This window comes from Heterodontus francisci, chromosome 32 (assembly GCF_036365525.1).
Source record: "Heterodontus francisci isolate sHetFra1 chromosome 32, sHetFra1.hap1, whole genome shotgun sequence".
Taxonomy (NCBI): Eukaryota; Metazoa; Chordata; class Chondrichthyes; order Heterodontiformes; family Heterodontidae; genus Heterodontus; species Heterodontus francisci.
In genome coordinates, this window is record NC_090402.1 from 29,982,845 (window position 1) to 30,127,023 (window position 144,179).

Consider the following 144,179-nt stretch of genomic DNA (forward strand, 5'->3'; position numbering starts at 1 on the left):
AGAAGAGGCCAAGGTAAATAAAAAATGCCATTCTTCAGCAGGATTCCTTGGGGGGAGGGGTGGGGGGGGGGGGGTGCGCTAGGAGTAGAAGTTGTGGTCGCCTGGGCCCTGGAAAGAATCATACGGCCTCCCCTGCCATTGTTTTCCATACACCACATCATTTTGGGACCTCGCACTCCCCCACAAGGAGCAGGACATAGAGTTAAGCAAATCTAAGACAATGTCATTCCAAGGAGTAACTTGTTTTTCGTTGGTATCTAAGAAACCAAAGCTATTACTTAGGTACTGGAGCATAATAAATGCTATTATACCTTGAGTCTTCAACTCAAAATATTTTCAGTCCTTTAATTCTGTCTAATTATACATTAAAGCCAGATAACGAGTTTTACATTTTCCTCAATTTTCTACAAAACAAAGATCAAAAGGTTATTTGCTGTCAGCGAATCTACATTATTATTTATGCATCATCAGGTATCATAGAATCATAGAATGGTTACAGCACAGGAGGAGGCCATTCGGCCCGTGGTGTTCATGCCGGCTCTCTGCAAGAGCAACTCACCTAGTCCCACTCCCCTGCCTTTTCCTCGCAGCCTTGCATAGAAGCAGTACAAGGATGAATGTATTGGGCCATTTATAATTTTGCAATAATTTACCTTTTTCTCTTGTTGATCAGTGTCAAGGGATCTAATCAAAATATATATTGTAAATGTAGAAATTAGGTATGTGCAGTGAACCAAATGTAGAAATTCAAGTGACAACACCCGCCACACTAAATTGAGCCAATACACAAATATTAAATTGCACCCAAATCGTATCATTTCGGGTTTGCTTGTCCTTCAACAAAAAAACCGTTGAGCAAAAGTAGAGTAACTAAATATCTCTCTGCATGTTTGCACTGCTATCATCCTGGTGGGTGGCAAGTCAGCAACACCTGTCTGTGCTGCAACCACGTCTATAAAATTGAGGGGTTGCTTCCGTTATTAAAAGGAAATGTTTCAAAAATACCTCCTCATCTAGCGGAGAAACCCGACTCCCTGTGGTATAGTTGAGAAGTATGTGTTTATATTCCCTCTCTGGCATTTGGTCATGAGTGGTCGAGTATGAATGCATTAACCTGACAGTATGAGTACAAATAGAATGACCTTAAGTAGTGCAGAGGCAAATGTCTGTTCATTTTCTCTTGCTTTATGGCAAGGTTGGATGGGGATGTTGAGTGCATAATAATCTTCAAAATCAGATCTTTGGTTCTTGATTTAATGAAAATCAAAAATGACATGCTCTAAACTGTCAGACAGCCTGCATGCATTATCAATGAGTACAGAGGAGTTCAGTGCCAGTGTTGCACAAGGCTTTGCGTAGTGCTTGCAGCTCATCCTTTCCCCTATGAAAGTGGCAACCACCTCCATTCGGGCACTTGCACACCCAACCATGTTGCAGCATCTTATGGCTGATGTTGCACCTTCCATTGCAGCATAAGCAGATGCTTCCCAACGTCTGTGTGCTGCAGTGGAAGCTCAGACTGAAGTCATGAAAGGTTAGCTTGCTACCACGCAAGCTCATGCTGCTGCTACCATGGCTATGAATTACAGTGTGCAAAGGGGCTTGCAGGGTTTCACAGCAATCCAGCAATCTGTTCACCAACAGATTACCAGGACTTCTTTTTATTCGTTTGTGGGATGTGGGCTTGGCCAGCATTTGTTGCCCATTCCTAATTACCCTTGAAGCGAGTGGCTTCCTAGGCCATTTCAGAGGGCATTTTAAGAGTCAACCATTTTGCTGTTGGTCTGGAGTCACATGTAGGCCAGACCAGGTAAGGATGGCAGATTTCCTTCCCTAAAGGACATCAGTGAACCAGATGGGTTTTTTCAACAATGGTTCGACAATGGTTTCATGGTCCTCATTAGACTAGCTTTTAATTCCAGATTCTTTTTTATTAATCGAATTCAAATTTCACCATCTGCCGTGGTGGGATTCGAACCCATGTCCCCAGAGCATTAGCCTGGGCTCTGGATTACTAGTCCAGTAACATTACCATTACGCTACTGCCTCCCTCTATCTGTAAAGGATTGCTGAGGCTCTGCCCCAGGGGAGTGGCAGTGGAACACTAGCCTGCTTTCCTCTCTCAGGATGACAGCATTTGATCACCCACCACTGCCACTCCGCCAGTGCCCTTGCTGTTGCCCGCCAACAAGACCAGACTGTTGCCTCCTATGCCGAGCTGGTGCAGTCTTCAGTCTTCTAGGTTCAGAGATGCTCGAGGTTGTCCTCCAAGGCCATTTGTAGTCTCTTCCAGTGAAAGTCAGCTGCCTTCCACCAACCATGGTGCAGCCAATGGGGTAGCAATATTTAGGAGCACTAGAACAGGTAAAGGCACACAGAAGACAAGCTCTAGGGGAATGCACAAGGGTAATTAGTCAATGTTGGTATGCAATATGGCATGCTTTGATTTATAAAGTTGGTTTGGAATGTTTAATTTGTGTTGGCTTTTATTTTTGTACTGTGGCCAAGCAAACGCTGTGATAGGCAGGTAAGGTCTGGTGCATTTCATCATTATATTCATTGATTTATTTAATTTTGTTTAATAACACAACATAAAACATAAGGCAGGGGTTTCTGATAATATTCAGACAAGGTTCATTTATTTGATTCATCAATCTTACTGTGGTGCTGCTGAACTCCTTATTGAGGACAGCTAACCAAGTAAATTAGTATGTGCATACAATAGATATGTAAAAGATTGTGTACACTGCTGTACTCTGCTAAAGGGTGCAGCTATCCTGGCACTTTCCTAACCATGTAATTATTGTGCAACTGCAAGCAGGTACAGATATGGTTCGCTGTAGTGCTAAGCCATGCATGCATGCCAAGTTACCTCATCTCAGTCTCAACAGCAATCCTACAATTGGCCTCAAAGTGCCAGGGCTAAGGAAAGGAGAAAATGGGCGGCACAGTGGTGCAGTGGTTAGCACCGCAGCCTCACAGCTCCAGGGACCCGGGTTCGATTCCGGGTACTGCCTGTGTGGAGTTTGCAAGTTCTCCCTGTGTCTGCGTGGGTTTCCTCCGGGTGCTCCGGTTTCCTCCCACAAGCCAAAAGACTTGTAGGTTGATAGGTAAATTGGCCATTATAAATTGTCACTAGTATAGGTAGGTGGTAGGGAAATATAGGGACAGGTGGGGATGTTTGGTAGGAATATAGGATTAGTGTAGGATTAGTATAAATGGGTGGTTGATGTTCGGCACAGACTCGGTGGGCCGAAGGGCCTGTTTCAGTGCTGTATCTCTAATCTAATCAAATCATCCTGGTTTTCTGCTCCTGATTTCTATCTAGTGACTCTGCTGGAAAGTATACATTTACCACCAGGATGTCAGGACACAATTGGGCCAGTTGGGTGAGGCAATTGAAGTGCCTGCACTGGCGAATCAGTACCTCAGCATGATTTATCACCTTAGGACAATGTGGAGAAAAGAATTGGCTAAAAACTGGCTGCAATTATTCGAAAAGTTCCAGTCTTGCCATATGCCGAAGTATATTGCAAAACGGTTCAAAATGTTTACAAAGGACATTTGAAAATCCAAACGTCCTTTTTGACAATTATGCAGTCAGTCTATACTCCAAAAAATGTATACATTTAAATAAAAGATGAATTATCAAAGTCCTAAATATTGATAAAATGACATTGAAATGATACTGGGGGTTTCACTTGCAATCAGAAATCAAAAGCAGTCTTTGATACTATAAGCTCATGGTGGCTTATACCCCACCAGGCCTCAAAAGGTCAAACCACTACATCCTGCTCTTTACCCAAAGCAGAACTTGAACTAAAATCACGCACTGCAAACACAACAGTTAGAGAGATGTACCACATGAACATTGCCTTTGATATGCATAGTACATGCTTCACTAGCGTGACACTTGCAAATGCCGCTTAAAGAAACATATTTTATTGCAGTTTCTCTAAAGGAGTGAATCTAATTCATTTACAAAGTAGGTGTTGCCAAGAGTTACCCATTCTGCCACACTGGGAACATAAAAAGACCTAGGGCAGGATTTTCCCTTGGGGTGAGGAAAGCGATGTTGGGACTGTTTCCGGGTCTTGACCCCACCCTGGTGGGGGGCAATGGATGGGCAGGCTGCTGATTGGCTGGAGGGTGGGTTGGGTGGCAATTAGCGGCTGCGGGATGGAGGCGGGACTCTGCAAGTGTAGGTCCCATTTAAAGACCTCACAGCAGCCATTACAGTGAATGTACCAGGGATTCAGGAAAAGCGGCAGAGACTTGGCACCCAGGACAGGGCTGCCCTTCGACTCTATGATGCCAACCTTGAGATCCTCCTAGAGGCTCTGAGGGAGAGGAGGGAAGTCCTCTTTCCGGAGGGTGGATGGAGAAGGCCACGCAGACAAACAAAGCTGGCATGGCTGGAGGTGACTGAGACCATCAGCAGCTGAAGCATGGTCTGAAGGAACTAGATCCAGTTCAATTACCTTCTTTACTCTGGCAAGGTTAGTGCAATGCCAGACCCTGAGGACAAGCCTCTGGGTATTCAACCTACAGCAGACACTCCAGCTGAGTAGCCTGAAGCCACATGCTGCTCCTGAACATGGGAGGAATGTATGCCCAGGGTACTTGCTGACCCCTCTGGAAGGCCAAGAGCCCTAGCGCTGTTGAGAGCCTGCCAGCACTGATACATGCAGCTTCTTGCACTGGCATTGATCAGAAAGGCCAGCAGTGCCTTATCTCTCTCTTTTGTCTTTGCAGGAGTAAAGGGCCCACGTTGCCAGAGAGATTGTCACTATCATGGAGAAGGCGGATATGGAGATATCAAGAGTGGCCCTGCAGGAGCAGGTCTGGGAAGGAGAGGTGGACATTCCTGGTGGAGAGGGTGAAAAGATATTGCCATCTGTAGATGAAGTGGGTGGAGTTCACTCCTCTCTGTACGACAGCATGCTAAAGACTCAGCTGCATTAGGATGCCTCAGCACTGCTTTCAAAGGCTAATTCTCATGATCTCCTTCTTGTGTCTATCACAGGTTCTGCCGTGGAGGGGGAACGCCTGAGTCCTGTCAGGTCATCGGGGCCATCAGAAAAAACTGACACAGCAGAACCAGCACCGTCACATCTTACAGGCGCACCCTCCACTAGCACAGATACACACATCGGTGAGTCCTCACACGCACTTAGTTAGGGTGACACTGGGTGATCAACCAGACACCAGTGTGCAGGAAGAGGTGAAGGAGGCAGAGGCAACTGTGGGCAGTCGCCCCTCTGAGGAAGGAGGACACACACAGCCATGCTCGGCTGCTTGCAGATACAGGGCCTCGGGAGTCTTAGGAAAGAAGGCACTGCTCTACTCTATTTCAGAGGTTTCATGTCGTCTCTTTGCACTAGATAAGGACCTGTCTGTCCAAGTGTCCTGTTTCCTGTAACAGCCATGTGTTTCGTATCATTAGAGATAGCAACAGGCCAGACCACGGGCAACACAATTTTACAGCGAGCAGAATTTTTTTTTGAAAATTCACTTATAGAATCTTCTTTGTCCAAACAAGGTATTATAAAGAGCGAATGGAGTTTCCTTGAGCAATAATTACAAAATCACTTCAGGATTTCTTAGACCAGCAGCAGCATTCACATTCCCACATGTCAGAGTTCCCCGAGGCAGTGCAGGTTCATGGGCTGAGAATGGCGTAGTTGATTCAGCGCATGTGTGTCACCATGGCTCAGAGCTTTGAGCGCATGAGCTCCTCCATTGAGAAAGTGGCCGACCTCATTGGACAGCCATATGCAGCAGCACTCTGAGTGGATGCAGGAGCAGTGCACTGACATGCACGGAATGCATGCAAAGCTTTGTTAGCATGGAATGGTCAATGGCGCTGGTGGTGCAGAGATTTTTTACAGTGGATGCTATTTGTGCCCCAACTGTTGCTCCCATCCAGCCTTCCAAAGCCCCTAGATTTTCTAACAGGGATGGGTGGTGGTTGCGGAGGGAGCGCTGCATCTCTGGCCAGGTGGGACTTTGGTCATTTGTATGCTAGTGGTGGGCTCCCTAACCTCTGCCAGGGAGTCATGCCAAGCTGGCTTTAAAGTGATAAATAGAATGCACTGCTCTACTCTATTTCAGAGGCTTCATGGCGTCTCTTTGCACTAGATAAGGGCCTGTCTGTCCGAGTGTCCTGTTTCCTGTAACAGCCATGTGTTTCATATCATTAGAGATAGCAACAGGCCAGATCATGGGCAACACAATTTTACAGCGAGCAGAATTTTATCTTTGAAAATTCACTTCTAGACTCTTCTTTGTCCAAATAAGGTATTACAAAGATCTTATGGAGTTTCCTCAAGCAATAATTACAAAATTGCTTCAGAATTTCTTGTCTGACAGCATATTGCTTCATAATAACTGAATTGCTTAAACACCATCACCTTCTCATTTGCCGATTAGGCTGGCTCCATTGGATCCGTTTACCTCAAAAGTGGAGACAATTTATGTAATAGCACTTTGTGGTTGAGTTGCACTGAAAAAAATGAGAAGTAGCTGATAGGCTGCCATCAGCCATCTGATGTTAGTAATCCTTAACCAGACTGAGGCCTTGACTTGGATCCTCCCCTGAATTTCTGCCCATTTTGGAGTAGATTAGGTGTGGCAAGCAGGTACAATGTATTTTCAAAGTCTATCACCTCAAATCAACCACACAAAATAAAACACCTGCATTCTCCTCCCAAATAAATCACCCATTCTCATTAAGGTCCAGCAGAAGCTCACTCTGTTATATTTAACAGGTTCAATCTAGTGTGTGGTTGGGCTCATTCCCCTCCATTTCTATCCCAAACTCAGCCCAAATAATCCCTGCCACAATATTAGTGACATTAAGAGTTGCTGCAAGGTATCCCTGAGGTGGTTACCGCACTGTGGAGGCTGTTTGGATAAATACTTTTGTACACTTTGGCTTGCTGTGCACGTGCTCTGATGTCACGATATGTAACTAAAGGCTTTTGACAGTAGCCATTTTATGCACCACTTGGAACATGGTGTCAGAAGTGAGTAGCTGGGATTTGAGAGCATTTTGATAGCTGTAAGACAGACAGCAGATGTGCAAAACATCAGAGTTTAAAACAACTCCTGTCTGCAACTTTGCACAGGACATCGACAGCTGGGTAAGTCATTATGGCTTTGAATTTTCCAATACCTGCTCCTGTGGACATGAAGGGAGATTTGAGAGAGTTGGCAATTCTTCCAGTCTCAAAGGCAGAATTATGAGATTGCCACAGAATTGGACAAGAAACCTGAACAGAGAAGAGTAGCAGCTTTGTTATCATTGATGAGGGAGGAGTGTTACAAGCTGTATTGCATCCTAGATCTCACTGAACAGAAGAAAAGCAAGACTTGGGAGATTTTGGAGGCCTTGAAGACCCACTTTGAACCCTCTACTAATGTCATTTAATACTAGAGCTCAGGAAGAGAGGGAGAATATTGATAAATATGTGACTGTACTGAGATGTCTAGCTGAGTCTTGTGAATTTAGGCAACTGAAGGATGATCTCATCAGAGATAGTATTGTCTTCGGAACAAGAGATCCCACTGTGAGAGCATGTCTACTGGCAGAAGAGAAGCTTATTCTCAACAAAGTTATTGTCATGTTCAGAAGTTTTGAGGTGGCTAATCAACAGCTGAAGAGTATTGATGGGAGAACTGACCAGGCTGTGCACTATGCTGACAGGCAGTCCAAGTTTTTCAAGCACAAGTCAATGATGAAAAGGAAGGAGAACTTTCAAAGGGCCAGCAGAAAGATCAAGGCCAGACGACTGGATGTAAATACTGTAGAGGACACCACAATAAGGAAAAGGAAGTATGTCTAGTGCAGGGAAAGCAGTGCTTTAACTGCAAGAAGCTGAACCACAAGTTGTACACAGATGTTTTGCTAGAAAGAGGAAAAACAAGCCTATTAAGATGGTTGCTGGAGAGATGCCTGATCATGATTCTGACGAATCACTCTACACCCTAGAACATGTTTGTGCTGTCAACTCACGAGGTAGAAAGTGGTTTGTGAATATTGGAATACAGAAGGAGAGCATCGAACTGATGGGAGGTGTCAGATAGACACTGGTGCTACGTGCAACATCATGAGCTTCACAGATTTGAGTGAAATTGCACAAGATAGTGACCCGAATATGAAGTCGTCGAGGGGAGGTGGGGACGTAGTGGTAATGTCACTGGACTAGTAATCCAAAGCCCAGACCAATGTTCTGGGCACATGGGTTCGAATCCCACCACAGCAGGTGGTGAAATTTGAATTCAATATATTAAAAAAAAAATCTGGCTAGCCTAATGGTGACCATGAAACCATTGTCGATTGTTGTAAAAACCCATCTGGTTCACGAATGTCCTTTAGGGAAGGAAATCTGCCATCCTTACCTGGTCTGGCCTACATGTGACTCCAGACACACAGCAATGTGGTTGACTCTTAACTGCCCTCTGAAATGTCCTAGAAAGCCACTCATTTCAAGGGTAATTAGAGATGGGCAACAAATGCTGGTCTAGTCAGCGATGCCCACATCCCACAAAAAACAAATTATATTTAAAAAAATTTTGAAATGTGAAATTTTGAGGGGCCTGGATAGAATGGAGATGAAGGGTCTATTCACCTTAGCAGAGAGATCAGTGATGAGAGGGCATAGATTTAAAGTGATTAGTAGAAAAATTAGAGGGGAGATGAGGAAAAACTTTTTCACCCAGAGGGTGGTGATGGTCTGGAACTCACTGCCTGAAAGGGTAATTGAGGCAGAGACCCTCAACTCATTGAAAAGGACTCTGGATATGCATCTCAAGTGCTTTAAGCTGCAGGGCTACGGACCAAATGCTGGAAGGTGGGATTAGAATAGGTGGATCGTTTTTCAGCCGGTACAGACACGATGAACCAAGTGGCCTCTTTCTGTGCCTTAAACTTTCTATGGTAAAGTTGAGGCTCTATGCTGGAACGATGCTCACTCCAAGAGGACAAACCAAGCTGTGAGTCCAATACAATGGGAAGAAAGAAGAACTTCAGTTCCAGATAGTGGACACTCAGCAAACTCCCCTCATCTCGGCTGAAACAAGTCAAAAGCATGAACTGGTAACCCTCCAGATACCAGAAGAAATTTGCAGTATTTCACCTGACACCAAGCTATTGACTGCTGAACACATCCTGACAGATTACAAAGATGTTTTCACAGGTCTTGGATGCCTTCCTGGTGAATTATCATCTCGAAGTAGATGAAAGTGTGAGGCCAAGTCAACATCTTCCGAGGAGAGTTCCAGCTGCACACTAGTCCAGCCTGAAAAACAAGATAGAGGAGCTTCAAAAGATGGGAGTAGTCAAGAAAGTGACTACTCTTACAGACTGGATTAGCAGCATGATAGAGTGAAAAACCTGGAAAGTTGAGAGTGTATTTAGATCCAAAGGACCTCAATAAAGCTTTGAAGAGATCTCATTACCCTATAGTAGCCATTGAAGAGATTCTGCCTCAACTTGCCAAGGCAAAGGTCTTTACTACCCTAGATGCTCAGGGTGAGTACTGGATGAAACCAGCAGCCTTCTGACTACTATCTGGATGGCATTTGGGAGGTACAGATGGTTGTGTGTGCCATTTGTCATTTCTACTGCTCCAGAAAAGTACCAACGCAGACAGCATGAAATAGTCAATGGTCTACCAGGAGTGGCCGTGACTGTGGATGATCTTCTAGTCTGTGGATGTGGAGATACGATGGAAGATGCCCTTGTAGACTATGATCAGAATCTAGTGAGACTGCTAGAGAGAGCCCACCAGATGAACCTGAAGCTAAACAAGAAAAAGTTGCAGATGAAGGTGATGGAATTCAGGTACATAGGGCATATACTGACAATTAAAGGTCCTTGCCCTTATTCTGGAACAGTAGCAGAGATGCAGCAACCAACAAATGTGGAGGTAGTTCAACGATTTGTTGGATTTGTGAACGACCTAGCCAAGTTCTTGCCCAATCTGTTGTCAGAGCGTGAACCTCTACACAAACTCACTGCAAAGGATGTTCAGTGGTATTGGGGCACAGAACAAGAAGCAGCTTTCACTCTCATCAAACAACGAGTGATGACAGCGCCAGTGCTCAGGTACAATGATGTCAACGAGGAAATCACCCTGCAATGTGATGCCAGTGAAGCAGGACTTGAAGCAACCCTCATGCAGCAAGGACAACCAGTTGCATTTGCATCCAGAGCATTAATGCAAACTGAATGACGCTATGCACAGATCGTGAAAGAGTGTCTGGCTGTTGTCTTTGTTTGTGAGCATTTCAACCAGTACCTGATTGGGAAAGAGAAAGTGATGATAGAATCTGACTGCAAGCCACTTCAAAGCATCTTTTTCAAACCACTTCTATCTGCTCCAAACTGTTGGAAAGGATGTTACTTTTTTTGCAGAGATATCTTGGAAGTGAAGTACAAGCAAGGGAAGCAGATTTACATCACTGACATGTTGTCGAGAGCTGCGTGCCCTTTGAAGGACGTTGATGATGCAAGTACAGAGTGCGAAATATTCCAGACTCAACAAGAAGCAACAAGCATGACATACTCTGGAAGTCATCAACCCAGAAGAGACATTGAATCTGACAGACAAGCATCTTGCTCAGATCAAGCAAACGATGTGACAATATGCAACTCTTCAAGTGCTACAGGAAGTTGTGCTGAAAGGATGGCCTGAAACTATTAAAGACATACCTGTTACAGTAAGAGAGTATTGGGCATACAAAGATGAAGTGACTGCATCTTGTACAAAAGAACTAGGAACCCTAAAGAGATGAGAAAAGAGATGCTGATGCGTCCACGCAAGCCATCAGGAACTGAGTCTAGTCTGAGGAAGGCAAGAGAAGTGCTCTACTGGCCAAACATGAGCAATGAGATTAAGGCCCACATCAGCCAGTGCAGTGCTTGCAATGAACATCAAGTTGAGTAAGTAAAAAGCCCCTTCGGACTCAGACAGACAATGAAGGAAGCTTAGACTAGATCTCTTCACTCTCACTGGAACTGATTATCTTGTTACAACTGACGACTATTTGGACTGCTGGGAGTTGGACCAGCTGATGACATTGTGATGAGCGACAATGGCCCTCAGTTCACAAGTGAAGAATTCGGATGCTTCATGAATAACTGGGAAATGCAGCACTACATATCATCTCCACACTATCCCCAGTCAAATGGAAAAGCTGAGGCAGTGGTGCAAATTGCCAAAAGGATCGTAAAGAAATCTACCAGATCCGGTACAGATATGTACAAGACAATCTTACAGTAGAGAAACACACCTACTGAAGGCATGGAAAGTGGTCCAGTCCAGTGACTAATGTCACGCTGCACCCAGACAACTCTTCCCACAGCTAAGAAACTACTGAAGCTAGAGGTAGTGCAGGTTTGAGGGACAAGATCATAGTGAAACAACAGAAAGTCAAATGTCACTTCGATAAAACTGCTAAATCATTGCCAGAGCTGGCAGTTGAGAACCGGGCAGAGTGCAAACATTCAACACGTTCAAGAAAAATGAGCCTACTTGGCAACTTGGGGCTTGCATGAAGAAGTTGTCACCTTGATCATATCAGGTGATAGTGAACGACTAGATCCATCATCACAACCGCAGACATCTACACTCAACCGGAGAAGCTGCTCCCTCACCACAAATGGCTGATGAGACAAGTCTGAGTTCGCCAACTGAACTAAATGACCATTAGTCCCAGAGGTCAAATATACTCCAACAAGCGCAAAAAATGAGCATCTAATCACCACACCAGCAATACTTGCCACAGCAAAAACATTCCCCAGAGAAGCAACACCAGCAACATCACCCAAGGAACCAGCAGACACCGGTTGAATAGCCAGCAACAACAACAACCACTCACACGCATACCATAAAATGACCTGAATGCTTTAAAGATTGTATGTATTGGAACAGACTTGTTTTTATGAAAAGGGGGATATTTGGATAAATACTTTTGTCCATTTTAGCTTGCTGTATACATTTGACCTCTGATGTCATGATATGTAAGGCAATTGGCAGCAGCCAATTTATGCACCACATGGAACGGAAGCCATTTTGTACATTGCTACTAATGGTTAGTATTTCTTTACCTGCTTAGCAAGTTTGTTTAGTACTTTGGAGGTTGAGTCAGGCCATTGCTTTTACTTTCACTCAACTCTGCTCAAAAAAATATGCTAGACTCTCAACATGAATTTCTCAATGGGAATCCTGTTTTGATGTGCTTGAAGATTTGGAGAGTTTCCATGATACCCAGGTGCTGAGAGAGAAGGAGGTTGGTAAACGTGTAACAGTGGTTCTTGACTTACCAGGGCGGCGACTGTTATGAGGCCATTGTTCTTGGGTAACAGAGCTTCCACTCCCTCTGCAACCTCCCTTTAGACAATCTTTACACTACCTTATGGGTCCTCCTGCCTTCAGTGCCCCTCAGACAGTCTCTCCTGGCTTTCACGCCTGCCAGCAGTACCTGCACAGACACACTGAAAAATCTGGGGGAACTTTCAGCAGCTGATACCCCTGAGGCTATTTTCTGTCTACACTTTATTATCTCTGCCTTTCACAACTTGCTTGTACTTTTTAGAAAAACTGATTCTCTCTGTGATTACAGATCTAAAGAACAGAGGACAGCTGGTAAAGTTGAAAGACAAATCCGAACACAAGGCCCTGTAAACCTATAACATGTTTCCATGATGTAGTTACAATCAGACCTCACACAGTAAAGTGACAAATAAACCAAAGCTGGTGATCGGACATCAGCTCTTGTCTGACCTACGTCAGCATAGGAATCTGAATGCATCCATTAAGTGGACAGTAGCAACAAACAGAAATCATATTTCAGGATGGATCTTATGACTGTTTTCCCCTATAGAGAGGAGGTTGAACATTTCAACACTGCACCGAGGTAGACTATACATAGCCTCTGACGATTTATTAATACAGCTTCTATTAAACATAACAGATTGTTTGATGAGACTCACGTCATTTGGTTTATTTTCAGCAGTTTTAATGATTAAATATGCAGATTTGGAGGGGAATTATATTCTAGATCAGATTTTCTACATAATCCTAAATGTTACGAATACTTTGTGTTCAGATTTATGTGTTTTTAAATTTTCCTACTATTAATAGTCAGAGGCAGCTTGTGAACAAACAAACAGTGTCAAATGTTTCCCCTGCAATAAGGTCACAAAATTCTCCACCAATAACATAATGAATGGCAATGGGCAGGACTCAGCACTCCTGATATTGCTGACGAGGATTTCACGAGGAACATTGCACAAATAGTTTTATAGCACATAATACTAGGCTAAGGAAGGACTCTGAGGTGCCAGTAGGAGTTTTAGATATCTCCCTCTCTAATACTTCTGTGGCAATGTGGAGGAGCAGATTTCATCTTTAATACACCAAACAACATCGCTGAAAATGAAAACTGCAGAAATGTGATGGATCGGTGGGTAAATAAAGTTGCGTGGTTCAACCCTCGGTCATTCAAATCAAAGAGGCTTACCACATTCTGCACTGTTACCTGATCTCTCCCAGGCAGCAGTGTGATGCTATAATTGGTCTCAGTGCTCTCAAGCTAAGGATTAGCTAGGACTCCTGTTCCTGATCACTATCCAATGATCCAGTGACTGCCAGAAAACACACATATGTAGACACTGAGTTCTGGATTGGACCCAGCTGTATTCTTAATAAAGTCATTACTTTTTCCATTCATTCTTAGATGCACGGTGCCCCGAAAGGCTGAAAGTCGTGAACCTGGCAGAAGCACTGGTTCTCCTCCCCTCAAACGCTGACCCCGCCAGACTGTGCAGTGTCAGTGATAGGGCCAACAGGTGCCTGACAACATTTCTGGTGCCCGTCAATCCCAAAAAGCTGGCACATCCCGTGCCTGGTCCCCTCTCAGACCCCATGGAGTATTCTCTCAGCCCCTGTGACCAGTCTTTGGGGGGTCCATTCAATTTCCTGGTCCATAGCTATCCCTCCAATCCTATTGGGAGCGGTGGGGGGGGGGGGGGGGAACGCTGCTGTCCATCTCAAGATTGACGTGTCTCACCTCACATTTGGTGGCCTCCAATATTACGTTGGGTCATGCCAGAGTTGTGGGGGTGCAGTGGAGGTGAGAATTCCTGAGGAAATTGGGGCCTAGCAAACACTGAATGAAGTCCACATTAAGGTCTTTCAACTGGTTTGATAATTTTAGCATTTCTGAATATTAATTATATTAATAAACCATTGCATGACAAAGCAGCACTCTAAGGGGTAAAGGGTAGTTATTCAGAGTGGCAGAAGGTGGGAAGTGGGCGTCCTAGAAGGATCAGTGCTAGGACCACTGTAGTTCACCATTTATATTGTTACAACTGGGTGAAGAAGGGGTCTCAGGCTCCCCTCTTTCCCCTGTCCTGGTTTGGCTGTAACAGGGTTTATCTTTTAAAACACAATTTTTTAGCTTCACCTCAATGAGTCCTTGCTCACTGCTCTCTAATTGTAATTGTAAGCAAACCAAACAGACAGATTTTCTCAGGTTTAAACAAGAAAGATGTAAGTTTATTAACCTTATCACTGTGACTTGGTTAAAATAACTAAACTATGCGATGTAACCACGCTAGCATACATACAAGATAAACACACACAAATCGATAGAGGGGGGGAGAAAGAATTAAAGGGGAAGTTTAAGTCGAGTTGGCAATAAATAGAATTCAGTTACCATTTTGGTTTGGATGTAAAGTCCTTCGTTGGAGTTGAGGTCTTGCAGTTCTTGCTGGGGCCCAGTGCATGCTTTCAAACTTGCTTCTCTGGTACCAGAAGGCTGAAGAGATCCTCGGTCTTGAGGCTTAAGCTGCTTCTATGGGTCTGCTTGAGAGACAGACAGGGAGAGACCTTCCTTCTCTTTTGTCCTCAAATTGCAGTCTGACCCAAACCTTTTTTGTGAGGCACAATTCAAACAGTTCCCAGTCTGGCCAGCAGGTAAGTCATGTGACCAGCTCTTTGTTTGAAACAGCATCTTCTGCGAGTTGATGATTCTCAAAGTTCTCCAGTCACACTCAGTGGGGTGTGGAGCTCTGGCTCTTACACAGACAAAGAAGGTTGATCATTATGATTGCCCAGACCAGTCTTGTTAATTGAATCAGTGAGCACTCCCATTGTCTCTCTATTCAACTGTCTCTCGGAATGCAAATGTGCAGCCATGTTTCAGCTGTCCAACTCCGTGGTCTTTTTTAAACAAGTTCTGTGCAATATTCAGCAAAAGGGTTCAAACAGTGTTCCATCTGATGAAATTAAGTGTTTCTATTTGGCAGGTGTGGTTTCCATCACAATATTGACAATTTAGACTTTGGAGTCAAAAGCACAATTTTTTAATTTGCGGATGACACCAAATTAGGGAAGACAGTCAATATTGAGGACTGCAAAAAATTAGAAGACATTAATAAACTTGCAGAATGGGCATACAATTGGCAAATTAATTTCAACCAGTAAGAGTGAGCTGTTACATTTTGGCAAGAAAAATAAGGAGGTCGCCTATTACTTGGAAAATAATAAACTAAGTGAGATAGAGGAGCAAATGGGTCTGGGAGAACAAATATACAAATCACTAAAAGTAGCAACACAGGTAATATGGCCATAAAAAGAAAACACATCAAGTACTAGGATTTATTTCTCGAGGGACAGATTGAAAAGTAGAGAAGTTGTGATAAATTTGTATTGAACCGAGGTTAGACCACACTTTGAGTACTGTGTACTGTTCTGGTCGCCGTATTAAAAAAGGATTTAGAGACCTGGTGAGGATGCAAAAAAGATTTACAAGGATGATACCAGAAATGTGTGGTTATGCCTATCAGGATAAAATGAACAGGCAGCTCTCTTTTTACTTTAAAGAGAAGGCTGAGGGGTGACTTCATAGAGGTCTTTAATATTACAGAAGGTTTTGATAGAATAGGCACATGTGGGAAGAGCAAAATTAGAGACTGTCAATATAAGTTGGTCACCAAGAAATCAAATAAGGAATTCAGAAGAAACCTCCTTACCCAGAGAGTCGCGAGAATGTGGAATTCACAAGCAACAATAGTTGAGGCAAATAGTGTAAGTACATTTAAGGGGAAGTTAGATAAGCAAAGTGAAATAAGGGAACACAGCGTTATACTGATGGAGTTCAATGAGATACGATGTGAGGAAGCACAAGTGGAGCATAAATGGCATGGACTGGTTGGGCCGAATGGCCTGTTTTTGTGCTGTATATTCTATGTAATATCTGGAAAATGAACAAGCACAGTGGTAGCTATTCATAAAATGTGTAAAATATGTATTGATCTTTATTAATCAGAATATCTTCATACCATTGCTTTGAACAAAAGTATACTTTTGTGGATTCTGAATTGACCCATTTCCCATTCCAACCTACAGGAATGCCTCTGCTATTCAGCTGAGCACCAAACAGAACAACAGATGCTGGAATCCGAAACAATTGGCTGACTGCTCTTCGCTGTCGAGTTTATTTATGGAAATATGGCTCAGAAGCAGACTTCCCTGCACTGACAGGAGTATATCAAGTGAACAGTGTTTTGTTTAGGCTGCCTGTTCTGAACAAAGCCTCAGCCTTGAATACAGACATTTGGCGGCATTCCAGAATTTGTTTTTGCAAATTAATGGCTGGAACTGAAAGACTGTGACAAGAAAGGAATTTCAAGTATAAAAAGAGAACTTACATTCAGTGGAGATATTTTAAAGAGAGGAAAAGTGTTTAGTTCAATGTAAATACAGAGCAGTTTTCAGAAAATTTCATTGTATTTCAGGCATCAAACATGACTTATCTAAATGTGCAAGCTTCTAAGTATTCACAGACATACTTACTGAATTCTTATAACTTCCTGGTTTCTGCAAAAGAGGAATAGAAAGTGATAATTGAAATTTAGTCAGTCATTCTGTAACTGCAACAGCCAGAAGATGAATTAGGGAAAGTCTGACTGCCACACATTTTTGCTGACATTCTGTTCTAACTATATGAGCCACTTTACAGCCTTGATTAAATGAAAAAGATTGCTTGATTTTGATTATAAATACTAGTGTTAATAGCATGCATTATGGCACTTCCACAAAAGAACATATGAAACAAGAAAAGGCTACTTGACCCATTGCTCCTGTTCTTTCCACAAATCACATGAATTTTCCCCACAGACACGTAACCCAGTCATCACAACATTTGGGAACTAAATACTCAACAAACCTCCAAGAAGCTATAGCTCTGAAAAATCTCTCCCCATTCGCTAAAGGTAATGAAGTGAAATGACAATGAATCCAAGCTTACGATCCAAACTATTGAACTGTGACCATTTGCATTCCACACAACTCATCCACAGTCCTACCAGCACAGGAACGACTGATTTTGTAGAGTATTTGTACACATTTAATCCTTTTCCAACACCCCCCCCCACCACCCCCCCCCCCCCCACCCCCAACAACCCATTCCCTCTCTTTATCTGGCAATTTTCTCTTGAAGGTATTGGGTCTTTGCTGAATCATCATGCCATCGATGCTGGCCATTCTCTTGGATGTCACCCAAGTTGTCACTGGCAACCTTTAAGCTGGCAAATTCAGCCATGGGTGTGGGCACCGGGAGAGCATTGGAATAATCAGGTTTAATGGTAACAAAGGCATGGATGAAGATTTCAGGAGCAGATGAGCTGAGGCAGGTGATGATGAGGATATGGAATAGGAAACTCAGCTCAGGGTCAACCTTGTCCAACATCTACATACTGTTCATAAAGGTGCTTAACTGACACAGCACCAATTGCTTTGCCAGGAGCCCACCCCACATATCTGCCATTCACTGCGAGCTAATATCTCAGCATAGACAGCAGCCAATTGCAAACAATCTTCAAGTTCACAAATGATTTGTCTGTTGCGTTAAATCATAAAAATATTGTGTGGTGCACCTCAACAATACAAGATCTTATTTTTATAACAATAAATGCATAATAATGAACCTTGCCTCTGACAGTGTCATGACAAACCACACCTGCCAAAATGAGACATATTAATTTTGACATATGGGACATTAATTTTAAACTGTTACTGGACTGAAAAAAATAACTTGGTTTCAAAGGACGGTGGCTGGAAACATGACTGCTCATTTTGCATTCTAAAAGACAGTTGAAAAAAAGAGACAATGGGAACTGCTCACTGATTCAATTGACAGAGTTTGGTCTGGGCAACAGCGATCCACATCTTGTCTGTGTAAGAGACAGCACTACACCCCCCCACCCCCACCTAGAGCTTTGAAATCCACAAGCCACAGAGCGGTTGTTCCAAATAAGGGGTTAGTCACATGACTAACCTGCTGGCCAACTTGGAGTTTTGAATTGTGCTCAGAGAACAGTTGGAAAAGAGACTGCAATTTGAAGACACCAGAGAAGGAAGGTCTCTCCTCTCTCTCTCTCTCCAAATTCCAGGGGGATCCAAGGAAGCCACTCAAACCTCAAGAGAGAAGACTCCTGCAGCTAAACAAGTTTGAAAGTGTGCACTGGGCCCCAACAAGAACTACAAGGCAACTGCAATCAAAAACTTTACATCAAGCCCAAAAGCCAGTAACTGAACTCCAGCTATTACTTTAAACCTTTCCCCTTCTTTCTCCTCCTCTGTCTCTATCTGCATGTGTGTTTATCGCATATGCATGCTAGCATGGTCACGTCACATATTTCTAGCAGTTTTAACCGAATTAGAGTTTTAAGGTTAATAAATTTCCACCTTTCTTGTTTAAATCTAAGAAAAGCTGTCTGGTTGATTTCTTTGCAATTACAATTAGACAGCGGTGAACAAGGATTCACTGGGCAAGTAAGCTAAAAACACGGTGTTTTAAAAATTAAACCCCGTTATGGCCAAACCAGGAACAGGCTGAGAGGGGAGCCCTAGACCCCATCCTCACCTGGATGTAGAAGATTTAAACAAGTAAAACCAATGGCATTGTTAGGAGGTGTGTTACATCCAGCCAAGTCCATGCCATATTAACCAGGCACTCTTATGGTCCAGCAAGCTGTTCGTACAATATCTACATAGAATCCACAGCAAAGAAACAGGCCATTTGGCCCAAATGATCTATGCTGGTGTTTATACTCCCACATTTTTTTAAATATTCATTCATGGGATGTGGGCGTTGCTGGCAAGGCCAGCATTTGTTGCCCATCTCTAACTGTCCTGGACAACTGAGTGACTTGCCAGGTCATTTCAGAGTGCAGTTAAGAGGCAACCACATTGCTGTGGGTCTGGAGTCACATGTAGGCCAGACCAGGTAAGGACGGCAGATTTCCTTTCCTAAAGGACATTCGTGAACCAGTTGGGTTTTTACAAAAATCGATGATATTTTCAAGGCACCATTACTGAGACCAGCTTTCAATTCCACATTTTTAAAAATTAATTCATTGAATTTAAATTCCATCAGCTGCCAGGGTGGGATTTGAACTCATGTCCTCAGCATGTTAGCCTGAGCCTCTGGATTACTAGCTCAGTGACATGATCACTATGCCACTATTTCCACCCACATGAGCCTCATTCCACTCTAAATACCTCTGCCCCTTATCCATAATTCTCTACTTCCCTCGCATATGCTTTAAATGCATTTAACTACTGCATGTGGCAGCACATTTACCTTCTCACCACTTCCTGCATAAAGAAATTCCTCCTAAATTCTTTATTTCATTTGTTAGTGTCTATCTTACAGCTCTCCTTATTGTATACTCACCCACAAGTGGAAACTGTTTCTCCACAACCTCCACATAAAGCCCTTGCATAATTTTCACAACATCAGGCAGGTCTCCTCATAGCTTATTCTTTTTCATAAAGAGAGACCAAGTCTGCTCAATCTTTCCGAATAATAGTACCCTCTCAGTTATGGTCACATCCTTATAAATCTTTTCTGCATTTTCTCCAGTGCTTCAATATTCTCCTGCAGTAACTGCACACAGTGTTATCTAACCAAAGTTCTCTATAAACATTATATGACAGGAGAAATTTGTAGGCCTATAAGCAAAGAGCAGATGCGTGAGACCAATTAGACAGCTGTTTCAAAGAGATGGCACAGACGAGATGGGTCAAATGGCCTCCTTTTGTGCTATATGATTCTATAATTCTACTTCCCTGCTTTTGAATTCGATATTGCATTGAATAACTAACCTTAGTTGTTAAAGTAAATCTAATTTTAGTTGTTACAATTTGAAAAACATTAATATCAATGAGGAAAAAATATGAAAAATAAATGTGTGCAATATTACAAAAGACTTGTGTAGCCTGGTGCCAAAATTCAGGCAGTAAAATATCAATTTGAATTGATCTACATGGAATGTGAATGTTTCAGTGTCTGTAGTTGCCATTATTTCTAAATTATGTTTATATGTTTCCCTGTGTTTAACCATATTGAAGTGACAGTTGTGCTTTGCAGTTTAATTGGTTTGACTCCTGCAGACTGTAAAACTGGATTATGTAATGCAGCTTGCAATAGTTGAAAGGCACAAAAGCAAAATACTGTGGATGCTGGAAATCTGTAACAAAAGCAGAAAATGCTGGAATACTTAGCAGGTCTGGCAGCATCTATGGAGAGAAAAACAGAGTTAACGTTTCAGGTCTGTGTGACTTTTCATCAGAACTGGCAAAAGTTAGAAATGTAATACGTTTTGAGCAAGTGAAAAGGGGGATGGGGAAAGAAGAACAAAAGGGAAGGACTGTGATAGGGTGGAGGGCAGGAGAGATTAAATGACAAAAGGTTTCATGGAACCAAGCCAAAGTGGGTAGTAATGGAACAAGTGAAGAAACAAAAGAGATGTCTGGATGAAGTGAAAATGACAGGATAGCGGCTGTCCAAACATAAAGTAGAGGAATTAAGAAAGAAACAAGGGGTGGGGGGAAAAAAACACTGAAAAAGAAAAAATGGGGGTAGAGGTTATGAACTAAAATTATTGAACTCAATGTTGAGTCCGAAAGGCTGTAAAGTGCCCAGTCGAAAGACAAGGTGCTGTTCCTCCAGCTTGTGTTGCACTTCATTGGAACCCTGTAGCAGGCCAAGGGCAGAAAGGTCAGAGTGGGAGCAAGGTGAAGAATTGAAATGACAAGTTACAGTAAACTAGGGTCGCACGTGCAGATTGAACAGAGGCGTTCTGCAAAGAGGTCACTCAGTCTGCATTTAGTCTCCCCAATGTAGACGAGACGACATTGTGAGCAATGAAAACAGTATACCAAATTGAAAGAAGTACAAGCAAATTACAATTTTACCTGGGAAGAGTTTGGGGCCCTGGATGTTGAGAAGGGAGGAGGTAAAAGAACAGGTGTTGCATCTCCTGCACTTGCATGGAAAGGTGCTGCAGGAAAGGAGGGAGGTGTTGGGGATGATTGAGGAGTGGATCAGGGTGTCATGAAGGGAACAGTCCTTTTGGAATGCTGAAAGGGGAGAAGATGTGTTTGGTGGTGGCAACACACTAGAGGTGGCGGAAATGGCAGAGGATGATCCATTGAATACAGTGTTTGTTGGGGTGGAAGGTGAGGATAAGGGGAACACTATCATGACTGAGAGGGAGGGGAAGGAGTGATAGCGGGAAATGTGCAAGGTGATTGGTTGGGTGAGTAGCAGCTGTCAGTGCGTTTAAATAGCTTAAAAAAAGGGAAAGTTTTTTTGTTGCAAAAAAACCTCTAGTGATAAGGTGAGTACTGCTAATTTTTTTTTTAATTCAGTGTATCTTAGTAAGGACTTTAGATTGTAGTGGGTAGAACAAGGTCTCTTGTGTAATTAGTATTTTTTAATTAAGGGAGTAACTAATTAATCTAAGCGTAAATCATGGTAGGAGAGCTCAGCCCCATGGTATGCTCCTCCTGCACTATGTGGGAAATCAGGGACGCTTCCAGTGTCCCTGACGACCATGAGTGCAGGAAGTGTATCCATCTGCAGCTACTGGCTATCTGCATTACGGAGCTGGAGCTGTGGGTGATTCATTGTAGAGCATTCGCAATGCTGAGAACATCGTGGAGAGCACGTTTAGTGAGGTGGTCACACCGCAGGTAATGGTTGCACAGGCAGAAAAGGGATGGGTGACCACCAGGCAGAGTAGTAGGCGCAGACAGGTAGTGCAGGAGTCCCCCTGTGATCATCCCCCTCTCAAACAGATACACCGCTTTGGATACTGTTGGGGGGATGACCTCCCAGGGGAAAGCAGCAACAGCCAAGTTTGTGGCACCACGGAGGGCTGTGCTGCACAGCAGGGGAGGAAAAGGAGTGGAAGAGCAATAATGATAGGTGATTCTATCATAAGGGGTGCAGATAGGCATTTCTGTGGCCGCAAACGACACTCCGGATGGTATGTTGCCTCCCTGGTGCTAGTGTCAAGGATGTCACGGAGCGGCTGCAGGACATTCTGAAGGGGGAGGGGGAGCAGCAGTCAGAGGTCGTGATTCACATTGGTACCAACGACATAGGTAGAAAGAGAGATGAGGTCCTGCAACAAGACTTTAGGGAGCTAGGTAGCAGATTAAAAAACAGGACCTCAAAGGTTGTAATCTCTGGATTACTCCCTGTGCCACATGCTAGCGAGTATAGAAATAGGAGGATAGAGCAGATGAATGTGTGGCTGAGGAGATGGTGCAGGAGGGAGGGGCTTTAGGTTCCTGGATCACTGGGTCTGTTCCTGGCAAAGGTGGGACTTGTACAAGTTGGACAGGTTGCACCTGAACCAGAATGGGACCAACATCCTTGCTGGGAGGTTTGCTTGAACTGTTGGGGGGTGTTTAAACTAATTTGGCAGAGGGATGGGATACAGAGTGGAGGTACAGTAGGGGGTGATGCACAGTCAAATATAGGAGAGAAACTGCATCAGTCTGGAAGGCAGAGTAAATATAGACCTGTTAAGGCACAAGTGAAAAATGCAAGGCTGGATTGCATTTACTTTAATGCAAGGAGTCATACTAATAAGGCAGATGAATTGAGGGCATTGATTAGCACATGGGATCATGATATTATTGCTATCACAGAGACATAGCTGAGGGAGGGGCAGGACTGGCAATTCAATATTCCAGGGTATAGAATCTTCAGGCGTGATAGGGGAGGAGATAAAAGAGGTGGCGGCATTGGACTGTTGATCAAGGAGTCAATTACTGTAGTAAGGAGGGATGATATCTTCGAAGGTTCCTCAAATGAGGCCATATGGGTAGAACTTAAGAACAAAAGGAGGGCAATCACTTGGCTGGGCATGTACTACAGACCTCCAAACAGCCAGGGAGAGATAGAGGAACAGATAAGTAGGCAAATCTCTGAGATGTAAAATTAATAGGGTAATGGTAGTAGGGGATTTCAACCTACCTAATATCAACTGGGATAGCCTTAGTGCAAAAGGCTTAAAGGGGGAGTAATTCTTTAAATGCATTCAGGAGAGCTTTTTGAGCCAGTACGTAGAAAGTCCTACAAGAGAGGCAGCAGTACTGGACCTAATCCTAGGGAATGAAGCTTGACAAGTGGTAGAAGTATCAGTGGGGGAGCATTTCGGGGATAGTGACCATAAGATCCATATCGGCCTCCTCCTGAAGTCCCCAGCATCACAGATTCAAGACTTCAGCCAATTCGATTCACTCCGCGTGATATCAAGAAACGACTGAAAGCGCTGGATACTGCAAAAGAGGAAATAGTGAGGGTTCAGAGCTAACATATATCCGTTAAGGTGAAGGGTAGGACCATCAAGTCCAGGGAACCCTGGATGTCAAGGGATATAGAGTATTGGATCAGGAAAAAAAAAGGAGGCTTATGGCAGATTCGGAGCACTGAAAACAGCGAAAGCATTAGAGGAGTATACAAAGTGTAGGGGGGTACTTAATAAAGTAATTAGGAGAGCGAAGAGGGGACATGAAAAAACATTGGCAGGCAAGATAAAGGAAAATTCTAAGGCATTTTATAAGTATATTAAGGGCAAGAGGATAACCAGGGACAGAGTAGGGCCCATTAGGGACCAAAGTGGCAATCTGTGTGTGGAGTCAGAGGACATTTAAATGATTACTTTTCATCTGTTTTCACAGTGGAGAACGACGATGTAGGTGTACAGATCAGGGAGAGGGATTGCGATATACTTGAACATATTAACATTGAAAGGGAGGAAGTATTAGATGTTTTAGCGGGCTTAAAAGTGGATAAATCCCCAGGCCCAGATGAGATGTATCCCAGGCTATGTGAGGCAAGGGAGGATATAGCAGGGGCTCTAACACAAATTTTCAGATCTTCTCTGGCCACAGGAGAGGTGCCAGGGGACAGGAGGACAGCGAATGTGGTACCATTATTCAAGAAGGGTAGCAGGGATAGACCAGTTAATACAGGCTGGTGAGTCTAACATCAGTGCTTGGGAAACTATTGGAAAAAGTACTGAGGGACAGGATTAATCTCCACTTGGAGAGGCAGGGAATAATCAGGCACAGTGAGCACGGCTTTGTCAGGGGGAGATTGTGTCTAACAAACTTGATTGAATTTTTCGAGGAGGTGACAAGTTGTGTAGATGAGGGTAAAGCAGTTGATGTAGTCTACATGGACTTCAGCAAGGCTTTTGATAAGGTCCCGCATGGGAGATTGGTTAAGAAGGTAAAAGCCCATGGGATCCAGGACAATTTGGCAAATTGGATCCAAAATTGGCTTTGTGGCAGGAAACAGAGGGTAATGGCCGAGGATTGTTTTTGCGAGTGGAAGCCTGTGACCAGTGGTGTACCGCAGGGATCTGTGCTGGGATCCTTGCTGTTTGTAGTGTATATTAATGATTGAGACATGAATATAGGAGGTATGATAAGTAAGTTCGCAGATGACACGAAAATTGGTGGTGTTGTAAATAGTGAGGAGGAATGCCTTAGATTACAGGACAATATAGATAGGCTGGTAAGATGGGCAGAGCAGTGGCAAATGGAATTTAATCCTGAGAAGTGTGAGGTGATGCATTTTGGGAGGACTAACAAGGCAAGGGAATATACAATGGATGGTAGGACCACAGGAAGTACAGAAGGTCAGAGGGACCTTGGTGTACTTGTCCATAGATCACTGAAGGCAGCAGCAGGTAGATAAGGTGGTTAGGAAGGCATATGGGATACTTGCTTTTATTAGGCAAGGCATAGAATATAAGAGCAGGGAGGTTATGATGGAGTTGTAAAAAATGCTAGTTAGACCACAGCTGGAGTACTGTGTACAGTTCTGGGCACCACACTATAGGAAGGATGTGATTGCACTGGAGAGGGTGCAGAGGAGATTCACCAGGATGTTGCCTGGGCTGGAGAATTTCAGCTTTGAAGAGAGACTGAAAAGGCTGGGGTTGTTTTCCTTAGAGCAGAGAAGGCTGAGGGGGGACATGATTGAGGTATACAAAATTATGAGGGGCATTGATAGGTTAGATAGGAAGAGACTTTTTCCCTTAACAGATGGGTCAAGAACCAGGGGCATAGATTTAAGGTAAGGGGCAAGAAGTTTAGAGGGGATTTGAGGAAAAAGATTTTCACCCAGAGGGTGGTTGGAATCTGGAATACACTGCCTGAAGGGGTGGAAGAGGTAGGAACCTTCACAACATTTAAGAAGTATTTAGATGAGCACTTGAAACGCCAAGGCTACAGGCCAAGTGCTGGAAAATGGGCTTAGAATAGTTAGGTGCTTGATGGCCAGCACAGACACCATGGGCCAAAGGGCCTGTTTCTGTGCTGTATAACTCGATGACACTAAGTGTGTGAAGTAGATCAAACACGATTCAGGGCCCTGTCAACCACAGTGGGGGGGAATCATCATTTGAATGGGTGGCACAGTGGCGCAGTGGTTAGCACCGCAGCCTCACAGCTCCAGAGACCCGGGTTCGATTCCGGGTACTGCCTGTGTGGAGTTTGCAAGTTCTCCCTGTGTCTGCGTGGGTTTTCTCCGGGTGCTCCAGTTTCCTCCCACAAGCCAAAAGACTTGCAGGTTGATAGGTAAATTGGCCATTATAAATTGTCACTAGTATAGCTAGGTGGTAGGGAAATATAGGGACAGGTGGGGATGTTTGGTAGGAATATGGGATTAGTGTAGGATTAGTATAAATGGGTGGTTGATGTTCGGCACAGACTCGGTGGGCCGAAGGGCCTGTTTCAGTGCTGTATCTCTAATCTAATCTAATCTAATCGAATGCTTGAAAAGTGCCTGATAAGCTGGTATCATACTGGTGGACAGAACACAGCCACTGTAGCAACAATATGGCAAATTCTGAATTACAGCAAATCAGTGCTTAATACTTAAGCAAGGCTCAATCACATCCTGAACACGTGAGGATAAACAGAGCTACAGAATAACATAAAAACAGGACAAGCGGAATGAAAAGGACTGGTGCGGCTATATTTTTTTTACACTGGGGAAAATTTCTCAGTATTCAATTATCCTACTTCAGAAATTGAAATTAATTAAATGAATGTTGCAACAAGTAGAAACTCAGAATATCAACATATCTGCAAGCAGAAGCAGGAGAAATATTCAGAGAAACTATAGTGAAAGCTCTGAGAATAAAATTCCAGCATTTCTAGCACATGGTCTCACACTTAGTGGCTTTTTACTGTTTTGACCTTTCCGAAAGATTAATGTTATCTGCCACTGTCGGGTCATCCAAATAAAATTAGGATTTCAATTTTTTTTTTAAATGATCGAATCAGCAAACAGTTGATTTTTCAAATATATCTGCACCTAACATTTATAACAAAGCATATTCACATCATCCGAGCAAAATCGTCATGACTTGAAAACCCAGAGAAAGTCCACTGCCTGAACTCAAAGCTTCTCTACCTATAACACTAGTTGACACCATGCTGTGCCTCAGAAGATCCTGAAGTGTCAAAAGGATGACTTGCCAAGAAAAAAGGAACATTTTTGTTGTTTTTACACAGCCAGTGATAAAGTCAGTCCCACATTTTGAAGATCGGACATTATTGTTGAGATTTTTATACTTTTATTGATTTTTTTTTCTTGCTCAAACAGAATACTGAAGACTTCAGTGACGGAATCGGAGGGAGCTGATGCAGCAGGTAGAGTTAAAGTTGAAGTATGCCAGATTAATGACTTTGGTGTGTTGAAATTTTTGTTGCTGGCGGAAATAAAACAGCAAGTGGAGCTAAAATCAATGTGGTCAACTTTCTGGCCCAATCCCACTCCCAGACATATTTTTAGGGCACTCCGCTGGGAGGCTCAGGATGTTTTGCTCAGGAAAACCTGGTGGATCAGAGAAAGAGGCCAAAAAGGGAAATACTAGAATTATTTTTGTGGGGTCAAGGAGGAGCAAAAGGGCTCCCATCAGGGCTCCACAAGAATGAAATAAAATCAGAAAGTGCTGGAAATACTCAACAAGTCAGGCAGCATCTGTGGAGACAGAAGCAGAGTTAACGTTTCGGGTCTGTGACCTTTCATCAGAACTCATGGGACAAAGGCAAAGAGTGTGCTAGTAGTTGAGATGAAAACAAAGCATTAGTTCAGAGAGAGTGTTAATGGCAGAATAATGAGCAACTCTATCCAAAAGCACAACAGTCCGGAAGGTTGTAAAGTGTCTTATCGAATGACGGGGGTTCCCTCAATTTCCATTGAGTTTCATTAGAACAGTGTAGGGAGGGCAGAGAGCTAAAAGTGGGAATGGGACAGAGAATTGAAATGGCATGTTTTGATAATGTTGCTTTTTAAAAGGCTCTTGATGGTGATACTGGCTCTTTAAGAAGGCTTAGAAAGGGCTGTAACACAATATCTGGTTCTTGTCCATTTGGCAGTAAGGGAGAAAATGGGCCTTTATCAATTCCAGCCTAAGTGCAAATCATTCCCATGCATGTATAACTGGTTCACAATCCTGTTATAAGGTACAATACCAAATACCGAACAAATAAATGATTAGAGATACAACTGCCTCCCTAATAAGGGAGGGAATCAAACTAAACTCTTTGTGGCGCAGTGGTTAGCACTGCAGCCTCACAGCTCAAGGGACCTGGGTTCGATTCTGGGTACTGCCTGTGCGGAGTTTGAAAGTTCTGCCTGTGACTGCGTGGGTTTTCGCCGGGTGCTCTGGTTTCCTCCCACTGCCAAAGACTTGCAGGTGATAGGTAAATTGGCTGTTGTAAATTGCCCCTAGTGTAGGTAGGTGGTAGGGAATATGGGATTACTGTAGGGTTAGGAGAAATGGGTGGTTGTTGGTCGGCACAGACTCGGTGGGCCGAAAGGCCTGTTTCAGTGCTGTATCAATAAATAAATACTGTTGAAATGATTCAAAACTGGTGACAAAGTATGATGTAGAAAACCTTTAATATTACAGAACACTATATTGTGTTAATGTTACTTATTAAGATGGAACTGGCCACTGCTGCCAAGCGCCCTTTAGCACTAGAGCAATATCCAGTTGTAAGAGATGAGTGACTACCAAGAATGTTTCCATGAAAACAACGGCATTATTGAGGCTATAATAAGTAATGTGACAGCTACGGGTGGCTGATGCATATGTCCCAAGATAAGCAGACACTTGGAAAGTTTTCTGCTTCTTTTCTTTTAAGTCAGTTGTGGAAAATGTTTGCATTCTTTACTATTTTTGGCATGGTGCTAAGGACTGCTGCACAGAGTTCTATTTTTTCCCCTGTAACAAGCTCCACAGTTCTAATTAGCTGCACAATAATCTTGAAGTTGATAATAGAGTTGAGTTTTTATATTGATCTGTGGTAATGTGCACATTCTAATTTTAAATTTCTCACTTTTTGTGCTGGAGGCAAGCTCACTTGTGACAGTCACATTGCTGCTTATTCATTCAGCTGTCAAATGCCAACATTTTAGAACATAACAATATACTCAGATAAGGAAAAAAACATTCTAAATGTTTACATGACCTGTAACCATGCCCGTGCTGAGGAATGCTAAAAGCAAATACAAAAAAGGGAAGTATACAAGTTACTTCCCAATAGCTCAACTGGTTAAGACAGCAGATGTCCGAAACAAAGACCAGAAAGGTCACATATTCGATTTCACTCTCTGCTAAGTTGGCTGATTTCAATTGAGTGCTGGTCTCAGTGACCATAAATTAGGGAACGGAAAACATGGCTCATTCCTGATTGTGATCCAATGGCCACTTATTGGTAGTGCATGTGTGTGAAAATAAAGTGAAAGCAGTATTGAATTCACAGCTGAAAAGCCTACAGCACTCTCACATGTGGATAATAGACAGTTAGGTATGGTACTTGAAGGTGTCATGGCTTCTTTGTGTTATCTTAAGCAACACAATGAGGTACATGGATTCCAGTTCCTTGAAGATCTCTAGAAGGTTTATTAATAGCTAAATTAGTACATACATACCCGGATTACTCCATCCTTCTTTAGCATGCACGTACTTGCACCAGTCTGTGTGATGATGCACATGCTGGATGATGCCAGTACGTTCCATGTCATTCAATTCACGCTTAAGCTTGCAAGGGATGGTTGACCCGTTGTATCCAGTTAACTTTGCAGTTGTCAGTCATATCATTAATTTCCAATGACCCCGGCACCTATCCTTCAGGATTTGGACTGGTAGGATATTTGCACTAGCTCCCATGTCAATCTTAGTCCTGAGTGTGTGTTTGCCAAATTTCTTGGGGCACATGATATTAATAGTATTTGCTAGAGTGGTTGGGGAGGGTTTAAACTAAAATGGCAGGGGGATGGGAACCTTTGCAAGGAGTCAGAGGAGGTGGGATCAAAGACAAGAACAATAGACAGTCAGGGGAATAAGAAAAGTGATAGGCAGAGAAATCAAGGACCAGAATCAAACAGGGCCACAGTGAAAAATAGTGGGAAGGGTACAAGTAATGTCAAAAAGACAAGCCTTAAGGATTTGTGCCTTAATGCACGGAGCATTCGCAATAAAATGGATGAATTAATCGCGCAAATAGATGTAAACAGGTATGATATAGTCAGGATTAGGGAGTTAAGGCTGCAAGGTGACCAGGGATGGGAAATGAACATCCAGGGGTATTCAGCATTTAGGAAGGACAGACAAAATGCAAAAGGCAGTGGAGTTGCAATGCTGGTTAAAGAGGAAATTAACACAATAGTGAGGAAAGATATTAGCTCTGACGATGTGGAATCTGTATGGGTAGAGCTGAGAAACACTAAGGGGCAAAGAACATTAGTGGGGGTTGTATATAGACCCTCAAACTGTAGTGGTGATGTTGGGATTGGCATTAAACAGGAAATTAGAGCCGCATGTGATAAAGGAACATCTGTAATTATGGGTGACTTCAATATGCATATAGATTGGGCAAATCAAATTAGTCACAATACCGTAGAGGAGGAATTCTTGGACTGTACATGGGATGGTTTTCTGGACCAATACATTGAGGAACCAACCAGAGACCAGGCCATCCTAGACTGGGTATTATGTAATGAGAGAGGAATAATTGACAATCTAGTGGTGCAAGACCCTTGGGGATTAGCGACCATAATATGATAGAATTCTTCATCAAGATGGAGAGTGACATAGTTGATTCTGAGACTAGGGTCCTGAATCTTAGAAAAGGAAACTACGAAGGTATGAGGCACGAGTTGACTATGACAGATTGAGAAATGCTACTTAAAGGGATGACGGTGGATAGGCAATGGCAAACATTTAAAGAGCGCATGGATGAACTGCAACAATTGTTTATCCCTGTCTGGCGCAAAGGTAATATGGGAAAGGTAGCCAAACCATGGTTTACAAGGGAAATTAGAGATAGCATTAGATCCAAGGAAGAGGCATATTAATTTGCCAGAAAAAACAACAGACCTGAGGATTGGGAGCAGTTTAGAATTCAGCAAAGGAGGACCAAGGGATTGATTAAGAAGGGGAAAATAGAGTACGAGAGCAAGCTTGCGGGGAACATAAAAACTGACTGTAAAAGTTTCTATAGGTATGTGAAGAGAAAAAGATTGGTGAAGACAAATGTAGGTCCTTTACAGTCAGAAACAATGGAATTTATTATGGGGAATAAAGAAATGGCTGACCAACTAAATGCATACTTTGGTTCTGTCTTCACAAAGGAGGACACAAATATACCAGAAATGTTGGGGAACACAGGGCTTAGTGAGAGAGAGGAACTGAAGGAAAGCAGTATTAGTAGAGAAATGGTGTTGGGGAAATTGATGGGATTGAAGGCTGATAAATCCCCAGGGCCTGATGGTATGCATCCCAGAATACTTAAGGAAGTGGCCCTAGAAATAGTGGATGGATTGGTGGTCATCTTCCAAGGTTCTATAGACACTGGAACAGTTCCTACAGATCGGAAGGTAGCTAATGTAACTCCATTATTTAAAAAGGGAGGTAGAGAGAAAGCAGGGAATTATAGACCAGTCAGCCTGACGTCGGTAGTGGGGAAAATTCTAGAGTCCATTATCAAAGATTTTATAGCCGAGCACTTAGAGAACAGTGGTAGAATCGGGCAGAGTCAGCATGGATTTACAAAAGGGAAATCATGCCTGTAAAATCTACTATAATCCTTCGAGAATGTAACTAGTAGAGTTGTTGCAGGGGGGGTGCCAGTGGATGTTGTTTATTTGGACTTTCAAAAGGCTTTCGACAAAGTCCCACATAAGAGATTAGCATGTAAAATTAAAGCGCATGGGATTGGGGGGTAGTGTATTGTGATGGATAGAAAATTGGTTGGCAGACAGGAAACAAAGGGTAGGGATAAATGGTTCTTTTTCCAAATGGCAGGCAGTGACTACTGGGGTACCTCAGGGATCGGTGCTAGGACCCCAGCAATTCACAATATATATTAATGATTTAGATGAGGGAACTAAATGTAATATTTCCAAATTTGCAGATAACACAAAACTGGGTGGGAGGGTGAGTTGTGAGGAGGATGCAAAGAGGCTTCAGGGTGATTTGGACAGGTTGAGTGAGTGGGAAAATGCATGGCAGATGCAGTATAATGTGGATAAATGTGAGGTTATCCACTTTGGTAGCAAAAACAGGAAGGCAGATTATTATCTGAACGGCTATAAACTGAGAGGGGAGAATATGCAGCGAGACCTGGGTGTTCTCATACACAAGCTGCTGAAGGTAAGCATGCAGGTGCAACAGATGGTAAAAAAGGCAAATGGTATGTTGGCCTTCATAACGAGAGGATTCGAGTACAGGAGCAGGGATGTCTTGCTGCAATTATACAGGGCCTTGGTGAGGCCACACCTGGAATATTGTGTGCAGTTTTGGTCTTCTTATCTGAAGAAGGATGTTCTTGCCATAGAGGGAATGCAGCGAAAGTCTACCAGACTGATTCCTGGGATGGTGAGACTGACGTATGAGGAGAGATTGAGTCGGTTGGGATTATATTCGCTGAAGTTCAAAAGAGTTAGGGGCGATCTCATAGAAACCTATTAAATTCTAACAGGACTTGACAGGGTAGATGCAGGAAGGATGTTCCCGATGGTGGGGGAGTCCAGAACCATGGGTCATAGTCTAAGGATACAGGGTAAACCTTTCAGGACTGAGATGAGGAGAAATTCCTTCACCCAGAGAGTGGTGAGCCTGTGGAATTCGCTACCACAGAAAGCAGTTGAGGCCAAAACATTGTATGTTTTCAAGAAGGAGTTAGATATAGCTCTTGGGGTGAAAGGGATCAAAGGATATAGGGGGAACGTGGGAACAGGTTACTGAGTTGGATGATCAGCCATGATTATAATGAATGGCGTGGATCAGGCTCAAAGGGCCGAATGCCCTACTCCTGCTTCTATTGTCTATGTTTCTATAGTAGCAAAAGCTTCCATTACTTTGACTTCATCAGCAAAATGTGTCAGGTTCACAATGTGAAACGCCTGCTTGTCTTCTGGCTGAGAATTGCTCCACTCCAAGTTTTGTCTCAGGTGTCTTTTGCTGTGGACTTTGTGTATCGGCTTGCGTTCATGCAGGTCTCTGGCTCTCTCCTTGCTGCTGTTGCCATGTTGCTGCATCTGTCTTCTGCTTGTTTGTTTCCTATTGTGATTTCTGGCTGTGTCTTTGGAGCCAGATTTCTTGCATAGGTGGGCCCAGTGTCCTTTTGCACCACACACCTTGCACAGATCTTGAAATGCAGGACAACATTGCGTTGAGTGGGACAAACCACACTTCCCACATAGTTTGCTTGCTTTCTGTGACCTGGTTACCATGACATCCCTTGCAGTGGCATACTAACAATGCAATGCAGCTATGGCAAGTTGGCATGGAAACCACAAATATTTTACCAGGTAGACATGAGTGGAGCAGCAGTGGCAAGACTACCAGCATGTAAGGACCTCAACATCATGATTATCCATGAGATACATGCATGCTCAAGAAGGATGGAGCAATCAGGGTATGTCTCAATCTGAGGCATCTAAATCTTTCCCTGGTTACCATGCCAATATTGTCGACTGCACCTAGTGCTTTCAGATGCTTTTGTCCAGCTACAATGGCTTCGTATTTCTTGCCATCTTCTCACAATGTGTCAGGTTCACAATGTGAAACGCCTGCTTGTCTTCTAGCTGAGAATCGCTCCACTCCAAGTTTTGTCTCGGGTGTCTTTTGCTGTGGACTGTGTGTATCGGCTTGCGTTTATGAGGGTCTCTGGCTCTCTCCTTGCTGCTGTTGCCATGTTGCTGCATCTGTCTTCTGTTTGTGACAGTGCTGTGACCTTTCTCTTTTCCCCAAGATGTTGTTTTGAAATGCTTCAATAGGTATTGAGACGATCACCAGCTCCTTTAGCGCTCCGACAGCTCAGTTTCTGAGAAATCACATTCGTTGCCCTTACTATGCCATCTACTGTTGAATTGATCTATTGATTCCTGTGGCTGTTGCCAATTCCAGTTGATGAATTCTAGAATTCACTCTTTCCCAAAGCTTATCTTCGAACAGTTTCGATATCTTTGCAGGATTTTTCTGCTCCTCTTCAGATAAGTGAGAGGTATTGATTCTGTATAACCCCTCATTTCTAACTGATATCAGTATTTTCACAGCCTGCTTCTCTGGTTCTGCAACCACTTGGTCTATGAAGCATAACTGTATTCTTTGCTAAAACAAAAAAGTTTATACACGGAAAGGATATCAATGGCCTTCCAGTTCATGCTGGGAAATTTGATATCCATCCTTCTGCTGTTTTTTTGCTTTCTGCTGAACTCTGTTCAGCGCTGTGTGTGCCTTCAGCACTGTACTTATTATGACTTTTCTATCTGTGGCTTAAAACCTGTTTTAAAACTATTAATTCTGCGCTGTTACCACTTTCAGAAATTCTTTTTTTCAGGCTATCTGCTTTGACAGGTGCTTGACAATGTTCTCTGTTTTTTCTCTTTCAGCTCCTTAGCTTTTATGTGTACACAGCTGGTCGATAGGCAGCTCAAGGGTTTTTCCCTTTGCTTTTTTTGCTGGAGTTTATTTAGCTTCTTCACACTTGACTGGTTTAATTATTTTTTCAGCTCAACTGCTTCATGTTTGGGGGTTTTCCACACCTTTTTTTATTATCGGACTTGTTTTTCAGTTTGCGTGCTTTTCAGGGTTTTCCCTTTTTTTCTCTCACTCACATGGAGCCTTTAGAAAATGAATTGTTTTAGCTTTTCAAAGGCTTTTTTTGAACCAGGATTTCTCAATCATCAGCGCAAGGAGCTGGATTTTACCTGCTTGTTGCTGTTCTTGGCGGTAAACTTCAAAAAAGGCATGGCTCACATGTGAGATGTGCACCGCGCAGCTGCTGCGATATTTCACACGGCAACTCATTTACATGTAGGGGGCAGACTGCCAGCCCCCGATGATGTAGAGTGGGCAGGCGCTCCGTCCCTGGCAACGGCGTTTGGAGGCACCCGCAAGCGCCCGCGCCATTTTTAAAGAGCTTCAAACCCTTACAGGTAATTTTAATTTTTAAAGAGTAATGGATGGTACATTTACATTTAAAAATTTAATAAAAGATTGAAGCCCCTTTCCCACTCCCCCTAAAAAAAAAACTTTTCTTCCATCCTGAACGTTCCCCCCCCCACCGAACTTCATTACCTTTGCCTTTCAATCCCCTCCCACCATCCCCTCAGCCAACAGTAAGAATTTCCTCCACTACCCCACCCCATCTCCACCCTGAAAACTTCACGCCTCCTCCCTCCCCACCAGTGTTCTGCCTTGGATCTCCGAACGGAGATCAGAAGGTGCTGGACATCAGGCAACCAGCCGGAATATCGGTGTGGGACTGCCATCGTGGAAAGGTGAGTCATTATTCAGTGATTGGCGTTTATTTAAATATTTAGATTAAGGGTCCATCGCCGAGCTACGGGGAGGCCGCCATAAGGCCTCGCTGCTGCCGGTAAAATAGGACGGGGCCTTCCCAGCGTTGAGGCCCATGGCGGGCCTCTTCCAGAAGTATTCTCTGGGCACCCCCCCCCCACCATGACCCCCAAGGTTGGGGGGGGGCTGCTAAAATCCACCCCAATGACTGACCCGAGCGCTTGCTTATCAGCCATGCCTCTGTTCTATGGAGCTTTTCTAAGGTATGTAGCTTTCTTTCACTCTTTTCAGGTGCTTGTTTTAAAGTTTCTTCGTTTGTTGCTTCAAATTTTCTGTTCTGTTTTCTGTACTGCTGTTAAATCTGGTTTGCTGTTTTACCCTTGGTCTTCAAGCTTATATTTTGTCTTTTCACCACTGCTGCCACCATGTCATGAGTTTCTTTGTGTTATCTTAAGCAACACAATGAGGTACATAGATTCCAGTTCCTTGAAGATCTCTAGAAGGTTTATTAATTGCTAAACTAGAGAAATAGAATACAGAGCAAACTATATACTGAACCTTTGTCCAGGGTGTTGCTGTGCAGTGACCATGATTTCTAGCCATGTGACTACATCCTGGTACTTAGCACATTAACGTACTGAGTTCTTAAAGGGACATCACTTTTAAAGTGATCATACAACAGAAGGCATCCATGAATTTGTACCCAGTAAGTTGCATTCACAGGAGAAAATTGGTGTGTATAAAAATACATCAGAAAGTAAAACTCAAGCACTTGGCAAATGTGATCTTAGCTGTGAATCACATTTTTAAAAAATATATAATTCTTCGGAATGTGGTCAAGACTAGCATTTACTGTCCATCCTTAGTTGACCTCCAGAAGATAGTGGTTGGTTGAGCTCTTGAACCACTGCAGTCGTTTGGTGAAGGTACTGCCAAAACACTATTTTCTAATGTGCCAGTTTCCTCCCTCTACAAAAAGTCCATTTTTAAAAGAGAATATTTTGTTGAGGTCACAGTGAGCCATCCAACAGTGTGAATGAACTGAAGGATAGCCTGAGAGGCAGCAGTAAATGAATATGATTTACTTGGCAACTGGACAGCTGTCACGGACTGTGATATCCCAACAGAAATTAAATAATGTTACATTATTATGAGTGTTGCAATTTTTCTGTGTTATACAGACCTATTCAGTGCCATGTGGATATCAGATGGTAGAGAATGCGTTTCTGTTTATGTCACAGCAAATTAGATTGGCCATTCTCAGGAACTACAGCTAGTGCTATCCCATCACATGAACTAAAATCACTAGCACCAAGGCAAACAGACACTATACATAGACAGCATTGCGTCACACAACACTTGCAGTACTTTCCAAATGGAAGCTAACAGTTCCCACTTATTGTGCTCTTTGTAGACCTGGGAAATTTTCTTTGTGGTTGCTTATGACATTTTGTGGAAAGGGATCTAAAACACAGAATTATGATTAGGAATGTTGGTGTGTAAAATGTGGGCTGACCACAATCATGTGTCTTGGGCTGTCATTATACATCAGTGTGTTGGTGGGGAAAGAATTTGTTGGATTTCCTTGAGGCTTTTAAGAGCACACATAATGACCTGAAATAAATCATAGAAATTCTGAATTACTAGATAAGATGCTGACTGCTCCCAAGTATGACGTATTGGTTCAGAAATATGTCGACTTTATACATGCCTGCAGAAATTAGGAGCATTGTTATGTTCAGTACAGTAACAAATACTTCAGAGAGAAGCAGACAAAAATGGCGACAATGGAGCAATCATTATTTCTTGGTGTAATATCTTAGACAGACGCAGGACAGTTTTTAATTGCATTGTACCTCCTGTTCATAGACTCATGTGCCTCGATTTAACAAAGAACAAAGAAAATTACAGCACAGGAACAGGCCCTTCGGCCCTCCAAGCCTGCACCAATCCAGATCCTCTATCTAAACCTGTCGCCTATTTTCTAAGGGTCTATATCTCTTTACTTTCTGCCCATTCATGTATCTGTCTAGATACATCTTAAAAGACGCAATTGTGCCCGACTCTACCACCTCCGCTGGCAACGCGTTCCAGGCACCCACCACCCTCTGCGTAAAGAACTTTCCACGCATATCCCCCCTAAACCTTTCCCCTTTCACTTTGAACTCGTGTCCCCTAGTAATTGAATCCCCCACTCTGGGAAAAAGCTTCTTGCTATCCACCCTGTCTATACCTCTCATGATTTTGTACACCTCAATCATGTCCCCCCTCAACCTCCGCCTTTCCAATGAAAATAATCCTAATGTACTCAACCTCTCTTCATAGCTAGCGCCCTCCATACCAGGCAACATCCTGGTGAACCTCCTCAGCACCCTCTCCAAAGCATCTACATCCTTTTGGTAATGTGGCGACCAGAACTGCACGCAGTATTCCAAATGTGGCCGAACCAAAGTCTTTTACAACTGTAACATGATCTGCCAACTCTTGTACTCAATACCCCGTCCGATGAAGGAAAGCATGCCGTATGCCTTCTTGACCACTCTATTGACCTGCGTTGCCACCTTCAGGGAACAATGGACCTGAACACCCAAATCTCTCTGTTCATCAATTTTCCCCAGGACTTTTCCATTTATTGTATAGTTCACTCTTGAATTGGATCTTCCAAAATGCATCACCTCGCATCTGCCCGGATTGAACTCCATCTGCCATTTCTCTGCCCAACTCTCCAATCTATCTATATTCTGCTGTATTCTCTGACAGTCCCCTTCACTATCTGCTACTCCACCAATCTTAGTGTCGTCTGCAAACTTGCTAATCAGACCACCTATACTTTCCTCCAAATCATTTATGTATATCACAAACAACAGTGGTCCCAGCACGGATCCCTGTGGAACACCACTGGTCACACGTCTCCATTTTGAGAAACTCCCTTCCACTGCTACTCTCTGTCTCCTGTTGCCCAGCCAGTTCTTTATCCATCTAGCTAGTACACCCTGGACCCCATGCGACTTCACTTTCTCCATCAACCTACCATGGGGAACCTTATCAAATACCTTACTGAAGTCCATGTATATGACATCTACAGCCCTTCCCTCATCAATCAACTTTCTCACTTCCTCAAAGAATTCTATTAAGTTAGTAAGACATGACCTTCCCTGCACAAAACCATGTTGCCTATCACTGATAAGCTCATTTTCTTCCAAATGGGAATAGATACTATCCCTCAGTATCTTCTCCAGCAGCTTCCCTACTACTGATGTCAGGCTCACCGGTCTATAATTACCTGGATTATCCCTGCTACCCTTCTTAAACAAGGGGACAACATTAGCAATTCTCCAGTCCTCCGGGACCTCACCCGTGTTTAAGGATGCTGCAAAGATATCTGTTAAGGCCCCAGCTATTTCCTCTCTCGCTTCCCACAGTAACCTGGGATAGATCCCATCCGGACCTGGGGACTTGTCCACCTTAATGCCTTTTAACCCTCCCTTACCCAGCAAGGATGCCACATGGGAGAAGTTAAAATTAGGCTAAGCCAACTTACCAGACTGAGGTCACCTCGATCCTGCCTGCTGCCATTTTATCTTCACCAATTTTTAACCACTCTTTGCCCTGTCAGAGCCTTTCATAATTTTAAGTACCTCTGTTGGTCCACCCTCTTTAACTTTCTCTGTTCCAGTGAAAGAAGTCCCTATTTTTTTAATAACTAATCATTGTTTATTCCTGGTATACTGCCCAGAATTTTCCAATTGTCCACCATAACCTCAGTGAAAAACCCAGAGAAACGCTTATGTAAACAAGTGGCCATTCAGCAGAACCTTCAGAGAAATTCTACCCCTTAATCTGATGAATCTTCTTTGGATCCCATCCATAGTTTTAATCTCCTTCCTACAATGGGGTGACCAGAAGTGCTAGAAATCCACAACTGTGTTCGAGCCAATGCCTCATACAAATTCACACCATGTTTTTGCTGTTGTATTCAATATTTTAGAATCCTATTTGACCTTTTATGGCCTGTTCAACCTGCAGTCCTATCTTCAAAGATCTAACTATCTGCAACCTTGGATTTTTCCATTACTCTAGTCTGTTAAGAATTTTATCGTTCAGGGTGTATTTCCTTTCTCTGTTCTTTTCCCAAAATGTATCACTTCACATTTCTCTTGAACAGAAGGCTTAATGGGTATGTTGGGAGCAATAATATCAGTGCAATCACAAGCCATCGTGAAAATCACTTCTGTATATGAAAGCAAACAGATCAAGCAGGTGGAAATCAAGAATTGTATCTTTGAACTGCTTCTTACAGAAGGCTAGAGCTCATGGGATTGGGGTTGAGGGTTGGTTAATGGACAGAAATCAGAGAGTAGGAATAAACAGTTCATTTTCAGGATGGGAAGGGATAACTAGAGGAGTGCCGCAAGGATCAGCTCTGGGGCCTCAGCTATTTACAATCTATATCAATGATTTATATGAGGGGACCGAGCGTAGTGTATCTAAGTTTGCTGATGATAAAAAGCTAGCTGAGAAAGAAAGCTATGAGGAGGACACAAAGAAGCTGCAAAGGGTTACAGACTGGTTAAGTGATTGGGCAAGAAGCTGGCAAATGGAGTATAATGTGGGGAAATCTGAAATTATCCACTTTAGTAAGAAGAATGGAAAAATGGAATTTTTTCAAAAGGTGAGAGACTAGTTATTGTTGGCATTCAGAGGGATTTGAGGATCCTCATCCATGAAACACAGCAAGTTAACATGCAGGTGCAGCAAGCAATTAGGAAGGCAAATGGCATGTTCACCTTTATTGCAAGGGGGTTGCAAAGGTAAGGAAGTCTTGCTGTAATTATACCACACCTGGAGTTCAATGTACCATTTTGGTTTCCTTATCTAAGGAAGGATATACTTACTTTAGAGGGACTGCAATGAAAGTTCACTAGACTGATTCCTGGAATGAGAGATTGAGTAGAATACTATATGAGAATGAAATGTGATCTCATTGAAATGTGTAAGATTCTGAAAGGGCTTGACAGGATAGATATTGAGAGGCTGTTCCCCCTGGCAGGATAGTCTAGAATTAGGGGTCAAGGCTTTCAGGATAAGGGGTTGGCTATTTAACACTGAGATGAGGACAAATTTCTTCCTTCAGAAGGTTGTGAATCTTCACAATTCCCTACCCCAGAGCGCTATAGATGCTCAGTCATTGCATTTATTGAGAGTAATAGATTTTTGTTAGGTAAGGTCAGCAATGGATATGGAGTAATTGGGGTAAATGGAGTTGAGGTACAGTAAGTGGGAGGTCTCTCGGCTACAGGTGAAATACCATTACTCTTATCTTTTGAGAATCAATGATTATCAGGGATAGATGGGAGTGTGGAATTCGAGACAGAAACAATCAGCCATGATCTTATTGAACAGCAGAGCAGGCTCGACAGGCCGAATGGCCTACTTCTGCTCCTAATTCATATGGTTGTATGGTCGTATGGTCAGCCATGATCTTATTGAATGGTGGAACAGGCTTGAGAGGCCTACTCCTGTCCCTATGTTCCATTCCATTGTTTACGACTGCCCGTTTATACTGTCTGCTGCATGGTAAGGCTCATTTGCAGGTAAAGGTTACATTGCTGCTCCCGGGAAATAGATGAACTGAGCAGCCTGTGCAAATTGAGCACCTGTGACTTGCATAGTGTAACTGGACAAAGCAGGCTGGGAGACTTTGTAGACATTCCCTGCTGGTTCCAGAATCGCCCCTGTGGTGAAACTGGTTACCAGGTGTGGTTACAATCATATTCATATTTAGATAACTGTTTCCTTTGGAAATCATGGTGGCTTCAGCCACATCTGGCTATTTACAAATGAGTGACAACCTCAGGGCGGATCCTACCTAAAAGCAGAAGGTACCAACATACCTAACAGGCTTCTCTGATCCTCCTCCTTCAAAGCCTGAAGTGAAATACCCACGGCAACACCTGTGCATAGTGTGAACTTTATGTAGGCAATGCAATGCTTCTTACAGATCCAAGGCCTTTGGGTCACCAGAATTACCAAGCAGGTGTCCTAAAACTACTAATAAAGTCTTGATCTGGGAAAATCATGAGCAGGATACGGAATCCATTCAGAAATGGCCTAATTTGGGAAGCAAATTTAAACACTATTGAAGGAGGTCTCCTTTGCAGTGCCCATTTGAAACTGGCACTGATCATCTGGAGTGCTGCCCAGGTTCTTAGGACAGATTATGGGGCTTCCTCACCATCGTCTCTCTCATTTACAATAAATTAAAAGTTGCAATAAATCTTGTGCATAGATTGTGCTCAAAGCACATCTTGCATGCATTGTCATACAGAGTGCGCATTAGACACTGAAGAGGCTTCAACACCCAATAATATGGGCATTGCATCCAAAGTACAACAATGGCATGGATGCCATGGACAACATTACTGGTCCAGTATGTACAGCATTATTCTTGTTTCTTTTCTTAAGCATTAGCACCATCTATCTAAAAGTGAACCTGCAAAGGAAACCATTGCATATAACCTGTAGCAAAGTTCCTGATAGAATAGAAAATAGAATAGAATAATAGAAAAAATATTAATAGGCTTCCAATTAAATAAATAGACCTTTTGATTTAAAAGAGGAAACATCTCTTTCAGTAAGGAATGTTGATGATACTCATAATTCCTAATTTTTTCTGTTTTAAATACACGGTTATCTTTCAATTCCATATGTGAGTATAATTGGTTAGGAGGTAATTGTGTGACATGATGGGGTATTTTCCATTACAATGTAGTGACTGTAATTGTCAATGTCATTTTGAATATTATAGCTCTTTCGAAGTATACACTAAACTTGAATCAATTCTCATCAACTGACTGCAAGATAGAATACAGCAGAACAACAGTGTAATTTATGTTTGGGGGCTGCGAGGAAATTTGGGGAGCAACTGAACATGGGATAGGCATGGCTGAGATTATTGTACCCTTTACAGCAAAGGAGGAAAATGATACAGTAGGTGGACTAGGAAGGGAGAAAATGAAGGCAGTTAAAGTGGAAGCAAGGCCACAAAGCTCAGCTATATTGGGATAGCATCTTACATAAGCTTCTATTTAACGCAAACATTGGACTATCGGATAACAGGACAAGGGCAACATCCGAACATAAAGTCACCTGACATAACTTCTAATTTCAAATGCTGTGCTGCAACTCAAATTTGGAGTGTTGCCTTATCCCTCTGTTTACTGTTCTTGATGGTGCCAACTTAAGGATCTGTAAGAGGAAATGACTAACATTTGTGTTGTAACTCAGTTTCCCAAATGAAAGATCTCTTGTCTAGAACATAAAACAAATATATTCACTTGCTTGACTGGAGTTGTGAAGATGTGCTTGTGAAGTGTAAATTTTAAAGTTATAACATTGCTGAAGACAAAACTCATGTTGCTCATTCTGCCCACAGGGCAACGCCCATGATTGGGGTTGATCTTCACCAGGTGATTTTCAGGCTGTGCTGTTCGGGGCAATCATTGACATTAATATGACACCGGAGCCATTTTTAAAGTCAGGCCTTATTCAATTATTATTAACAGCTGTCCTCGCATTTTCAGCAATGATGGGAAGCCCACCCAATTGGTGGGTAGGATTTCCAGTGGGCCCAGTGCCTAGTTAAAACATGATTGCACGTCTTAAAGTGAGGGGTCTTTTTACTTGCTAGAAATTCTTGCTGATATTGAACATTCGGGTTGCAACAAACTCTCCGGTAAGGACACCTTAATTTATTGACTCAGTGGTGGAGATCCTTGTCGTGCAGATGAGGGAATGCAGGCAGCTCAGCTTCCTTACAAATGGCAGGAGGATGCCCAGGTAAACTCTGCAGGAGGCTTGGAGGGAGGTGGCTTAAAATGTTAATGCCAGGACCATTACCCCCCAGGACATGGGTTCAGTGCTGCTCACAGTTCAATGGTCTGACTCACACATCAAGGGTGAGAATAATGTCTTGCTATCTCTATTCTTCTGTATTACACCTTGCACTTTCCCTACCCTAGCACTCCAATTGCTTTCCTACCCACAGTGTATCCATCTCCTCCAATGATGTTAGGGCACTGCACCATTTCAACTCTCATTTTGACCACACACTGCAGCAACTGGAAAGTATTTCTCTCCTCTGCTGACTGCTTTCACATTGGAGTCGCTTTGTTGTATATGGCCACTTGAGCATCCCACTCGCAACTTGCAGCTTCTCACTCTCAGTATGCAGAGTATAATGAATCTGCCTCACATATCCACACAACCCTTTACAAGAAACACACATTAAAGCACTTTCACTCTTTGGAAAGGGCAAGCTCACAATACAAGGGAAAGGAACGGAACTAAGGTCGACCTCCATACACACCCTGAGCGAGGAGGCCCGTGAGATATTTGTCCCATCAACTCAAGGAGCAACAGCAATGGTTTTTCTTTAATTCTTTTATGGGATGTAAGCATCGCTGGTAGGTTCAGCATTTGTTGCCTATCCCTAATTGCCCTTGACAACTGAATGCCAAGAGTCAAACACATTGCTGTGTGTCTACAGTGACATGTAGGCCAGACTCTAGAAGCATGGAAAACATAGAAAATAGGAGCAGGAGTAGGCCATTCAGCCCTTCGGGCCTGCTCCGCCATTCAAAAAAGATCATGGCTGATCGTCTAATTCAGTACCCTATTTCTGCTTTCTCCCCATATCCCTTGGTCCCTTTTGGCATTAAGAAATATATCTATCTCCTTCTTGAATATATTTAGTGACTTGGCCTCCACTGCCTTCTGTGGTAGCGAATTCCACAGGGCATTAGTGAACCAGATGGGTTTTTAATGACAAATCAATGATAGTTTCATGGCACCATTACTGAGACTGGATTTCAATTCCAAATTTTTTTTATTGATTAATTGAATTCATTAATTAATTGAATTTAAATTCCACCAGCTGCCATGGTTGGATTTGAACCCATGTTCCCAGAATATTAAGCTGGGCCTCTGAATTACCAGTATAGTGACATTACTACTCTGCCATCGTGTCCACCTGAGACTGGATGCCATGCTTATCAGGCTGCCTATTACTTTTAACTTTTCTCTTTCCTCAAGATAGCTCACATAAAAGCAATGTGGCAATCTATTGTTGCATCACATTGCGAATCATCTGCTTTTGCCTAACCTTTTGGATCTTTGTCCCTCTTCCTTTTCCTAGGCCCATCCCATGACTCAGATTCTGAAAAATAAGACTCAGAAGTGGAGAACCCTCTTGAAACTGTGACAATCATTCCATTCCCTCCCAAGCACCAGCACAGAAACTACCATTCCTATGCTATAGATCTCAAGTTAAAGAGTTCTGCACAGTTTAAATAACAGAGTACAAATGATCAGGAGCATGGGTTAGTGGAAAGGACAACTAAGGAGCTGGTTTGCCAGAGGCAACCTTCGGTATCTAGCTCTACTGAAGAGGATAGCGCTACCAGCTTTAGGGACTCAGCCTTCAGAAACTAAACTGCCTTCTGCACACTGCAATTGTTTGAGGAATAAGACTAAGTCATTTTGTTGGAGTACAGTGGCCAGGATGACTTCCAAGTTAGAACATATGGTATTGGAGCAGGAATAGGACATACGCCCCCTCAAGCAATGTAATAAGAGCAGGGCTGATCATTAACCTCAATTCCACTTTCCTGCCTGATCCCTATATCCCTTGCTTCTCTTAGAGTCCAAAAAATCTATCAATCTTGGCCTTGAATACACTGAGCATCTCTTGCCCTTTGGGGCACAGAATTCCAGAGAGTCACAACCCTTTGAGTGAAGAAATTTCTCCTCATCTCAGTCCAAAATGGCCATCCTCTTAACCTGAGACTGTAACCCTAAATTCTGGACTCTCTAGTCAGGAAAAACAGCCATCTTAGAATCTTATATGTTGAGCACCATACAGTTCTTCTTTGACCTTCATGCTAGCTTTGAAGCATAATAACGCAGAAGTACAGGCATTTCCAAAGGTAGAATATTCTGAAAAAATTCCAAGCAGGTGTACTAAGATCAGATTTCAATGATTTGCAGGTGAGTGCCACTTTAAACAGCAGTTCCAAATGATGTTATCAATCTGCACTGCCCAGCAGTGAAATGAATGTGCGCTACATTCATAACCTCCGTTGAAAATGACATCGTAGGATCCCCATTTAAATACATTAAATGAGGCTCTTTCCTGCTTCAGATAGGCGCTTGGGCCACCCACATGAAGGCCCCCATCAAAGTGCTGGCAGGCAGTTTGGGAGCAGAAACAGGGGAGGTGGGCTTGGGTAAGTGTAGCGCTGCAATTTTTGGAGTGCTAACACCTTGTTCTCACTTGGTGGTGGCAGTGAAAACAGACCCCAAGTATTGCCCAACAGGAAATAATCAAAAGCAAAATGTTTTGCTTTTAAACTCATGCTTGATCAAAGCTATGTTTTTGCTATCAGATTGAATTGGTTTAGGACAGAGTGGTCAAAAAACGACAAGTGCAAATTTTCTTGAAGCTTCTCATGTCCATTACCATGACTTCAGAAGAAACCCCATGTATGTGCATAAATGGGATTTCTGCAAAAACTATGGTGTTGGAGCAGGAGAAACCCCAAGCGAGTTTAGCCAAATGTGTTCTCATAATTTTTGCACTGCCTTTTGTTCCGAGTGGAGTGGGAGCTCATGTGGTGGACATTATTAAACTCTGAGCCTGCCATGTGCAGCAGATTTTCACCTGCATCAGAAAATGAGAGATTAGTATTGTGTCAGTTGCACAAACCGAATCTGAATCCCCTGAGGTGGGAGTTCTGACTTGAAGCTCACATCTCAGAAAATAACTTGGTGCATTTTCAATGACCACTTTCACTGTGAATCAGCAGCATAGTTTCATTTGTTGTGAATCTATAAATGGAATGGAACGATACAATAAGACAGGCTGTGCAGATCCTCTTGCACAGTAATGGTTCTTGTACACACCTAACGAGTTCTATTAGTCTTTGTTTCACAATAGAACATCTGATCCCTCAACAAAAGGTTGATCATTTGATTATTGCAGGTACACAAAGACACAAAGTATTACAAGCAAGATCAATGTTTGTAATTAAATGCTACACTGAAAAGGCTGATTGTATTAATGAGCAGCAAGAATTTGCGCTGAATTTGAAATATTTTTTTAGAGATACAGCACTGAAACAGGCCCTTCGGCCCACCGAGTCTATGCCGACCATCAACCACCCATTTATACTAATCCTACACTAATTCCATATTCCTATCACATCCCCACCTGTCCCTATATTTTCCCTACCACCTACCTATACTAGGGGCAATTTATAATGGCCAATTTACCTATCAACCTGCAAGTCTTTGGCATGTGGGAGAAAACCGGAGCACCCGGAGGAAACCCACGCAGACACAGGGAGAACTTGCAAACTCCACACAGGCAGTACCTAGAATTGAACCCAGGTCGCTGGAGCTGTGAGGCTGCGGTGCTAACCACTGCGCCACTGTGCCGCCCTATAATCCATTCAATTTTGCAGGTTGAAATTGCTTATGAAAAATAAAACTATATTTGGTCCAGTTTGTTCTCTATGGTCAACCTATTCTGTTTCAGAGTCCAAGCTATGTTTATACTGGAAGGGACAAACTGTCCTCTATACATGTTGTTTTTGGACTGTGCTAATTTTCTATTTGAACAAAAAACGTTGACAACACAGAGATATTTCATGATCATAATGAAGCAATTCAAGTTTGCTGAAGGAGATAACACTGAAACCGCTTCCTGTTCAACAAATCCTCCATTGCAATTAGAAAATCAGAAGGTCTGGGTTTTCTTTATCATATAGGCAGGACCAAATGTTCCTGCTAAAATACATTCCTTTGGTCATTGTTAAAAGACAATTAAGTTTTGATAGCAGAGGCCAATTTCAGGTAAGCACATTCCAGTAGCCATGTCAATGACCTTCGGCCTTCACCTGCCAATAACAGAGCCAAATTTAAGGGCGACGACCAGAGCTCAGTAATATTGATATATTGAGTTTGTTTACAAATTGATCATGGTTTTAAATACTGGAATATCTTCTGACCAGATAAAATCAGGTAGGCAGCCTTCCTGATTAGCAAACTATAAATCAGACCATGAGCTTTAAAAATAAGCCCCTGTATCAATTTTTTTCTGATCATGCCCTCTATGAAATGCCTTGGAATATTTTTCCACATAACATAAGAACTAGGAGCAGGAGTAGGCAATTCAGCCCCGCGAGCCTGCTCCGCCATTCAATACGAGCATGGCTGATCTCATCCCGGCCTCAACTCCACTTTCCTGCCCGTTCTCCATAACCCTGCAACCTATTACAAATTAAAAACCTGTCTAAATTTACTCAATGTCCTGGCATCCACCGCACTCTGGGATAGTGAATTCCACAGACCCACGACCCTTTGAGAGAAGTAATTTCTCCTCATCTCTGTTTTAAATCTGCTGCACCTTATCCTAAAACTATGATCTCTCATTCTTGATTGCCCCACCAGAGGAAACATCCTCTCTACGTCTACTTTGTCAATTCCCTTAATCATCTTATATACCTCAAATAAATCTCCTCTCATTCTTCTAAACTCTAGAGAGTAAATGCCTGAACTGCTCAATCTCTCTTCATAAGACAAACCCCTCATCTCTGGAATCAATCTCGTGAACCTCCTCTGAACTGCCTCCAATGCAACTACATCCCTCCTCAAGTAAGGGGACCAAAGCTGTACGCAATACTCCAGGTGCAGTCTCACTAATGCCTTGTACAGTTGAAGCAACACTTCCCTACTTTTATACTCTATTCCTATAGCAATAAATGCCAAAATTCCATTTGCCTTCCTTATTACCTGCTGTACCTGCATATTAGTTTTCTGTGATTCTTGCATGAGGACACCCAGATCCCTCTGCACTGAAGCTTTCTGAAGTTTCTCTCTATTTAGATAATAATTTGCCTTTCCATTCTTCCGACCAAAATGGATAACCACACACTTATCCACGTTAAACTCCATCTGCCAAATTTTGGCCCATTCACCTAACCTATCCATATGCATTTGTAAATTTCTTATCTCTTTATTGCAACTTACTATCCCACCTATTTTAGTGTCATCTGCAAATTTGGCTATAGTACCTTCTATCCCTGCATCCAATTCATTAATATAGATTGTAAGTAGTTGGGGTCCGAGGACCAAAACCTGTGGCACCCCACTAGTTACATCGTGCCAACCAGAAAATGACCCATTTATCCCGACTCTGTTTTCTGGTTAGCCAATCCTCTATCCAAGCTAATAAATTGCCCCTAACCCCATGTGATCTTACCTTGTGTATTAACCTTTTGTGTGGCACCTTATCAAATGCCTTCTGGAAGTCCAGATATACATATACAGGATCCCCATTATCCACTTTACTCATTACATTTTCAAAGAACTCTCGCAAACACGATCTGCCCTTCATAAAACCATGCTGACTCTGATGGATTGCATTTTAACTTTCTAAATGTCCTGTTATTACTTCCTTAATAATGGATTCTAACAATTTCCCAATGGCAGATGTTAAACTAACTGGTCTATAGTTTCCTACTTTCTGCCTCCCTCCCTTTTTGAATAAGGGTGTTATATTAGGATTTTTCCAATCCACTGGAACCTTTCCCACATCCAGGGAATTTTGGAATATTATAACCAATGGATCCACTATCTCCGCTGATACTTCCTTTAAGACCCTAGGATGTAGGCCATCAGACCCTGGGAACTTGTCTGCCTTCAATCCCAATAGTTTGCTCAGTACTTTTTTCCTAATAATGATGATTGTTCTAAGTTCCTCCCTTTCTATAATCTTTGCATTACCTGTTACTATTGGGATGGTATTAGTGTTCGGCACCGTGAAAACTGAAGCAAAATACTGATTTAGTGTCTCCGCCATTTCTGTGTTCGCCACTATTAACTCCCCAGTTCCATCCGCCAAGGGACCAACATTCACTTTAGCTGCTCTCTTCCCTTTTATATACTTACAGAAGTATCCATTTTTATATTTTGCGCTAGTTTTCTTTCATAATTTACCTTTGCTCTTTTTATTACTTTTTTAGTGACCCTTAGTTGATCTTTAAAAGTTTTCCAATCTTCCAACCTGCCACTGGCCGTTGCAATATGGTATGCCTGAGTTTTTGTCTTTACGTTATCCTTAACTTCCTTGCTTAGCCATGGACTTTTCTTCCCCCTCTTACAATCTTTCTTCCTCTCTGGAATATACTTTAGTTGGGAGGGATTGACTATCTCCTTAAACATCTGCCACTGCTCATCAACTGTCCTACCTTTTAGTCTTCCTGCCCAGTCCACCAAAGCCAAATGTGTCCTCATGCCTATGTAATTATCTTTGTTTAACTCCAGAACGCTAGTGTGGGATTCCAGTTACTCATCCTCAAACTGAATTTGAAATTCTAGCATGCTATGATCACTCTTCCCTAGAGGATCCTTAGCTATGAGATTATTAATTAATCCCACCTTATTACATGATGCTGCTCCTTGGTTGGTTCCACAACATATTGCTCCAAAAAACAATCTCTAATACATTCAATGAACTCTACCTCGAGGCTACCCTTGCCAATTTGATTAATCCAGTCTATATGCATATTAAAATCACCCATGATTATTGCCATACCTTTCTTACAAGCCCCCAGTATTTCCTGGTTTATACTGTGCCCCACTGCGGAACAACTGTTTGGGGACCTATAGATTACTCCCACCAAGGACTTCATTCCCTTGCTATTTCTTATTTCTTCCCAGACTGATTCTATGTCTTGATCTCCAGTGCCTATATCATTTCTCACTACAGCACTGATCGCTTCCTTCACTAACAAAGCTACACCACCTCACTTTCCTTCCTGCCTATCCTTCCGAAATACTGAGTATACTTGGATATTCAATTCCCAAACCTGGTTTCCCTGCAACCACATCTCCGTAATCGCCACTAAATCATACCCATTCATCTCTATTTGCGCTGTTAACTCATTAATTTTATTCCGAATGCTTCCTGCATTCAGATACAAAGCCTGTAAGTTTGTTCTATTACCAAACTTCCCTACTCTTGTCCAATTCCTTGGTGCAATATGATGTTCACACATTCTGTCCCTACCTTTTATTTTCTGGTAACAATCAGCCTCATCACTAACCTGCACTCCTACCTTCTCCTTTAATTTTGACTGCCCAATTTTCCATGCAACTGAACCCTCCACCCACCACCACAACCCCCACCCGCGCTATTTAGTTTAAAGCCCTTACATTAAAGGCACTATATAAATACATGTTTTATTGATATTGTTGTGGGGGAACCATAGGTTTATCGGCTTCCTTTTTCCTCAATGCATTAAACGATAAAACACAAAATATAATTTTTCACCAGAAAAATTCAAGTACAGAACTGTACAATAGTCATCATAAAACCGTCATTAGGTCACACCATAAAACCCCTCAAGTAGATCACACCAGAGTAAAAATCACACTCCTGACTTTTTCGAACAGTCAGCTAAATGGCAAAAGATTACTATCATAACCCATGATAGTATAATGGCACCAGCATACAAACCTTCTGTGACCCTTATAATAGTAATAAGACCTTGTAGCAAGCAGCACTTTGATTTTTTTTTTAGATTAGAATATTACAGCGCAGTACAGGCCCTTCGGCCCTCGATGTTGCGCCGACCTGTGAAACCATCTGACCTACACTATTCCATTTTCATCCATATGTCTATCCAATGACCACTTAAATGCCCTTAAAGTTGGCGAGTCTACTACTGTTGCAGGCAGGGCGTTCCACACCCCTATTACTCTCTGAGTAAAGAAACTACCTCTAACATCTGTCCTATATCTATCACCCATCAACTTAAAGCTATGTCCCCTCGTGTTTGCCATCACCATCTGAGGAAAAAGACTCTCACTATCCACCCTATCTAACCCTCTGATTATCTTATATGTCTCTATTAAGTCACCTCTCCTCCTCCTTCTCTCCAACGAAAACAACCTCAAGTCCCTCAGCCTTTCCTCGTAAGACCTTCCCTCCATACCAGGCAACATCCTAGTAAATCTCCTCTGCACCCTTTCCAAAGCTTCCACATCCTTCCTATAATGCGGTGACCAGAACTGCACGCAATACTCCAGGTGCGGTCTCACCAGAGTTTTGTACAGCTGCAGCATGACATCGTGGCTCCGAAACTCGATCCCCCTACTAATAAAAGCTAACACACCATATGCCTTCTTAACAGCCCTATTAACCTGGGTAGCAACCTTCAGGGATTTATGCACCTGGACACCAAGATCTCTCTGTTCATCTACACTACCAAGAATCTTCCCATTAGCCCAGTACTCTGCATTCCTGTTACTCCTTCCAAAGTGAATCACCTCGCACTTTTCCGCATTAAACTCCATTTGCCATCTCTCAGCCCAGCTCTGCAGCCTATGTCCCTCTGTACCCTACAACATCCTTCGGCACTATCCACAACTCCACCGACCTTAGTGTCATCCGCAAATTTACTAACCCACCCTTCTACACCCTCTTCCAGGTCATTTATAAAAATGACAAACAGCAGTGGCCCCAAAACAGATCCTTGCGGTACACCACTAGTAACTAAACTCCAGGATGAACATTTGCCATCAACCACCACCCTCTGTCTTCTTTCAGCTAGCCAATTTCTGATCCAAAGCTCTAAATCACCTTCAACCCCATACTTCCGTATTTTCTGCAATAGCCTACCATGGGGAACCTTATCAAACGCCTTACTGAAATCCATATACACCACATCCACTGCTTTACCCTCATCCAGCTGTTTGGTCACCTTCTCGAAAAACTCAATAAGGTTTGTGAGGCACGACCTACCCGTCACAAAACCGTGCTGACTATCGCTAATGAACTTATTCTTTTCAAGATGATTATAAATCCTGTCTCTTATAACCTTTTCCAACATTTTACCCACAACCGAAGTAAGGCTCACAGGTCTATAATTACCAGGGCTGTCTCTACTCCCCTTCTTGAACAAGGGGACAACATTTGCTATCCTCCAGTCTTCCGGCACTATTCCTGTCGACAATGACGACATAAAGATCAAGGACAAAGGCTCTGCAATCTCCTCCCTAGCTTCCCAGAGAATCCTAGGATAAATCCCATCTGGCCCAGGGGACTTATCTATTTTCACACTTTCCAAAATTGCTAACACCTCCTCCTTGTGAACCTCAATCCCATCTAGCCTAGTAGCCTGAATTTCAGTATTCTCCTCGACAACATTTTCTTTCTCTACTGTAAATACTGACGCAAAATATTCATTTAACTTCCCCTATCTCCTCTGATTCCACACACAACTTTCCACTACTATCCTTGATTGGCCCTAATCTAACTCTAGTCATTCTTTTATTCCTGATATACCTATAGAAAGCCTTAGGGTTTTCCCTGATCCTATCCGCCAATGACTTCTCGTGTCCTCTCCTTGCTCTTCTTAGCTCTCCCTTTAGATCCTTCCTGGCTAGCTTGTAACTCTCTAGCGCCCTAACTGAGCCTTCACGTCTCATCCTAACATAAGCCTTCTTCTTCCTCTTGACAAGCGCTTCAACTTCTTTAGTAAACCACGGCTCCCTCGCACGACAACTTCCTCCCTGCCTCACAGGTACATACTTATCAAGGACACGCAGTAGCTGCTCTTTGAATAAGCTCCACATTTCGATTGTTCCCATCCCCTGCAGTTTCCTTCGCCGTTCTACGCATCCTAAATCTTGCCTAATCGCATCATAATTTCCTTTCCCCCAGCTATAATTCTTGCCCTGCGGTATATACCTGTCCCTGCCCATCGCTCAGGTAAACCTAACCGAATTGTGATCACTATCACCAAAGTGCTCACCGACATCTAAATCTAACACCTGGCCGGGTTCATTTCCCAGTACCAAATCCAATGTGGCATCGCCCCTGGTTGGCCTGTCTACATACTGTGTCAGAAAACCCTCCTGCACACACTGGACAAAAACTGACCCATCTAAAGTACTCGAACTATAGTATTTCCAGTCGATATTTGGAAAGTTAAAGTACCCCATAACAACTACTTTGTTACTCTCGCCCCTGTCGAGAATCATCTTCGCTATCCTTTCCTCTACATCTCTGGAACTATTCGGAGGTCTATAAAAGACTCCCAAACAGGGTGACCTCACCTCTCCTGTTTCTAACCTTTTGAAGGTCTTTTTTGAGAGATTATGTTTAGAAATTCTCAGAATCTGTTAATATTAGAAAGATTTCAGTGAATTTAAATGTCCTATCTAGTAGCTTTGATGTTACTAATCTAACCTTTACACCCGTGCCAATTATAGCACTGCCTGTTGTTTAGCTGCACTGTGCTCACAGCATCATACAATTAAATATTGAAAAGCACTTGCCTTGTAGATTGTTGGCAACATTTGTACAAAAGTTAGAATTCCTGATAAAATTTGATTTTAAAATACATCTGCTTTTGTGTTTACTATTTTAAAAAATATTTCAATAATTATTTCTTCCCACATATTTTAAAGCAGCTCTATATTTCTTAGCACTTGATTATTCACCCTTTGTTTCACTCTCAATGTCAAGAGTTAGAAACTTGTATTTTAAAAAAAATCTGCAAGCTTCATATCATGAATAATTCAGCATTAAAAATGTGTAATGTTGTCCTTTTGCTTTATATTCCATCTTTTGAACTTATGCTAATTTGTCAACAATTGTCCTAAAAATCTATAATAATATTTCCCCTTGTGGCTTTGTAGGTGGTGTTGTACTGAAGCATACAGGTGGGTAGAGTTGCCAACACTCCAGGTTTGCTCTGGAGGCTCTGAGAATGAACAATTAATTGCCGGGACACTGCTGTAGGCAACCCAGGAGAAAGGTCATAGGGACATTAAAAAAATAATGTGCTTTTTTCCATTTTCTTTTGTTTACTAGTTAGAAAAATGTTGGAGGTGGCAGAAAAAGGGTGTTTCACTGAAAATCAAGAATTATACAATTGGATAATGAAGAGTCTGTTTGCTTTCCAATTGACATGGGGAAGGAGGTTGGATGTGTCGGGTGACCAATGGCGCATGCGTGAGAGCGGATTTGTTGGAAGCAAACGGTTGTATGATGAAACCTACAGGAGCATGTCCAGTCAGAGTCGGCACCCCTAAAGTGAGAAAGGTTCCAGGTCCGTATTAAGATGGCTGATTTCACTAGATTGACAATTATAGTAGTAGAGTTGGACTAAGAAAATGCTCCTGTTTGCTATCCAGTGACTCCTCCTGGAAAGTATGCATGTACAGGTTGAACAGGGGACTTGGGCCCCGCATTGTCTTCTACAATTGGTTTACCAGACAAAACTCACCACTTGTACTCACCCACTTGGACTAGTATGTTGCCTGTATGCGTGTAACTGTAAGCCAATGCCATGAAGAGAGAAAATAGGACAATTTTGTCTTCTAATGGAACTTGATCCTCAGGCCTCATCAGCATACTCAGCGCAAACTATTGCCACTGGTCATACCTCCACAGGCAGCTCACTCAAGCTGACAGTCCGACATTGATATCTTTGCTTGGCGCAGTGCCAACTCTGGGCCTGAAAACAGTGAGTAACCAGAGGACATCTCACACCAGCACAATCAGAACTGAACAAGAGTTGTTGACTTAATGACAGGAAGGCAATTAAATAATGCAAGTACTATTATATATTGCTGTATTTTAATGATTTAATTTCTTCTGAACTGTCACTTTACAAGGAAATAGAACACTGGTAAAAAGATAATCATAAATGAAATGAACAAAAGTGATTTACAAAAGGCCTGTCAAGTCTCACAAGTTTTGATAAACCTTTCTGCAAGGTTCACTGTGGGAAAATAAAGAAACAGAGCATGTGGACAGACAAATCACACAACGTTATCCAATTGAAATGCAATTTCAAATCACCTCCATGCTGGAGAGACCATTTATTTCATTAGGATTGCAATCTGTCTCGGTGTGTTTTTCTCATACAGTTTTATTGTTGGCAATGGGCTGGCATTGAGAATTAAATAGAAGTGGGTCAGAGGCCAGCAGGACATGCAGAAAGCATTGGTAGAAAATTGAGAGAGATAATTCTTCACCTTGTGGTGCAGTCAGAGCCTGCATCAAGCGCAAAGATGGATCAAGAAGCAATTGGGTCATGGCAAAAAGCATAGTAGAAATACAATGACAGAGATAGTCAGACCACAGTCCATCACAGGGAGGGAAGCAAAAAGAAATTATCAATAGGTGGCAGTCAGATCTCTGAATCAAAATTGTTCATGGTCCAGTGAATAAGCTCATAGCTACCTTTAGTGCCTCTCTGCATACTCTCTAAAGCTCTCAACAAGACATTCATTGCTGCCTCTTTATAAACAGCTCCCCAAATGCCATATCTTCTCTCTAGCCTCCCATTCTCCAGGCTCTGCAAGCTTCAGCTCATCCAAAATTTTGCTGCCTGAATCAAGTCACAGACATCTATCCTTGTTCACCTACATTGGCTCCCCATCCACCAATATCTCCAATTTAAAATAATTTTCCCGAAGCTGGGTCCCAAGGATAAGATGTCCAATTTGATGGTTAGGATTTACCTGTTGTTTGTTACTGAGTGCCAGCAAAACAAATGGCTCCTTTGCCCTGTATAGCCAGTGCAGATCTCTCCTATGTCCGACAACACCAGCTTTACCTTTTTTAAGCTACATGAACTACACATGAATTTTATATTATCATAATTAAACAAATATAGTCCTTGTGATCTGTGAACACTCAACAGCAGCACTTATCAACCAGTGTTTGTAAATGATTACACAACTGAACCCAGAGCTCCTTTCAGCATGTGGGAAATTTATGAATAATTTAAGTAAACAAACGACAATTACCTAATCCTGACTTTATTTATCGGAAGCATGCTTACATAACCTTGTCTTCTATTAATAGCAGTGTTTTACATATTAACTCTTAGTGGGATTTTGTAAGATCTTTACTTAATTTTGGTAACAGAGAGAAAGATAGTTTGACAGAAATTGATAAATCAACATTGCTGCGAGACACGGGGGAACCTTAGCAGTTTATCCATGTGCTTTCCATATCACATAATTACCTCTAAATTGTGAAAACTTCCAGAAACATGCAGGTATGCTTTTCACTTAGTTTGTCAGAGCATTACTACCCATTTTTCTTTGTTCTATTAATGCTATTGTTCTTCCCTGTGAAATCCTGTATCTTTTGTTGGTAGCAAGCTTTCATGCTATTTATAAAAGTGAAATCTTGTCTTTTTGGTGTGGTTTCCTAAATTGGGGTCAATTGGTGGATTCGATTCTTTTCATTTGTAGGTGGTCTCCAAAGGGGATCATAACATTTTGGAAGGCAAGATTCACAGGGTGGTGGGGAATTCTACTCTTTGAAATGCAGTTCTGGCAGAATGGAACTTCTGCGCCCCTCTCTGTATCCACCCTAACTGTGACTCATTTTCCTGCGCTGGGATGACTCCACTGTCAAGAGTAAGCCCACCAGCATGAGGGCAGGGAATATCAGCAACGCTGCAATGGGGACATTCCAACACTAGAAGAGGTAGCAAGGGACCTTAAAAGGGCAGAACTGTTGGAAAGATAGCACCAAGATTGTCAGCAAAGACAGGGGCCTTCAGCAGATAATTGCTGTGCCTGACTTGAAGGAGGCTGCTAGATGGTCCCGTCCCTCCAAGGGGGAACCTCAGATTGACTACTGCCATTTCCCTGAGCCATCTTCTACATAGAAGTCCCCAAGAATAAGGGAAAAGTGGAGGGAATGGAATGAAAATCCACCAAAGGCACAGTGCCCAAGCTTGCCATTATTTTCAGGCAGTGGGCAAGGAAGGAGCAACCAGTGGAGGCCCAGATGAGGACATGAGGAGGATTGAGGCAATGCTAGAGCTCAGGAGTCACATATTTTATCATTCTCTGCTGTGATCCCACCCTATTTTGGGTGGCATCATAGAGAATTCCCTTCAATGGGACATAGATCTTTTCACGGTCCACTTGGAATGTAACTTACCAAGAAAATCAAGGCTGTAACTTACCCTCTGGATCCATGCTGGCTGCTGTTTAATTGGTGTTATCTTATTGGCTATCTGCAAGTTCTCTCCTGATAATCAGTTTCATTCTTTTATCCAACATTGAACTAGTAGCAGCCTGGGGGTGTTTTCTTAACCCTTTTAAAAATGGATGCCACTTTAGCCTGTTTCCAGTCAAAGGACCTCCCCAGTGTTTAAATCCATCTTAAAGGCTCATAACTTCACCTCTTGTCCCTCTTAGTTCTCGAAGGTAAATATCAATCCCTAGACATTATTTGTTCTGAGCCATTTTAGCTTGTGTGTAATTCCCTCTCATTTATTGGTTATTAATTTAATTGGATTATTGCTATTTATGGAGGACACGTTGCAGCTCATCTTTTCTCTAGAAAATATTTGCAGAAAGTAATCATGGAATATATTAAATATCTTATGCCTGACCTCTTCGCTAACAACTCTCTTCCGATTAAACTATTACACTTTGAACTCTGAGCACACTCTTAACATGTTTCTGTATATTGTTACGGACTGGTAAGAGATGCATGGTTCCCCTTTTCACCTCTCAACTGACTAAAGATTCCTTTTTTAAAAAATGGGTGTTTTTTTAACCCCTGAGTGCTTTAATTATCAAGAATAAACAGATCACAGGTTTTCTCATAAGTTTAAAAGAAAGACAGATGTTTATTATACAATACCCAAAATAGCTGCAACAACACCCACTCTCATACAGCTACAGACACACTCAAGAAAAGATAGCGATTATAAAGATAACATGCGTTAGGTCTGATGATTTTAAAGAATCCTCTGTTAAACTTGCTTTTCCCCAGTGTGAAATGGTGCAGGCCTGTAATCTTTTTCCTTGTTCACTGAAGAAAGACTTGGGAGGTTCAGAAAGATGGATGTGCTTTTGTAGACTGCTCCTGTTATATTCTAGCCAAAGGTCAATGGCGAAGTCCTGTAACGATTTCTTAGGTAGGGAGCTCAAGGCCAAACTCCAGTCGCTGCCTACATGTAGTTCAAAGCTGGTAATCTTAGGCAGGGTCCTGTCTTTTTGATGACATAGATGGATCTCCTTTGTCTGCCCAGAATACACCTTTATTAAAGTTGCTTTTCAGAAATCCAGTTTCTGTCATGTAACCATACTTTGTCCTTCCAGTGTCCTCATAAATGATTTCTGATGGTAAGGCCATTGTTCAACAATTGATTCTGGATGTCATTCATCCTCATGTCACCTTGTTAAAGTAAGGCTTTTCAAACCCATTCTTTGGAATTTGAATTTGGAGTCAACATGTCTGCAACAGTATTGTTAACACAATCATTGGAGAGAAGCAGCCATCACCCCAGAAAAGGTTGTTTGCATTTTAAATAATTCTCATGGATACACCCAGAAAGGTTGTTTATATTTTAATGACTTCTCCAAGACTTGTCCAGACATGAACATTAGCTTAGGTTCTTATAGTTCTATGTGTATTGGCAGGAAAGGAAAGGTCACCTTTCCATTTTGTTTATAAGAAAAGTGTCCTTTTCAGGTTTACTTCATAAGTTCATTTTATAGTTCCATAAGTTTGAACTGCATGGACATGAAAATACTCCTGTATTCGTTCCAGTGAACTATACATTTCTCCCTGCAGTTTTAGTTTGTATTTCTTCCTTATTTCACCTCTGATTAATTTGCTGATCCATAGTCTATTTTGGTTTACACTTGTTTTGTCTACACTTGCTTATCCTAGGTATCTGTTCCTGCTGCATGCTCATATTATGCCTTTAAAGCATTCCATTTGCCAGCTGCTTCAAGTGTTGTTGAAAAATGGAACCCAAAACAATTTGCTTGAAAGCACAGACTGTTGATTGAATCATAAGATGATCAAATCACAAATGAAAGGATCAAGTCTGAGAGCTGCAGATCAGCCAGTTTTGATATTCTCACTGAGATGGCTTTGTCAATTCAATCTAATTTCCAGACAGAATATCATACAACAGAGAGGCATCCCATCACTGTATTAAGAGACACAGCCAGCTCAAATCACACTATAAGTGACATTGGGCAATAGCAGAGGAATCAGCATCATATCATTCTCACTGGCAGATGAAGCATAGTGGCAAGCAGCGTGTAAGTGTAGGAGAAAAAAAAGGCAGTTCGTAAGGACGTTGCCTCCTGAAAAATAACAATTTATACTATTTATATACAGTTTTCCAAACATCGACATTCAATGGTATTACAAAATGCACATGCTTCCTAAAATGGAAATGTTCTGTTTTGTCATTCAATATTTCTTTTTAAATTATTGTTCTACATATTTATAGAGTGCAATTTCAAAGATCATCTTCTTCTTCTTTGGCCTCCTTGTCTCGAGAGACAATGGGTAAGCGCCTGGAGGTGGTCAGTGGTTTGTGAAGCAGTGCCTGGAGTGGCTATAAAGGCCAATTCTAGAGTGACAGACTCTTCCACAGGTGCTGCAGATAAAATTGGTTGTCGGGGCTGTTACACAGTTGGCTCTCCCCTTGCACTTCTGTCCTTTTTCCTGCCAACTGCTAAGTCTTTTCGACTCTCCACTCTTTAGCCCCGCCTTTATGGCCGTTGGCCAGCTCTGGCAATCACTGGCAACTGACTCCCATGACTTGTGGTCAATGTCACAGGACTTCATGTCGCGTTTGCAGACGTCTTTAAAGCAGAGATATGGACGGCAGGTGGGTCTGATACCAGGTGACGAACTCGCTGTACAATGTGTCTTTGGGGATCCTGCCATCTTTCATGCGGCTCACATGGCCAAGCCATCTCAACCACCGCTGGCTCAGTAGGGTGTATATGCTGGCCGCCTCGAGGACTTCTGCGTTGGAGAAACAGTCCTGCCACCTGATGCCAAGGATTCTCTGGAGGCAGCGAAGATGGAATGAATGGAGACGTCGCTCTTGGCTGACATACATTGTCCAGGCCTCGCTGCCATACAGCAAGGTACTGAGGACACAGGCTTGATACACTCGGACTTTTGTGTTCCGTTTCAGTGCGCCATTTTCCCACACTCTCTTGGCCAGTCTGGACATAGCAGTGGATGCCTTTCCCATCCGCTTGTTGATTTCTGCATCGAGAGACAGGTTACTGGTGATAGTTGAGCCTAGGTAGGTGAACTCTTGAACCACTTCCAGAGCGTGGACGCCGATATTGATGGATGGAGCATTTCTGACGTCCTGTCCCATGTTGTTCGTTTTCTTGAGGCTGATGGTTAGGCCAAATTCGTTGCAGGCAGCCGCAATCCTGGCGATGAGTCTCTGCAGACACTCTTCAGTGTGAGATGTTAATGCAGCATCGTCAGCAAAGAGGAGTTTCCTGATGAGGACTTTCCGTACTTTGGTCTTCGCTCTTAGACGGGCAAGGTTGAACAATCTGCCATCTGATCTTGTGTGGAGGAAAATTCCTTCTTCTGAAGACTTGAACGCATGTGACAGCAGCAGGGAAAAGAAGATCCCAAACAATGTAGGTGCGAGAACACAGTCCTGTTTCACACCACTAAGGATAGGAAAGGGGTCTGATGAGGCGTCGCTATGCTGAATTGTGCCTTTCATATTGTCATGGAATGAGGTGATGATACTTTGTAGCTTTGGTGGACATCCAATCTTTTCTAGTACTCTGAAGAGACCACGTCTGCTGATGAGGTCAAAGGCTTTGGTGAAATCAATGACAGCAACGTAGAGGGGCATCTGTTGTTCACGGGATTTCTCCTGTAGCTGGCGAAGGGAGAACAGCATTTCAATGTTGTATCTCTCTGCTCGAAAGCCACACTGTGCCTTAGGGTAGACATTCTCAGCCAGCTTCTGGAGCCTGTTTAAAATGACTCGAGTGAAGACATTCCCCACTATGCTGAGCAGGGAGATTCCACGGTAGTTGGTGCAGTCACCGTGGTCACCCTTGTTCTTATAGAGGAATAGATATATTCTTATAAAGATCACTTGTCTTGGAATTAGCACATCCTACGCTAAGTCTGAGCATTTCCTAATACTTTAAGTTGTCCTGACTTCGTTCCCAGACAAAAATTGTTCATCATTCAAATACAGAGTAATTCTAAATAAGTTTTAGAAATTTAAGAGTGGTGCAATTTTAGTTTGTAAGAATATGAGATTTAACTTGACAGTTCACTACAAAATGAACTGTTTAATATGAATAGATGTTCCTGCACAGAAGAACATCTCTTTTTATAATCTAGGCTGTGACTGAGCACTGGATCGAAGCTGAACTATCCATCTGCTGTGTGGCTTGGCACCAGCGCTTTGCTTCCATTATATAAATAGAACAGTCAGCTGGAAAATGCAAATCCTTAGAGGAGAGTTTGATGTTTTAAATAGATTAAACGAGTAATTTTAAAAACCACATTTCTGACTGCCTCATTTCAGGAGATATTTTTGGTTGAGTCAGGGTGGGGGATGTTGGTGGCGGAGGAGATGAGCAGGTGTGACTGCAGACAGACAATTGGATCCAAAGAAAGAAGTGCATTTATACAACACATTCATTAATATCTCTCTCCAGACCATTCCAAAGCATTTCATGTCCACTGATTTGGTTTGACATGCAGTGACTGCTGTTATGTAGGCAAATGTGGCAGTTTTTTTTATGAAAGACAACAGATATGAGATGAATGACCAGACTAATCTGTTTGATGGTGTTGGTTAAGGCAAATGTTGAACAGGACCCTGGGAGAACTCCCCATTCTCCTTCGAATAACATTATGGGATTTTAACATTCACCTGAGTACTAGAACAAACAGATGCTTCACCTACAGAACAACACCTCCAGTGATGCAGTGTTCACTCTATTGTGCTTATGTGCACCAGTCCTGGAGAAAGCATGGGTAGCAGCTCTATTTACTGAACAGGTTTAATTTAATTAGTTTTATAATACATTTTCCTTTCAGCAGCTACCTTACAAATTCCAAGCTCCAAACATTAGCACAGCTTGCACTAATCTGTGTAGTATTAAGGACAATGAGCAATATATATCCCACTATAGCAAATCCAGACCCTAACAATGCTGTCTACACACTGACACATGTATGAATCATCTCCAAACACTGATTTACCACATATTTAAGTTACATGATAGTTAGGCTTTGTAATCCCAGATGTTAATGGTTTCACAGGAATTTCTGAATTTCATCTTGCATGTGTTGGGATTTAGGAATAGAGACCTCGAAAAGAGGATTATTATTTACTGTCATAAAATAAGAAACTCTGATAGTAGTTAAAATATAAAACATAAATAAAAGTCCATAAGATGGCTTCTCAATGGCAACTAGGGATGGACAATAAATGCCAGCTTTGCTTGGGATGTCCATATCTTAAAAATTAATAATCTTTTTTAAGCTTACAAAAATAAAATCACGATTCTTCTCTAATCAACAAGTCAGATCAAAAAGATTGAATAGTAAAGCATAGATCCGACCTTCTATTCCACTGTCACAAGGTACAGTAACCCCATACCCGGTAAACTAAATATCACCAGAGCCTTGAAGAGCCTAAAACAGATGATAAATTCATCATCAATAACTTCTGCCTCTCCCTCTTCTGACCTATTGCAGAACCTTTTACATTTTGCCTTTTCTACCCAACTTTTCTCTTCCCTTTCCCAAGGGTGGGAGAATCCAAAGCTGCAACCCTTTACAGTTTAGCCCCTTGGAATCATTACAAGTAAAGGCCACGTCTTCAGAGCGACATTAAAGATCCATCAAAAAGCAGGAAAGACTCCGAGTAACCTGGTGAAAATTCCTCATTCAATCATCATGAAACACAGAAATAAATGGTCATTCATCTCACTTGCTGTTTCAGGAAACTTGGGGCAGGATTTTCCTTCCAGGGCAGGAAAAGGATGCGGGACTGTTTCTGGGTGAAAATCCTACTCCCGGGGGGAAGCAGTCATAGCCCCTGATTTTTACAGGGGAAGACTGTTAATTGGTTGCAGAGCAGGTTGGGCAGCTAATAGCAGCTGCAGGGACAGAGGTAGGTCTGAAAGAGAGCGGGCCCAATTTAAACCACCCACGGCAACTATTACTGTGTGGTACTGTTACTGATGGAGCAGGAGAGGCAAAGGGCTGGGACCCAGGGCAGGGCTGTCCCACGCTTTGTGAATGCCGACCTGGAGGTGCTCCTTGAGGGAGTGAGGGAATGGAGGGAGGTCCTCTTTCCAGAGAGTGACAGGAGAAGACCACCTTCCCATGCCAAACAGACCTGGATCGAGGTGGCGGAGACAGTGAGCAAGCGGAGTGTGGTCTGCAGGAACTGGGCCCAGTGCAGGAAGAGGTTCAATGACCTTATTTGCTCTGACAAGGTGAGTGCGATGCTGAACCCTCAGGCTAGTCATCTGGGTATTCACCCTCCCCCCAGTAGACACTCCAGCTGAAGAGCCTGAGGGTGCATGCTGCACCTGACCATCAGAGGAATGTGTGCCCAGGGTACTTACTGACCCCTCAGCAAGGCTCAGAACCACAGTGCTGCTGACAGCCTGCCAGCACTGATGCATGCAGCCTCTTATGTATATGAGCTGTCGGCATTGGCCATAAAGGCCAGCAGTGCCTTATCTCTTTTTTTTTTTTCCCTTGCAGGAGAAATAGGTAGATAATGCCCGCAAGAGGGCCCAGACAGGAGGAGGGGTTCCAACACATCATCACCATAATGGAGGAGCGAGCCATTGGGGAAGGAGAGATGGGCAGCCCTGATAGAGAGGGTGAATAGAAGCTGGAGTATGTGCAATAAGGGAGTGCATTGCACTCCAGCCCATCTGGCCGCATGCTGAAGACTGAGCTGCATTGGGAAGCCTTAGTAGTGCAAAGGCTTCAGCTTTCCAAGGCTAATTCTCATGATCTCTTGTGTCTCCCACAGGTTCAAATGTCGAGGCACAAAGACTGATTCCTGCACCATCACTGAACCAAGCACTGCCAGAGCAGACCTCAGATCAAGCACTATCACACTTCACAAGCACACCCTCCACCAGCACAGATACAGTCACTTAGGTGGATCCTTGCGCATGATTAGATAGGATGGCACAAGGTGATGAGCACATCATAAATGTACAGGAGGAGGTGACAGAGGCAGAGGCAGATGTGGGCAATCACCCTCTGAGTAGTGCATGGTCATGGGCTGAGAATGGAGGAGTCCAACCAACTCGTGTGTCACCATGGCTCAGGGCGTTGAGCACATGAGCTCCTCCATAGAGAGAGTGAATAACATTATGGAGAGTAATATGCGGCAGCACTCAGAGTGCATGCAGGAACTGCACACTGACGGTAGCAGCATGCTACACTCTGAAACACTGGTCAGCAGTGCTGATGGCGCAGAGATGTTTGCAGGGGATGCCAGTTGCATCCCAGCTGATGGTCCCCTCCAGCAATTCGGAGCACCAGTCAAGGGCTGAGGCTGTCACTGAGGAGGATGAAGTTACCACCCCGCATGGGGCGCCATCATCATCAAAGGCCTCCTTGGTCTCTCTGACAGAGGGTCCATCTGTGCAGTAGGGCCCAGGGAAGGAGGCTGTCCTGCAATGAATTCAGTAAAGCAGCCTCTCGAGATGCCCCCACCAGCACCTGCAAGACAAGGACGTACGCCACGTGCATCTCAGCCGCAAGCAGAGACAAGTGAGCAGGCTGTCTCCACCTTATCCAATGTCACAAAGGCAGCAGCGCTTAGAAGTAACAAAGAGCAGAGGTCACCGAGTGGGTCACTGAGTCATCTATCACCTGTAACTAAGCTCTTTTTGTCTTTTGAGCACCAATTAAATATTGACACGTAAAGCCAGATGTCTGAGCCTTCTTTTATCAATGGTGGGACAGAAAATGTGGGATGACGTGGTATCGAGGAGCAAGGGTCTGTGAACAGTGACGTTGTAACTTCTGGGCAGATGTGCATCCTTCATTGCTGGTAAGAGTTGAGCTGTTCCAGGCATTCTCTTGGGCAGTCAAAGTGAGTTCCAGATCTTGCTGTTCATCCTGGGATGGAGGGGCTCAACTGAAATGTGCCTGGATCAGATGATCTCTGATTTTGATGGCATCGTGACCAGAATCTTGAGCGCCATGCTGGGCGCAGCCACCTCCCTGCGCAGCCAGAGCACCTCAGTGTTCGGCATCTACTTCTTCCTCCTCCTCATCCTCTTTCACCTCCTGCTCCTCCTCCGATGAGCTTAGTCCATCTCGAGCATCACTAGCTTCAAGGTCCACACCTCTCTGGAGGGCCATTGTTGTGGAGAGCGCAGCAGACCATCACAATGCTTGAGACACTTGCAGGAGTGTACTGCAGGAACCATCCAGGTACCAAAACCTTATCGTCAGAAGCCTGATGGCCTGTTCAATGGTGGCCCGAGTGAGCAGATGGCTTTGGTTGTAGTGCCTTTGTGGTTCTGTCTCGGGTTCCCATAGAGGAGTGAGTAGCCATCTCTTCAAGGGATAACCCTTGTCCCCTAGAATCCATCCATGGAGTTTGGGCGGGTGCAGTGGATTGAAAAGCTGCGGCAGCCTGGACTGGCAGAGGATGAAGGCATCATGGCAGTTGACAGGAAAGCAAGCACACACATGCAGGAAGCTCTTGTTGCGGTCACAGACTGGCTATACATTTAGGAGGTGGAAACCCTTCTTGTTGATAAATCTCACTGGGTGGTCAGTTGATGCTTTGATGACCACATGGATGAGATTGATGAAGACCTGCACCTGGGAGAATCCAGCGATGGAGGTGAAACCAACTGCGCTTTGCACCTGCAAGGCCCCATCTGTCCGCATTGAATGTACTTCCTCGCTCTCCCAAATAGGGCATCAGTGACCTGTGAGACGCAATGGTGTGTTACTGCTTGTGAGATGCCCCCAAGGTCCACAGCTGATCCTTGGAAGGAGCCAGAGGCGAAGAGGTCCAAGGCCACAGTGACTTTGACAGCTACTGGCAGGGCATGGCAAGCCGTGCTGCAAGGTCTTCCATGATGCGGTCACAAATCTCTGTGACCATCTGCCAGGAGAGTCGCAGTCTCCTGCGATACTGGTTCTCTGACATGTCCAGGTAGCTGCATTTTTGGCGGTGCAGCCTATGCTGAGGGTATGGCCTCAGTTGCCTTTCTGCTCCTTGTCCCTCTCTTCTGCCCTCTGCATTCCCAGGGCTCTGCCCGTCCTGCAGAGGATGTTGTTCTTCGTTGCCACTGGACCTGAAATCTGAGAGTCTTGCTTCCATTGCCATCTGCTTCCCTCCTTGTGCTCAGGTGGCCTGCCAATTGTTTGGAAGCTTTGCCCCCTCCTCTTATGCCTTTGCAACACCAGAAGAGTGATGACCCCCCTGCACAGCCCGAGCGCTAAGTCACCACTCTCCTGAAGGCACTGTGACTGAGTCACCCTCTGAGCCCTTCTCCCTTTTACGGGCCTACCCAATTTTTTGGGGTGGCCATGACATCTCCCCGCTGTCTATCTGCCTCCATGCACCCTGATCTACCCCGATCCAGTGTCCAACACATGCGTTCCCACCAAAATCACAACATGCCCTTCAATGAGCTCTTGAAGAGCTCCTTAACAAACCTAATTGCAGTTATCAACAGATGGGGTGGGTTCTTGGGGCCACCCTCTCCTGAACCCTGGTGAAACTGGCTGGCAGCGAGAATGGTGATGGGGAACTGGCATGCCAGCCAGTGCTGGTATTTTCACCCCCACCCTGCCTCTGTTCCCACCTGAAAATTCAGCCCTTGGTGGTGCAGGTTAACTGCTGCATTAACCTGCACAGGAAAACTAACTTCCAAAAGTAATTCAGCAGGTCTGGCAGCATCTGTGGAAAGAGAAGCAGAGTTAACGTTTCGGGTCAGTGACCCTTCTTCGGAACTCCGGGTTCCGAAGAAGGGTCACTGACCCGAAACGTTAACTCTGCTTCTCTTTCCACAGATGCTGCCAGACCTGCTGAGTGATTCCAGCATTTCTTGTTTTTGTTTCAGATTTCCAGCATCCGCAGTATTTTGCTTTTACTCCAAAAGTAATTAATTGTTTGTGAACCATCTGAGATAGCCTGAGGACATGATGAAACACCTCGGGAATGCAAATACTTTCTTTTTTTCTGTAATCATCCAAGTATCTGACAAGGTGTGTATTTAAAGATTCAAGGAAAGAAATTTCTCTGTCGCTAGGAGAATTGTGATTTTGAGAATGCAATTGTTTGTGCGTCATTAGTGGCGGATAAAAATGGTCATTCTCCTGTATTTTCTTAAAAGAGGATTTTTACCCTTCCAGAATAATCTCACTTTTTCAAATCATGTTATTAACTTAGTTCTCATTTTAATTGATGCGAATATTTCCAAACTATTGCATACTTCTTTGGGCAAAATACTCAATGGTCAACTATTCCGGCCACCTGTGTTTCCGATGACACATTTGCTGCTAAGAATATCGAGAAAGAATCTAATAAAGGACTAACAGTTCCTGTTTAAGGCTTGTCCCCATGGCAACTACTTTATTAAAGGTTTTTTTGGTTGAGACGAGAGGACTGAGAAACAGCTGGAAAACATTGACACTAATTAGGAGTTGAGAGGAATGAGTGTTTCAATAAAAGGAAAGGCTTCAGTACTGGAGTTTACTCCCATTGTTGCACAGGTTCCAACCAATCAGCATTCATGTGGGCACAATGCAAAATTCAGCTGGAAATGTAGACGCTTGTCAACTAACGATCTTCAGAATTTTCTCCTTTCAACTGATTATGGCCATTAGATAAAGGCTTTTCATTTCCTTTTATCTAGTTGGAAAAGAATGTTTTTGTGGAAGCCAACTTGTGCAGTTACCCTTGGGTTAAAATTATTGCATCCAGTCAGAATCATCTTTTTTGAATCTGTGTGTATTGTCTAATATGCTTAACGCAATAGAAGATTTGTTAATCATCTCTTTACTTCACACAATGGTTATAAGATCAGATCCCAGAGTTTGACAACATTTTTGATACTACCCTCTAAGTTTTGCTATATTTTTCTATTAGAAAATCACACTTCCACACAGTCTACGAGTTCCGTCCAGTAAAATGAATGCTTGGAAAACTGTGTTAGTAGACAACAAAAGGCGAATATGAGAAGAAAATCAAACTCATTCTTACAGCTTTAGCAGTTCAGAACTTAGCTTTTTGCTTCTATGAATACTGTTAGACTTTTGCCTCTGTTGGTTCAATTGGATTTAAACAATCTAACTTGATTAATCTAACTGACCAGATTTACAGACATCTAGTTGTTGAAAAGTATGAGGTCATTCGAGTTCGACATCGAAAATCAATTTGTGGTTTTTAGATATCATTACTACTTCATGGAAAAAGCATGCTAGCTTTAAAATAAAATGGTAAAAATATATATTTTTATACAAGCAATGACATATTTTTCCCACTGGTACATTCAGCTGAATTCCAAGTGAATACTTTGCTCGACTACAACTAACTCTTTGAGGTTTGTTGAGAAAAGCCTTCAAGTATGAGGCTCAAAGGTCTTTCCTTGTTAAAGAAAAACATTAAGCAGCAGTCACACATTTTAGCTGCATTTTTACAGTTTAATTTTATAATGAGTTCATAATTTTACTCAACTAATTACAACCATATGGTGAACATGACACTTAAACTACAAACCAAGATATCTGTATGAAACAATATTTAATAATATTCTACATACACAATCACTCTGACAAGTTTATATAATGGATTTTGCATTAATAATGATGGTGACGTTTGCAGCCATTACACTGCTGAAACTGACAGTGACTTTGCGAGTGTGCATGATAACATGGAAATCCTCAGTTGCTGTAGGCGATTCTGTGCTCCTCCACAGGATGCGCTATCTAACTCCTCGACATTGAAAAATAATTCAGGAAACATGGCACTGGTGGGAATTTGGGCTAACTGCCCACTTCTTACAATCTTTTTGCACCAGAAACTTTTAGGGCCAATTCGAGGCAGCACAATGAGCCTCTTCTGGCATTTGCAAATATTTAATGAGTTATGAGTTTAATGAGGCCACCATAGTATTGAAAGGAGGATTTCTACAATGAATAACACTTTCAAAATGTATGAGAAATGCAGGTATCAGATTGTTCAATTTTTCTCTTCATATTTACCTGACTTTAAAATTTTTGTTCAAATATGTCACTTTTTGACATGATTCTGCTCACATTTATATGACTTTTTAAAATCCTGTTTACATGCACATGACATCTTAAAGATGATTTCTGCAATTTTTTTTGAAGGGTACTGCAACAGCTTAAAGAGGAAGACTGTGAGGGAGAACCATACTTTCAAAGCCGAAAGATTCTGTGGGCATTGCTTCTTTTCACTGTCCCACGTGCTCTAACGTTTCCTACCATTTTAGACTACGCTGCAGAGATGCATTGGGTTCCACATCATGAAGAAATTCTCTGGGCTTTCCAATAAAGGTTTTCACCTGGACTATCACATCAGGTCAGTGTTTTGGCGGAGGTCAGTGGGGAGCAGCAGCAAAATATACAGATTTCCATTTCCACACTTAAAAATTAAGATATTTTCAAGTTCTCCAGAGGTATTTGATTAAATGCTTCATGTTATTATTCTTCGTAAGAATAACTTGATGACATTAGGCAAAAAGCAGCATTAACTATTGGATTTTGGTATTCAACAGACAGCAGGTTGAGCTCCCATTCCGAGGCCTGAGTTCACATTCCAGGCGTGAGTGTACAAAATTAATTGTTGGAATGCTGCACAAGTCAGGAGTGTACTGGAATACCCTCCACTTGCCTGGATGAGCACAGCTCCAACAACACTCAAGAAGCTCGACACCATCCAGGACAAAGCAGCTCGCTTGATTGCCACCTCATCCACCACCTTAAGCATTCACTCCCTCCATCAATAGCGCACAGTGGCTGCAGTGTGTACCATATACAAGATGCACTGCAGCAACTTGCCGAGCCTCCTTTGACAGCACCTTCCAAACCTGCAACCTCCCCCACCCATGCAGGACAAGGGCAGCAGACACATGGGACTACCACCATCTGCAAGCTCCCCCTCCAAGCCATGCACCATTCTGACTTGGAGATATATTGCCATTCTGTTACTGTCATTGGGTAGAAAGGCTGGAACTCCCTTCCTTACAGCACAGTGCAGCAGTCGAGAAGGAAACTCACCACCACTTTCTCTGTGGCAATTAAAGATGGGCAACAAATGCTGGCCTTGCTAGTGATGCTCAAGAATAACAAGAAAGTGCAACCCAATTTATCAGTATATAAGTGATAGGTGATGGAGGACCAGAAAACACATGGAGAAGTTATGTAAGCATGGGACTATGTCAGGAGGCTTTTCCTTTCACAAAAGGCCATCAAACTTTGGGAAGAATTGCTGTCTCATGCAGTGAGTGTGGATTTACTGCAGACATTCAAAAGGGAGCTGGACAAATGGATATGTGTGGTCTGATAAAATTTTTTATTCAATAACACTTCAGAGATTGCCTTACTTTGACTCTCTCCCTCTGCAACAACACAGAAACAAAATTGGAAACGTGGACAGATAGGCCAGAATCTTCACAACTAATTAAATTTGAGGGTGTCGGGAACATTTCCGGGTCCCAACCCTACTCATTTCAGCTTTCCGCCTGCCTGTGCGATCTTATGCGAGGCGTTCGCTGTCCAATTATGGACAGTGGGTAGCACATGGCAACAGGAGGGTGAATCAAAGGGCGCCCATGGGAGAACCGTCTGGCAGCCCCATTGGGACAGGTGAGCGCTGTTCAGGCAGAGAGAGAGCGAGAGGGCCACCTCAAAATGGAGGTGCTCATGAAAGGGTCCAAAAGGCATACGAGAAGCGAAGGACTAGAACTGTCAGGGGCATCAGTCTGGAGTGGGAACTCTTCCACATGAATGCATTTGGCCATGGATGTCCCACATAGAGCCTTTTTGATCCTTTATACCAGCACATGCAACAGGCTATGATGGCAAGATAACTTCCGACCTTGAAGCCGTCTCTGAAGCATTGCTGGGCTCCAGACACAGCAGGGGCCTGTGGAATGCCAGAAAACCTGCCTCCCTCTTCGAGAATTGCTGTTAATTGAGGCCTTATGTATCTTAATTGCCTGCCCTTCTCCAGCAGGTGGGTTCCTGATTCCATTGACAGCCTGTCCCTAGGAAACTCACCCAGAAGCAGGACCACATTGGGGAGCTGTCCAGATTGGGTTTCCCCCTATTTTCCTGGGCCCACGGCTCCAAGGGCCAGGAAAATCCCAGTCATAGTCACTGAAGGGCATCATCAAATCGTAAGGCTTTGGAATGGGTCGATCGTGACATGTAGTTTAAACCAGTCCATTGCTACCTCACGGAGATGCAGGTTTTCTTGAATTTGTGCTCACAGAACTGTATCTCAATACCACCTCACTAGACCTACACCATGTCTCTATTTTATTCTGATATTGAACATTTGAGTGTCAATTTTATTAGCCAATACCTTTTGAGCACAAAGCCTAGATTGACATTTCAATTGATCATGGCACTGTCGGAGGAACCATCTTTCAGATGAAACATTAAATTAAAACCCCGTTGTCTGTTCAGATAAGTGTAAAAGACCCCATGGTATTATGTGAACAGAAGGAAGCTCTATCCCTGTGCGCTGGCCAAGATTCATTCCTCAAAGTGGCACCTTGCTGTGTTCACATTAGCTGCTAGGTTTGCCTACAAAACAACAGTGATTACACTTGAAAACAAATCTATTGGCAGTGCAGTACTTTGGGACATACTGATGGCCTGAAAGGTGCTATATGAATGCTAATTCCTTCTTTCTTTCAAGAAACAGTATTTACTGGCCCAAACAATTATTCTGATGCATATCAAGGAGGTCTGTCTTCAAAAAGTCATCTTCTGTAGGCCAATCCGCAGGCAACCTATATGTAGGAGACAGCTCTTCCCAAAAGTGTGAAAATCACCGGATCCTTTTAAAGCCACCACTCGTGGTGATGCCACATACCAAAACAATCGGCTAGCTGTTTGCAGATGCATTAGTCAAGTGAAAAATAGGCATTGTTTGGAAGGTGCAACACATTCATCACCATCACTATGGAAAGAGTGATCAGCTTGACAGAATCCGTCTCAGATGTTAGGCTTCCCAAGAGTGCAGAGCATCATATATGAGACCAGTGTGCTAAGCAGAGCATGGCCACTACTTCCTGACAGTTATGGTGCATTCCTGTCCTCTGAGAACATCACTGTGCTGTGCTAAACAGGGCAGCCCTCCTCACATTCCTTTTATACAACAGGGCATTCATTTGCTAGCCTTTAAGCAGCGAATGGGAGTCGCAAAGCTCTCTCACTTGCCCATAGATTCTGTTTTAGACCAGTGCACTGGATTTCTTTTCACCATTTCTGCTTCACACCTCTTCCTCCTTTTGAGCAAAGGCTGACAATTAAGTAAAATCCATTTTAAGCCTTAAGTGGGCACATCCTTTTAAATTTGAACTGCTGGCTCAATTTTTATACGTCCTCCATTCAGTTAGTTGGCAGTGCAAAGCCAAGACTGCGCTCAAAGCTCATTTCTGTTATTCAAATGAGTTGTAAATTGTGAGCAGTTAGCTCAGTCTGTTTCTGGCTAGCTCCGGACTAGCAGCAAGCCATTGCCAACTGTACTTTACCAGGATTGCAAAGCCAATTCTTATAATGTAAATAAAGTCAAACTGATCCACATACTTAATGCAGATCATTGCAACTCAAGAGGTTTCTCACAAAGATTTTCCAGAAAAAGTACAACCTGAAATATCTCCAAAAATACTGTGCTGCAATGTTATCCTAGAAAAATACGTACGAGCACAATTTTGGAGACTCTTCTCCCAGCACGGAATTGCACTCAGTAGACACAAGGATTGGAGAACCTGGTATGGAGGTCAGTACACCTGGTTCATGGCACTCCTGATTTTACAGCCATCAGTGTTAAGGATTGAACAGAGAATCTAAAGCATGATAAATAGTGTGCATTGATCTCTGCACTTCATGCCTGTCTGTCAAAAGATATTGTGCTCTGAAAGTTACATAATTAACCTTTCCAGTAAGAAAGGGCATTCAAAAGTTTTGAGCACTAAATTAAAATAGCAATGCTGTATAGAAAGCTTGTCCCTGTTCGAAAACCAAAATGATCGTGTTTTATGTTTCTGAAATTCAAGGTTAAATGGTAATGCAATTTCTAAGTAAAAGGCTGATATACTGGCAAAAATACCTCAGGGAACCTGGTCTATTATAAGCAGCTGGTGGATTTATTTATGTAACACAGTTTTCAATGTCAGTTTATCATTGCAATGCTCATGGCAATTGATATTCCTCGCTACAGTTTAAGCACAATATTTTTACAATATTTCAGATGTTCTTTATAAGAATAAAGATTTTTATTCCCTCAGAGAAAGACCCCATTAGGATTGTTCCTACCGCTTTGCTTAAGGCTGCAAAGATTGGTGAACACAGACATCATATAGAAACTATTCTGATCGAAAGTGACAGATTAAAAGCCACACATATATTCAAATCTGACACTGCCCCCATCTCTTTCATTTTTCTTTCTTGTTATGACAATGAATGGACTCCAAAATTAGCTGCTCTGTTTCTTCACTGGCAGAGCCGAAGGTTTTTGCTTCAATTTTGAAAAATTCACAGATGAATGGAGCTAAAACAATCAGACATTTCAGCACAGGAGGAGAAATTAAGTCCATTGTCCCAATGCCAGTGCCAGCCCTATACTGGAGCTATTTACTCTCAAGCTATTTCCATGCTCATTCTTCATGGATTTAAAATCTTTTTCTTTGTTGAGTGTTTCTCTCATTCCTCCATAAATGTTGAGATTGACTTGGTTTCAATAACTGCTTGTGCTTAGGTCAGGCGTAAACCATGGAAGAAATGCAGAGCTCTTATATGAATTTTTAGCTCAGCCAAGGTGTTGCAATCCAGGCTCATCCCAACACACAGCCACGAAGCAACTTCTAAGGCTAGGCCGACACCTCCTATGATCCATAATGGTTACGTGCAGGTTAAATGGGTCAGTTTGCCGCAGGATTAACAATTTCTCAAGCTGCATGTGCAAAGATGTTTATGCAATGTGCATCATACATCCCTGAAAACTCCAACAGGTGAGAAAACAGCAAACCCTTTGATTCATGGGAGACGCTATTCGGTGTACAGAAACTGCCTGGCTGCTGTGAACACAGATTGAGTGTGTTTTGGGAGGACCCCAATTGTTCCATATTCTAATAACCCTTTACATGAAAATGTTTTTCTAACCTCCCTTTCCTCCTTCTCGTACTAATTGTAAACATATGCCCTCCTATTACTAATGGAGCAACGAGTGGAAATGATCTTTCACTTTTTATCCTCTCAAACCCTTTTAGAATTATCACATTAATTAGATACCCCCAAACCTTCCCTGTTTTGGTAAATATAGTACTAGTTTATCAAGTTCCAGATCATAATTATATACTCCAAATATTAGTATCATTCAGGTGAACTTAATTTGCAACCTTCCTATGAGTCCAATATTGTTTCTAAAATGGAGCACAACACATTACACACAGTAGTTCAACTGGGGCCTAACTTAAGTTTTGTACAGCTTCATCATCATCTTGCTATTGTACCCAATGTCTTGAGACTAATTTTAGTCCATATAAATCAAGAATTCATTTCCATTCACTGAAGACAATTTCTACAGAAATTGGCAGTCTACTGTCATGGGACCTTTGTTTCCATGCAATCAGAATACAGGACCCTTCCACTCAACAGGCAATTCCAGGAACCGTCTACTTGGTACTATGCTCACTTAAACATAATAAATAGGTTATGGTTCAGGGTACAGTCCGTTTTATTTGCATACACATTTTGTTTTTAAAAAGTGTAAAATGCTTTGCAAAAGCCATTATGCCTCTTTAAAACAAAGTTCATACACTGTGGTTGTTTTAAATTTCTGCAATGGTTCTGTGCCAAGTTTGATATGTCAGGAATGGATTTCACAACAGTGTGATAACATTCTCCCAGGAACAGATTGAGAAAGTTAAGTTAAAAATTCAGGTACTTGGCATACAACCTGAGTGTGTAAAAATACAGCAGTCCTCCAAACGTGGAGGGTGGACTATTGATTTGTGTCAGTGATCACAGTTAACTTTTATGCTGCCAAAAAAGGCTCATCAACATGGGCTGCATAGTTTGGAAAATTATCAATTTGAACATCCAAAACAGGTGGGTTGGGGGTCAGGTCAGATGGGATAAAATTTTAAGTATCTCCAACCTGGCCACTTCTGAGCTTAACAGAGGCAGGACAAGGGTTGGGCAGCCAACCCACTCCCGGGAGGCCGGCTGGCAATCTAAATATTTTAATGAGGCTGGCAGCCTCTGATTAAACCTGCATTGCAAGTTTTCCAGTGGTTGGCCGAGTTTCCCAGGCGTTGGGAGGTGAGGAGAGCTTCAGTGAGAAGATAGGTGCTTTTACAGCACTGCTTGTGGGCCAGGAGCAGCAGGAGGGCTTCCCCTACCTCCCTACAAAGATCCAACACCCACCATACAAAAACCCCTGGGATGAGAAATCAGATACCACCCCGGAATCTATCTAGGAATAAAACATACTTCTGTGGAAAACTCCACAACTTGCTGTGAAACCCACATTTCCTGTCTGAAACTCTGCTCCCCCACCACCACTCCCCCCAACCTCCGAAAACCTGTGAAACCTGTCCCTGTTAATATCCAGGCCTGTGATGCTGAAGTAAACACGATTACAGCAATATGTCACTGCATTGGCAGGAGTAGATTTATCAATGCATTAATTTGACAGAACTAAAACACTAAAAATAAATTCAATTTAAGCACTTTGAAATCTCTTGCACCCATCAAACCACTCCCAATTTTTTTCTATCCTCTGCTCATTTTGTAAAATAAAACTTCCTGTTACTTTTGGTCCCCAAACTAATCTCATTTTTTTCTAACCTGCCCAAATATATAATGAAGCTTAAAATCTTTCATTTGCTTTTTTTTCTGCTCTTCATTTTGGAGGCAGCATCATTTATTAAAACTTTAAAGACAGAGTTCTCGCTGAATTGAAAGCTCGGAGACTGAAGACTGACTTAATCATATAAATGCAGGCAGGCCAGTCCTTGACATGTTTTTACAGGCTGTGCTGACAACTATATTCATTGGCAGCTCCTGAGCCTAACGGCGCCTGGGTGAGTAAATACGTTCACTGTGCTGGTGTTGGAAGGGTTCATCTTGATTCAGAAGTACCCATCTTCAAATAAGTCTCTTGTACTTTTGTATAATATTCAGTCCCCCATGTTTATCCTGTGTCAAATGACTCTGATGCATTAAATACAGGATGAAAGCTGGCTGGCAGTGTGGTACAAAACGGCCATTCATTCAACTGGCTTCAGATGATGTCATCAACTGCCAGAGCAATGCCCAGATGAATTTAAGTATTAACAGAAGCATAAAATTGAATTAATACCATAAATTCATGATCACGTGTAAAAAAACTGGGACTGAGGAAAAGGCATTTGATCCATTGAGCTCATTCCTTCCACGGTCTATACATGACGGCATCAATTGAGTAGTTCTCCCACTGCAAAGCTTTCTTGCTAAAACCTCTGTGACTCTAACAAATCTAGTAATTTTGCTAAAACACTCAATCCCTTTCCTTGACAGGTATCACAACACAGAAGCAAAATACTGTGGATGCCGGAAATCTGTAATAAAAATAGAAATGCTGGAAATTCTCAGCAGGTCTGGCACTTGAACTTCACAAGTATCAATCCATTTTAACTGAATGAATTAACACACTAAATTATGTTTTCCATGTCCACTTTCCTGTGGGGGGAAAAAAATCCTTCTCATCTTTGCCGAGTAAAGTTTGCAATTCTGCCCTTCAACTATTTAGCTTGGAAAGTGAGCAGAGAATTGGCTTACTTTGGCTTTAGCCGCACCTTTTAATTATGCTAAAGATCTGTGCTATTTCTTTTCAGTTGTTTTTTTTTCCTCTCCAGTCTATTTCTGGATGGAATTTTTTTAAACCATCTTTCAAATTAGGATGCACGATGTGCCATAAGATGGCAGATTGCACTGCACTTGTGTATAAACTAAAAATTTAGGTCACTGCTTGGGGGCTGAAAGCAGGAGGCTCACCTTATATATGAATCATTGCAGTGAATGGTCCCCTCGCCCACTCTGGGAGTCCATTAATCTGCAACTAGCCCAATCCTACGGACCTATCACCCCTGCAGCTCTCAGGTGAGCAGAAATGTCATTCCTCAAGCTCCAGCAGCTCATGGGTACCAACGCCCCTCCAGATCCTTCTTCCCGTTCACTTCCCTCTAACCCCATCCCTTCTCCTAATCTGACCCCTTGCCATGTATTCACAATACCCTCTGACCTTCTTCTCTCTGATGCTGAATGATCTGTACTTAAGAAAGGACTCAGTTTTATCCCCTTACACCCTCACCTCAGTGAATTTTGCACTCAGTATAACGTTGAGCTCTTCTTCCGTCACCTTTGCCTCCAGGTTCACTTATTTATTTAGGGATACAGCACTGAAACCGGCCCTTCGGCCCACCGAGTCTGTGCCGACCAACAACCAGCCATTTATACTAACGGTGCAGTAATCCCATATTTCCCTACCACCTACCTACACTAGGGGAAATTTACAATGGCCAATTTACCTATCAACCTACAAGTCTTTGGCTGTGGGAGGAAACCGGAGCACCCGGTGAAAACCCACACGGTCACAGGCAGAACTTGCAAACTCCGCACAGGCAGTACCCAGAATCGAACCTGGGTCCCTGGAGCCGTGAGGCTGCGGTGCTAACCAGTGCGCTACTTCTTTGACCAGGAGTCCTCGCCTCGAACAACGGACACTTTCGCCTGTCTTCAGTATTCTCCCTTCACCTGGACCCCTCCCTCTGGTCCGTTACCCACTCTTGATCTTTTCATTGAGAACTGTCGGCATGAAATCGGCCGTCTCAATTTTCCCGCTCCCCTCGCTCACTCTAACCTGTCTCCCTCCGATCATTCTCCACTCCATTATCTCAAATCTAACCTCAACGTTATGATCAAACCTGGTGACAATGGAGGTACTGTTGTTGTCTGGGACTGCAGCCCAGCATGCACAGAAGATGCCTGGGAACTGGGAAGGCAGGTATGTTTTGATTGCCTCGCCGGGGGTAATCGGTTGGGCCCCAGCAAGGCAAGGGTGGTCTTTTGGGGGGGAAGGGGGGCATGTTGGGTCTTGGGCATGGTTGGGGTAGCGGGGGCAGCCCTCCATCAGCTCCAGGATGTCAGCTTACCATGCGTAAAATCTGCGTGGAGCCAGGCAAAGACCCTTAAGTGGCCGTTAAGTAGCCACTTAGGGCCTTGATTGGCCTGGGGTGGACGGGCTGTTTCTCGCCGCCACCCACCCCGCCCCCCACCGGCCCTACGTAAGGGGAGCTGGAGGCTGAGCGGGTCGGGAAAGCCTCCAGCTCCATTTTATGACACACCCGCCACCATCTGGCTTGTTGGGATGGCTTAATTTCCGGTCACTGTCTGTAGGACCGTCACTGACCGTCATCTCCTCCAGAGAACTTCCCTCGACAGCTTCCAACCTCATAGCCCTGCAACTCCGGAGAGCCCACTTCTACCTCCTTCCCAAAATCCACAAACAGGACTGTCCTGGCAGACCCATTGTTTCAGCCTTTCCTGCCCCACTGAACTTGTTTCTTCCGATCTTGACTCTGTCTTTTCTCCCCTGGTCCAGTCTCTTCCCACGCCCTTTTTTTAAATTCATTCCTGGGATGTGGGCGACGCTGGCCAGGCCAGCATTTATTGCCCATCTATAATTGCCCTTGAGAAGGTGGTGGTGAGCTCCCTTCTTGAACTGCTGCAGTCCATATGATGTGAGTATACCCACAGTGCTGTTAGTGGGAGTTCCAGGATTTTGACCCAGTGACAGTGAAGGAACGGCGATATTGTTCCAAGTCAGAATGGTGTGTGACTTGGAGGGGAACTTGCAGGTGGTGGTGTTCCCACGTATTTGCTGCCCTTGTCCTTCTAGTTGGTAGAGGTCGCGGGTTTGGAAGGTGCTGTCTAAGGAGCCTTGGTGAATTGGTGCAGTGCATTTTGTAGATGGTACACACTGCTGCCACTGTGCGTCGGTGGTGGAAGGAGTGAAAGTTTGTAGATGGGTTGCCAATCAAGCGGACTGCTTTGTCCTGGATGGTGTTGAGCTTCTTGAGTGTTGTTGGAGCTACACCCATCCAGGCAAGTGGAGAGTATTCCATCACACTTCTGACTTGTGCCTTGTAGATAGTGGACAGGCTTTGGGGAGTCAGGAGGTGAGGTACTCGCCTCAGGATTCCTAGCCTCTGACCTGCACTTGTAGCCATGGTATTTATATGGCTACTCCAGTTCAGTTTCTGGTCAATGGTAGCCCCGAGGATGTTGATATTGGGGGATTCAGCGATGGTAATGCTGTTGAATGTCAAGGGGAGATGGTTAGATTCTCTTTTGTTGGAGATGGTCATTTCCTGGCACCTGTGTGGCACGAATGTTACTTTCCACTTATCAGCCCAAGCCTGGATATTGTCCAGGTCTTGCTGCATTTCTACACTGACTGCTTCAGTATCTGAGGAGTCACGAATGGTGCTGAACATTTTGCAATCATCAGCGAACATCCCCACTTCTGACCTTATGATTGAAGGAAGGTCATTGATGAAACAGCTGAAGATGGTTGGACCCAGGACACTATCCTGAGGAACTCCTGCAGTGATGTCCTGGAGCTCAGATGATTGACCTCCAACAACCACAACCATCTTCCTTTGCACTAGGTATGACTCCAACCAGCGGAGGGTTTTCCCCCGATTCCCATTGACCTCAGTTTTGCTAGGGCTCCTTGATGCCATACTTGGTCAAATGCTGCCTTGATGTCAAGGGCAGTCACTCTCACCTCACCTCTTGAGATCAGCTCTTTTGTCCATGTTCGAATCAAGGCTGTAATGAGGTCAGGAGCTGAGTGGCCCTGGCGGAACCCAAACTGAGCGTCACTGAGCAGGTTATTGCTAAGCAAGTGCCGCTTGATGGCACTGTTGATGACACCTTCCATCACTTTACTGATGATTGAGAGTAGGCTGATGGGACGGTAATTGGCCGGGTTGGACTTGTCCTGCTTTTTGTGTACAGGACATACCTGGGCAATTTTCCACATTGCAGGGTAGATGCCAGTGCTGTAGCTGTACTGGAACAGCTTGGCTAGGGGCGCGGCAAGTTCTGGAGCACAGATCTTCAGTACTATTGCCGGAATATTGTCAGGGCCCATAGCTTTTGCAGTATCCAGTGCCTTCAGTCGTTTCTTGATATCACATGGAGTGAATCGAATTGGCTGAAGTCTGGCATCTGTGATGCTGGGGACTTCAGGAGGAGGCCGAGATGGATCATCAACTTGGCACTTCTGGCTGAAGATTGTTGCAAATGCTTCAGCCTTATCTTTTGCATTGATGTGCTGGGCTCCCTCATCATTGAGGATGGGGATATTTGTGGAGCCACCTCCTCCACTAAGTTGTTTAATTGTCCACCACCATTCACGGCTGGATGTGGCAGGACTGCAGAGCTTCGATCTGATCCGTTGGTTATGGGATCGCTTAGCTCTGTCTATTGCATGCTGCTTACGCAGTTTGGCATGCAGATAGTCCTATGTTGTAGCTTCACCAGGTTGACACCTCATTTTGAGGTATGCTTGGGGCTGCTCCTGGCATGCCCTCCTGCATTCTTCATTGAACCAGTGTTGGTCTCCTGGCTTGATGGTAATGGTAGAGTGGGGGATATGCCGGGCCATGAAGTTACAGATTGTGGTTGAGTACAATTCTGCTGCTGCTGATGGCCCACAGTGCCTTATGGATGCCCAGTTTTGCATTGCTAGATCTGTTCGAAATCTATCCCATTTAGCACGGTGATAGTGCCACACAACACGATGGACGGTATCCTCAATGTGAAGGCGGGACTTCGTCTCCACAAGGACTGTGCGGTGGCCACTCCTACCACACAGTCATGGACAGAAGCATCTGCAGCAGGCAGATTGGTAAGGATGAGGTCAAGTATGTTTTTCCCTCGTGTTGGTTCCCCCACCACCTGCCGCGGACCCAGTCTAGCAACTATGTCCTTTAGGACTCGGCCAGATCGGTCAGTAGTGGTGCTACCGAGCCACTCTTGGTGATGGACATTGAAGTCCCCCACCCAGAGTACATTTTGTGCCCTTGCCACCCTCAGTGCTTCCTCCAAGTGGTGTTCAACATGGTGGAGTACTGAGTCATCAGCTGAGGGAGGGCAGTAGGTGGTAATCAGTAGGAGGTTACATGGCCTATGTTTGACCTGATGCTTGAGACTTCATGGGGTCCGGAGTCGATGTTGAAGACTCCCAGGACAACTCCCTCCCTACTGTATACCACTGTCCCGCCACCTCTGCTGGGTCTGTCCTGCCGGTGGTACAGAACATACCCAGGGATAGTGATGGCAGTGTCTGGGGCATTGTCTGTAAGGTATGATTCCGTGAATATGACTCTGTCAGGCTGTTGCTTGACTAGTCTGTGGGACAGTTCTCCCAACTTTGGCACAAGCCCCCAGATGTTAGTAAGGAGGACTTTGCAGGGTCGACAGGGTTGGGTTTGCCGTTGTCGTTTCCGGTGCCTAGGTCGATGCCGGGTGGTCCGTCCAGTTTCATTCCTTTTTCTTGACTTCGTAGAGGTTAGGTACAACTGAGTGGCTTGCTGGGCCATTTCAGAGGGCATGTAAGAGTTAACCACATTGCTGTGGGTCTGGAGTCACATGTCGGCCAGACCAGGCAAGGACAGCAGATTTCCTTCCCTAAAGGACATTCGTGAACCAGATGGGTTTTTACAACAATCGACAATGGTTTCATGGCCATCATTAGACTAGCTTTTAATTCCAGATTTATTAATTAAATTCAAATTCCACCTTCTGCTGTGGTGGGATTTGAACCCATGTCCCCAGTGAAATACCCTCATTCTCCTGGTTACTAGTCCAGTGATAATACCACTACACCACTGCCTGACCTATGTCATGTCAACTATTTCCAGTTTCCTGGCCCTAACCGCCTCCTCTTCACTATGGACGTCCAACCTCTCTACACCTCCATCCCCCACTAGGATGGTCTGAGGGCTCTCTGCTTCTTCCTGGAACAGAGGCCCAACCAGTCCCCATCCACCACCACCCTCCTCTGCCTGGCTGAACTTGTTCTCACATTGAACAACTTCTACTTCAACTCCACTCACTTCCTCCAAATAAAAGGTGTTGCTATGGGTATTCGCATGGGTCCTTGTTATGCCTGTCTTTTTGTGGGATATGTCAAACATTCCTTATTCCTGTCCTACTCAGGCCCCCTCCCCCACCTCTTTTTCTAGTGCATTGATGACTGTATCGGTGTCACTTCCTGCTCTCGCCCCAAACTGGAAAACTTCATCAACTTTGCTTCCAATTTCCACTCTTCTCTCACCTTTACATGTTCCAATTCCGACACTTCCCTTCCCTTCCTTGACATCTCTGTCTCCATCTCTGGGGATAGCTCTGGAGCTGCTCCTGGCATGCTCTCCTGCACTCTTCATTGAACCAGGACTGATCCCCTGACATGATGGTAATGGTTGAGTGAGGGATATGCCAGACCATGAGGTTACAGACTGTGATTGAATACAATTCTGCTGCTGCTGATAGCCACAGCGCCTCTTGGATGCCCAGTTTTGAGCTGCTAGATCTGTTCTGAATCGATCCCATTTAGAACGGTTGTAGTGCCACACAACACGATGGATGATATCCTAATTGTGAAGACGGGATGTTGTTTCCACAAGGTCAATGCAGTGGTCATTCCTACCAACACCATCATGAACAGCTGCATCTGCAATAGGTAAATTGATGAAGGCGAGGTCAAGTAGGTTTTTCCCTCTTGTTGGTTCTCTTACCACCTGCTACAGGTAGAGTCTGGCAGACATGTCCTCCAGCTTGGTCAGTAATGGTGCTACTAAACCACTCATGGTGATCAATATTGAGGTCCCTCACCCAGAGTACATTCTGTGCCCTTGTTACCCTCAGTGCTTCTTTTAAGTGGTGTTCAACATGGTGGAGTACTAATTCATCAGTTGAGGGAGGGCGTCAGGTGTTAATCAGCAGGAGGTTTGACCTGATGCCATAACACTGATCTGCTTCACTAATTTCCTTTAGGGAAGGAAATCTGCTGTCCTTACCTGGGCTGGCCTACATGTGACACCAGACCCACGGCAATGTGGTTGACTCTGAAATTTCCTCTGAAATGGCCTAGCAAGCCACTCAGTTGTATCTACCCACTACAAAGTCAATAAGGAATGAAACCGGATGGACCACCCGGCATTGACCTCGGCACTGGAAACAACAACGGCAAAGCCAGCCCTGTCGACCCTGCAAAGTCCCCCTTACTAACATCTGGGGGCTTGTGTCAAAGTTGGAAGGGCTGTCCCATAGACTAGTCAAACAGCAGCCTGACATATTCATACTCACCGAATCATACCTTAGAGGCAATGTCCCAGACACCGCTATCACCATCCCCGGGTATGTCCTGTCCCACCAGCAGGACAGACCCAGCAGAGGTCGCGGCACAGCGGTATACATTCAGGAGGGAGTTGCCCTGGGAGTCATCATCGACTCCAGACCCCATGAAGTCTCATGGAGTCAGGTCAAACATGAGCAAGAAAACCTCCTGCTCATTACGACCTACCGCCACCCCCCCACCCCTTGTCAGCTGATGAATCAGTACTCCTCCATGTTGAACAGCACTTGGAGGCAGCACTGAGGGTGGCGAGGGCACAGAATGTACTCTGGGGGTGGGACTTCAATGTCCCTCACCAAGAGTGGCTGTTAGCACCACTACTGACTGAGCTGGCCGAGCCCTAAAGGACATAGCTGCTAGACTGGGTATGCGGCAGGTGGTGAGAGAGCTAACAAGAGGGAAAAATATACTTGACCTCATCCTCACCAATCCGCTTGCCGCAGATGCATCTGTCCAAAGAATAAAGAACAGTACAGCACAGGAACAGGCCATTCGGCCCTCCAAGCCTGCGCCAATCTTGATGCCTGCCTAAACTAAAACCTTCTGCACTTCCGGGGACCACATCCCTCTATTCCCATCCTATTCATGTATTTGTCAAGATGCCTCTTAAACGTCGCTATCGTACCTGCTTCCACCACCTCCCCTGGCAGCAAGTTCCAGGCACTCACCACCCTCTGTGTAAAGAACTTGCCTCGCTATCCCCTCTAAACTTTGCCCCTCTCACCTTAAACCTATGTCCCCTAGTAACTGACTCTTCCACCCTGGGAAAAAGCTTCTGACTATCCACTCTTTCCATGCCGCTCATAACTTTGTAAACCTCTATCATGGCGCCCCTCCACCTCCGTCGTTCCAGTGAAAACAATCTGAGTTTATCCAACCTCTCCTCATAGCTAATGCCCTCCAGACCAGGCAACATCTTGGTAAACCTCTTCTGTACCCTCTCCAAAGCCTCCACGTCCTTCTGGTAGTGTGGCGACCAGAATTGCACGCAATATTCTAAGTGTGGCCTAACTAAAGTTCTGTACAGGTGCAGCATGACTTACCAATTTTTATACTCTATGCCCCGACCGATGAAGGCAAGCATGCCGTATGCCTTCTTGACTACCTTATCCATCTGCGTTGCCACTTTCAGTGACCTGTGGACCTGTACGCCCAGATCTCTCTGCCTGTCAATACTCCTAAAGGTTCTGCCATTTACTGTGTACTTCCCACCTGCTTTAGACCTTCCAAAATGCATTACCTCACATTTGTCTGGATTAAACTCCATCTGCTATTTCTCCGCCCAAGTCTCCAACCGATCTATATCCTGCTGTATCCTTTGACAATCCGCATCATTATCCGCAACTCTACCAACCTTTGCGTCGTCCGCAAACTTACTAATCAGACCAGCTACATTTTCCTCCAAATCATTTATATATACTACAAACAGCAAAGGTCCCAGCACTGATCCCTGCGGAACACCACTAGTCACAGCCCTCCATTCAGAAAAGCACCCTTCCACTGCTACCCTCTGTCTTCTATGACCGAGCCAGTTCTGTATCCATCTTGCCACCTCACCTCTGATCCCGTGTGACTTCACCTTTTGTACCAGTCTGCCATGCGGGACCTTGTCAAAGGCTTTACTGAAGTCCATATAGACAACATCCACTGCCCTTCCTTCATCAATCATCTTCGTCACTTCCTCAAAAAACTCAATCAGGTTAGTGAGACACGACCTCCCCTTCACAAAACCATGCTGCCTCTCGCTAATAAGTTCATTTGTTTCCAAATGGGAGTAAATCCTGTCCCAAAGAATCCTCTCTAATAATTTCCCTACCACTGACGTAAGGCTCACCTGCCTATAATTTCCTGGATTATCCTTGCTACCCTTCTTAAACAAAGGAACAACATTGGCTATTCTCCAGTCGTCTGGGACCTCACCTGTAGCCAATGAGGATACAAAGATTTCTGTCAAGGCCCCAGCAATTTCTTCCCTTGCCTCCCTCAGTATTCTGGGTCCATGACAGTATTGGTAGGAGTGACCACAGTCCTTGTGGAGACAAAGTCCCATCTTCACATTGAGGATACCCTCTATCGTGTTGTGTGGCACTACCATCATGCTAAATGGGATAGATTTCAAACACATCTAGCAACTCAAAACTGCGCATCCATGAGGTACTGTGCACCATCAACGGCAGCAGAATTGTAGTCAACCACAATCTGTAACCTCATGGCTCGGCATATCCCCCACTCTACCATTACCATCAAGCCAGGAGATCAACCCTGGTTCAATGAAGAGTGCAGGAGGACATGCCAGGAGCAGCACCAGGCATACCTCAAAATGAGGTGTCAAACTGGTGAAGCTACAACCCAGGATTACTTGCATGCCAAACAGTGTATGCTGCATGCGAAAGACAAAGTTAAGTGATCCAACAACCGACTGATCAGATCTAAGTTCTGCAGTCCTGCCACATCCAGCCATGGTGGTGGACAATTAAACAACTAACTGGAGGAGGTGGCTCCACAAATATCCCCCATCCTCAGTGATGGGGGAGGCCAGCACATCAGTGCAAAAGATAAGGCTGAAGCATTTGCAACAATCTTCAGTCAGAATACTGGTCAGGCCACAAGGTTACTTGCCTGCTTTTTTTGTTCTTATTAACATGCCTAAAAAAAAGGTTTTACTATTCTGCCTTTACGTTCCATGTTAGTTTTCTTTCCTACTCCCTCTCAGTTCTTCTAATCTCTCTTTCTGTAGCTTTCCAACATCATTTTTTGTAATTGTCTGTCCAAAAAATGTTTAAAAAGTCTAAAATTTGATCTAATCTTCCAATACATCCATTAAATACCCACCTTTAAAAAACTCCCTTTTTTATTAAGCATATTTATGTGTAAACATTTCCTATTGCTAAAACGTAGTTCTCTGTTTTTAGTGTTCCAAGTTAATATTTTCCACTTATCATTTGTTTTTTTTCCAATCTAGTCCCCTTGTCCTTAATATTTCTCTTTTTATTTTTACATTCAACTTAATTGTGGTGACTGCTTCCCAAATGTCCTCCACCCACTGTAGGTTCCCTATTTGTTGCAATGGTTAACCAGAATCAGGTTGAATAATATTTCCATCCTTTTAAGAGCAGCAATGTAATCACTGAGGAAGCAGTCCTGATAATAAGCACCTGGTGTTTATTCATCACTGGAAATTCTTTTTTTGCCCCGTAAACAGTTACAAGATTTCTTGTGAGTAATAATTTGGGAATCTTACTGCAGAAAACCACCAACTGTGTCTGGTTACTAATAAAACTATATTAAAGTGCAATTATTTTTTTCCAGGGATGTGTGACTGGAAGATATCACTGTTCCCAACCATTCAACCATCTGCATAAAAATGTTACATTTCCCACGAGCCTCAAGAATTAATGTTTTTCTTCCCTGTAAACAGCAAAATCATTTCATTATTTAAGTCAGGTATGAAGTTAAAAGAGGCTGTAGGTTGGGCTATTATTAACTCACATGAAAAATTGTCCTCAAATAGCCCTGTGAACAAATACACTAACACAGTGTCGTGCTCAGCGATACAGGACAAGAAATTAGACTGTCTCCTTTGTCTGTGCTAAGTTAATTGATTACAGATGGGATTGAAACAGATACACCACAGGGCTAGAAAGAGAGGAGAACTCAGCTCGCATTCCTACTGGCAATCACTATCCCATTTCTCAAGTTGGAAAATGCCTATGAGTGGATGTAGGTTCAAGGACCGTATCAGGCTATCATGATCAGATTTGCCTGTGAACCCTTACTGTCCAAGGCTATTTGAGTAAGGTACTGGAAAGGTGCTGGTATCCCAACGCAAGTCAGGAAGAGAGTGTGAAAAAACTAAATAAAAGGGGCCATCAATGCACTGCACAGCAACACACCATGTATTGCAAGGAAGAGTGAACAGCATTACAATTGAGATGGATGAGTAAATGATTTTGATGACATTGCCAGGGGAAAAAAAACTGTTTGTGTTGGAACTCACGTGTCATTTGTTAATTGTTTTTTTTTTGGTGTAGTTGTCTCAAAATGAGAGACAGATTTTATTAGGAGGCAGTACCAAAAGCTGTCAGGAAGAAAATAGTGGTAACTTCAAATGGTGCCTTCTCATGGCAAGGATAACATGATGAAGAATGAATCTCATGATATTATGTTAGTCTGAACAAAACGACATTTTTGAGTGATCTGTCTCTAGGCTCTCACACTGTGTGTATGTTACAATGCTGCTGACGTCTGGTGTAAAAATAATGCAATAACTTCCTGGCAGACAACACACACAAAACCACTAAAGAAAGGACATTTTAGTTTGTTACTCAAGGTTCATGACTTTATAGAGCTTGCTGCCTGAACAAGGTGTTACAAAACTGGCCCTTTCAGAATATTTACAAGGAAGATTCCACACAGAGAACATCATACAAAGAAATCTCACTGAGAGTCTATTCTAATGTGGGGCTGTGTGAGATTAAGAATCTTTTACAAAGAAGATCTTTGCAAAATATTTTAGAAGGCCTCCAAGGCTTAATGTGGCAATGTCTATAATGTTCAACATAAATATTTCAATTTTGCCAGGAAAAAAAAAAGTAACCGGATTGCTACCGGTGGGAGTGAAGTAACCTTCATAGGACAGGGGTTGATGCAAGTACTCCCATTAGTGGAGAACAGGGTGGTTCTTCCCAGATAGAACAACCTTCACACATTCCTCACATATAGAGAGACGTCTCAGAAGGTGATCATCTTTAGATTGAAAATATATTTATCCCTACTACTTCTGCTAGTTAGTTTGTGAATGAATACTTTATAAGCTTCCAAAACGTGTTGATGTCTAATAAATAGTGCTGTTACATCACTGGCTGTAACTTCAGTTGTGTAGTGCGAGCATGCCTCCAGTCACCATAATTATAGGAAGTATCTCCAACTGATGTCCAACAATATAACGTCACTTTAAATTTGTCACACTGTCGGATGTCTGCGGCAGTTTAAAACAAAAGACCATTTGATTGCATCGTCTGTACAGGATGTGAGCCTTTTTTTTTAATCTAAATGGAGAAATGAGTCAAAATTACATCCTACAGAACTTGTATATCAGTATGCATCAATGTTCAAGTAAAATCCACAAAGCGATGCTGAAACATCACTGATTTTAGTTTTGTAGATTTAGTGTCCAGATACATATTAAATAGGTCATGAATCAAGTGACTATTTCAAAATTATTAGACCAATAGTCATAAAACAATCTGAACAGTTGTGTAACGAGGATGAGGAGGAGGGAGCCCTTGTAGTAATAAAAAGAGGGAGCTGTCATTACAGCATGCCTCTATTCTATTGAAGTAGATTATCCTTGGTACTCAATTGAGAGGAATGGACATAAAACATGACGTAGAGTATACTTGACTTAGGTTAAGCAATGAATATTTTAATTGCACGTATCAGCACACGGTTAGGAGCTGCATGGCGTGCCTTGCAAAAAACATTAATGGTGCACAGTGAAGTGCCAATAAGTGGTTCTGCAGAGTTGTGTACCATGGATTCCTACCTGTAGTCCCATTTACAAGCGAATTATCATTGGAAGCTCTGTTGAAATTATTAATTATAGAAACCTCACTCAGTTTTCATCCGGAAGATAACATTACATAGCTCTGGACCTCATACATCCTGTAATAACTCTGCATTTATAGTACAGTAAAATATTTCCTCAGGATCATATGCAGGATTTTCTGCTTTTGCAGAATGCCTATGTATCTTGGTCATGGTAGTAGTTCCACCTGGATATAACCTCTGTTCCTGACCTTGGAAATTTACCAGCATCAGGGCACTTTGCATATTTGAAGTGGCTTCTGCCATGGAGCTGACCTGGGGGCTCGAGAGTGGTTGTGGCAACCAAAAAAGGCCAACCGCAGATCAACATTGCTGGCTGAAAACGTCTGCAAAATGTTTCTTTACAAAAGCACCTTAGCCTGTGCAGCTGATCACTCTGGCTAAGGAGGACCTTTGATTTTAGATCCCCCTCTGCCACCACAGCAATGTTGCATACCAGGAATGAACAGACATTTGTATTGCAATATTTCAACGGACATTTTGTGACTTCACGCACAAAATCTTATAACTATTGAGGTAATCAGAGAACCAGTAGAACAGTTGAAAAGCTTCCAACACAATCTGTACCAGCAGAAAATCTAGAGCACTCTTGCCTGTAAAGATCTACAGTTCTCATATGTGAAACTTTGGTTATACATCAAGAAAAGGTTTCTTTTGCACATTTTTGGCAAATATTTGCAAACGATACCCAGAGCCCAAGTAAGATTATTTTCGATTTTTTTTGGTTTGTTTCTGTTATTAAACCCGCCCCTTCAATTATCTTACAAATCAGACAGCAGAAAACACTCCATTTCAGATTCAAACAATCCAGTTAGATAACTGCATCTTTGGCTTCAATCGTTTGATTGGAATGTGTAAGTTTAAACCCTGCAGTCAAGTAACCAAAATTTCACAAGCCCACTGCTCGTAACGTGTTATGGAGTAGAAACTTAATATCACTCAATAAACTGTTGTGATACTACGGAATTCACATACGGGCCAGGTGCATATCAGCAGATGTTTAGCCGCCTGTACTCTTGAGTGGGTGTGAGGACAAGTATGAGTAAAAAGTCAATAGTACAGTTGACTTTTAATGCATTCTCCTCGCAGCCTGTCAAAAGTGAAGATGTGTACTTATTTTTCTTGCCTGTGAGGACACATTTCAGCTTTTCCCAGTAATAGTAAAACTTGCTGGAACCCAACCATCTTTTCCACAGAAAGCAAACATTTACTTGAGTCCTGCAGCTAAGGCAGCACTGAGTGGTTCACAGTGGGAGGATAGATTAGCATCCCAGCAGGTTCTAGGTGTCAATCCCAGAATTTGATCCTTTAAAGGTGAAAAATAAATCGCTGCTACTGTTGGTCTGGGATTATACTGAAGAAGGATTTCCATTGAATTTTTCAATGCCACAACTGTTAACCAGAAATGATGAGTCCTAAATTTACTGCCCATTCATAGTCACTGTGGAAAATTCAGTCCCAACGTATTTTTCTTGCACAAAGACCTCTTTTGATGGATGTCAAATTAGGTAACTGCGTAATTTTCAGATGACTAAAAATAACTAATCCGCAATGTTTCTTTTAATATCCCTCACATGGAAATACAGCAAATCATCCTGTCTGTTCAGTGCTTGCAGCAACTTGCATAATGAAACACTAGCAGCTACTTTTATTATCTCTCAACTTTAAACAACTTCTAGTTCATTCACTTTTCAGACCTTTTTTTTCCACTTAGGAGATGTTTCTGTTTCCTTCCAGTGTTTTCTCTAAGTTTTCAAATTCATTAAATACAGGAGATCAGAAACATAACATTTAGAAAAAGCTGATACCTATGCTGGGTCATTCAACTTCAAATGGGCAACCTTGGTTCAGCAGGCACTTATTCAAGTCAATGGGAAGGAAGATCCGTGGAGTATGTTATGATGGCCAATTTAATACCACCTATTTTGTACCCAAAGTTGGAAGTATTGCCCTTCAACACTAATGGATTTCTTAGGGTTAATACAGTCGGTGGATCTATATGTTTAAAATGATTCCAGGATATCAACCTAGATATATATGGGTGGCACAGTGGTTAGCACCGCAGCCTCACAGCTCCAGTGACCCCGGGTTCAGTTCTGGGTACTGCCTGTGCGGAGTTTGCAAGTTCTACCTGTGACCGTGTGGGTTTCTGCCGGGTGCACCGGTTTCCTCCCACAGCCAAAGACTTGCAGGTTGATAGGTAAATTGGCCATTATAAATTGCCCCTGGTGTAGTTAGGTGGTAGGATAATTGAGGGGATGTGGTAGGGAATATGGGATTAATGTAGGATTAGTATAAATGGGTGGTTGTTGGTCGACACAGTCTCGGTGGGCCGAAGGGCCTGTTTCAGTGCTGTATCTGACTCTATGATTCTAGAAAGGCCAGTGTGCCAGTCTCCTGCCATGGCCCTGCCTCCAGGCCATTTTCATTCTGGGAGGATTGGGTGCAGGGAGGGGTGTGAGAGCTACCTTCCCATTAGCAGCAGCTAGCCCATTAGACCAATTAAGGAGCCTATTAAGACCACTCTGCAGAAGCTGACTGGAATTTGCCAACGGATGGAGATGACCTTGCAGCAACAGACCGCAATGTGGGGCTCCCCCTGCACCCTCCATAGCCATTGGGCCACACCTGTGGCTGCTGGCAGTCCAGTGGAGGGGGTGCCCCTCTATGATGATGGCCTGGCAGCTGTAGCCTTTTTACTGTTAAAATTTTAAAAAATCTCTTCAAAGGGCACCTCTATCTTGAGACACCCTCTCTCACTCTCTCCCATCTACATCAGCAGCACCCAGCTCTGACAATGGGGCTGCTGATCTCTCAGTGCTGCAGGGCCTCCTAATTTCCCTCCAGCCTTGGGAGCCCACTGGCTGACCTTGAATGGCAAGTATGCACCCTGGCCAGTAATTAGGCTGTTCATTAAAAATTGCATCAGGCGTCAGATGCCAACCCGATGTGGGGTTGGAATCCAGAAATGCATCTGACATCGGAGTCCCGAGCCCAGAATGAAAATTCAATCCAAGGTGTTCCATAAAAAGGTCTAACTGTGATATAACAGTTACACTTGATTGCTAGCTACAATGAACATAAAACATATTCCTGATGGAACAGGACAGCTCCGACTTAAGAAAATGAAGGCTTGATTACATTTAATTGGCATCCCAGCTAATACTGCCACATTTAGATCAATACACCGAGGTAAAGCCAGTGTCCAGAATTGATGGACATTGGAAGTGAGAACTTAAAGCGCCAGAACAAGTCAAACTATTGGTTTTTCAAGGATACTTTCCAAAGGTCGTGTTTTTTTAAATTTTAAAGCCATGTTTTTTTTCTGACCCACTTATGACTTAGAGGGAACTTGCAAGCAATGGTGTTCCCGTGCTCCTTCTGTTCTTGTCCTTCTAAGTGGTAGATGTCGTGGGTTTGGGAATTATAATCGAAGAAGCCGTACAAAGTTGCTGCAATGCATCTTGTAGATGGCACACACTGCAGACATGTGTGCCGGTGGTGGAGGTAGTGAATGTTTAATGTAGTGGATGGGCTGCCAATCAAGCGGGTTGCTTTATTCTAGGTGGTGCCAAGCTTCTTGAGGCTGTTGAAACTTCACTCATCTAGACAAATGGAGAGAGTATTTCATCACACTGCTGACTGGTGCCTTGTAGGTGATGGAAAGGATTTGGGAGATCAGAAGGTGAGTCACTCGCCATGGACTAATAAGCCTCTGACCTGATCTTGTAGCCACAGTATTTATGTAACTAGTCCAGTTAAGTTTCTGGTCAATGGTAACCCCCAGGATGTTGATGGTGGGGGATCAGTGATGGTGATGCCATTGAATGTCAAAGGGAGATGGCTAGATTCTCTCTTGTTGGAGATGGTCATTGCCTGGCACGTGTGTGATGTGAATAGTACTTGCCACTTATCAGCCTAAGCCTGAATGTTGCCCAGGCCTTGTTGCATGCAGGAATTGACTGCTTCAGTATCTGAGGAGTTAAGAATAGTACTGAGCACTGTGTAATCATCAGTGAACATCCCCACTTCTGACAATATGATGGAGGGAAGCTATTGATTAAGCTGCTGAAGATGGTTGGGCCTAGGACACTAAGAGGAGGAACTTCTGCAACAGTATCCTGGGGCTGAGATGACTGGCATCCAACAACCATCTTCCTTTGTATTAGGCATGACTGCAGTCAACAGAGAGTTTTCCCCCTGATTCCCATTGACTTCAATTTTACTAGGGCTCCTTGATGCCATACTCATTCAAATGTTGACTTGATGTCAAGGGCAGTCACCCTCACCTCACCTCAGCAATTTACTCTTTTGGCCATGTTTAGAACTAGGCTGTAATGAGGTTGGGAGCTAAGTGGCCCAGTGGAACTCAAACTGAGCATCGGTGAGCAGGTTATTAATGAGTAAGTATCACTTATTAGCGCTGTCCACAACACCTTCCGTCACTCTGCTGATGTTTGAGAGCAGACTGATGGGGTGGTAATTGGCCAGATTAGATTTGTCCTGCTTTTTGTGGTCCTCTATGCAAACATCTATCCAGCTGCCTGTGCAAAAGGCAACGCACCACTGCAGCCTGTGAATAATTATGGAAATTTTCATCCAGTCAGTGCACTACACTTCTGGCTACATTCGCTGTGCACCAGAGCTTCTTTATTCCAGATTTTGCTGCGACCCCAAAAACCCATTGTCTCGAAACACAGGCCCAGTGAAAAATAATTAGAACAAAAAAACTATTTTCTTAAAGTGACTTGTCTCCTGATTGTACGGACTATCTTTGCCACGTAATTAGCTACGTGTTGAGACATACTTGCTACTTGCAGCAACCTTAAGCAGTTTTATTGAAAGCACTGAGCAGCAAGAAATGCCATGAATTCACTGGCTTCATCGATGATACCGGCATTCAAAAAACAGACCTCAAAGATCATAAGTTGGATTTTAATGAAAGATTATAAAATTAAACAATTACATTCATAATTGCATTTAAAATATCATAGAATTATCATATAATGTAATCTATGCATAAATCTCTGCAAGTTGATTTTTTGTAATGTTTGGTGACGGGGGAGGGGCCAAGTTTGTTCAAAGATTTCCAAATTAAAACTTACTTCTTTGTCTGTCAGTTTTACAAATCAGAAGTTAACGGAAAAAAATGGAGACCAAAAATGGCCATGATTGGCGGTTCCAGGTCTGTGTAATAACGCATCCCGGATTCACAGCACTTTCATCCATGAGGAGGGCCGAGTGAGATCAGAAGATAGTCACTAAAATTGTATGTTAAAAAGTAACTTCTGTAAATTGAAGCAACAATTTTTCTCAAATATAAAACTTGTTGAGTTATGAGGGTTTAAACCTCTCAATATCTTGTCCCCCACCCCCCTCCCCATCATTGTCAGCTGTGCCTTCAACTATGTAGGCCCCACATTCTGGAATTCCCTCCCCAAACCCCACTGCCTGTCCTCCTGTAAGACCCTCATTAAAACCCACCTTGTGGACCAACCTTTTGTTATCCCTCCCCCATCTTCTTCTCCAGCTTGTGTCCACTTTTGTTTGATTAAACCACTATGATGTTCTTCAAGACATGTTTCTATTTTAAATATACTATATAAATGTAAATGATTGTTGTTCATGTAACTAGGTTGTTATAAATAAGAATGGCTGTATTCTAGTAAGCATACCATTTATTAATAATTGTGTACACTTCAGTAAATCTCATTATGGAATCTAATGGAGCAGTGAACACGTTTAATGAATAGCCCATGGAAATGACTAGCTTGTTATCGTAACTCTTAAATTGTCTTATTCGCATCAGAGAGTGCAAAGTGCTTCAAATATTCTCATTGCAATATGGTGATTCTACAAGTCCCAATGTATACCAGCCTCAAGAGGTTAGTAGGAGTGAGATTAAGAGAGGATTTGAGAGGCTCTTGTGCTTGCTGTGCCCTGGCACAGGACCATGTAAATTTTATCCAATATTCCTATCTAATATTACAGTACTAAAAAGAAACTTTACTGCTAAATATCTTAACAGGTCGCATATTTCTGAACCTACACCTGACAAGCTCATTCCAATCTTCAAAGTCCCCTGACGAGCGACCATACACAACACAAAATCAGGAGCAGGTGATGTCTCTACCTAGCCAAATCCCAGTTAGTGTAGAACCCCATTCAGGAAAATAAGTTATTACAACTCCCAGTATAGAACTGGAACAAAAGCACATAACCATCCAAAAAGTGAAATGCAATCAAACAATCCACTTGTAAATCATTTCCGCCATTACCTCCCACCCTCTCCATCCCCTGTACAGTTTTTACAGTATTAATGAAACTTTCATCAAAAGGTTAACATTATGGAAAAAAATACAGGATTATTCTTTTCTCTATTGTTTATCAAGAAACTCTATGTGGATTAAGCTGACTGATTCAAGATTTGTTGGAGAAAATGATTGAATGTTTGGCTCTTTGTTTCAGTTCCAATGTGTTCTGGAAAATTAAATCCCAGACATGAAATTACAGGCTTCACAGAAAGGGCAGGAAGGTTGTTTCCATCCATTTACACAAGAGGGGGAGAAAGAGCATGTGTTCTCACAGTGCTGGATGTGCAGGTGGAAGCATGCAAAAACCAGCAGTGTCTCAGATTGAAAGTGATGAATTCATTTCATGTGGGATTATTTCTGATTCTCTCACCACGTTGGAGATAAGGTGGGTAAGGTTACAAATTAGGGGTTGTGCTGTCAAGTTTAAATATTTCCACTGTGGGACCTTTCAGTGATGCATCCTGTTAGCACAGGATGGACAAAGCCTCCAGCAACCTACACATATTTCAGATTCATGATCATCTTGACACTTTAAGGGCAAGTGCAGTTCTCCCATGTTCAGGTTCGTGCTATGGTAACTACTGGCCAGTTAACTGCCAACTCTTAAAAAGGGAGGTATATTGTTCATTTAAAAAAAACTTCAAATATTTACTGTTAAAATTTGGCATATATTCCATTTATCTACCGTGTTTATGATATAATTAATTGTACAGATTAGAACAAAGTATTGAACAAGCAGTCTGGCGTTCATTCTATTTATGGGTCATCTAAGATGCGGACCAGCTACATTCGCCACACTGCTGTACACACACACCCACGCGGGTACTCACACATACACATGTGCACTCACATGTACGTGTCAGAATCCCAAAATTGCATACATGTGTTCACTGAAAATCCATTAAAAGGAGAGTGTCAAAAGTTGAGGTACCCTAAATGTAAAATTAGATCAGCGGATCATCAATGAGCTCCAGGGATGTTTCAGTAAGACATGAGAGTTTATCGAAGTCTTGCTGCAGTGAACTCGACAATGTGCAAGGTGGCCCAAAGAGACAAAGCGATGTCCAGTGTGTTTCATGTGGTGTCATTGGGAAATGTGTCACATAAATATATGGCACTAAAGTCAATTATAACATGGATGAAGGATTAAATTAACAATAATTGAGATGGAAATATTAACTCTGAGGTCTTATTATTTGAAATATGTATCCCAATAAACGCTCTCATATTATCAGGTTGCATCATCCCCAAGTTAGCCTTCCCAGCTGTCATTAGTATTGCATAAGCAAATACATTCAGAATGATAGAAATAGGCAAAGGAGAAGGAAAATGTAATGCTAATGCTTTGCAATGGTTAGATTTATTAAAGGGGATACTAATGCTGAATCTGCCCAAGCAAGAATACACCATTCAGGGATTCATTTCAGAAGGGCCTAATAGCAGCTTTCAATGGGCTGAATTTTATCTGGAAGGTGCTGGTCCCGCCATCAGGACTAGAAATGGGTGCAAGGCACATCGGGCCGAACGCAAGTGATCCAGTAGCGACTGACCAATTACGTGTTTGGGACCAGGCCCGGAGGCGGGGAGTGCAGAGTCAGCTGATGCCTCAGCAGGTGCTGGCACCATTTTTAAAAGGTTGCCAGCCCGGCAGTGAGCGCTGCATTCTGTAAGCCGATGAGAAGAGATGGTACAACACAGAGATGGCTGACAAGAGACCCTGGGCGGCCCCACATTTCCCTGATGCCTCCCTCCAGGTGCTTTTGCAGACTGCAAGGGAAAGGACGGACATGCTGTTCCAGAGGGACAGGAGGAGCAGACCTGGGAGCCTAACCAAATAGGCCTGGCTTCAGATAGTGGAGGGGTCAGCAGCTGTGGGGATAATGCCACAGACATGGATCCAGTGCTACAAACAGCTCAATGACCTCATTCTGGCAGTGAAAGTGAGTACATTTTAATGCCTTCATCCTCTTGGGCCTTGCATCTGGCAAAGCAGAAGGGGGCATTGTCCAGACATGGGCAAAGGATCAGGGGATGCATACTAACTGACAGCGGCATGGCGAGTTGGTCCCAAAAGAAGGCCCCTTGCCATAGTCGAACTTCGCGAGGCCCATAAAAAGGGGTTGCATGCAGGAGGCTTCTGTGTGCCCCAATCAGTAGCAGCTGCACTTTGTATTGGGATTGATGTCAGTGGAGGACCAACAGCTCCCTTCCCTCTGTCTGCAGGAGACAATAGCACACAATGGAGGAGGCGGCCATAGAGCTGGTCCGACTGCAGGACAGCTGGAGTGTCATGGACAGAGAGGCAGGGGCACCTTCACAAGACAGTGAGTAAGGTCGCCATGAGGCACAAGGCTGCATCTGCATCGATGGAGCCATGCTGTTCGTAAGGCATGCGTTGCCCACACAGGCCTGCATCACAGGGGTGGTGATCAGGAACGGAGGCCCTTGATCCGTACATGTCATGCAGGTCAAGCAGTGCCTACTCAGACAGCCTGCGGAGGAGTCTGCCACCTGAGGGGGAGGAAGGAGCCTCAAAGGGTCCATCGGCGCCTCATACTCCTACACCCACCACCAGCGCAGATACTCCACCTCCGTGGGTCTGGGCACACAACCTGGTGAGCACAGCACACACATGCCCGTGCAGCTGACGGGGGCAGTGATAGCCCACGCCTCCAAGAGTTGGAAGATTGTGGCAGGCCAGGCCTATGCTGAGCTCCAGGCTCAGGACGTGCCTCTGGTATTGGCAGTCTCACAGGAAATGCTGCAGTTGTAGTGAGAGGTCCAGCAAGATCTGGCAGAGATGCCAGAGGCAATGTGTGCCCAAGTGCAGACGATGGAGGAGTCCATGCAGGCCTTGAGCTCAGCATTGCCTCTGAATGGTGGATGAGTCCTCCATTGAGTGATTGGTGGCTCTGATGGAGAGCCACATCCAGCGTCTTAAGGACATCCATGCAGATCTTAATTCCCTCGTCTTGACCATGGGCGCATCAGCAGTGACAAGGCAAGAGGGGGATGGGGGACCTGGGGTCACCACCAGGTCCTCTGCACTCTCAGGTCAGCAGGGAGGCAGAAGTCTGCCTTGCTAGGGCAGAGGAGCAGTTGCCTCTCACAGTTGGGGGTTTCTATCATGGTGCTGCTGGTGCGGAAGGAGTTCTTCTGCCCCTCTGCCAGTGTTGCCAGATGCTCCTTCATTCCTGCTGCTTCTGTGCAGGAGGGCCTCAGCATGCCAGGGCTCTGCAGGCCTATGGCATCCAGAGGACAACCGCCAAGGTCACACTAGTCAAGGGGCAGCAAGGTCAGCAGCCTGCCTCCACTTCAGCTGAGCACAGGGGGATCACTGCGTAGCAGTTCACGCAAGAGAATAAAGAAGTGCACATGAAATTACACGGTTCTCACAGGTGATTGTGTCTTTCACATGCACAGTGTAGGGTCTGTTGTAATTGTGAATAAATCGTTTCTGGTAAGCATAAACATCCTCCATCTCTCTCCCATCAGGCTTTTGACCCTTCACTGCAACCTAACCTCTGTGAAGAGACTGGAGGCAAAACAACATGCTGAGAGGGGTTAACTCTGGAGCCTGGCCAGCTCTGCGCTGCACTAATGTTCAATGAGCGAGTGCATCCTGAAGGAAGGAAGGAATGCGACAACATGGCTGCAAAAAGCTGTCTTTATTAGTCAAGATACAAGTGGCAGTAAGGATCAAAGGAAACAAGAATGTATAAGGGCATCATGAGCCTCCCTTGCACGTACCTCATGGCCATTCTCCTACTGTCCCTGGGGCCCTTCATCTGGCATTGCTTATCAATCTTCCCTCTCTACATCCTCATTGTCCGAGGAGGCAGTCTGCTGCTTATTTTATTCATTGCTCATTGGCTCCCCCCTCTGCAGGGTCAGGCTGTGCATTGCACAGCAGACCACCAGGATGCACAAGACCCTCAATGGGGCTACCAAAGGGCTCCACCGGACAGATCTAGGCATTTAAATCTCATCTTGTGCAAACCAATCACCTGCTATATGGTAGCTGGCTTTGTCACGTGACAGACATTGTACCTCTCCTCCGCATCTGTGTGTGCGTTCGTCAGAAGCGTCAATAGCCATGTCCTCAGTGAGTAGCCCTGGTCTCCAAGGATCCATCCCTGAAGGTTGAAGGGAGGGTGGAAAAGTTCTGGAACCTGGGACTGCTTCAAAGTGAAGGCATCGTGGCAACTTCCCGGGAAGTGTGCACAGACCTGCAAGGTCTGTTTAAGGTGCTGAAAGACAAGTTGTACATTAAGGGAGTGGAAGCCCTTCCTGTTGATGTAGTTCAGGAGCCTCGATGACCACATGTGTGTCGTTGATGACATCCTGAACCTGGGGGAATCCAGAGATAGCCCCAAACCTGACGGACCTCGCAACTCAAGAGTTGGGATCCATGCGGAAACACACATAGCTGCCGACCCTGTTGAACAGGACGTTGGTGACCTCCTTGAGGCATCGATGGGCTGCTGACTGTGAGATGCCACACACATCCGCAGTGGGTCCCTGGAATGATCCAGAGGCATAGAATTTCAGTGCCATGGTGACCTTCAATGCCACTGGCATTGGATTTCCACCAAGTTCACTGGGGCACAGCTTATCCAGGAGCAGAGTGCAGAGATCAGTGACGGCCTCCCTGGAGATATGGAGCCTTCGTTGGCACTGCCTCTTTGACATCTGCAGCTAGTTGAGCCTCAACTTGTAGACTGTCTCTGGAGGGCACCTCCTTCTGCTTGGGGGCCCCTCTCATTCCAATTCTCCTGTGGGCTCAAAGGCCATTGTGGTGCCATTGCATGTGCCTGGCCCTCTCTCCCGTTCTGTTGGGATCCCTGAAGCCTGGACGAATGAGGCCCATGATAGGTGGCCTCTCCCTAAGCACAAGTCCTTCACTGCCAGTGACCACCACTTCTTGCCCCCACTTGAAAGTTATGTCGAGGTGACATTTGTCCATTGCCCCACCTTGCAATGGCCCCCTTGAAGCTCAGACACCTTCCCCTCATGCAATGCGCGATGCCCTCCCTTCGTCACCCTGCCAGGCAGTCAATTGTTGCCCTCCCAATGTCCTCCCTAGCAGGCAGCCATGCTCTCCCATCAACATGTTGCCTACTTGAAGGAGGCAAGCTCTGAAGCCCCGTGAATCCTGTGCGCCTTTTAGAAAATGCAATCCAGGCCATTACAATCACTTTCATTTGGCCTCCTAACTAACCTGCCTGCCACGTCGCCATTGGAACTCCAGCCTCCATGTTTATCGCCATCAGTAAAATTTGAATGGGGTGTTATGACGTCGGACTTCCTGTCCGACATGTCCCATCCCGATTTTATGTTCCCCCACACCTCCATTCCCGTCCCCAACATTCCCATAACATTCAACCCAATGGATAATCAGCAGTTTAATCAGGTTGTTTTAATGACACAGCCAGTAAGTGCTTTGCCTGGAGCACACCTTATTTTTTTTGGTGACATAATGACATGGCCAGTATGTTTTCTTTCAAATTTGAAGCCGTGGACATGGGTCCTCCCAGTTACAAGAAAACTCCAAACTTCAAAATTTTCTGAACTCACACAGGAGAAACAAACAGAATCATTCCCGTTTACTGAGAATAGTTAGTCACTGGCTGTTGTGGAAACATTACCAGCAGCCTTCTGAGACTAGATTATGATGTCATGCTCACTGTAACTTAATGAAATGCTGGCATTCTGCAAGTTTTCATTACTTTGAAAAACACACGAATGCAGGAAATCAACTGTGATTGAGAACATTTTGGTTTAGTTATTGGTAAAGCTATGTATGGCACATGTGACATTGAGTTAGGAAAGGCCCTCTGAAGTAGCAAGTGGGAAACACTCATTGTTTGGAAACTGACAATATGCGTAACAGCACCTCACATAACAGTGGTCAACTGACTTACAATTATAGAAACTGTATTTTCTTGTCTTATGTACACAACTAGTGCAATTGAAACTAAAGACATAAACTAATATATTTCTCCGACGTAACCCAGAACATTCAGGAAAACCACTGTGCACTGAATACTGGAACTTTAGGCTTTGGTTTCAGCACTATTTTCTGAATCTGAAAAACAGATTAAAAATGAACTGGAGCCAAATATCCCCCTTCAGACCCCTTCCCTTTTTCACGGAACAGAAATAAACTGGAAACAAGTTTCGCTGTATTTTTACAAAAACCACATCTGGCTGTAATTTTTTGAAGTATGTAAAATCCCTTCAATATCATAAATACTGCATTCTCACAGTGAGCATTTATATGTTGTTAAATGAAACTATTGTTGAGAAATGTTAATACAAATGAAAATGAAAGTTTCTTTTAAAAAAAAGCTCGTGGATTTGTGCAAAATTGCTAAAGGGAATTAAATTTCATCGCCACATCTTTATCTCTTCCATATTTTCAACCTTGTCTCAGTGGTAGCCCTCTCATCTTCGAGCCAGAAGATTATGTATTTAGGTCCCACTCTCAATCCAGTACAACACTAATGCAGTACTCAGGGACTGCCACACTGTCAGAGGTGCTGTCTTTCGGATATGACTTTAAACCAAGGCCCCATCTGCATCTCAGGTGCATGTAAAAGATTCCGTGGCACTATTTTGAAGAGGAGTATGGGATTTCTCCTCAGTATACAATATTTATCCAAACTACATCACAGAAACAGATGATCTGGTTATTATCTTGTCATTTGTGAAAATTTGCTGTGCAAAAATTGGATCCCACATTTCCTACTTTACAGTAGTGACTACACTTTGAAAGTATTTTATTGGCATTAAAAGCCCTTTGGGGTGTCCAGAGATTGTAAAACACACTATATAGATGCAATTTCCTTCTTTCTTTAACTACAGTGTTAAGTCAAACAACATCTCCTTCCCATCTTTTGTACATCATTGTCTGTTGTTTTAAGATTCTCAATTTTGATTAGTTTTGCAAGCTTATTCCAAGGAAATGATGTCTGTTTGGAATACAAAATATTTTTAAAGTGTTGCGTTTCACCACAACTTTGTAGTGATCTGGCTCACTTCAGGCCTTCATTCTGAATGGACGTGCTGAAAAACAAGCTAATCGAACATCCCAAACACAACGACTGGCTGCCTCTTCTCCCAACCAATCTGAGCCTCTGATATTCAGCTCATCCACTTGCTGGGGGCCTTTCCCCGATTCAAGTGGCTTGTACATTGGGTGACTGAAGAAATTTAGCTTTTCAATAAAAAAAGATTCAGGAAAATAAAAATCTACATGTCTGGGTAGCAGACTTTTGCACTTTTTAAAGCCCTGCTTATTCAGTCAGTCATTCAGTACCTAAGATAGGATGATGAAACAGGCAAGCAAGGGAGTGAGGCTGCTACGGGATGGTGAAAGCAACAGTCAGAGAAAGCAACAACACCGCTTATTGAAATCCATCCAGTTTGTGGTTGGGCTGCTAATAATCAGTCCAGTTTTACTTTGTAAGTTTACTTTTAGAGAGTGAGATAAAGCCTTCTGGAAACAGTTCCTTGCTTTCACAAAGCCTTCTGTACATGGACATGCAGAAAAACTTGGAGTAGCGTGAATCTACAGTTCTGTGGCAGACACCACAGACCGGGTGAAACCTAGAGACCCGTTTCAATGATTTCACGCATGGACTGTGGGGAATCTCAATAACAGATTAGAGTAACAGCTCGAGAGAGAGGGCCATCTGCAACAAGTGATCTGCTTCCAGCTCACCAAGCTCCAGAGTGGGGATGTTCACCATTGGGTCAGTGGTAGGTGTGTGCCAAGGCAACTTGGTATTGCTTCTGCCTTTAATAGTGGATAACAAAAAAAACCTATCTAAAATTACAACCTCAGGAAAAGATGATCTCATGGACAATGACATCCTAAAAAAGATTCTGGAAGCTAAAAGGAGGTCTTTCTACTCCTTACCACACAGCAATCACATAGTTCTTTGATATTTTAAAATGGGCCTTCAGTTGTACACTAATGTTACAAGTCTTTCGTCACAAATTGAACTTTTTCTTTCTAATAAAGGAAGTACACAGTACTAAAATTTGGTTATTCTGCTTAAACTGCCATATTGTGAGTGCTATCTTTCTCAGTTTCTATTTATCCTGTTGCATTCCTGAAATTACATTTATAACCTTTTTACTGCTAAGTGGTCACTTCTCCTGAGGCCTCCCTGTTCCATCCCATTTTCGATTTCTCAGGAGCTCACAGACCTCGACCACCTTATTCCCAGGGGCTGTCGATCAGTTGTATAACAACAAAAACAATAACCAGATGACAGAAATGTGACTATTATACAGTTATGTCCATTTAGCCAAAGGATCCATCATCACATTAGTGAGGTTTCTGGCTTGAATCCTCTAATCCATTTGAGTGTATTTCGGAATCATAAACTCGCGATGCAAACATGTTTGTTTAAAATCTCTAACAATTTCCAATCCTGTTAAGGATGTTATCCGTTAGTTCTTTTCCATCAATAATGGTCTGACTGTTACGCTCTATTCTCTAAAATTTTCCCAACAATTGTTCACCCTAGTCAACTGAAGCAAGTTTAGCCCTACATCTATGGATGAGCCAACTGATATGAACACAACATTGATGTCACCCACATTGTACATAAGTTGGGTTACTATTTTTCGTTAATTATGGTTCTGTTTTGCACTTGTATTCTTTGAATTTCCAGTCCAGCACACACGCCCTCACATCAGCATTAACATTTCACCTTCTGATATCTTAGAGTCAAACCACAAAGCCCACAGTGGAAAATAAAATCAAACACCACCCAGCCTCAAGCGCTTGTCTTTTCATCTGGTTTAATCTCATTTTTGATCAAGCAATTATTGCAGCTGTAGGTATGAATCAAAAAACTTTTTGAAATTCCTTACAGTAACAGATTGCCACACCATAGCTTTGGAGGTGTTCCTTCACAAATGGAAAAGAATCACCATTCAAAACCATTACAGACATAGTGGATTTATGAGAGTGATTGGAAGAAGCTGAACAGTTGCTTTGCTCACAATGACTCAGCTGGTTATGGCAATGAGTTGCTGATCCATGCACATCAGCAAGTTTCCAGGTAAATTTACCAGCCTATACCGGGTTAGCCAATCTCATCCAGGGCAATGGCAGAGCTTTCTATAATTAATCTTAGTGGCCATAGACATGAAAAAACTTGCACTGATGTAGTAACTTGCACAACCTCAGAAGATCACAAAGTGCGTTACAGCCAATGGCGGGCTTTTGAACTGTTGCAATGTAAGAAACGGTAAAGCAATTTGTGCACGGCAACCTTCTACAAACAGCAATGTGAAAATGACCAGATAATGTGTTTTGTGTTGTTGATTGAGGGATAAATATTGGCCAGGTCACCAGGGATAACTCCCCTGTTCTTCTTTGAGATAGTGCCATGGGATCTTTCACATCCACCTGGAAGAGCAAACATGGCCTCGGTTTGCCATCTCATCTGAAAGATGGCATCTCCAACAATGTAGCACTCACTCAGAACTGCACTGAAGTAACAGCTTAGATTTTTTTGTGCTAATGTCTCTGAAGTGGGACTTGAACCCTTAATCTTCTGACTCAGAGGCACAAGTGCAACCAACTGAGTCACATCTGACACTCAAAGGAGAAAATTGGTCACAACTTCATAACCATTAGTCGTCACACTCTGCTGGGTGGATATATGGATGTTAGGCGATGACAGGATTGGGCTCAGTTCTGATGAACCCCAAGGATAACTAATTTGTCAATATTCACTTGTCTAGGCTGTCATAAGAAGAATGACCACTTTTGCATGCTGATAGAGTTAATTACTTCTCAGAACCACATCCCAAAAGAGAGACAGGCTTTAGAACATGGAGGAAAAGAGACAATGGCCAGGATTTAACCATAGGCGTACGGGAGCCGGCCACCAACTGAAAAGTGAGTGGCGAACCCGCGTCCGCCTCGCCTGGGGATCTGACCCGTATTTTGCGGGTCTTCCGGCTTCAACTGTTCTGAGGCGGGACTTCCGCCCACTTGAGGTAGGAAGTCCCGCCTAATGGAGCTGCTGACCAATCAGCGGGCTGGCAGCTCCTAGACCCAGCAGCGCCACCGGGTGCGGTGGCCACTGCTTGGACTACAGCCCAGCTGGAAGTAAAGATACTGGGGAGCCTGGAAGGCAAGTGAGTTTTGGTTGCCTCGCTGGGGGTAATCGGTCGGACCCCAGTGAGCAAAGGTGCTCGGTTGGGGAGGATGGGGGCATGTTGGGTGTTGGGGTGGTTGGGGTAGTGGGGGTAGTCCTCCATCAGGCACAGGGTGCCTGATCATGAGGCCCCCCCCCCCACCCCCCATGGGATGTTCAAGAGCCGCCTGCTTATGTCAGGCACTTCTCTCGGGTCTAGGATGCCTGCTTGCCGCATAAAATCCACGTGGAGGCAGGCATAGGCCCTTAAGTGGCCTTTAGGTGGCCACATAAGGGCCTTGATTGGCTTCAGGCAATTTATGCCGTCACCGTCCTGCGTAAAGTGGTGGCGGAGGTGGGAGCGGGTTGGGAAGGGCTCCTGGAACCATCTCTTTGGGGTGGCGTAAAATTCAGCCCAATATTCTAATACTGTTACTTTAAAAAGAAATCAGACAGTGGGCTGGATTTTCGATCTGGGTTCAGGAACCTGATGCCCGGACAGTTTCCGAGCCCTGTCCCAGTACCTCCAGCGTGTTGCTAGCACGATGATATTTTTAAATGCGAATGACCTGATTGGGCAGGAGGCGAGATCGGTGCCCAATTAGAGGCCCAGAGCACCTCCAGGAGGCAGGAGCTGCCTGCCCGGTGCCAGAAGCAAAGGCAAGCGGTGGCGATGACGGGGCCTGCCACTGCTTTGCTGAGGAGAGCGGGCAGCTCCTATGAGGGACAGCCACCAAATATTAAATGGAACAGAGGGCAAAACAAAGGTACTGTGCTTATCCCTGCGCAGGATACTAGTGCTCCCAATAATTTTAAACATTTAAGAAATCACTTTCCCTTTGCCCCGCCACCAACCCGGCAGTTGTGCACTAACGTGGACCAGACTGTTTGGGTTCGCTGGAATCCCCCTCCAGAATTATGGTGCTGACTTCCCCGGCCCGTTAACAGGTTCCTAAAGGAGCTTAATGGGCCCTTAACTGGAGGCGGGCAGCTTTCCCATTCCCTCCCCCAATCCTGACATTGAAAATTGAGGACTGTCCTGGAGGTGCAGGTTCCGGAGACGACCTCCGGGACTGCGATCTTCAAATCACGTCTGCTCTGGCTCATGACCCCGCGCCCCTTTGAATATCATAGAATCATAGAAAGTTTACGGGACAGAAAGAGCCACTCGGCCCATCATGTCTGTGCCAGCCGAGAAACGATCCACCCATTCTAATCCCACCTTCCAGCATTTGGTCCATTGCCCTGCAGGTTACGGCACTTGAGGTGCATATTTAGACTCCTTTTAAATGAATTGAGGATTTCCGCCTCAACTACCCTTTCAGGTAGTGAGTTCCAGACCCCCACTACCCTCTGGGTGAAAAAGCTTTTCCTCATCACCCCTTTAATCTTTCTACCAATCACTTTAAATCTATGTCCCCTAGTCACTGATGTCTGCTAAGATAAATAGGCCCTTCACCTCCACTCTATCCAGGCCCCTCAAAAATTTGTACATTTCTATCAGATCTCCCCTCAGCCTTCTCTGTTCCAAGGAGAACAACCCCAGCCTATCCAATCTTTCCCCATAGCTGCTTTTTCCCAGTCCCGGCAACATCCTCGTAAATCTCCTCTGTACCCTCTCTAGTGCAATTACATTCCAGCCCAGTTAGTCACATTTTAAAACCACTGGGTGTTTCCCTTTTGGTTTTGTTGTAAGTATCACCTGAGCAGACTTGGTAAAGGTGTCCCTTTTGGCTGCTTAACTTCTGTTTGATGATGCAGAGAGCATTTGTTCGTAATGCAGGGCTGATATCAGGAGTCCTGGTTTCAGAACTTAAAATCAGGTATATCAGGATAAGATTCCTTGAAAATACTGCGAAGGCAAAGAAAAAGTAAAAGTGGATAAATGCTGCCAATTCTGGTATACTTCTCCTTCAAAACAAAAAAAATGATATTTATTGAAAATCACTATGGACATTTTATGGCTTCAAAAATGCTATGGCTATTGTTGGTTTCAGTCATGGCTCTGTTGTTAGTACTCTCACATCTGAGTCAGACACTTAGGGGTTTAGTTCCCATCCAAAGATTGAGCAGAAAAAGTTAAGCTGACACTCCAGTGTAGCAGAGAGGGAGTGCTTCTCAGTCAGAGATACCATCTTTCAGATGAGACGTTAAGCCAAGGCCCTATTTGCTCTTTCAGGTGAATGTAAATTACCCATGGCACTATTTTGAAGGGCAGGGGAGTTATCCAGAGTGTCCTGGCCAATATTTATCCCCAATGAACATCACAAGAAGAGATTGTTTGGTCATTATTGCATTACTGTTTGTGGGACCTTACTCTGCCAAAACTGGCTGCTGTGTTTTCTATTTTATAACAGTGAGTACACTTCAAAAGTACTCCATTGGCTGTGAAGGACTTTGGGATATCCTGATGTTGTGAAAGGTGCTATACAAATGCAAGTCTTTCCTTTACTAAAATCAGCGTAGGAATGCCCAATGCATTGTATGATATTCGTTTATCTGTTATTTACCAGAGGAGTTATCCATTTTATACAGGCAAGTCAGCCTCCCTGTTAAAATAGTTGACAGAGGAATACATTAAACATTTGTCTGCAAAGTTATACCAGCAGTTTTTTCTTGACCTATAGAGTTGCTAATACATGTATTTTAAAAACTACATGAACTCGGTAACTGGCTCAATAAATCTTGATCAAAAGTTAAGTGTTTTATTTTTGATAAAAACATACAAGTTCCTAAAGCTGTAATTTAAAAGAAGTGCACGGTCACAAGGAGAAGGCTGCAAAGGAGCATTCATTGGGATGAAAGTTTTTAGTTGGGTGTGATTTATGTCGCTATGTTCATCACCATGGAACGTGCTGTTGTAAAAACCGTGTCTCTTTTTAAGTGGTGAAGCAACTCACTGGGGTTTAACTTGTATTATTCCTCAGGATCAATTAAGGCACAGTCCAACTGACTAATGTAACTACAACTAAATTCAAATGGTGAGTCAAATTAAGAATGATTCTATGGAAAGCACAAATCATTTGCTCGCTCCTATTTCCATAATCTCCACAACCTCCTCTGAACTCAGATCAGGTGGTAACTTTCTGAACACCGAAATATTGTGAGGTTCAAACTTCAAACAGTAGGGAATTCAGATTGAGAAATGTTACCCTGTAATGCAATATTTTTTTTATTCATTCATGGGATGTGGGCGTCGCTGGCCAGGCCAGCATTTATTGCCCATTCCTAATTGCCCTTGAGAAGGTGGTGGTGAGCTGCCTTCTTGAACTGCTGCAGTCCATTTGAGGTAGGTACACCCACAGTGCTGTTAGGAAGGGAGTTCCAGGATTTTGACCCAGCAACTGTGAAGGAACGGCGATATAGTTTCAAGTCAGGATGGTGTGTGACTTGGAGGGGAACTTGCAGGTGGTGGTGTTCCCATGCATTTGCTGCCCTTGTCCTTCTAGTTGGTAGAGGTCGCGGGTTTGGAAGGTGCTGTCTAAGGAGCCTTGGTGCATTGCTGCAGTGCATCTTATAGATGGTACACACTGCTGCCACAGTGCGTCGGTGGTGGAGGGAGTGAATGTTTGTAGATGGGGTGCCAATCAAGCAGGCTGCTTTGTCCTGGATGGTGTCGAGCTTCTTGAGTGTTGTTGGAGCTACACCCATCCAGGCAAGTGGAAAGTATTCCATCACACTCCTGACGTGCTGTGTAGATGGTGGACAGGCTCTGGGGAGTCAGGAAGTGAGTTACTCGCCACAGGATTCCTAGTCTCTGACCTGCTCTTGTAGTCACAGTATTTATATGGCTACTCCAGTTCAGTTTTTGGTCAATGGTAGCCCCTAGGATGTTGATAGTGGGGGATTCAGCGATGGTAATGCCATTGAATGTCAAGGGGAGATGGTTAGATTCTCTTTTGTTGGAGATGGTCATTGCCTGGCACTTGTGTGGCGCGAATGTCACTTGCCACTTATCAGCCCAAGCCTGGATATTGTCCAGGTCTTGCTGCATTTCCACACGGACTGCTTCAGTATCTGAAGAGTCACAAATGGTGCGGAACATTGTGCAATCATCAGCGAACATCCCCACTTCTGACCTTATGATTGAAGGTCATTGATGAAGCAGCTGTAGATGGTTGGGCCTAGGACACTACCCTGAGGAATTCCTGCAGTGATGTCCTGGAGCTCAGATGATTGACCTCCAACAACCACAACCATCTTCCTATATATAATGTAATATATAATATATTACACAAACAGACAAAGGCTACTTGTTTTAATGTATATTTAATATTCCATTTTGCTTCATAATTGTTTTAATTCCACTGATCACCGATTCAAATGTTTTCTCCCCACAGGGAGAATAGATGCCAACCTGCTGAAAGCACTTTCATCACCTGCTGGCCTTAGCTGCTACATTTATTACCAAAATATTCACGGCAGCAAGTTTCAAAATTCATTGTCTTATTTTAATGGTATGTAATGTGCAGAAGACAGTATTTTAATCTTAATATACAGATACTTGGTAATAATGAGAAAAGTATATTAGAAATGATTCTACAAATCTTGAGCGTTGCAAAAACACTTACCGTATCTTCTCTTTTGACCCTTTTTGTCTTATATTTTAAATATCCCAGTGAATTTCCAAGTCACTTGGACCAGTTAAAAGCCAAGAGGCCAACTGGCATAAGAACCAGTGGTTAGGTCATTTTGAGAAGCCTTGCGGACCTGCAGTATTTCTATTCTAACAATTTATTCGGTATTGTGCAGATGATGCAAGAGGGGAATAACACATTTTTTTTCCAAAATCTATAAAACAATTTTTATTATTATTACAGTTACAGTTCCCCAAGTACCAAACTTCAGTTCCAGAATGCAAAGATCTTTTTAAAAATATATTTTCTTTCATTGTTTATAAGTCATTGTTTTCACATTATCTCTGGCTGGACAGAGAGAATGCCAATTGGTCAGTTCTTGTCCTCAACCCTCAATTTACATTTTAATACAACAGTAAACCAAAACTGAAAATGCGCCCTCCACTCCATATTATTGAAGTACCACGTGATACTCCAATAGTTCTGATGGTTGTCACAATACCAAAGTACCAAGAACCATAATTTTTCATGCTCTGTGTCTGATAAATTAAATTTAGCAACAAACATGAAATAAAAACTGCCTTTAATTTTTCCTCCATCATCTTTTATCAATCCAGCTCTGATGAATATTCCACTCTTTTTTGTTCAGTCAGCTTTCATTATTACTTATTAGCACTGGGAGCATGTCTCCCATTAGCACATACACACACAGCAACAAGCCTCCAGCAACTGTTGGTAGATGACGTACACCCATGCAGCATGTGAGAAAAGTTTTCCTTAGCTTTGGTTTAAAAAGAATGACTTGTTTGACACAATACTCCCTTTCACCAGACATTTGAAAATACAGAAAAAGCTAAGTGTGACTCATTAGACTATTGATTTTAAATGGAGTAATTCAATTACTAATTTCTTTTCCTAATTGTCTCAGACTACTTTCACAGAATCTGACCATGTGTAGCAATAGCATACATTAATTTATTAGTGCAAACAACAGCTTTGATTTTCATAAACATGTAAAGGAAGATGTTGTATTCTGTAACCATTTTATTAAATACTGCAAAATGGAAGCATGATTTATTTTCTTTTAAATCTATCACTCAAAAATCTCCCATGAACAGAATAAAATCCCAGTATTTCAATAACTGAAGTAGAGAGACAGAGAGAAAGTGGAGGAAAGAGAGAGGAGGGAGGACAGTGTAAAAAATGGATGCTAAAAATGAACAGCTGGAGTTTAAATTGTTGATTGTGACAACGGCCTTTCAAGCGGTGCCTTTAAGTCTACCAAGCAAGTGTACAATGGAGTGCTCCGCATCATTAAGTATTTGGCACAGAAACCATTTGCCTGTCTACACATCATATATTTAATGGTAATAGAAGCTAGGCATGAAATCATTATTTACAAGTACCTGGACTATTCCATTGCCCCACCCAGAAATAACAAGGATATTACCAACATTTTGGCTGAATGAACTATAATAATAAGATGCCAGGAAACCCTAAACATGGTTTCTGTCTCCTTACTGTATTTCATAATTGATTGTCCATGACAGAAACCGAGTGACACAGCAGGCTCACACAATATCTTTTTATTTCTAAGTCCTGGATTTGAGTGCAGTCTGGGCTGCATTCAGACCATCAGTTCTAATGCTGGAATGCAAAATAAGTTTGGGTGGTTTCAACTTTGTTCTTAATGGCAGGAATCCTCAACATAGAGCTTCCCACACCATTTGGCAGTCCCGTTCAGCATGACCAAAAGAATGACTTACATGGCAAGTTGAAAAGTCAACTCTGGTGCTGTAGGAAGTTACTTTTCTGAGGTTGAGGTAAAGGTATATTGTTAAAGGGTATCAAGTGCTTGATATAGATTCTGGGACCAGGATTCTCCAAGTGGCCACATCTACAGTTGTGGGAGTGGAATTCTGTCTGCCATGTCTTCCAGACACCAGCCAGATTTCTGGTCCCCAGGTAATTTGGATTTGGGAGACATATTTATTGACTTCTGGTGGTGAGCTGAGCTAAACTAAGGTGGGGAAGATAAAAGCAGCTGCTGAGCAGCCCAAGCATGACTTTCTTTAGATGGCAGTTTTTTTAGTGTTGCTGATAGCCATACTCAGGGGGAGCTTGCTCAGACCTCCCTTCAATCAAACCCACAAGATCCCCTCTGCCAACCTTAAATCGCTGGACACCAGAACCCAACAGGCTAGGTAAACAGAGCTCAACCAGCCGTAAGTGGCAGGAAAGATAACGTAGGCAGCATTTCTCAGAATTATTTTTAAAGTCGGCCGGGAAAGCTGGATGAAAAATGTAGCCCTGCATATTAAAGTGGGAAATCAATTTTAAATGGAGCATTATCCAGAAAGGATTAAAAAAGATCAATTTGATTTGTCTAGTTTTGTGTTGAAGAATAAGTTCAATTTCCTGGATACAGGCAATAGTTACAGTGTATCCTATTTAGCAAGGTACAAAAGCACCCAAATATATATTAACAAATTCAAGCTGATATCTCAGGATCAAGATTCTGAGCCACACAAATATGTGAGTAGAAAGTGGAGTAGGCAGTTGTATGGAAGCTTGCCTATTTTGCAAGACTCTACTGCATATAGCAAAAACTGAACAAATTTTATCTGCTTCATTAGGCAGGAATCTTGTGAGTCCAACAAACCACATTCTCGTGTAGGTGAATTGGCTCTTCCTCAATTATCTCCCCTCCATTTCTGACAGTTCTGACTCATGCTGGGGCATGGCTCCAACAACATCAGGTAGCTTGTCAGTAGGCGATGGTGCTAGGAGCAGAAGAGGCATCACAGCCAAACCCAATCCTGCCCTCACCCAATACTCAAACTGTGCATCTTCTATAGGTCACTGAATAGTTAGCAGCAGAGAATATTGATGGAGCCTTATTCAGTTCCAAATATTTTCTGTATTTCTTTGTGCTCTACAAAGTGATAGCTATAAACTTGAGAAGAGTAAGTGATATATCATTTTGATCACAATGAAGAGGGAAGAAGAATGAACTAAGTGGGCCAGAACAATAATCTCAGAGCCTCACTAAAACTGACAGTTTTAACATGAGCAAGGTTAATGGCAGTCAAAAGGGAAAATTCTTCACGGGCTGGAATCATACCTCACACAAAATTATTATTGTTAGAGGGCCAGTCATTACATTCCAAGGACATCACGACAGGAGTTCTTCAGGAAAGCGTCCGTGGCCTTATTATTTTCAGCTGTTGCATCAATGACCTTCACTCAGTCAAAAGGTCAGGACTGCGTTGTTTGCTATAATGATTCAACAAGCTTCAGCTTCATTCACAACTCTTTGGACCATGTAGCAAATCAAGCCAGTCTACAGTAGGACTTGGACATCAACCGGGCTTAGGCTGACAATTATCAGGGAATATTCATTCCAAATAAGTGACAAGTGCTGCTCATCTCCAACAAGAAAAAGTCCAGTCATTTTCCCTTGACCCTTAAGGGCACCACTGGGGCTGAGTACTCCATGATCAACATTTTGGTTGGGTGAGGGGGGGAGTATGGAGGGGTCACAGTCAGTCAGAGCTTTGACTGGACCATCCATGCCAATACCATATTTACAAGAGCAGGGAACAGCTGGGCATTTAACCATAGTGACTCACTTCCTGACTTTTCTAAGCCAAAATTCAAGACAGGAGTGTGTTCAATACTTACTACTCACCTGCCTTGGTGTAGCCACAACAACACTCAAGAAGCTTGACACATTTTAGAAGAGAACGATTTTTAATTGGCACACCTGTCACTGGGCTCAATATCCACCCTCTCCAACAGCAGTCTACTGTGGCTGCAATTCATCAAAGTGACTTCAACAACACATCTCTCCATTGTGACTTCTATCACAGAGAAGGAAATCATCACCTCCAAGTTCACCTTGGAGCCAAACAACATCTTGACTTGCACATATATTGCTGTTCCCTCATCATTGCTGGGTCAGTATTCTGGAATTCCTTATCTGAAACCATTGTGGAAGCGTCATCACCACTAAGACGGCAACAGATCAAGGGGATGGCCAACTTCCACCTCTCAGGAAAACTAAAAGGTAATAAATGCAGCCTTGCATTCTGAGAACAATTTTTTTTTAAAATCAGACAACATCCCAATAATACCTTATAATGCAACCCATTGGAGAATGGCCTCTCTTATGCCATAATTAAGACCATCACAGACTCAAGGGATCCAAAATGAGACTTGAACAATAAGAGCACAATCCGCAGCTGAGTCATCGAGTTAAAGTGGCTCTCATGTGGATTTTGTTTTAAAAGACTGCACTTCACTCCTTGTTACTTATCAGGGCATACAACTGAACAACAAATAAAATTCAATGACATTCACCACCATAAAAGACAATAACATCTGTCCAAGTGGGTAGAACAAACTGCGACATAAAATGGTAACTGATTGTGATTAAGAAATTCAACAGAGTGAAATAGATATATTGGGATAGTAATGTGAAGGGTGTTCACCTTCCTGTAGCTTCTCCAGTAATGTGGCAGGATTTGATTAGCCATTCTGGGAAGAAGTTACTAAGATTCTATTCTTAATAAGGTCCTGGAATATCATCTCCATCCATGTGTCCCCTTGCATGCCCTGTGATCCTCTGACACAGCCAACATTTTGCTGGTTGCTCCTTTAGTGAGCTTGTTCCTGCCTTCTTCAATTACTTTCCTTCGCATCTCTGCCTTACCACCTTCCTTCCAGCCTTTAAAATTCTCATTAATCTTGTCTTAGAATTGTACCTTTGCTCTGTTCTTTTCCCTCTCCCATATTTGGTGTCCAACATCCTGTAAAACTCCCTTGAGAAGCTTCCTATTTATAATGAGTGCTACAGAAATGCCTAACATCTAGAAACTGAAAATATAGTAAAGAATAGTCAGCACAGATTTCAAGAGGGAAGGTCAGTCTTGACCAATCTTATTGAATTCTTTGAGAAAGTAGCAGAAAGCATAGACAAGAGTAATGCAGTAAATGGATTTGGATTTTTCAAAAGGCCTTCAATAGGGTCAGAACATGTGAACTCAGGAGAAGTATCTGAATGAACAGCAAGCTGGCTACTGAACAGAAAACAGAGAGTAAGGGTTAAGGGTAGCTGCTCAGATCATCAAAAGGTAGGAGTGGTGTTCCTAAATGATCAGTGCTGGGACCATTGTTGTTCACAATTAACATAAGCAATTTGGACTCTGGAATTGGAAATACAACTTCCAATTTGAGTCATCAGCAAATTTTGGGAAGGGGGGGAGGATTAGTTAATGCTGATGAGGACTGTGACAAAATACAAAATCACAATAAGCTTGGTGAATGGGTGTGTAATTGGCAAATAAGTTTCAATGTAGATAAGTGTGAGGTGTTTAGGTAGGAAGAATAAAGAGGCCATATACTACTTGGATAATAATAATAAGGGTAGAGAAGCAAACGAATCTAGGGGTACAGAGAAACAGATCACTAAAAATAGCAACATGAGTTACTAAGACCATTCAAAAAAGCTAACAAAGCACTGGGATTTCTCGAGGGATAGAATTGAAAAGCAGAGAAGTTACATTAAATTTACATAGAAACTTGGTTAGACCACACTTGGTGTGTCATGCACAGTTCTGGTCTCTATTATATTGGAGCGGAATCACACCTGCCAAAATAAAACATATTAATTTTGTCATATGGAACATTATTTTTGAATTGTTACTGGACATTGAACAAACTTGTTTAAAAAGACCACAGAACAGTGGCTGAAAACATGGCTGCATATTTGCATTCTAAAAGCAAAGTGATTCTTGACAACGCAGCCAGCAGCTGACGTCATCAGACTGCGCCAATCTGCGCACATTGGCTCCTGCTCTCTGCGCATACGCTGCATTCCGCATTGCCAGGACTGGTTGGCACATGCGCAGATGATGTCATCGCGTAATGCAGCGAGAGCGCAGCGGTGGGGGAAATGGGGAGAGCGCGGGTGTGGGGAGAGCGCGGGGGTGGGGGAAGCGGGGAGAGAGCGGGGGAGGGGAAGCAGGGAGAGGGTGGGGGGAGCGAGGAGAGAGCGAAGGTGGGGGCAGCGAGGAGAGAGAGGGGGTTGGGGAGCAGGGAAAGTGCGGCCGAAGACCTTGGTGTTGGCGGGTGCATTCTCCTCCTACCCCCCCCCCCCACTCTTTCCTTCCCCGGCCCACTCGCTCACTCGCTCCACGGCCCGCTCCCTCCCTCCCTCCCTAGCCTGCTCCCTCCCTCCCTCCCTCCCCGGCCCACTCACTCTCTCCAGCCATTGTGTGCTTCCATGTGTTGCCTTTGTGTTATTATTTGAGCAGCGCCATCTTTAGCTCTGGCAGCTGCCGTACATCGCAAACTGTGATGTTTAAGTGGCACAGGCTGCATTTGCGTTGCGTTGACAGCAAACGCAGCCTTCTAAAAGACAGTGGTATGGAAAGACATTGGGAGCACTCCCAGATTCAATTAGCCAGATGGGTTTTGTCAATAGTGAAGATCAAGAGACATTGAGAGCCATTGAATGTTTAAGAGCCAGCATTCCACCTCCCAACTGAGAGTGTCTGCTAAGCTGTGAGGAATCCACAAACCTCGCAGGTGAGGCTGTCTCAAGCAAAAAGCTAGTCACATGACTAACCTGCTGGCCAACCTGGAGTTAATTGAATTGTGCTCAGACAACGGTTTTTGAAAGAGACTGCAATTGAACTTCAAGAGGAGAGCACCTCTCTCTCTGTCTCTTTTTCTCTCATTCAAAGTTCCAGGGACCCACAGAAGTAACTTAAGTCTCAAGACAGAAGACCAGCGAAACAGGTTTGAAAGTGTGCACTGGGCCCCAACAAGAACTGCAAGACTTAACGTCAATCAAAGACTTTACATCCAACCCAAAACCAGTAACTGAACTCCATCTATTACTTCAAACCGTCCCCCCGCACCTTTTAATTCTTTCTGCTCTTCTGTATCTATTTGATTGTGTGTTTATTGCATATGCATGCTAGTGTAGTCACGTTGCATATTTTTAGTAGTTTTAACTGAGTTAGAGTTTTAAGGTTAATAAACGTACACCTTTCCTGTTGAAATCTGAGAAAACCTGTCTGGTTGATTTCTTTGCATTTACAATTAGAGAACAGTGAGCAAGGACTCACTGAGGGGAAGCTAAAAAACAGTGTTTTAAAAGTTAAACCCCGTTATGGCCAAACCAGGAAAAGGCTGACTGAGGAGCCCTATACCCCTTCCTGGTCGTAACAATATAAAAGAATATAGAGGCACTAATGAAGGTACAGAAAAGATTCACAAAGTTAACATCAGACATGAGAAGATCTCCTTATCAGAAAAGGCTGAACAGGCTGATGCTTTTTTCTCAAGAAAGGTAAGGCTGAGTGGTGACTCAGATTATGAAGGGGCTTAATTGGGTAAACAAAGAAAATGTTTCCATTTGTGGGGAGATCAAACTAAGGACCATAAATATGAGATAGTCAACAATGACTGGAAAAGGGTATTCAGGAGAAACTTCTTTACCCGAAGAGTGATAAGAATATGGAATTTGCTACCAGAAGGACTACTTGAGGTGAATAACATAGATGCATTTAAGGGAAACTAGATAAACAATGAGGGAGAAAGGAATAAAGGATATGCTGACAGGATTAGATGAAGAGGGATGGGAAGAGGCTCATGTGTATCATAAATGCTGGCATGGACCAGTTGGGCCAAATGGCCTTTCTCTGTGCAGAAGATTGTGGCCGGAATTTTATGCCACCCCAACGAGTGGGATGATGACAGGGGGGAGGTGTAAAATTCAGTTGGAGGTTCTGGGAGGTTTTCCCGACCTGCTCCAGCCTCCGCCGTCCTTTACATAGGGTGGGGGGGAGGGCAAAAAATGGCCAGCCTGCCCCAGGCCAATTAAGGCCCTTAAGTAGCCACTGAACAGCCGCTTAAAGGCGTTCGCCCGCCTTCACGCAGATTTTACGCATGGCAGCAGGCGTCCTGGAGCCGGGAAAAGCCACCTGCGAAAACCAGGCCATTGCCGATCGTCCTGAGGGTGGGGGGCGGGGGGGTGGGGTGCAGGGTGCCCTGCTCGACAAGGTGCCCGATGGATGGCCGCCCTCACTACCCCAACCAGCCCCAGCACCCAACATGCCCCCCCTTCCCCCCAACAATTATAAATGGATAATTGGGGCTCTTTCTGGGGTAGGTGGGACCTCTACAAACAGGATGGTCTTCACCTGAACCAGAGGGGTACCAATATCCTGGGGGGGAGATTTGCTAGTGCTCTTCGGGGGGGTTTAAACTAATTCAGCAGGGGAATGGGAACCTAAATTGTATTTCCAGTGTACAGGATGTTGAGAGTAGTGAGGTCAGGGATAAGGTTACAAGGATGCAAGAGGGCACTGGCAAGCAAGAACTTGGTTTAAAGTGTGACTACTTCAACGCCAGGAGCATCCGGAATAAGGTGGGTGAGCTTGCAGCATGGGTTGGTACCTGGGATCTCGATGTAGTGGCCATTTCGGAGACATGGGTAGAGCAGGGGCAGGAATGGATGTTGCAGGTTCCGGGATTTAGATGTTTCAGTAAGAACAGAGAAGATGGTAAAAGAGGGGGGGGTGTGGCATTGTTAATCAAGGAGAGTATTACAGTGACAGAAAGGACGTTTGAGGACTCGTCTACTGAGGTAGTATGGGCCGAGGTTAGAAACAGGAGAGGAGAGGTCACCCTGTTGGGAGTCTTCTATAGACCTCCGAATAGTTCCAGAGATGTAGAGGAAAGGATAGCGAAGATGATTCTCGACAGGAGCGAGAGTAACAGGGTAGTTGTTATGGGGGACTTTAACTTTCCAAATATTGACTGGAAATACTATAGTTCGAGTACTTTAGATGGGTCAGTTTTTGTCCAGTGTGTGCAGGAGGGTTTTCTGACACAGTATGTAGACAGGCCAACCAGGGGCGATGCCACATTGGATTTGGTACTGGGTAATGAACCCGGCCAGGTGTTAGATTTAGATGTAGGTGAGCACTTTGGTGACAGTGATCACAATTCGGTTAGATTTACCTTAGCAATGGGCAGGGACAGGTATATACCGCAGGGCAAGAATTATAGCTGGGGGAAAGGAAATTATGATGCGATTAGGCAAGATTTAGGATGCGTAGGCTGGGGAAGGAAACTGCAGGGGATGGGCACAATCGAAATGTGGAGCTTATTCAAGGAGCAGCTACTGCATGTCCTTGATAAGTATGTACCTGTCAGGCAGGGAGGAAGTTGTCGAGCGAGGGAGCCGTAGTTTACTAAAGAAGTTGAAGCACTTGTCAAAAGGAAGAAGAAGGCTTATGTTAGGATGAGACGTGAAGGCTCAGTTAGGGCGCTAGAGAGTTACAAGCTAGCCAGGAAGGATCTAAAGGGAGAGCTAAGAAGAGCAAGGAGAGGACACGAGACGTCATTGGCGGAGAGGATCAAGGAAAACCCTAAGGCTTTCTATGGGTATATCAGGAATAAAAGAATGACTAGAGTTAGATTAGGGCCAATCAAGGATAGTACTGGGAAGTTGTGTGTGGAATCAGAGGAGATAGGGGAAGCGTTAAATGAATATTTTTCGTCAGTATTTACAGTAGAGAAAGAAAATGTTGTCGAGGAGAATACTGAGATTCAGACGACTAGGCTAGATGGGATTGAGGTTCACAAGGAGGAGGTGTTAGCAATTTTGGAAAGTGTGAAAATAGATAAGTCCCCTGGGCCAGATGGGATTTATCCTAGGATTCTCTGGGAAGCCAGGGAGGAGATTGCAGAGCCTTTGTCCTTGATCTTTATGTCGTCATTGTCGACAGGAATAGTGCCGGAAGACTGGAGGATAGCAAATGTTGCCCCCTTGTTCAAGAAGGGGAGTAGAGACAGCCCTGGTAATTATAGACCTGTGAGCCTTACTTCGGTTGTGGGTAAAATGTTGGAAAAGGTTATAAGAGACAGGATTTATAATCATCTTGAATAGAATAACTTCATTAGCAATAGTCAGCACGGTTTTGTGAAGGGTAGGTCGTGCCTCACAAACCTTATTGAGTTTTTCGAGAAGGTGACCAAACAGGTGGATGAGGGTAAAGCAGTGGATGTGGTGTATATGGATTTCAGTAAGGCGTTTGATAAGGTTCCCCATGGTAGGCTATTGCAGAAAATACGGAAGTATGGGGTTGAAGGTGATTTAGAGCTTTGGATCAGAAATTGGCTAGCTGAAAGAAGACAGAGGGTGGTGGTTGATGGCAAATGTTCATCCTGGAGTTTAGTTACTAGTGGTGTACCGCAAGGATCTGTTTTGGGGCCACTGCTGTTTGTCATTTTTATAAATGACCTGGAAGAGGGTGTAGAAGGGTGGGTTAGTAAATTTGCAGATGACACGAAGGTCGGTGGAGTTGTGGATAGTGCCGAAGGATGTTGTAGGGTACAGAGGGACATAGATAGGCTGCAGAGCTGGGCTGAGAGATGGCAAATGGAGTTTAATGCGGAAAAGTGTGAGGTGATTCACTTTGGAAGGAGTAACAGGAATGCAGAGTACTGGGCTAATGGGAAGATTCTTGGTAGTGTAGATGAACAGAGAGATCTTGGTGTCCAGGTACATAAATCCCTGAAAGTTGCTACCCAGGTTAATAGGGCTGTTAAGAAGGCATATGGTGTGTTAGCTTTTATTAGTAGGGGGATCGAGTTTCGGAGCCACGAGGTCATGCTGCAGCTGTACAAAACTCTGGTGAGGCCGCACCTGGAGTATTGCGTGCAGTTCTGGTCACCGCATTATAGGAAGGATGTGGAAGCTTTGGAAAGGGTGCAGAGGAGACTTACTAGGATGTTGCCTGGTATGGAGGGAAGATCTTACGAGGAAAGGCTGAGGGACTTGAGGTTGTTTTCGTTGGAGAGAAGGAGGAGGAGAGGTGACTTAATAGAGACATATAAGATAATCAGAGGGTTAGATAGGGTGGATAGTGAGAGTCTTTTTCCTCGGATGGTGATGGCAAACACGAGGGGACATAGCTTTAAGTTGAGGGGTGATAGATATAGGACAGATGTTAGAGGTAGTTTCTTTACTCAGAGAGTAGTAGGGGCGTGGAACGCCCTGCCTGCAACAGTAGTAGACTCGCCAACTTTAAGGGCATTTCAGTGGTCATTGGATAGACATATGGATGAAAATGGAATAGTGTAGGTCAGATGGTTTCACAGGTCGGCGCAACATCGAGGGCCAAAGGGCCTGTACTGCGCTGTAATGTTCTAAAAAAAAAGCCACACTTGCCTCGCCGGGGTCTGACCAATTACCCCCGGCAAGGCAACCAAAAACTTACCTTTCCTCCTGGCTGCACATCTTCTTGAATCTTCGGCTGTGCTGCACTCCTACCTCAAGTGGTTGGAAGTCCAGCCTCGGCACAGTTAAAGCCTGGGGACCCGTAAAATACAGAATGGATCCCCAGGCGAGGCAGAAGCGGGTTCGCCACTGACTTTTGTGTCAGAGGCCTACTCCTGTCCGCCCACCCTAAAATTCCGGCCTGTGTGTAAGTTGTCCTTTTGTTGTAATCTATAGATTTTTAGTATTTGGTGTCTGGATAATCATTAATGTAACAGTGACTGTGTCTCAAAATGTAATTCATTGCATCCAGTGCTTTGAGATATTTTGGTGTAATAAGGTGCGATGTAAATACAGTAGATTAAATAGGAGCAGGACTGTTACTGAAAACGCACTTTTAAAGAGACATTATGGGCTGAATTTTATTAGCGTGCCTCAAATTGTGGCGGCGCGCTTTGAAGTCGGCGGTCCTCCCGCTTGCAGCGGCTGCCGCTGAGCCCCCATGATATTTCGTGCAGGGGGCTCATTTAAATGGAGGGGGCAGAATGGTCACCCCCGATGATGTAAAGGGGGTGGCCACTCCGCCCCCGTTAACGGCGTCCGCGCCAACACGCAGGCGCCAGCACCTTTTTTAAAGGGCTTCAAGCCCTTCCTCTGAATTTACATTTATACAGATACATTTGTTTGACATTAATTTTAAAGATTTCAATAGAAGCTGAAAGCTCCTCTACCGCCCTCCCCAATGACCACATATTTTATTTTCGGGCCTTCCCCACCAAAAAAAACTTCATTCCCAGGCTGATCTTTTCCACCGAACTTAGTCACTCTTGCCCTTCAACACCTTCCCACCATCCGTTCATCCAATGGAAACATTTTTCTCTGCTTTCCCCACCATCCCCCCCACTGATAATTTCACTCTTCCCCCCTCCCCACCAGTGTCTCACTTTGAATCCCCAAACAGGGATCTGAAGGCGCGGGTCCTCTGGCCACCAGCCGTTCGTTAATTATCATGTATTTGCATAAATTGTATTATACAAATGAAGGCCCCGCTGCTTGGCGGCGGAGAGGCCACACCACGGCCTCACTGCTGCCGGTAAAATGTGGAGAGGCCTTCTCGGCATCGGGGGTCATGGCAGGCCTCTCCCAGAAGTATTTTCCAGGCCCTTCCACCACGTCCCCCGACGCTGGAGGGCTCATTAAATTCAGCCCATTAGTAGGATTTGTAAATATGCTGAGCTACCACAGTAAATTATGACTTTGAATAGCAACCTTTTGAAAGATTCACTTTCCATATATTCCTTCAGAAATTTTATATTCTGCAGAATAGCAATTCCAGTCCCAGGAAATTAAAGAAAAAATGTAGGCATGGATTTCAGAATGAGCTGTCACTTTCAATCCATCAGTAATGTCCCTATGAATAAAGTTAATGATGTCACATACCTTAAGGTAGAAAATAATTTGACAAAAATGTTAGTCTTGGTTACTGCTCCTGGTGATCACTGTGGAAGTGTTATGTAGATGGATACAGAGTAAAACAGTGCTTCTGTTACGTCTTTAATTGAGCAATAGACTGCACAATGACAGAGTCAAGGGTGCCTGGAAGGACACAATTGACTAAAAATTGAAAGCAGTGGTGACATTCGCTTCTTTTGCATAATGATGTGAATACATACAAACATATGAACATACGAATTAGGAGCAGAAGTAGGCTATTCGGCCCCTCGAGCCTGCTCCGCCATTCAATAAGATCATGGCTATGCTGCGAATTCCACACTCCCATCTACCCCGAAAATCCTTGATTCCCTTGCCTAATAAGAATCTATCTACCTCCGCCTTAGAAATATTCAGTGTTGCTGCCTCCACCACCTTCTGGCAGAGAGTTCCAAAGTTGCACAACCCTCTGAGAGAAAAAATGTTTTACTATCACTGCAAGACACATGGAGCCCATGCCATACTTCCATCACAACCTCCCTTAGTCTATTTGAGGGTGCACTACCTTTGCTTCCAAGGCTGCTTCCTCCTCCATTCCTGTTGCATCATGAGATGCTACAATCCACAAACTAGAGATGAAAATTCCATATCCCTTTGGACAGTACTGCCCTGAAACTTTGAAATCTTGCCTTTCATGAGCTGTGTTAATTCAAGATCTGACTTTAAGTTTAAGATAGAGGGTCTACTCAAATAATTTTTTCTTGACTGCTCTTTGAGAAGGCCTCAATAGTTCTCAAAAAAACAAAGTTGCTTTTTCTGCTATTAACCTTTCACATATTTTAGGATGGGAGTAAGACAGTGAGCACTGGAAATGTACCCAAAGTCTTTTTTTTTGTCAGTTTTTGTCAGTATCAGTTGTTTTTTTATTCGCATTTGCTTTTAGAAAAAAAAATTTAAATGAATGCACAGAATAAAACTAGCAACAAAAACAAAATACTGCAAATGCTGGAAATTTGAAATGAAAACAGCAAATCCTGGAAATACTCAATAGTGTCTGTGGAGAGAGAAACAGATTTAACATTTCAGGTCAATGGTGTTGCATTAGAACTTGAAAGAAATTAGGGATTTAACAGTTTATAAGCAAATTCGGAGCCAGGGTAAGATGGGGGCAGGTGCAAGGAAGAAGGGAGAATTGAATCAAAGGGTTGAATTCTCTATCCCAGAGGGCCATGATTGCTTAGTCGTTCAGTACATTCAAGACATGGATTGATAGATTTTTAAATACTAAGGCAATCAGGAGATGGAGAGATAGGCGGGAAAGTAAAGTCGAGGTAGTGATCAACTGTGATGTTATTGAATGGTGGAGCAGACTTAAAGGGCCGAATGGCCGACTCCTGCTCCTAGTTTTTCTGTTCTTGTGAGAGGATAGGACTTAGTAAATTACGAAAGTGATGAGTAAAATTTGGCCTTAGTCTCTGTTCAAAAATGCCTGTTAATACCCATTTTTGAATGGGTTAAAATGTCCTTTCTCAACTAAGTGACAACCAGGGACAATGCACCTTTTGCTTGAATTTGCAATATTATCAATGGGATTGTCTCACTTCCATAAAATGTAATTAAATGGGAGGATCTAATTACACAGCCTCGAAGGGAGTGACAGTCAGCCAGCAGCACACAAGCCCACTTGCAATCTAAATGCTTAAGTCAGTTGTTCAAACTTTCCACCCAAGTCTTCCAGAGTCTGAAATTCTTTGCCAATTGAAGTCATAGGCGCCTTATGTCCAAATATTTTGGGGAAGTTTAAAGGAAAAGGGAATCGAGAACCACATCAGCAGAGTAGAGTAAATATTATGGAATGAGATGGCTTCCTGTTGCTCAGAAAATAAAAAGGGTTCAGGAATGTTCTGCCGTACAAGCTAATCAGGTTTCTGCTGTTAGACTGTCATACTCCACATGTCCCTGTTTGTTACCAAGGCACACAAAGATAAGGAATTTCATGCTTTGGCACAAGTTACCAACCTGTATTGTGCAAAGGTTAATCACGGTCTCTGAACTTCTGAACCACTCAACTCTGTAATCTACAAATGCTACGTCGTTTGCTTGAACTGAACACGAATTGTACCTTTTTGTCAGAATTTTCTCTCAGTTCTTACACAGAAAATTACCTCAATATAATATTGTCTGTCATCATTTGTGCTGTTCACTACATGTATATTTGCAGCAGGAAACACCCAAGTCTCAGTCAATAGAAATTGTGTTTAGGTTTCAAGGAGGCGCACTTTACTGAAGTGAATTTCCCTAAATGTGACTGCAATGCGAATGGTAAAACGTCAACACAATGTAAGGGGTTTACAGACCAGCTGAATGTTTCTGGCATTTTCTATTTTTTGCTGGATTACCCAAGGAAGGATATACCTGCCTTAGAGGAGGTACAACAAAGTTTCACTCGATTGATTCCTGGGATGAGAGGGTTGTCCATGAGGACAGATTGTGTAGAATGGGCCAATATCCTCTAGAGTTTAGAAGAATGAGAGGTGATCTAATTGAAATGTATAAAATTCTTAGAGGAATTAACAGGGTAGATGCTGAGAGGCTGTTTCCCTGGCTGGAGAGTCTAGAAATAGGGGTCATAGTCTCATGATGAGGGGTTGGCCATTTGGAATTGAGATAAGGAGAAATTTCTTGACTCAGAAGGTTGTGAATCTTTGGAATTCTCTTCCCTCAAGAGCTGTGAATACTCACTTGTTGAGTATATTCAAGAATGAGATCGATAGATTTTGGGGCACAAAGGGAATCAAAGGATATAGGGGTGGGAAAGTGAAGCTGATGTAGAAGTCATCCATGGTCTTATTGAATGGCGGAGCAGGCTTGAGGGGTTGTATGGCCTATTTCTGATGTTCTTATTTCTAGCATTCAATTCTGCTCATCCCTGCGCTCAGATAATACATCCTGAAGTATTCTAACACTGCCGAAAAATGAGTAACATCCTCAGTCACGGACAATGTAACTTGCACTAATTTGGAAATAATGGTGCTGGAGAAACAAAAGAAAAGTTCATAACGGGATGTCACCAGTAATTAAGTCATACACGATCCCACAGTCTATTATGTTGCCAGGTTTGAACAAACAAAGAAGAACAATACAGCACAGGAACAGGCCATTTGGCCCTCCAAGCCTGTGCCTATCTTGATGCCTGCCAAAACTAACACCTTCTGCACTTCCGGGGCCCATATCCCTCTATTCCCTTCCTATTCGTGTATTTGTCAAGATGCCTCTTAAACGTCGCTATCGTATCTGCTTCCACCACCTCCCCTGGCAGCAAGTTCCAGGCACTCACCACCCTCTGTGTAAAAAACTTGCCTCGCACATCCCCTCTAAACTTTGCCCCTCGCACCCTAAACCTATGTCCCCTAGTAACTGACTCTTCCACTCTGGGAAAAAGCTTCTGACTATCCACTCTGTCCATGCCGCTCATAACTTTGTAAACCTCTATCATGACGCCCCTCCACCTCCGTCGTTCCAGTGAAAACAATCCGAGTTTGAGTGAGAACAGCAATAAAAATGCTACAATTGACCTTATCACCCTGGATTGAGAGGGTTAGGGGGTCAGATCAGCTACATTTACTGTCCTGGAAATGCACATGTAGTTAATAGGTGAGGACAGGATCAAGATGGACTGTAGTTAGCCCTGTCGCCGTATACCCGGTCAACTGATACTGACAAAGCTGCTAAATGAATAACTCCTACCTGGCTGGAGGTACCAGAGGTGCTTGCAGAACTGTACCCTAAGTTAATATCCAACACCTTCAAGGAGGAGAGAGAATTGGCAAGAGAAATAAATTATAACTTTATCCCATAAAGATAATACGACTACCAAAACATTTTTCAACAAGAGGTTTCTTTCTAAAACGTGGACCAATTTTGAAAGTAATTATGAGTTGCATTCTAATGAATCGGCATCATGTCAGAAATTCATTGCACCATTGCCACAAGGACAACAGGGTTTAAATAGAAGTGCCCCCACCACTTTCTCAGGGCAACTAGGGATGGGTAATAACCATGGCTTTACAAACTTCACCCACATCCAGAGAATAAATTTTTAAAAAAATTTTTGAAATGCCTCCAACACTCAACAGCCTCAATAATGCATGACTTTCCACAGGAATAAAAGTGTGCAAATGTTTCTTGCAATCTTATGTAGGTGTTTGTAAATCTGGTGCATCTCCACCTCTACATGTTGCTTCAAAACAATCTTCACTCAAAACAGATGGACAGCTGATAATCTGACAGAAACCAATGTTTTATGGTTTACTTACTGTATGTGAAGAAGTTACTGGGTCCTAATGCCTCCTCCCCCGGGCTGTAAAACTACCTATACACGTTAATTTACAATGTTCCCACCATTTTCAGAGAGTCTTTTCTCATAGAGCAATTGTAATTGAAAATAGAGTACTTGTGACATTTACATTTTTGATTTATTTCAATGGATTTTTCACACTGTGCAGAATTTTTCAAACCTCCTATATCAAGGTGGAAACAAAATTACAGCCACTCCACTTTAGATCCTGAGACAATACAGAGTGCAATGGAAGATTAATTTTTTTGAAGAAATCGCACCTCAGTCGTCGTCTCCCTTTTTAAGAGATCCAGGAGTTGAATTTAATCAGGACATTTCAAACAAGGATTGGCATTCCCAGAATGTAACTCCCCTGGTCTGGGTGGTAATTGAGGTCCTGGTCTCACAACCCAGAGGTAGCAAGTTCAAGTTCCACCATGGCAAGTTGTGAGATTAAATTGAATAAATCTGGTAATTTATGGGCTGATACCAAAAAGAAAGTCCATGAAATCTGGTTTACGAACATACTTCAAATTAGGGGGCCTGCCTGCCCTATCCAGTCTGGCATGACTCTAGAGTCAAGAAAATGGAGTGTCTTTTAATGCCTGTTGAAGTCGAGCAAGATATTCAATTGCTTTGGTTATTTAGTTGCTTTGCAACTAGGATGGGAAATAATTGGCCCACACCCTGGAACAAATTAAGAAAGACCTTGTTTCGGATCTATCGTACAAGAGGCTGTCTGCACCACTCACAATGTAAACTTCCCAATGTGTCCTGGAGGGGATATGATGAGGGCAGCATCTTAATGCACATTTCATGGACATGCCCAAAATCCAAACATACTGGACTTAGATATACAAGGTTAGGGCAATCACAGGTTCAACCTGCTTCACTTAATGCTGGAGCGTTTGATCAAGCTCTCTTTGCAGTCCAGTGTGGGATGCCTACTTGGTCTTTATACTGTTTGCCAGCCTTTTCACCTCTGGTCAGTGAGCTTCCCTGTCTGTGTTGATTTGTGAATGGATGAAATGAATACTCCACAGATACACTGCCAATGCTCACAGAAGGAAAAGGGGAAGGGAAAACTAGGTTAAGTGGCTTGACCTTTACAAGGTGGCATATTAAAAATAGTGCTGCCCAAATGTTGCAAATGCTCAGCTTCACAATAAAATATTTCTAACTCTGCAGTATATAGACATTAATGACTAAACAAATTCAGATTTGATTGAGTTTTTAATAAAAGCAGCTGGCAAATTCATTAGTTACAAATTATTTGTGCTTTTAATTATTAGAATATACTTATTACAAAAGCTATCACAACCAGGCATAGAAAGCTCTGCTCGTCTGTGATGAACTGAAAATCAAGTTCCCCAGCCTGCGTACTCCAGCAATACCTTCAGAGTTTTGGAATCCATCAGTGATTCTTCTGTTGTTCTCTTGTTATGTATTGATCTCGTTGAAGTGCCACTTTCTTTCTTCACTGTCCTGTTTTTCATCTGAACTAAAGAGTGAACATATTCCTCTATAAGATCCAATTCCCAGTTAAAACTTCAAGTATGTTTTGCCAAGCTAGGAATTGCTTAAGTTGAATTTACTAAAAGGCTTCAGTCATTAATTGTTCAGTAACTTTTTTTAAAAATTCCAACACTGATTCCTTACGTGTAGAAGATTTTATTGTGCCCCGGCAATGAACAGGTTACATTAACATTTCACACCAGCAACCTTTGAAGCAGATTAGTTGCAAATGGTACCTTTCAGTACTAGATGTCTCACTGATGTTGATGGGCATTAACATTCATTCAACCTTATTAAAAGATGCAGTATATAATCCATCTCCCTGCTTTTAGCATAGAGTCGGTCACCTAATACAGGCATCTCTGTGACACATATCTGTCCACCAGAATTGCACAAGGTGACCCAGCTGTGGTCATTCCCTGCTCAAATACATAAAACCTCGAGGTTGGCAACACTGCACTCCAACCATTTATCAAACTAGTGCAAGAAAAATATTTCCAAGTAGATAAAGTGCAGCAACATGTTCAGAAAAGGTATCAATTCCAACCTGCTGCAAAAGAAAGATGCCACTTTCGGCATGGACTCGATGGGCAGAATGGCCTCCTTCTGTGCCATAAACGACTCTATGATACTTCGGTATTAAGGTGTAGTGGTCTTTATCACTGAACATTTACTTAAAACCTTTCACTGAATATTCTGACATAAATGTACTTTATTAATACTACAATGCTGTGGTGCAGTGCAATTTTATAGCCTGATATTCAAATCAGTATTCCATCATTCCATACTTTGGTCTTCGCTCTAAGATGGGCAAGGTTGAACAACCTGCCATCTGATCTTGTGTGCAGGAAAATTCCTTCTTATGGAGACTTGAACGCATGTGAGAGCAGCAGGAAGAAGAAGATCCCAAACAGTGTAGGTGTGAGAACACAGCCCTGTTTCACACCACTCAGGATAGGAAAGGGGGCTGATGAGGCACCGCTATGCTGAATTGTGCCTTTTGTATTGTCATGGAATGAGGTGATGATACTTAGTAGCTTTGGTGGACATCCGATCTTTGCCAGTAGTCTGAAGAGATCACGTCTGCTGACGAGGTCAAAGGCTTTGGTGAGATCTATGAAAGCAACGTAGAGGGGCATCTGTTGTTCGCAGCATTTCTCCTGTAGCTGGCGAAGGGAGAACAACATGTCAATGGTGGATCTCTCTGTTCGAAAGCCGCACTGTGCCTTAGAGAGAGAGACCAAAGTACGGAAAGTCCTCATCAGGGAACTCCTCTTTGCTGACGATGCTGCATTAACATCCCACACAGAAGAGTGTCTGCAGAGACTCATCGACAGGATTGCGGCTGCCTGCAATGAATTTGGTCTAATCATCAGCCTCAAGAAAACGAACATCATGGGACAGGACGTCAGAAATGCTCCATCCATCAATATCGGCGACCACGCTCTGGAAGTGGTTCAAGAGATCACCTACCTAGGCTCAACTATCACCAGTAACCTGTCTCTTGATGCAGAAATCAACAAGCGCATGGGAAAGGCGTCCGCTGCTATGTCCAGACTGGCCAAGAGGGTGTGGGAAAATGGCGCACTGACACGGAACACAAAAGTCTGAGTGTTTCAAGCCTGTGTCCTCAGTACCTTGCTCTACGGCAGCGAGGCCTAGACAACATATGTCAGCCAACAGCAACGTCTCAACTCATTCCATCTTCGCTGCCTCCGGAGAATACTTGGCATCAAGTGGCAGGACCGTATCTCCAACACAGAAGTCCTTGAGGCGGCCAACATCCCCAGCTTATACACCCTACTGAGCCAGCGGCGCTTGAGATGGCTTGGCCATGTGAGTCGCATGGAAGATGGCAGGATCCCCAAGGATGCATTGTACAGCGAGCTGTTCATTGGTATCAGACCCACCGGCCGTCCATGTCTCTGCTTTAAAGACGTCTGCAAACGCAACATGAAGTCCTGTGACATTGACCACAAGTCTTGGGAGTCAGTTTCCAGTGATCGCCAAAGCTGGCGGACAGCCATAAAGGTGGAGCTAAAGAGTGTCGAGTCAAAGAGACTTAGCTGATGGCAGGCAAAAAGACAGAAGCGCAAGGAGAGAGCCAACTGCGTAACAGCCCCGACAACCAATTTTGTCTGCAGCGCCTGTGGAAGAGTCTGTCACTCTAGAATTGGCCTTTATAGCCACTCCAGGCATTGCTCCACAAACCACTGACCACCTCAGGCACTTATCAATTGTCTCTCGAGACAAGGAGGCCAAAGAAGAAGAAGAAAGAAGTCCAATCATTCTATTTTTAGCTGAGCACTGCTTTTTAAAAAAACCTCTGCCGTCATCATCATTTAGGAATGGAGACTAGCATTACATTAAAATACTTTCAGACTCAAAGTGGATTTAAGCTGATAAGATTTGGACAGGACTGTGATTGCAAAATCTAGTTGAAATAAATCCCTCACATAAGTAACTATGAGCTATATTATTGAATCGCAATAAACAAAACTAATTTGTCAAGAAATATGATGCTTGGATCAACATTTCCATAAACTTCAGACAAAGTTAGTTACGTTATTAATCTTTGTGCTGTCACCCACTTATTAATTCACGAGTTGATAAAGCAGGAGACACTTAACAAAAACATTTCACAACAAAGTGACTCAGTTTTCAGATCCTGCTGCTTTATCCTAAGAGAACAGTGAAGTGAATGCATGATACTTGATGGGCTGAACTAATTGAAAGGATAAGTAGAGAATATTTGGAATGTAGATTCAGATCCTACATTTTGGATGTGTTTGCTCTGCAGCTATTGGCTTGAGAGTAACAGGTGTAGTTCTGTTCCTGACCAGGCAGAACCTTGCTTACATTGCTTGGCTTCTGCCTGGCTGTAACTCTCAGTGTCCCATTGAGGACACAGCTGTCTCCCATCATTAAGAATTATCGATGATTAGAGAGCAGGGAGAGAAGAATTATTGTTCTCTAGGTACTTAAATGGAGGACAGACAGGATTAAAGGTGCTCAGGAAGTCTAAAAAACAGCTGCCACACCCCCAAGTACCTTGTAAATCCAAATTGGATTTAACTCCACATTGTGTCAAATTAAACTGGAGAGACACTATCTACTCCAAGGAGTCTTAACTCTCCTTTGCACCAGAGTCAGGTCAGAGCTTGGCTCTGGATTTATTTTGCAATTTCAGCATCGCTGACACTAAAGTTATAAGTAAATATTATACTTGCAGGGCAAATGCTTTATCCAATCAGGTTGAATTGAACATAGTTTGATCTACTGAAGTTCTATAAAATGGGATGAAGAGAGGGTGATTTGGTCCATTGTATGTCTATACTTGGATCAGATAGGAACATATTCTTATATAGTTAACCATACCAGGGATGTACCAGTTTAACAAAGGCAAAATACTGTGGATGCTGGGAATTTGAAACAAAAACAGAAAATGCTGGAAATAGCAGGAGAGGCAGCATCTGTGGAGAGAAAAACAGAGTTAATGTTTCAGGTCTGTTTAACACTGAGAGGAAAGTTCTTTTTAAAGCATACGTGGGGAAGCCCAGTATAGCCAGTGGTACAGGAAGCAGACAGACCACAATCTCAATTGACATTTCAGCACGACTATGACGGGAGGATGATACTGATCTTATCTAAGTTGTTAGATATAGAACTGAGGGGAAAGAAGGTTTGACTGAGAGAACTTGTGCAAACCTTTTGAAGTATGTTTTCCGTTGACTAGTCAGAGACAGGAACAGACCAAAGCTAGGGTGATGTGCATGACTCAAACTCTCTCTGGATTTGGCAACTAAAAGTAGGACACAGCATTAGGAACCAGAACAAGAAATCATTTTATTCACTGAGAATTCTTTACTTTTATTCATTCATGAGATGTAGGGGTCACTGGCTATGCCAGCATTTATTGCCCATCCTTAATTACCCTTGAGAAGGTGGTGGTGAGCTGCCTTCTTGAACCGCTGCAGTCCATGTCGGGTATTAAGAAGTGCTATTAGGAAGGAAGTTCCAAGGTTTTTACCCAGCAACAGTGAAGGAACAGTGATATAGTTCTAAGTCAGAATGGTGTGTGGCTTGGAGGGGAACTTGCAGGTGGTGGTGTTCCATGCAACTGCTCCCCATGTCCTTCTAGGTGGTAGAGGTCATGGGTTTGGAAGGTGCTGTCTAAGGAGCCTTTTAGATTAGATTAGAGATACAGCACTGAAACAGGCCCTTCGGCCCACCGAGTCTGTGCCGACCATCAACCACCCATTTATACTAATCCTACACTAATCCCATATTCCTACCAAACATCCACACCTGTCCCTATATTTCCCTACCACCTACCTATACTAGTGACAATTTATAATGGCCAATTTACCTACCAACCTGCAAGTCTTTTGGCTTGTGGGAGGAAACCGGAGCACCCGGAGAAAACCCACGCAGACACAGGGAGAACTTGCAAACTCCACACAGGCAGTACCCAGAATCGAACCCGGGTCCCTGGAGCTGTGAGGCTGCAGTGCTAACCACTGCGCCACTGAGCCTTGGTGCGCTGCTGCAGTGAACTTGTAGATGGTACACACTGCTGCCACTGTTTCCGCAGTGGAGGGGCTGAATGTTTGTGGATGAGGGGCCAATCAAGCGGGCTGCTTTGTCCTGGATGGTGTCGATCTTCTTGAGTGTTGTTGGAGCTGCACCCATCCAGGCAAGTGGAGAATATTCCATCACACTCCTGACTTGTGCCTTGTAGATGGTGGGACAGGCTTTGGGGAGTCAAGAGGTGAGTTAATCGCCGGAAGATTCCCAGCCTCTGACCTGCTCTTGTAGCCAAGGTATTTATATGGCTACTCTAGTTCAGTTTCTGGTCAATGGTAACTCCCAGAATGTTAATTATTAATTATTAAGTAATTTTAAATTATAATATATTGGACAGAGCCCATGTAGAGCATTACAATTAGAGTAGCATCACAAAGTGAGCTTTTCCAAGAGCTGAGTGAGCAGTTTTCCATGAATATCCACTACTCCTAAACTGACGACAGCAGAACTCAAAATGTACTTGCTAAAAGCATGCATAGACTTTTGCCTACTAGACTCTGGCTGCCAGAAAAATTTCAGGATAGTCAGCTCTTTCTATCATTAGAAATTTAAAGCCAGTTCAGCAGATGGCCTGAGTATGTTCTAAGCCATGCATTTCTTGGAGATGGCCTCACTGCTGGTGCCAAACTGCTGCTGAGAGAAATCAGCAGTTGCATTGCACTCTTGGCATGGGTGCAGGGCAAGCTGCTAAGTCAATAGAAAGTTTCAAAATTCTAAGATAAAACTCTGCAGTGAATCCTTGGTGGCTCTGCATGATTATCATATTATTCATGGTGTGTTGGAGAAAGAAGAGGGACAATTCTCCAAACAATTCTCCCTGATTTCTCAGAGCTCTCTGTGGGTGGTACAGAGTAGTAGAGATACAAGAACTAAACATCACAATGCCAATCCCATGGTCTAGCACATCCCAACCGAAGTATTTGAAAAGGAAGTAAGTTAGCTGCTCAGTCAGAAAATATTGAGGTGAAGGGGAACTGGAAAAAAAAAAGGGAAAACCTCTATAATGACAATATTATAGTCCTTTTCGTCAACATTTTATCAACTTATCACAAGACATAAAATACAGTTGAAAATTCCAACTAATTTATCTCAATGATGTCAGATATTTATAATTCAATCACATGTACAATATTTACAACTGTAAAACCTCAGAATAGCAGCAACTAAGAATTTAAGAATCAACAGAAAGACGGAAAAAACGTTTTTGTTATTGAGAGTTATAAAGAGATAGTGGTAGCAAAAACATTTTAAACAAAGTAAAATATAATTAAATTTTATTTAGTAACATTGAAAACTTCAGAACCCAGGATGGAAAAGTGATGGGTCAAAGTATGTGTCACTGGTGACTTCAGTACTACAGTGCAGTTTAATACAGATGTACTGCACTGCAGTACTGAGGCAAATTTAAATAACCACTATATACATCTAAACTTGCTACTAAAGAAGATTAGAACCCTTCCACATCGTGTCAAAGAAACTTGGTTGACTACAGTTGGAGTTGGAATGAGTAATCTTGCACCAATTTCCAAACCTACTCTGACAAAACATTCAATGCATAAATAGAAACAGAACATAATTTCTCAAAGTGTCAACACGGCAGCATGAATGCACCAGAAATCACCTTCGCCCACAGGCTGTGGAAGAACTCTCCAGATGCAATTCAGCAAAGAAAACAATGTTTTTTTCCCTGGTAGTGGTGTAATTGAAAACGATCTTTTGGCGATGTTATTGGAATGAGGAGATGAACAAAGCTCTGAGGTACAGAAGAGGACCATGGCTCTGACTACTTACTTCTAAGCTGTAGAACAAAAGAGAAACCAAAACTTTTGTTTCCTTCTTTTGTCCACTGTTCTCTGGTTGCAGAAAGATCCCCACAAAGTTTTCACGTTGGGCGCTGTTAATTGAAAGCGATTCTCCAAAATGGAGAAGATTTCAATTTTCTCCATTGCAAAGGAAACATTTCCAGCCAAAGGATCCCCAAAATGGCTTGCAAGAGACAATTTGGAATTCAGCCAAATACTACAGAATGCAACATATTTCAGCATGCTGTGATAATGATTGGTTAAAGCCTTGTTAAAATATTGCACTAAAATAAAATCAGTTTGCTGTAACGAAAAATATAACAAAAGCATGAAAATGTGGCTGCTTAGATAGTTTGTGGATTTTGAAATGAGCTTGTAAAATGCTAGTTTTGTAAAATATTGTCACAAAAACATGCTTTATGTCAAAATACACTGGCTAGAAACCGGAGTTGAATTTTTAAAAAGAGATTAAAGGTGACTTGATGCTTGCAACTAAAGATGGCTACCCCAACTTGCATCACTGTACCTTCCACATTCCAGTACTTTGAGATGGAGACAGCATGTCTGCAAAGGCTCATCAAGGACAATGACCTGGGGAATCTCAGTGAACCGCATATCCTGTTCCCATTAGCAAGGTGTCAAGGCCATTACCTGAGGTATTCAACTGGTAGAGACGAACCACTCAAACCTAATCACTTGAACAATGTGACCCTAGCTGTGAGACATGGACTAATTCAGTTGCAAGAGGGAATACACTAGTAATAACCATGCTTGAATCACTGAGTGATGGTCCTATGACAGGCCCATGCTTCGTGTGCTTAAGCTTCTGTTTTCTCTGCAGTAGACAGACAACTAGCTAGACACTGACGAGAGAAGACCAGAGTGGGGTCCCTCCTTCTTTTCTCTCTCTTCAACCTACATTGCAAGCATTTAACCCTGTTTGCTGACTGTGACCACCCAGGAATTCCCCTACTGCAGACAGAGACTCCTTGAAGGAAATCAGCTGGGCACTGCTGTCTCCAGGAGAACAGCCAAATCAGCTGTCCACATCTTCAAATCAGAAGCCTCAGGACCACCAAAAGAAAGTCGCACGACCACCGAATTCAGCCTGAAGTCATCTGAATCACCAACCTCCACAGACTGTACACCCTTTAAAATGAACAATAAACCTGGACTTGTCCAAAAGGTTTAATTTGGACTGGGAGATGAACGAGTCAACAGCAGTAGAATGATCGACCTGCTTATGATATAAAATTGTATTTTCAGACTTCTACCTCAAGACCACAGAGAGATTCTATTTGTGATATTTTGTTTAATTCACGTGTCCAAAAGAGGTTCGTCTTATTCACTTTGAGCCAACATACAAAACTTGAGTGAATAATAAATTAAGCTATATGTAGACATGTGTAAATAGATCTAAAATATTATGACTGTGATTGAGCAATGAATTGTGGGAGTGTGAGATGTAGCAGACTAAATCTATTGAACATATTCTCTGGACTCTAATTTGACCAATCTGTACTTCCCCACTCAGTAACCTATTTGTGTGGGTGTATGAGAGAAAGTCAGAGCTTATTTTATTTTACTTAGAGCTGTTTAAGTACAATAAAGCTAATCTCTTTCTTTGTTAAACTCAAGAAAACCTGTCTTATTGGTTCTTTTTATGATCACAGCATGTAAACAGTTAAGCAAACACTTACTGAATTGGCAAGTATATCTTTTTCAAAAAATGGGTAAACCTGTTGCAGTCAAACAAGGAAATGGAAAAGAGGGAACCATTCGGCCCTTCCTCACCTGATCGGAACAATTTTCATCATGGAATTAGCTGTATATGTAATACTTTACATCCAAGCCCACTAATTAGTGGTTAACAGTAGAGTTTTGGCATGTCCAGAAATGAAGAAGTACCTCTGGTTCTGAGGCATACCAACCCTTCCAGAAAATACTTCCACTTCTCTCCAATGGGTAAACATGATGATTGACTTCAGAAAAGCCAACATTGGAACAGTCTGTGGTGTGAATGCTGCGGTAAAGTTTGATTAGTGCATTGGATACAGCTGACTCCGGACAAAACCGTCTGCAATTGCTGTCTCAAATTTATCCTCTTCTACTTCAACCACAGAATAAATTTCTCTGCTTAGCTGTGTCGATCTTTATTTGTTGTGACTAGAGCTTAGCAGTGTTGGCTGCAGACCCCTTTAAAATTAACAATAAACCTGGACTTGTCCAAAAGGTTTAATTTGGACTGGCAAATGAATGAGTCAACAGCAGTAGAATGATCGACCTGCTTGTGATATAAAATTGTATTTTCAGACTTCTACGTCAAGACCACAGAGAGATTCTATTTGTGATGTTTTGTTTAATTCACGTGTCCTAAAGGAGGTTAGTCTTATTCACTTTGAGCCAACGTACAAAACTTGAGTGAATATTAAATTAAGCTATATGTAGACATGTGTACATAGATCTAAAATATTATGACTGTAATTGATCTATGAATTGTGGTAGTGTGAGATGTAGCAGACTAAATCTATTGAACATATAGGGGTGAAAAATACACCATACCATTCCTCCACTGACCAGTGCTCCCCATGCCACTTGAGCATCTATGGTCATGGTTGCAGCACTTAGGCCAGAATTTTATGCCCCCCCGAAGAGCGGGATGGTGGTGGGGGTGAGACGTAAAATAGAGTTGGAGGTTTTGGGGGGGGGGGGGTGGTGGTGGGTGCCTTCCCGACCCGCTCCCACCTCCGCCTCATTTTACGTGGGGCTGCGCCAAAAACTGGCCCGTCTGCCCCAGACAGATCAAGACCCTTAAGTGGCCAGTTAACGGCCATTTAAGGGTATCCACCCATTACCATGGGGATTTTACGAGTGGCAAGCAGGCGGCCCAGGCCTGAGAAAAGCCCCCTGTTAAAAGCAGGCCTCTTTCCAACGGCCTGTTGAGGGGCTGGGGGGGATGGGGGGGTGCCCTCATGATCTGGCACCCTGTGCCCGACGGAGGACCGCCCCTGATGTCCTAACCATCCCCAATGCCCAACATGCCCCCTGTCCCCCCAATCGACCAAACTTGCCTCACCAGGGCCCGACCAATCATCCCAGGTGAGGCCCCAAAAACTTACCTTGTCCTGGGTCTGTCCTTCCTGTTCAGTCATCAGCTGGGTTGCAGTCCCAGCAGTGGTCACCGTTTCCGGTGGCACTGCTGGGACTGAACTGCCGGCCTGCTGTTTGGTCGGCAGCTCCATTAGGCGGGACTTCCTGCCTCAATGAGGTGGAAGTCCTGCCTCAGACCAACTAAGGACCAGGGCACCTTAAAATCTTGCCTGGATCCCCAGGCCAGGCGGAGGCAGAATCGCCACCGACTTTTCGGTCGGTGGACGGCTCCTGTCCGACAAGGGTAAAATTCCGGCCTTAAGTTCAATAATTCTGACAAACTCCTGCACTGGCATGTGCACATCTTCAGCACTCAGGCAGAGATGGGGCAGACAGTGCCGCACTATGCAGTGCTGTACAGAGGTTCGGGTGGCGGGGATGAGAGGAGGGGGCGGCCAAGCTTCTGACAGGAGTTTGAGGAAATAAAAGGATAAATCAGGCCCCCTCATGTAAGGATTATTTCATTGTGCCAACATGCTGTCTTTCAGAGTTTTCCAGGCCTAAAACGCCACATCATCCAAACTTACACTCCTCCAATGGCCAATTTATTTTGCTGTCCAGATCGGTGGGCACATAAGAGGTGGGAGTCTGTGGGAAATCCGACAGGTGACACTATTCTTGCAGTCCCCATCGCCTTTTCAGTCTTGGGCCATCTTTGGGTTGGACACAACAGCCATCCATCCTAGTCCCCAGCAAGCAAGTTCATTCTGTGTTCTTTGGAGCAGAGTCCCAGCATGTGCGGGCCTTGCTGAATTACTTGCCCATTCCATAACTCTCCCTGCTGTCTTCTACCAGGATCTATGTTCAGGTTCCAAGGAAATTTGAGGCCAAAATTATCCTTGTGCTGTACGTTTGCATTGAGCAATTCATCTGCTTGAGTTACGTAGGTGTGCATCAACTATCCCTTGGCACTGTGTTCTCAAGGAACAGACTTGCGTCTGACCACCCAGATTTTAATATCAAATTTCAAAAATGTGAAACGGACAGATCGATTATTATCACAGAGAAGGAAAGTCATACAGAGAGATAGAGAAAGAAACATGGTAACCCAGAATCACTGGATTGCTTGCTTTAGGCACAGTTAAACCCACAAAACGATAGAACTTGCAAGTCTTTCTTTCAAGTTGAATTTTCAAAGTACAGTTTTGAACTTAGTGCTGGCATTGCCACTTCCCATGATGGGGAAGCTTTTTGTCTTCTCTTATTACACAGAGGAGAATTTCAATATCTGTTTTAGTGATGCCTTGGGAAGGTTAGATAGGAAGAGTATGAGTTGAAGGCAGATGAAGTCTAGATGACAGCAAGGAACTGGTAATCAGGCATAGAATCGGAGGGAAAGGATTATGGTAACCAAGGAGTTGTATGGCACAGAAACAGAGAATAGAACATTCCTTTTGTACCTTCTACTCTGCTCAAAAGTTTTGGACATGAGTCACAAAAATATATATAGAAAAATATTTGGAAGCACAGATTTTTATTTCTCCCAAAAATAACGACCCGTTTTAGATTTTCTGTTTTGATGTGCAAAGGGATTTGTTATTACATAGTTAGTAAGTCATAGGAATTTGGCAAATCAAAACAGACACATCTTTTCTCAACCTTTGGCAGAAATTAAGGGCTGATTCAGAAATCATTTTCTATCTGGAGCAGTTATTTTGGTCACTCTGAAGGCAGCAGCTGCTCTCACCTTATACACTACTGTTCCTTTCTCCTTGTACTTGCAAAACCATAACCAATTATTTCATGTGGTTTGCCTGAAGTGGCAGATCAGTGTAATCATTTCTTTATACTGAAGCAATGGAGCAGTAAAAGAAAACACAGATGGATTTTTAAGTTTCAGCTCATTTCCCCAAGAAACCTGGGAGTAATACATTGTGGAAATGCTGAAATGTATGAAACAATTCATAGCAGCAATCTGACAGAGATCCATGGAAGTGAAGGTCGTCAGTGCTGCACATAGAATTTGCTTTCCCTACGCTGGTTGATGTACTTACTGATGTCCAAGGATCATTTAAGGGGAATCTAGATAAACAGATGAGGGATAAAGCAATGGAAGTTCATGCTGGTAGGGTTAGATGAAGAGTGGGAGGAGGCTCATGTGGAGCACAAACGCCAGCACAGACCTGTTTGGACAAATGGATGATTTCTGTGCAGTACTTTCCATGCATTCTATGTAACTCTATGATGCTGCCTTTATCTATACTTTCCCAGGAACCTGGCGACCCACAACAAATCACTGTCGGATAAAAATGCATTCCGAGTTGTGTTACTCAACCAATAACTTTGCGGAAATGGCATCTTTCTGTCTGGTTCACTAATGAAATACATTGAGGGGAGTGTGTACTGGAGTCTGTACTTAAAGTGGATAAAACACCAGAGCCAGATGAGATGCATCCAAGGATACTGAGGGAAGTGAGGGTGGAAATCGCAGAGGCATTGGCCTTAATTTTTCAGTCTTCCTTAGATGCAGGGGTGGTGCCAGAGGACGGGAGAATTGCAAACATTACACCCTTATTCAAAAAAGGGTGCAAAGATACACACAGCAACTACAAGCCAGTCAGTTTAACATCGGTGGTGGGAAAACTTCCAGAAAATATAATTCGGGAGAAAATCAGTAGTCACATGGACAAATGCGAGTTAATTAAGGAAAGCCAGCATGGACTTCTTAAGGGAAAATCATGTTTAACTAACTTGCTGGAGTTTTTGAGGAGGTAATAGAGAGGGTTGATGAGGGCAATGCAGTTGATATGCTGTACACGGACTTTCAAAAGGCGTTTGATACAGTACCACACAACAGACATGTGAGCAAACTTGTAGCTCATGGAATAAAAGGGACAGTAGCAACATGGATACAAAATTAGCTGAGTGACAGGAAACAAAGAGTAGTGGTTAATGGATGTTTTTCGGGCTGGAGGAAGGCTTGTAGTGGAGTTCCCCAGGGATCAGTGTTGGGACCCTTGCTTTTCCTGATATATATTAATGACCTAGACCCTGGTGTACAGGGCACAATTTCAAAGTTTGCAGATGATACGAAACTTGGAAGCAGTGTGAACTGTGAGGAGGATAATGTAGAAATTCAAAAGGACAGAGACAAGTTGGAGGAATGGGCAGACAGGTGGCAGATGAAGTTCAATGCAGAGAAATGTGAAATGATTCATTTTGGTAGGAAGAACATGGAGAGACAATATGAAATAAAGGGTACAATTCTAAAGGGGGTGCAGGAGCAGAGGGACCTGGGTGTATATTAAAATAAATCATTGAAGGTGGCAGGACAAGTTGGGAGAGTGGTTAATAAAGCATACAGTATCCTGGGCTTTATTAATAGGGGTATAGAGTACAAGAGCAAGGAAGTTATGTTGGCATATTGCGTCCAATTCTGGGTGCCGCACTTTAGGAAAGACATGAGGGCATTGGAGAGAATACAGAAAAGATTCAGGAGAATGATTCCAGGGATGAAGAATTTCAGTTACGAAGATAGATTGGAGAAGTTAGGACTGTTTTCCTTGGAGAAGAGAGGCTGAGAGGTGATTTGATAGAGATATTCAAAATCATGAGTGGTCTGGACAGAGTAGATAGAAACTGTTCCCACTCATGAAAGGATTGAGAACAAGAAGGCACAAATTTAAAGTATTTGGTATGAGAAGCAAAAGTGACATGAGGAAAAACTTTTTCATGCAGCGAGTGGTTAAGTTCTAAAATGCACTGCCTAATAACGTGGAGGAGGCATTCAAAAGGGAATTAGACAGTCATATGCAAAGGAAGAATGTGTAGGATTATGGGGAGAAGGCAGGGGAATGGAACTGAGGGAGCTGCTCTTTCAGAGAGCCAGTGCATGCAAGATGGGCCGAATAGCCTTCTTCTGTGCTGTAACAATTCTGTGATTCTGAGCAAAGTTGCTATATTTGCAAGGTAGACACAACTAACTTGCCATAGTAAATCTTGTCCGTTTCAGTCTTAGTACCATTTTGACGATGTGATAAGTGTTAATTACTGCCCGTCAACATTTCTGGCACTGAAAACTAACTATTGCAAATGTGGAGTCTCATTCCTTCAGGTATTAATTGTTCTTGGAGATTTTAGAAACATCAAATTTATTTTTTACCTTTCCTTTATATCTCTTTTTTTTCCTCTCATTACCCAATCTTTCTTTCCCTCTCTACTTCTCTTTCTGTACTTGATTTGACATTGAATTTACCCACTCTAATTTACAGCTCCAGCAAAATTTAGCCCATTATTTCCCTCAGAAAATATTCATTTTAATTTTGTATACAACAGAATTGGAAACAGGCTGGTGATGCCGTTGTGTCCTTCCCATCATCTATATGACCAAAACAGAATAAACATCATCATAAAAGTGTCATAAAATATTCACAAGATAAGACTCAATTATTTTGATAGATTTGGGGTTACCCCTCAGGACGTAGACCATATTTGTGACCTGGTATGAACGAGAATGTGGTTACTTTCCGTGAAAGATATATGTGCTTTCAGAGAGAAAGAGTAAGAATTTCAGACCCAAACAGCTGTTGGTCTCAGTCCAGTTTAGCAGAAAAAACATCAAGGCTCATTTGAATTAATAGTAAGTTCATAAATCTCTTGGGAAAATACAATGGGGATGTGAGAAAAATAGGTTCAGTGTAAAATTAACTTAAATTCCACAATGCTACATGTGCTCCTAACAACTCAAGCAATGCTCAGTTTCAAGTAATCTCACAACCTTCCAGTTATCTTTATTTTAATAAAGTATCACCCAGAATTTGTGATGAATAATTTACTGATTGTCATAAAAGGGGATACTCCGATCAAGTTGGCTCTCTGTAATTAGAATATGCAATTACAATATTGCGAATCTTTATTGAACCAGCAGGAAGTATTTGTTTTCTTAAACAATGACTGAACCCATAGGACATTGGGCTGGATTTTATGGACCTCCCTGAGGTGAGTTTGGAGGTGAGGGGACCCATAGAATTGCGATGGGTGGCGGGGGGAGGCAGAGGGCCTGTCGCCGAGTGCTCTTGCCAGGAGCTGGATAGGTCAACGATGGCCTTCCTGCCCAGAGGCCAATTGAGGTCCATAAGTGGTCTTGTAAAACAAGGCACCCTACCTTCGGCTTGGGACGGGCATCACTCCTCTAAGGGCAATCCGTGGCCCATGGAGGGCCCTGGTCAGGAAACAATGCACCTCCCAAGCTCCCCCCTCCCTCTGCCTTTACGACTGCCCTCCAACTGCCCTCGCCAGGGCCTTCCAGACTGGTTGCGGCCACCACCCCTCACTTACCGGAGGTCCAGGTTTCCAGCGCTGGGCCTGGGTCCAAGGCGTCTGCAATACCAGCAGTGGCCACCACGCCCGCAGGCGCTGCCGATACTGCTCAGCTGCCAGCCCTGTGATTGGCCAGCAGCTCTTGGAGGCGGGATCCCCGTCTTTAAAGGGACAGGAATCTCGGCATGGGACACAACCTTCAAAACACTGGAAGATCGCTCCAGGGACACGAAAAGGCCAAGGTGGGGCTCCCCCCGCCACCGTTCCAGCCTGGTGCCAGGAGCCCCGCCTCCTCCACAAAATCCAGCCCATGGAGTCTGTTGAG

General features: G+C 43.4%; 2 long non-coding RNA genes across 2 annotated transcripts; one reads left to right on the top strand and one right to left on the bottom strand.

Annotated features, from left to right (window-relative positions):
- Positions 1–14,553: 14,553 nt before the first annotated feature.
- LOC137347731 (uncharacterized) lies at positions 14,554–55,934 on the bottom strand. The gene is made up of 3 exons (XR_010969008.1): positions 55,814–55,934; positions 16,872–16,895; positions 14,554–15,427 (listed from the first exon to the last, which is right to left on the bottom strand). It is a non-coding gene; the product is annotated as an uncharacterized lncRNA (long non-coding RNA).
- Positions 55,935–56,239: 305 nt separating this feature from the next.
- LOC137347732 (uncharacterized) lies at positions 56,240–94,991 on the top strand. Its single transcript, XR_010969009.1, has 4 exons — positions 56,240–56,355; positions 69,477–69,687; positions 92,984–93,103; positions 94,539–94,991. It is a non-coding gene; the product is annotated as an uncharacterized lncRNA (long non-coding RNA).
- The last annotated feature ends 49,188 nt before the right edge of the window (positions 94,992–144,179 follow it).